The following is a 127,094-nucleotide window of genomic DNA, read 5'->3' as shown; positions in this document are numbered from 1 at the left end:
AGAAAAAATACATTGATATATTAATTCTGAGATTGTAATGTTTTTTTTTTATTTCCTAAATTCCTGAGGATACGAAGTTATACTTCGTGTTCTGTAATTACATCGAAATATGTACAGTATTGTTGCCTCACGGCAGAAACACATGTAAGGCCAGAGATATCCAAGCAAAGGACTTTTTCATGGTCTCTCTCTAATTCTTGAATTTGATTTGACGAGTTAGCTAACCTTTTTCTTATTTAAGAAATAGTTTCAGAATTGTCATATATACTTTATTGCACTTGAACAAAAGATACAGCGACTAGTTTAACAACTTGTTAGCAAGGGTGGGCTTATCTCTAAAAGATAGAGATCTCTTCCAGCCAACCCAGTACAGTTAGAGAGAAAATAATTAATTGGCAGGTAATCTAGTGCAAGAAAGGTACAGATAGAAATAATATAAATATAACAAACATACACGAATATGTTAAAAAATTGTTAAAATAATGAAATGGTATTTATCAATTTGTTTAAAGGAATGTAGAGGATAGATATGAAACTATTTTCATTATTAAGTAGATATTCATAGTTGGATTATAGTTGAAGCTGTGTCGAACTGTAACTAGCGGAACAATTTAATCAGAACAAGTTAGTTGAACGATAAGCTTCTTTCGAAATTTCTAGAGGGATGTTCTGATAAACTTCCTAGAAGTAGTGAGTTTAGCTGCCTCGCTCGTGACTTTATTTGTGTAGATATTGAGTTAGGATCCTTTTATTTTCTGGAACATACATATATGACACTAGCCGCTTTGTCCAAAACTACGTTCGCGTGACTTGTATAAGTTTATTGACCTTAATAAATAGTAGCCTATGTCCTTTCTCCATAGCATCACTTTTACCTTTATAATAATAAAATCTGGTATACCTATGTTACTTTATGCTCTCCTAGTATTACGTACGGTAAATATGAAAAATGTTGAGATGTTTATTACCCAATTACTCCTCAATCGCTGAACAGATTTGAAATAAATTTAGTACAGTACTCAACCATATTCTAAATTAACTAATCATCAGCATCTTATCAGCCCTTAGCCGTCCACTGCTGAACATAAGCCAGCCTGCCACACTTGGCAGGCTGGTTGGCAACCGCAGTTAGACCTTAGAGATGTTTTAAGAGGGACGCTGCTGCCCATCCCTCGCTCTCCGTTAGTTGCCTCTTACGACACCCATGGGAAAAGGAAGGGTGGCCTATTCTTTACCGGGGATACACGACCAGATTAACTAACAATTTTTGTCCTCATTGCATGTGAGATGCAGTTAGCATTTTTTATATTCGTGAACGCTTACTTATTCTAACTTGCGAATATCTATATGTCTTACTATTATTAATGCTATCTTAAAATATATATAAGGTAATGTAATGGTCGAGGAATAAGCAGCAAAGTCTGCGGTTGCCAACCCTGCCAAGCGTGGCAACTACTGGCAAAATCCTCCTTACGAGCCAGACCTTGAGCAGTGGACAGTTAACGGCTGATATGATGATGATGATGAAGTTTCATAAGCAAAGCTTATACCTGCAGAAGTCAGCGATGGAATCTTAGGTTATAACGATTTCGCTTCCAGCATGTATACTGCAGTGACTAGAATAACCAGAGTTATTTAAATTAAATTTTTATCTATACTGGAATAGACATACTATCCTTATACCTATCAATAAAGTGAACGAAAAATTCGGTACTACAAAAGCACAAAGAGTTTATGAGTTTATAGACAGCACAAAGCCTCACATATTGGTTGGCAACCCTTTGTTACAGACAATGTCACAAGTATAAAGTGACTCGGACTCAATCAATTGGGATGGTGTAAAGAAAAAGTACTGAATGCAAACTGAATCGTCAGTTTCAATTCCATTTGGTTTGGCGACGACCGCGGAGCTGGAAAGATCGTATTTTTAAAGGTAATAGCTTATTGTTTAAGCGGAGCGGGCGAGAATATTTAAGTTTCATCCACTTTGAAGATTTTCTATTTTATAATAGGTGTATTATTTGAATTATATTAATTAAATAAAAGTATATGAGTGGGCAGAAGTACTATTTTTTTAATTCTTTCTCCAAGTGTTAATCGTATCTATGCTAGATGTCACCAGAGGGAGACTTTGTACAAAAGTTATTTGCTTGGGTACCTCTGTCCCATTCGTTTTTCAACCGTAAAACAGTTGTGTTTGCATGGCTGTGTTCCGGTTTGAAGGGTGGAATATGGCGTGAATTTACTGGGTACAGAGGAATAACACCTGAGTCCTCAGGAATGGCAATGCATGGGGGGTATCATAGGCGAAACAGATACTCTGTTATGTCCATGGTACTGCTCATGTTTATAGGCGACAGTTACCACTTTCCATCAGGTGGGCCGTCGGCTTGTTTGCCATTCTAAGTAGTATAAAAAAAATTATTACAAACCATAGATTAAAATAGGCGTCATAGAGAATCCGTTGATGTTCATGTGCTGTTTATATCTTTAGGCAATTGCCATTACTTTCTGTCAGATTGGTCGTCAGTTTTTTCGCTGTTTTATATTTTATAAAACAAGTGCATTTCGATGTTCATTTCGATTTGTATTTAATAAGATCTCACCTTTATATAGTGTGACACTACACGCTAGTGTAAATCTCAGTAAATAGTGAATCCCGTGGCGCCCACGCCGGGATTTAATCGTTTCCAGTGATTTAACACCTAATTAGTGGCCGTCGCAAGTAAGGTCCCGTGATTAGGATCCCGTGGTCCAAGATTGAGCAAGTGAGTTTGTGTTGGATATAATTTGTTAAGGAAACTATTTTGTTGTGTTGATATATTCGCGTATTTACTCACAAATAGATTTTGTTTTACATAATTAAGATTTTGATTCACAAAAATATGCAAACCTGAATCGAGGGCGAACCGGTTATTTTCATTTAAAAATTAAACTATTCAACGGATTCTGATGAAATTTCTTCGATACTAATCTGAAAATATATCCTTTCAAGCAGGAAAATAATTCTCCAACTCGGTTTATAAATGACAGAGTTCTAAAGTAACGAATATAAACAAATATAATTGCGAACTGTTTACTATTAGACGAGCTGTATGCTTGTTTAATATAAAATATAAGAAAAAAACCTCCTCCTCTTTTTGAAATGAGGTAATTATTTGTAGTTGTTAATATTATTCGTTTACTTACAAAAAATATTTACATCCTTATCTTTACTCATATTATAAATATGAAAGTGAGTTTATTTTTTTGTTTGCTTTTCAGATGTACTATAGTTTACTTGCCACCACTGGGTACTTTTATGGTTTAAACAATTATCTTATAACTAACTGGCTTCCAGCAATAGCCATAGAAGAGGGCAGAGTAGTAGCCAAGTTTTTATTTCGGATTTTTTATATAACTTAGAATGGCAAACAAGCTAAGGGCCCAGCCGATGTAAAGTGGTAACCATTGCCTATAGATATAAACAGTATCATAGACATAACAGTATACTGTTTCGCTCATGATACCCCCTATGTATTGCCAATTCTGAGGACTAAGGTATCATATCTCTGTAGCCTATATAATTCACTGTCATATTTGACCACCCTTCAAACAGAAACACTGCAAACATATCTGATGTTCTAAGTTGAACACAGCTAAAAAATAAGCGACATCTAACCCCACCTGCGTTATTGATATCCACTGAATGAGTACCAATGAGGGATGATAGGTGAGGATAAAAGCAGATCAGTTAGCCCATAGCGATGAGTTTAAGAATTAACCAGAATGGTTTCGAGGAGGAACCGCTTGGAGATGCACCTGATGCGGTGTATCACTGAGTTAACAATCCTTTTCCTCCCAACAGAGGAGATAGAAAATATATTATACCATGTGTGCATTGGTCTTCAAACAAACAGATAAATTCACTTTTATATTATTAGTAAAGATTGTCATGTTAGTTCTAATATTTAACTTAAACGCGCGAAAGTTACACTCACAGTTAAGTTCAGAAACATATTAACGATTGTGCATCAGTTTCCGAGAGTTACCGGACTCTAAGCTCGTGAAACATTCACTGAACACTTTGTCCATTTACTGGGTATTGGTTATTCTTTTGTCGATAAACTTATAGAATTTTACTTTAAAAGAGTATTTTTCATAAAAATATTTAACTTGTTGTTCTCACATACAATCTATTTCTTAAAAATATTAATTGTAACGTATTATTAAATAGAATATATATTTTCTGCTCTTTTTATAATGTTTAAAAGCTGTTACTATACTTTATCTGTTTATTAGAGATTTTATTAAAGAAAAATGTAGACGAAGTAAAAATTTTTTTTTTAATTTACAAATAAACCTCTGCCAAAAGTACAGTCGGTCAGGGTTCTGAGTCCCAGGGAAACCGGCGTACTAAAAACACAGTGTTTTTTGTATCTTATTATTGTTAATATTTTATCATTATTATCTTTCTCGTAATATTTATCTATCTTCTCGCTATATCATTTACGGGTTCGGCAGAGAGAATGAGTGCCAAAAACTTTTACTCTTACATACATCTCTTGCTTCCTGTAGTTTCATAACTTACGTCATGTATGGGTGTCGGTTCCGAATACTTTTTTCTTCTTGTAACATAATACGCAGAAAGAGATTTTATTAATTCAAAATTATATATGACAGTTATTATCTTATGAGCATGAAGTTATTCTATCATATTAAATAAAAATCCATGAAGAAAAGACACTACAATAGTGTAGTGGTGCTACGTCGTAGCCCCATAATGCTACGGCGTAGCGATCGTAGTTCCGCAGGAAACGGGGGTCGCAGACAACATGGCCGCCCGGACGCATCCGGCGCGACATACGGCGCTGCATCGGAACTTCCTCTAGCCATGTTTTATTGCTAATCTAGTCAGTTGTAGTAGTAATTTACATATAGTAGTTCTAAAGTTGAACTAGGTTATAGATTGTATTTAGTAATTCTGTAGGTTATATGTAGATTGTTGCATGATACGAGAACATACTGTAGCATGTATTAATGCCACCTTAATGATTATGAGATCACCATGTATATAATAGCTACTAATATGCATTATAGCTTATATTTATATTTAGACTATGTTTCAATAAAATGTAGAAAAATGTAAATGAATAATTGATTCCACTACAAGACAGTGTACTGATAAAAAAATCGTTTAATCGATTTGAAAGTTACTGAAAGTATTAATTTAACTTAGATAATATTTCTGTGATATATTTATAAAAAAATTTTAGTTTTTTAAGTTCTACTGAAACAAACTATAGCTGGTGAAATGCAATAAAATATATTCAACGAATTATTTGTCTTATATTATGCTAATATCTATAAGTCTCACTTTTATTTTTTATAATACAGGGGGCAAAAAAGCATACGTATCACTTGGTTATAAGTGATTTTCGCCGCTTATGTGAATTTGCAACGCCAGAGACATTGAATTGCATGTGTGTGCTACAGGCCTTTTAAATATACTCTTTTCTTGATAAGTACAATGTCGTATAGGTTCGAAAATGCAGCTGATAGAAATCGATTTCAAAACGTGGTTGTGCATGGGAGAAAGTGTATTGAAAAAGTGGGGTGTAAGACCGTGTATAAATACATATACCATTATTAATAATTAGCTCGAATAATCGACAATAAATGGGGAAGAAAGTTTCTTTAAGTGGCGACCCCGTACGAGTAAACGCGAACGACCCCTTCTCACTATATGGAGTGACAACCTCAAATGCAGCGCACATGCAGGAAGTCAGTGGATGCAGGTGGCTCAAGACCGTTTTCTATGGCAGTCTACGGAGAAGGCCTATGTTCAGCAGATGAGGGATAATGGCTGAGATGATGATGATGATGATGATATTATAAATGAATAATCGTAATACATTGTGTTAAATAGTTTTATTCAACTTAATATAAACACAGGCCACTAAACTACAACATGTAATTCCATAGGTACATTACAGTTACCTTACAAATAACTTTTTATACATATAATTATATAAATCCTCAAACATTTGTCAGTTTTGCATGTTCCAAGGTTTAATGGTTACGAATGGTTAACAACACATTTATTTATTTATTATTTAATACAGGACATGTGTACAGGCAGACTTAATGCTAAAAGCATTCTCTCTCAGACAAAGCGCTACGTTTTTTAAAAGGTCATATTGGAACGTCAACCTCAGTAATAATTAAAAATAAAAAAAAGAATATAAAAATTCGATATTTAAACTACAATCTGTGTGTTGATGAGACTGTACAATATATTACTCTTTGTCATCGCGATAACCCTTAACAGGTAGCGGGGAACAAACGGTAAAGCCACGCCCAAACGGCCCAAGGTCAAGGATAAATGAAGCACCGTAAGTGTCAGAATACATTTGTCTTTAAAGGGAGAAATTATTTTATTATTTATTATATTTAGTATTTTTTGTCAGTTTTTTTGTCGTGTAGACATAATAATTTTATTGCTTCAAACACAGACGAATTAATATGATTTTAATTCAAACTCTTAAATTTCATTAAATACCCCATAAATTGTATTAATAAACTCCCATTGGATTGAGCTGTATATGAAAGTAAAAATTTTAAAATTTGGTTATTTTAAATTTCACAAATGCACAAGTAGAGCTAGCATAAATAAATGTTCTCTAATGTAATTTCCATTATATTTAATATTGTATTTATGTGTTGCAGACATTTAATAATATACAATTAATATACTTGTAATAATATCCTTTAATGTATTTTAATCATTATTATTCTATAATAAAATAAATTAATTTTCTTAGAATATGATAAAACAAATACTCTTAAATTTGGTCACTTTGTGTTATGAGAAATAAAAAATATTAAATTATGAGTTTTAATTTTGGTATAAATGTATATATTTTGTAAAGTATATAAATGTACTTAGCTCTTGCAATTAAATATAAACCTAAAATATTATCACCAAAGTCTAACTGCGGTTGTCAACCTGCCTATCAAGCTATTACTGGCAAAACTCCCCTTATGGGGTAAGCAGCAGACAGTTATATGATGTGGTAATAAAAACATTGACACATAATCACAGATCAAATAAACATAAAGGTATTTTATATAATAATATTAAAATAATTATCGGATTATACTGTTTAAAATCTATTCTAGTACAACACAGGTATCTTACCGAATATATCTAAGTATTAGACAAAATTCCATTGATTAATAAAGTAACCGATATTAATTATTAAAATTGACGTTTCCTCAGCCATAAATATTTGACATGAGTACAACAATGGAACGTTGCCTAATTAAAAGCAATTTGTTAATTGAAACATTTTTATAATCTCTAATATTAACTTCTTTAAATATATCTAGTCATAAGCTTTCATTTTGTATTTTAACCTATATAATTAACTGAAAATAGACATGTTTAATTTAAAGCCAAAAATATATCTATTTAAAGAACTAAAACTGCTTTAGAAATTAACTTTAAATCAAGTAGCTGTTCATGGTCTAAGGTTTACACAAAATGACGTTTTGTATATATTCATATTTTTTGCATAAACTTACAAAGTGATTTGTTATATTAATTTGACATCTTACAAATTATACACAAGTTTTTATTTAAAAGCTTATTTTTTTTTATAATAATTTGCAGTAGATACACTTTACAGTGTGGACGAATTACGATACTTCTTTATGTGATAAAGTGAAATTATTTACAATGTTACAGTAAGTATATATATTTACAACTATGTATTTGTAAGCTTACGATATTACGTTACGCTATATTATATATATCATGGTATAGATAGGTATGTATATTTATCAGCGAAGGTAAGTTTTTAGCGTTATTTCGTACTGCCTAAAGTTAGTTACCAAGAGAGATATTGTCTACACAATTGACAATTTATATGTACTAATTATACATTATATAATTATATATCCTATTTGAAAGCTGTGTTACCTATTGTTTGAGTAGAGTATACATTTAATATTACTTAGTTAAAATAACTGTTTGATAAATAAATTTAAGTGTAATTTTCACAATTATTTATGTTGGATATTCATTATTATCTAATAATGAAATCTAAATTAATGACATTAAAATAATGGTTAAAATGGTTAAATTTTAAATGTCAACAAAGGGCATTTAAAATACATAATTTAACTATTGTGGTTAGAGTAATGAAATACAACTGTGGATGATTCACACACATTTGGAGTTGGATATTAAAGGCTCGCAGCGTATTTGTAATATAGTTATCAAAGTTTGTGGTTATGAGTGGATAGGTAGATCAAAATGTATTAATCAAGTTGGAAATATATTACTAAACATTTTATTATATGTTACCAAACATATAGTAAAATAATATCTAGTTAAAAGACTTCAAACATAATACTTCTCTTTTTGAGTTGAAAGCTAAAACAACAAAAGGTAGACGTATACAATGTACTATATTTTTTTTAAATAAATTTTATTATATTGTAGAGTGAAATTTAAGTGGTAATACATAAATCAGAATGATATAATAATTTCACGAAAGTATCTCTTCGTGAAATATTATATATATAAAAATTCTATTTATTTATATAAGTAGTAGTATATATTACACTAACTACATAATATTCTCACAGTAGCAACTGTTTGTTACTATCTTCATGTTCATAATTCTTGTTGTATTTATTTTATTTCAAAATCTTTAAAAATCTTATTTTGTTTAATAAGCCGAGTTCTATGTCTAAGTTTTTATAACACATTTATTTCTCAACATTATATTCTATGTACAATAGACGTCAGTTCAGGAGATGTAGAGTGAAATAGGGTTAAATACTCGAGAAGAATTGTTGTTGTCGTAGTATTTAGATATAACGATGCATATGCAAAATAAAGAAATACTCCATTATTCATCATATACTTTTAACTGTATAATATAACCATCGGTTAAATACTATAGTAGTACTAATACTATAGTTATAATAATACTGTGGTATCTAACCAATATGTGTGATGACATCTAACCTTTAATATATGGGCGGAAGGGATTGTTAATAATAGGGAGGTTAGTCCCCATTGCTATCATTATACCCTTTCAGGTCGACCTCCACGCGGTTCCCCCTGGAAGCCATTATGACTAATTTCTTGTTGAATTCGTCACGATAGGCTAACTCACCTGTCTTTCCATTCTCACCAATTAACCCTCATTGGTGTCCCGCCAGTGTATACTAATAGCACAGACGAGTTACCATTTCATAATCATCCTTTAACCAAAATCCTTTATTATAATGGTTCTCAAAATATTTTCTTTATATAGGAGGTATATTTTAGTTTTATTCTTGCATTAAAATTAAACATTTAAAATAATATAAATGAATTACTACATACATGTCGCGGTTATTCCAATTTTACATCATTAATTTTGACCAACACACCAGCTTGCAAATAGATAAAAACAATATTGTTTCAAATTCAAAATTGCCTTCGCAGCTGATGCACAGATGATGTCAGAGAATACCAAATTTACTGCCCATCTATTATTTCACTGGCGACCAATGTTGTGAGACTGTGTGAAACTTTGTAAAATTACATTGCAAGTCTAGATAATTTGTCTATCACTGTTAGATCTCGAATATTATTTAATATTAAGGATTTATAATCATGCTTATCAATATTGAAAATTTGTTATTTGTTAGCGTCTTAACTAAGCTATAAAATTTTATATATAGATACTATATAGGATGGAAAAGGACATACGTCGTAACCTTAGGTCCTTGTATGTACTAATAGTAGTTTTATTCCGGTCAATAAAAATATCCTGGTCACACAGACGAACTCGCAAACTGTTACCATTACAGTCTGATAAGTCTAAAGCTCCCGTTATTAAAGATTCATAAAGATTAAATTCGGATCTACAGATACCTGATACAAATAAATAAAATGCCTATATCTTTAGTAACACAAGTAATGTAATATATTTGGTAATTAATAAAATTTAAAACAAACCATAAAAGAGTAAAGAAAGGTAGTCACTCGATCTGGCTCGATATATATATATATATATATATATATATATATATATATATATATATATATATATATATATATATATATATATAATAAGGTTATTGTGGACATATACGGCGATTAAAATCTGAGTAGACGAGCTCGGACTTTTTACCATTTTACTGGAAAATATTAGAATTTATCAGTTTGAGCTTTGACAGTATTTATGTAGATATTCATATACGTTTTACTTCTTTTTCATGTTTTAATTTACATCACTGAAGCCTTTTTTCTCTTGTATGTAAATATTATATTCAATTTGTATTGACAGCATTTTATAATCTACAATTTACAGTGAATAATTTCTACATTATTTTATTTAATAATTCGTCAATCTATTTATTATTAGGCGTACATTTAGCCATTTGTCATTTAAACGCATTAAGCTGACTATGATGTTATAATAAATGACATTTTATTAATAAAATATCATTGCATAATGACAAATGGTCACATTATTAAATTGTTATTATTATTATTTCTTGATTAAATAAATACTATTTGACATAAAGTTTTTTCTTTTGTAATTTGTACACATTTTATAATATAAATTATTTAATTCGGTGATAGCATCGCTAAATCTTCAGCACTACGGTATCTTACACTGTGATCTCTCGGCCATTGAGTAGCTGGAAATAAGGAAAATATTAAAAACGTTGCACATGAAATGTTGAATTATATGTAATTAGATTTAACCTTGTATATTCCAGAAAAAAAATCAACATTCATACATTAAAGTGAATATAATAAATAAGTCATACTAAGCTATACTAATTACAACTTATTACTTTAAAGCTTTTTTCAAAAGAACAAGGTTCTGAATCCTTACAAATATTATAAATGTGAAAGTGAGTTGGTGGTTACCTTAGAACGCCTTACCGGCTTAAGCAATCATTACGAAATTTGGTATACATGTATTATATGGGATGAAGAAGGATATAGGCTACTTTTTATCCTGGTCAGTAAACATATCCCGGTCACGTCGATAAACTCTTGTATAAAAGCTAGTGGTCTATATTTTCTTGAATGTATATTATGTAATTACATCGCCAATTCTGAATCGATTTTAATGAAACTATTTGCAATTAATAGAGTTTACTCCTGAGTTGGTCACGTATTAATTTTATCCCAATTGGAACTGATTATTTCTGTATGAAATAATGTCTTACTTGTCATGAAGAAACAAGTACTAAAACTACAAAATAAGTACTAAACAACTACTTATAAACACAGTTTGTGTAAAACTACAATAACGCAGTATAGGCAGAATAAATGCATTACAATATTCTATTTTATTACAAATAGTAATAACTAAAAAAATATAGTATATTTAAATTTATTATATTTGGGCTGTTATTTAAACGGATTCAATCGGATTTAGTTTGGAGATGGTACAGTTGAGGTTGTTAAGCGTATGGATAGAAGGCTCTTAAACTTATTTATTTAAACATCTTCTGAAAAATTTCCCAGACAAATAAAAATTTAAAAGAAGGGAAAAATGTTATTCAATATATTTGAAAATTCTATGAAGTTCTATATGGAGTATTATATGATAAATCTTAAACAATATAATAGAAAATAAAAAAAATTACAAGTATCCTAAAATAATTTTATGTATAATTTTATTATAAAAACTTAAAACCTCCATATTTCATAATTAATACGTAAAATAATTTTTAAAGTGCCATTTTTAATCAACATATCCTAATGCTGAGTATTTTTATGTGTTATTTTCTCATGAGTATATATAACTTTATATAGTTTCCATATTTTGTTACAGAACTGAACAGAAAATTTCTCAGAGCGTTATCGTTAATTTATATATATATATATATATATATATATATATATATATATATATATATATATATATATATATATATATAATTCTTTATAAGGTACAATAAAGAGTCTTTATTCATTCATTTATGTAATACAAACATTTAAATGTAAAAAAAATCTTTAAAATTGACACTTTGACTGGAATAAATAAAACTATTAAGAAGACAAGCTTTTAAATAAATTGAAAAAGACTTTAGTAAAAAGTGTTTAAAATTCAGATTCGGTCTCCTTTTAAATCCCTTAGACAGCAGCCCTAAGTACAATACACGAACTAAGCTCAAACACTACAACACTAAGCTTATTGAAGCGAGAAACGTGCTGTGTTTGTACCTATTTCTTGTGGCATTTCTGTGGTGTCTTTCGTTTGCATGCAATACTTTTTTTCGAGCGTGCTTTTCGAGAATAACGTGCTGAAATAAATCTTAAATTTAATTTCATTGACTATTAATAAACAGTTACTAAAATACTTTCCATACAAGTATAGATTAATAACATTTAGATAGATACCCCTCTAGAAATGCTTCGAGGTAAAAAGCTATACTTTTTAATGGACTGACAAAGTCACTCCATAAGGGTTCTTTTATATAAAGGGGAAATAACAACATGTATCATTCTTCTTCTACAGTACATATAAATTAAAAATAGTATATATTTAAAAAAAATATATTAATCTGACTTTATATAGCATATTACTATTCATGTTTATTCACACATAATAGGAAAATAGTTTTTTATATTGTAGGAATACAAGATGAAGCATCTGGATATATATGATCTATACAAAATATGTTATTCTTTTTTTAATTTTCTTACGAAATAAATATTTTATTTAAGTTTCACCCATATCAAACATAGATATATAAAAATACCCTATACCTATGTTAATGGAGGTACTGTAACATAAATCATGCAATGTAATCATGCTATTTAAATATTCTATTCAATTTAATTATATGCACTAAGTAGTGAATTTACAGGGTACAGAGGAATAACACCAGAGTACTCAGGAATGGCAACGCATGTGGGTATCATGGCAAAACAGTATACTCTGCTATGTCCATGGTACTGCTCATGTCTATAGGTGACGGTTACCACTTTCTATCAGGTGGTCCGTTGCCCATGGAAAGTGGTAACCGTCGCCTGACAAGATTGATTATGATCGACAAGCTGACGAACTTATTTGCCATTCTAAGTTGCTTAAAAAAAAGTTAAAATAAACCAATGTTTTCACATCCACGACTATTCTGGAAATTTAATTAATAACTAATAAAAATTTATAAAGTCAAAAAATATTTCTTAATAATCAGTTCTGAAGTGTATGTATGTAAATAACAATCAAACATATCCATATATGGATACTATATTAAATATACAATTATTAAGTGCACGTGCTTACATTCTTTTAGTTGAAATGTGATACACTAACAATAACTTTCATATGAAAAAGTGCGTTAATAAAGTTACATGCAATAAATTGTTAGTATTCAAAAAATTAATAACGGTCCTTTCAAATAAAGAAGTTTTGGGTTTAGATGGATATCGTGCACAGAGAGAACAAAGGAAAGATACCTATGAAGAGATTCGTAGTACAGTTATATATATATGCGTTTAATATATTATAAAAAAATTACCTGTATAATGCATGTTTCGATACATATCAGGACAATTGCTTGAAACCTAAAACAAAACAAAAAATAGGATAATAACATAGTCTATAAGTGACATAGACAGAATATTTGATCCTTGACTTTACTGAAACAGAATTGTATTTAATTTTTTTTTATAGATATTTCCACAAAACATATCCACTAGTCCTTTAACTAAGATACCTTGTGTTATGAGGAACTAGACAATGTAAATCTGGAAGCGCAGCCTAGAACACCTAGAGTCGAGACAATTCATTTTCTAAATTGATCCGACCGAGAATCGAACACGGGACCTCTTTATGTAAAGCAATATGCCTATCGCTGTACCACTGATCAACATTCGTCTTAATATGATTGACAGCTTAATCAATATTTGAAGCAACGTTAGTCTAGTAAATCATTGGCTACAATAATAGTCCAACTAAACAACCAACAACCAAATACACAAATAGGGCTGTGCCGTAGAATAATTTTCATTTAATTAATTTGAATTTATATTTATAACTATTTTTTCTGTCTTCGTATGCGTGGATTTAGAAAGCTTAAGAAACTATTAATACTAAGTCACTTTTATATATGAAAATTAAAAAGTATTCTATAATAAAATACAATATTTTTGTAAAATACCCTGTGTGTCAAAATAAAACAAGAAAAAAAATCCATGGATATTGGAGATGTAACACCTATGACGTCTCCTACATTTGCATTGTCATCCAGGTTTATAAATTAAGATGATGCCTCTATACCGAGAAATTTCATGTTCTTATATAAACAATATTTTAAAGAACAATGTTGTGGCGACCCTAGACAGCCGTGTTCTCTAGAGATCGTGCCCGAAACCACAGTGCACCCGTATCAAATTAATTAACACAGACGACAGCAAACGTAAATTATATTTTACGCCTCGACTCGAACAAGCCTCGTCTTAGGGCGGATTTGTTGACAATTTATCGTCCACAGTCTGATGCACTTATAGTGTTAGGTTTGGTAATAATTATCCTTATCTACAATGTATTGTAGAAACCAAATAGCAATTACTGTTTTATTATGATTTTGTTCTCATGAACAAATTGTATTTACCACGCCGTAGCCTATGGATTGCGAAAAACAGATAAAAAATTTTAATTTGATAAGTTTTTACTCCATTGTTAATCACATAATAATTTTGTTACATTTACGCAACAAACTATATGTTATAGTTAAATTCCTATAGTATATGTCATTATAATAAATTCCAATTTTTCTAATAAACAATTGATATTTTTGTAACAACCCTTTGATATTGTAATCATTTAATTACATATTACTATTTATTATAAAAATGGAGGTGGCAATGGAGTGGATGGTAAAATATGGAGGAGTAATTACCTAATATGGTGCATACCTGTGAAACTCATATTTGAGCAAATAAACTATTATTTAATTAAAAAAAAACATATTGATCGATATATTATATTAAAAGGTTTTTGTAAATCTTATCATTTAACGGTACTTTAGTGTAAAACTATTCACAAACAAATAAACACATTATGTAAATTTTAAAATTAGATTTTGAAATATTATTCGACTTACGAGTATATTTACAACTTACCTTCAAGAGAATGGTACCTACAACTATACGCATTAAAATAACACAATAGAAAACATGTCCAAAGTTTGTTTACTACTCGTTTATTGTAACATTCAAGTTGCAGTTGCCTTTGATAACGCTTAATATAGTTTTTATTGTGTTTCCGTCTGTTGTACGCTAAGTTTAGTCATTACACTGTTCTCGCGTTATCTGTTATTTATTAAGGTCTGTTAATATTTATGTTTTATGTTATTCCCTTCTTTAAATGGTATATTTTTATAATTGGCTGTGTAGTTCCGACATAGAATAGGCCACCCCTTTCTCTCCAATGGGTGTCGTAAGAGGCGACTAAGAGAATTTTATGATAGAGGGATAGGCAGCAGCGACCCTCTTAAAATATCTCTAAAAGCCTAACTGCGGTTGCCTACTCGCCTGCCAAGCTTGGCAACTATTGGTAAAACTCATGGGGAAGGGTATGTTCAGCAGTGGACAGTTATCGGCTGAAATGAATAAATGTTATAATTAATGCAGCGATGAAATAAATATACATGAATTTAAATAAGATATTATTTAAAAAAAGAACTAATTTATAATCATAATTTATAATTTTATAATCACCAGAACTTTTGATTTAGGGTGATTATGAGGATTATTAATGATCCCACGCTCATAAAAGAAATCAAACTTTCGATAAAGTTAGACTAAAAGAATAAGGGCTATGCTGCGCCAGAACCAATATCTGATCTAGTTCTAATTATATATTTTAATCTTAATTATTCTTAATTATATTATTTTTATAACTTATTATAAAAATACATGTTAAAATTGTTATTGATATATTTGTTTTCTTTTTTTTTTATTGTTAAGTTTATGTATGTGTATGTGTGTATGTGTTTGAGTTTGTGTGTGTGTGTGTGTGTGTGTGTGTGTGTGTGTGTGTGTGTGTGTGTGTGTATACGCACATATTTGTGTGTGTGTGTGTGTGTGTGTATATGTATATACCATTATATATATTTTTATGTTCATCAATATCATATATAATATCAATAATCAGCTGCTCTCGATTATTTGGTTTAGTTTATTGTGGAAACTTTACTGATTTATGTTATGGTTGTGTATACTATTTTATATGTTTTAGATATTGGATGTTTCCCTTTCAAAGTAAAATAAAATAAAAAAATAAAATAAAACTTATGTTAATTTTTTAACATAACTATTTATAACGGAAAATTTCATGTTTGTCGTTTATTTGTGAGTTAGAGCCCGCAGTGCGAGGCGAGACGCTGTGACGCAAAGCGCCAAACGTCCCTTGAAGGAGACTTCCAAGTGAAGTAAAGTCGATTGCTTGGGTACCTCTGTCCCATTCGTGTTTCAACAATGAAGCAGTTGTGTTTGCATGGCTGTGTTTCGGTTTGAAAGGTAGGATATGGGGTGAATTTACTGGGTACAGAGGAATAACACCTGAGTCCTCAGGAATGGCAACGCATGGGGGGTATCATGGGCGAAACAGTATACTCTGTTATGTCCATGATACTGCTCATGTCTATAGGCGACGGTTCCACTTTCCATCAGGTGGGCCGTCAGCTTGTTTGCCATTTTAAGTTGTATCAAAAAAAAAGTAAAAACAATTGTCGGACTCAACAAATGTAGTAAGTTTATAAAATTTTCCGTTATAGGTATATACGAGTATATCTAGAAAACTTAGTTATAAAACTAGAAAAAAAGAATATAGAAAAAAAAGAAAAGAGAAAAAAATACCCGAGAGCGCTGAACAAGACTTATGAAATTGAATAAGGTTGTTCGAGAATAAAAGAACATAGAATACAGAATAAAAGCTAGAATAAAATATAAAACTAACTTGGTTAATATTGAAAGAACGTAGAACAAGACAAAATATCTTAAAGTTCTAATATATTTTTGTTTCTGTTTAGTGTGATTTTAATCAGTTAGTATGAATCAATAAAGTTCAATGGGTGAGAGTAATAACATGTCATAGAATAGGTAAAAAATATTACCTGAACTCCTTGCTTGTTAAAGTTGATGTTCGTTCTAACCGTACGGTGATGTAGAGGCTGCACTGGTCTTGCGTTATTGCCTAACGGCGCTTTTGGGGTCAGCTGGGACCCTTGCATTAGCCTCCGTAATTGATACATCTGACATATAAAAATTGAAACTTTATTGTATACATTGAGGCCTTAAAAATATTTATAATATTTGAGACATTAAAAATGTTTTTTTCGATTATTTTGTTTGAATTGTTTAGATTGCCTTTTAAACCGACTTCAAAAAGAAAGAAGTTCCCAATTTAGTCGTATTTTTTTATGTTTATTACCTCATAACTCCGTTAGTTGTAAACCGATCGGAATTCTTTTTTAATTTGAAAGAATGTATTTACAGATTGTTCTCATAGAAATTTTATCAAAATCTGTTCAGTAGTTTAGTTTTTAAATCAAAACAACTAGTTTTGCCACAATTGAAGTTGGTTTTTTTTAATTATATCTTATTTTGTTTGAGATTAAGAATTTTTGTTTGAAAATACAGTACTTTTGACATATCGTAGCTATTACTGTTAAGTGTTCCCATTTACACTATGGAAAGTTATGAGGTATACGGATTCGAGTCCTGGAAGAAGGTAAACTTTTTCATCAATTTTAAGAACAGCAATACACCAATATAGTATATAGTATAGTATAAAGATGGCAACTATAAAACGGAAAAAGTTTATTGATTCGAAAATAAGATGATTCAAATTCTTCGATGGTTCTTACAAATTTATGCTCTATAAAAAAATCTCCTATATATAATAAAAAGTAAAAAAAGTGTTTAATCTCATACATTTTTAATGAATGAGATGATTTATTTTTTGTTTTATTACCTCTTGTTTAGAAATATAAATGGGCTTGTTAAAGATGATCCAGACAGCTGTCTCCCAACAGCCAGGATGTGTAGTGGACCCTTCATAGGTGAGGTACTGTTGAGTGTTGGGCAGAAGTGAACTCAGAGGTAGATGCTTGATCGGGTACGAATTGCCTGATTGACAAACAGATTGCATGTCATGTATGAGTACATATAAGAATTTTCCACTGAGGTAGACAGAAACAAGAGAATGATAAATATTCTTATTGTAATTGAGTTAATTTTTCCCTATATCTCTATTTGTTCATATAAATTTTCGAGTTACAATTTTAACTTGGCCGTTTTTTAGCATGTCACCTATTTTGGCCAATGTAAGCCCCTTTATTATAACATTATTATATGTTATATCAAATGTTATATTATGCCTATATACATATATATATATATATATAAGTCGCATTAATTGCATATAAAAAGATTTGGAACTTACCTCTATAAGTAACTTTAGGAAATGCATTAGTTATAATTCTTAACTCCTTATTCGTGGGTTCACCGATCTGAAAATAATAATTTACCATTAAATTTAAGCTGGAAAATACTTGCAATTTATTATGACCCATAGGCCATAAAATAATATAAATATAATAATAATAAAAAAAAAACACAATTACCCAAAATATTGTTGAAAATAATAAGCTCAGTTGGATGAATAATAAAAATGTATGTATTATGTGAAGTTTAGAAGAGAATAGCAAACTGTCATAAATTATTATATTGTTATATTTTTGTATTTAATATTTTGATTATAGAACATTAATAAAAACGACTATAGAGTTTTTACAACATATCCTCCCGTAATCAAAATATATATATAACAAAAATATTACTTAACAAAAATACTAGTACAAAAATAACAAGATAAAAGGTTACCCAATGCCCATATTCGTCATACATCGTAAATGCTTAACATGACCTAAAGGTTTTGTCAAAACATCCGCTGGTAGTGAATCAGTGGGCATATACCTTAATTCTATAATTTTGTCATTTACTTTTTCTCTAATAAAATGAAACTTTACGTCTATATGTTTAGTTCTATTGTGATGGACTGGATTCAACGCAAGTTTCTGGGCACTCTGACTATCAGAAAAAATGACAACATTTAGAGTTTTACCTGTTATTTCTGCCACAAAACGTTTTAAGAAACAACCTTCCTTAGCAGCTGCTGATAGCGCCATGTATTCGGATTCCGCAGAGGACAATGCGACTGTAGGCTGTTTTCTTGATTCCCAAGAAATAGGGCCTTTTGCAAGTTCGAAGTAAAATCCTGTATATGAGCGACGACTAACAGGACAGTTTGCGAAGTCAGCATCTGAGTAACCACGCAGTATAGAGGAGTCTTCATTCTTTCTGTACGAAATACCAACATGCTTAGTTGCACTTAAATATCGAAGACATCGCTTAGCAGCATTCCAATGTGATTGATCATTGTTAGAGTTAAATTGGCTTAAGTAACTCACTGCGTAAGCTATATCAGGCCTTGTATTTACTGCCAAATACATAAGGCAGCCAATTAATGCCTGATTAGGTTCCAGTTTCTTTTGAGCAAGGGGTGTTGAAACCGATTTACAGTTTTCCATTTCAAACCTTTTTAACAAACTTTCAATATACGTACTTTGACATATTTTAATAATATTCTCTCGGCAAGATATATTTATGCCTATGAAATAATTAATAATACCAAGATCTTTAAGTGAAAAATAATTTTCCAACTCACATTTGAAGTTGTCAAATGTTACTTCATTTTTATACATAATTAAAAGATCATCAACATATATGGCTATAACCAAGGAGTCTGTATTCGAAATATTTTTAGTAAACACGCAAGGTTCTGATGGTGTTTGAGTGAATCCAATAGTTGACAAAGTTTGTTTTAACTTTATATTCCAAGCTCTCGGAGCTTGTTTCAAACCATATAAGGCCTTTTTCAATAAGCATACCTTATTTTCATCTTCCTTTCTCTGGACAAACCCTTCTGGCTGATCCATATAGACTTCTTCTTCCAAATCACCATATAAAAAGGCAGTATCTACATCCATATGACGTATTTTGTATCCTTCCTGTACTGCTAGTGCTAACAGCGTTCGCAACGATGAGGAGCGTACAACGGGAGAAAAAGTCGCATAATAGTCTACACCTTCTATTTGTGTAAAACCTTTAGCTACTAAACGAGCTTTATATTTGACTATATTTCCTTCAGCATCTCTTTTCAATTTGTAAACCCACTTAGATGGAATACAAGATTTAAAGCTTGGTTTTTCCACCAATACCCAAGTTTTCCTCTTTAATAAAGCATCATACTCATTATTCATCGCAGTGATCCAGTAATTTTTATCATCTCTTGTAATTGCGTCACGATAAGTCAAAGGATCACCGCACAGCGGATCATCGCTTAGAGTATTATAAGAAAAATAGTTTGGAGGTTTACGTATTCTTTCAGGGTACCTTCTTTCAGATCTATCATCATTGGAGTTACTTGAAGTACCCGATGACGGAGATGAAGAATTAATTATATTACCTGAATGCACAGTCTCTATTTCTTGATTGCATACCTCTTCAGTACTGAGTGAATTGTCATCTTGTTCCTCAATTGCTATATCACCACCTCCGCCAATTGAAGGAGAAGATAATGAAGCTTCTTCTGAGGATGAGGTCTTTGAAAATAAGTAACTTGTATCACAGTTTACATCGTCTGCCTTTTCAATTGTTAGTCCTGTAAATTTATCTTCAAAAAAAGTTACATCTCTTGATTTTACTAACTTTCTAGGTGTTTTTGCACTTCGGAAGTAGTAACTTCTAGGATCATCTGAATATCCTATAAAGATATGCTCAGTTGCTTTCATATCTAGCTTAGTTCTTTGGCAAGAAGGAACATGAACTAAAGCTCTGCATCCGAAGACTTTAAGATGAGATAAGTTAGGTTTAGATCCGTACCACATCTCAAAAGGAGTTTTCTTATTAAGAGCACGATGTGGCGACCTATTTTTCAAATAAACACTAGTCGCTACAGCATCTTGCCAATAAGCTTTCGCAAGTGAACAATGAGACAACATGCAACGGGCTTTCTCCATAATGCTACGATTGCATCGTTCACTCACTCCATTTTGCTGAGGGCTATAGGGCATCGTAGTTTGGTGCTTGATACCATTTGAAGCCAAATAATCAGCAAATTCATTGTTGACGTACTCAGATCCATTATCAGATCGCACTATTTTTATTTTTGAGCCAGTTTCACGTTCAACAAGAGATTGAAAAATAGAGAACTTTGATTTGACTTCTGTCTTAGAAGACATAAAATAAATAAATATAAACCTGGTAAAATCATCTATAAAAGTAATAAAGTATTTATTACCTTGAAAAGAGGTTGTTGGTAATGGTCCACATAAATCTGTGTGAATTAATTCTAGAACTGACGTAGCTTTCTTACTTTTCAACCGTTTAAAAGGTTTTCTTGCTTGCTTACCCTCCACGCAGGGTATGCATGGTTCCTTGTCAACCTTCTTGTACTCCACTCCAACTGCTAGACCTTTTTTAAGTAGATCCATACCTATGCGACAGAGATGTCCTAATCTCTTATGCCAAATTTTAAAATTTGAGAGTTCAGAGTGCACATTATAGGCTGAAACATTTTGTGGCAAGTTAATAGAACAATCTAAATTATACATTCCACCACTAAAAGAACCGTGCAAAATAGGGTTATTAGCAAAAGATACATCACAAGATTTATAAAAGTTACAACCATTTTTATCAAAAACAACAGAAAAATCTTTTTCAACAACTTTCTTTACGGAAAGTAAATTACATTTTAAACTAGGAACATAAATAACATTATTTATTTTTGATACTACAGAGTTGGTATTAATTGATACCTCACCAATACCCATAGCTGGCAATTTTTGTCCGTTTGCTACAGTTATACTTCCACTATCTATAGAACGATAATTTTTTAGCCATTCACCGTGTGAAGTCATATGTCCCGATGCTCCAGAGTCGATTATCCATTTATCGGAGTTCTGGTTATTTAGGGATGACATAGCCACTTCAGACAAGCAATCTGTTGTATCTTCTACGTTTTGTTCAATTTTCGACATATTTACCTTTTTTACCTTTTTAATAGGGCAATTAGGGCTCTTATGTCCAGGTTTTCTACATTTAAAACATATAATAGGTTTCTTCGTCTTCGCTTTTAATTGTGAAGTACGAAACGCTGCAACATCATCATTCTGAGCCATCTTTGACATTTCACTCAATAACTTCGTCTTAACCATTTCTGATGTTACTTCGAGGTTTGAATGTTCTAGAGCCATTACCAGTGGATCATAACGAGATGTTAGTCCACCTAATAAAATCGCAGCAAGAGAGCTATCTTCGATTTTTTTGCCAATATCTGCCAAATTCTGGGCAGTTGTCATGACTGCATTAATGTACGACTCAATATCGGTAAAATCTGATAGGGAGTACCTGTACAGCTGTCGCTCCAATGACAACTTCCGACCAAGACTTTGGTCTTCATATGCCTTTTGTAATGCATACCATGCCTCTTTCGCTGACGTTGCTGTCCTCACATGCGTCATTGCCGCACCATCCACAGAAAGACAAATTTTGGATAATGCTTTCTGGTCATTACGTGCTTTTACATGGGAAGGTGTATCGTCAGACGATTCATAACCACCTATTGTATTCCACAACTCTTCGTGCACCAACAGCATTCTCATTTTGAATTTCCATGCTGTATAATCTTCACGTTTCACCAACATTTTTATACAATTCGAATTCATCCCAGCCATTATGAATTAGTAGAATTTCTTTTAAATAAATTCCTTACTTCGTGCTGATAACGAATGTTGAAAATAATAAGCTCAGTTGGATGAATAATAAAAATGTATGTATTATGTGAAGTTTAGAAGAGAATAGTAAACTGTCATAAATTATTATATTGTTATATTTTTGTATTTAATATTTTGATTATAGAACATTAATAAAAACGACTATAGAGTTTTTACAACAAATATTTTTAACAGATTGAGATGGATCTTGATAGATAGATAGATAGATAGATAGATAGAAATAATCTTTAATAAAATACGCTTCCTTACAAGCTCTTTTAAATCGTCACTTTTTTACTGTCCTGTCACTGGGTTCGAAATGTTATTCTTTCAGTCGTTATGATGAAAGAATCTGCAAGAAACTCAGCTGTGATTCTTTTTAAATAATTTTACATAAATTATTTTATACTAGATAGCCACTTATCGTGCCATTGTACCTATCTTAAATTTATTGTAAAATATCTTGTAAAATATACAACGGTAAACTTTCCAGACAGGACAACACGTTGTTAAATTATAGCAATCTATTGATATCATAATACTGGAAATAACGTCACAATATTCTCCATTTATAATAATAATAATCTTTATTATAATAGGCTATAATGGCCTAATTTGTTAGTAACATAATCTTAGTATAATGTTAGTACATCTTAGAATAAATAAATAAAAGAAACAATAAATAAATTTGGTCACCGTTGAAGCATCCCATTTGAGATACGACAGCAGTGACCAATGTAAGGGCAGTATAACCTACTTGCAATCATATTCAGGATGCTGTTGGTAGTGCTCCGCACCCTATGCACCAGTGACGCGCATATTTTACGCATTGTGGCATAAAAGCAATCTATGCGGGCTTCTGCAAAATTTGTGATGCACTACAATATCGTGGTAACCCCAACAGTACCTTGAATGCCTTATTATATTGAATACGAAGGTCGCTACAGGATTTCTGAAGAGGGTATTCATCTGCTAACTCCCTCTGGCTAGACTGTTCTGTACAGCGTTTTATTTCTAGTCTTTTTTCACGTGTAGTACGAGCCCAAACTACCTTTGCAACGTTATAGAGATAATAAAAAAATAGAGATTACTCCATCATCATACTTCTAGAACTTCAGCATTTACGCTATAATTCCTTCCATTCAAATTTGTTAACTACAGTTTTACAGAGAATGGATGTACATTCTTTGTATACTTAGGTTTCAACCCTTTAATATTTTGTTAAACATAAAAATTGGTCTTTAAGGTCTCGTGTTCTAATAATGTATTTCAAATTGTATTGCGTGACCATCTTCGTCGACAATGGTGGACAGTTTACTGTGTGTAAATGAGGTTCCGGGTTCGATTCCCTGTCGAGTCAATTAAGGAAGCGAACATGAATTAGTTTGAGTCTAGGTGTTTTGTGTTGTGCTTATAGGTGTTCGTTGCCCAGTTGCTCATAATCAGGGTATCCTAGTTGGAGGTCCAGGTGGTGGTGAGGCACTTATTATTCTTACTTTATATTTAAGAGTTTCCTCTTGTCGATGCAGCTAATCAGGCATTCTCTTCCAGCCAACTCTACTCCAGGTCATATCTTTGATCTCTCTATACCACATGACATCTTATTATTATATTATTTTTAAAAAAAGCAGATACGTAAAATACTTACTTGGACCATAAGTGAGATCCCGACAACGCCTTGTGACTTGTGTTGCGCCTCAGACATGTTGTGATAAAGTTCCTTGTTGAACCCATATAACTGGATCTGTAAACAAGAGTGTTTTATACAATAACTATACCCTTGTTATGTACCGTAACCTTCGTCTACAACGAAGGCGACTTAGAAACTTTAAATACCTGGAGGCCTATATAAATTGCAATCGATTTCAATTAATCTTATACCAAATTTATACAGACTAAACCGTGAGTCTCAGATGCAGAAAACACCCAACTGGCTTCGAGCCCTTTTTCTCAATTGTCTTGGATCATAGATCAATGAAATTTTTTTTTATGCTACTTAGAATGGCAAACAAGCTGACGGCCCACGTGATGGAAAGTGGTAACCGTCGCCTATAGACACAAGCAGTAATATGGATATAATGATACCCCCCATGCGATGCCATTTCTGAGGGCTCAGGTGTTATTCCTCTGTACCCTGTAAATTCACTGCCCTTCAAACCGAAACACAGCCATGTAAACACAACTGCTTCACAGTAGAAACACGAATGGGACAGGATAAGTTTGTAGATATTTAAAAATAATAACATTGTAATTAACTGTACTCATTTTTTAAATTCGGGAATATTTGACTAGTTTCGGACTCAATAGGAACCTTATTCATGAGCGCAGTTCTGTATCTTCTACAAGACTTTTATATATGTATATCAATTATTTAAAAAGTGAGTAAAGCCGACAGATTGTTAGTAATGGGAACGTAAAGGCCTATTGCTAACAATACACCCTGTCAGGTCGACCTCCACGCGATTTCCCCTGGAAACCATAATGATTAATTCTTGTTGAATCTTGACTAATTGTTGCTTTAATTTTTATCATCTCTCACTGGTGCCCCGCCAGCATATACCGATAGCGCAGGTAGGGTTACCATTCCATGCTCATTTATTACGACTCACTATATTTACTAGTTAGTTATTCAACAATAATAATTTTGTTTCAATTAAAAAATTACATAATATTAATAAAACAATATTACTAGTACAAAATGTACTACGATTAATTCAATCAAACAAGACATTAATTCAGCCAATTAACGAAGTAGCATTAAATTTCGATAACCACTTTCTATTGATCAATACACCTAACTGTGAACTAGGAGCGTTTGTGGACCGCAACCGGCAATCACTTGATTATTATCGAACTTGAGCTATATGGTCGCTGGCGTTAAGTTTTAAAAGCATGAATTCAATTTTATTTAATATACTTGTTTTATATTTACATTTGGACAATGACGCAAAAGGAAAGAAAGATGCTTGAGGTATTCGAAATGTGAACATGGAGGAGAATAGAAAGGATAAGCTGGACAGAAAAAGTAACGAATTAGGAAGTCTTGAATGAGAAAAAAACATTAATAAAAACAATAGAGAATAGAAGAGGCAAAATGCTGGACCACATTATACGACATCACGATTTTTTAAAAAGCATAGTAGAAGAAAAATAGACGGCAATAAGTAACTGATTGCTTAACCCAAAGAAAAAAACAGGTCAAATATTACGATTTTTAGCATTTCTTACTAACACGGTAACGGTTTTGCATACGCGGTGACGGATTTCTCCTTCAAGTTTAAATTTTCAAAAATCTTAACAGATGCTTATGGTATAAAATATATCTATGTTCCAAATTTTAGTTTTCTTGACTTATTAGTTTTGACTGCGTATTGATAGTCAGTCATGACAAATAAATTTATAAGTATAGAAGATAGTTATACTGTATATAAATCAAGTATCTACTGTATGATGTTTTGATATACAATTGATTGTCCTCTCAATTTGATAATTTCTTTTGTCCATTTTATTTTGTATTGTTTTTTTTTAATTAGTTTTTATTTTGTTTAATAATCACTACTAATGTAGTGTTGATAAATTTACACTAACATAAACATGTCAATATGTCTGTGTGTATTATAAAGACAAAAGGCAAGTCAAGCGTATACACAGACAAATTAAACAATTAATTACCTAAATTGCTTTATTTAATTAAAAGACATTTCACTGTGCAAATATTTGCGGAGGTTGCTTTCAAAACGTTTGTTTTAAACAAACTTGAGCGGGGTTGAAAAGTTTGTCCTCGGGGGCACTGAGTCTTCGATAATGATATCAAAGTTTTAGGTGTTAATTTGTAATGAAGTTTTCATTGTGATCGTTTGGAAAGTTGCATTGATTCCATTGCGATTTCACACTGTGAAAAGTTGTGCCTTGTATTTTTTTTCATTTTTTATGTATGATATTACTTTAATGTATAATTTTGTAGAGAAGATATCGGTGCTCTTTATAACCGTGTGGTCCCGGCATAGAATATAAAAAAAATGAAATGAGCTGACTAAAGTTTTTATGTTCATTTGTTGTTTCTTCTGTTAAAAGTAATGTTGCAGATTTATCCTTCTCATAAACCCGTTTTAGCTATTGAAGTGTTTTGTCTCTTTCTTTGGTGCTAAATTCCTAATTTGAAAGAAAGTGACAAAACAGTGTAATAGTTAAAACAGGTTTGTAGAAGGGTTCAGTTTTCACGAATAAGGCGGTTAGTTCTCAAACTTCAGTCTACATTAATTAAAACTACAGGTAGATCAAAAGATGGCATTCTCATTTAAATTAATTCAATCATCGTGGAGTATCGGAATTTATCGGTAAATCGTAGACGGCTGCGGTGAGTGGTTTGGAATGTTAGACCATAGTTGCCGGTGGACGGTCAAGAATCGCATAGTTTGCATTACTTTGAGTGCAATCGTCTAGTTTAAGTTGAGTCGGTATATTTAACTACTTGTTACACGTGGCGAGGCAGGTATAGCTATGTCCAGTGTAAGTTATCTCCTCAGTTTGTTTTTTAATATGTCAAGCTCTATATCAGTTTTTTCTTATTATGTCAGATATAGTCTGACCAAAGATTTCTTAAAAAAATAATTGATAATTTTTTATTCTATGGAACGTGTGTTGTAATATTATAAAAATATTTTTAAGTCCATGAACAATTAAATAAAAAGTTTAGACTCGACCCAAAATGTGAACTTTTGATGATTCAAAGAAAATTATAAGACAAAAAATTCTTCGTAATTGATTTACGTTTATATTTTATTATACACTTCGAGTTAGATTTTTGGTCACCGGAATTTTAATTTGTTATTTTTTTTTTTTAATGAATAATTGGAAAACGTTCGCTACTTTTTGAATATACCTACCTCTCCAGGAAACGTGTGGTGGTCGATTTGATGCTCTGAGCCCCGATTGTCTTCCATCCCATAATGAAAGTATATTTCTTCGAATTGATATCTGTAGGAGAGAGGTCCTCCGCTTATGTTAACTTGATGTTTGGAGTCCTTCTCCACTCTGAAGACCAAGGACTGTCCAGTGTTTTGAAGTACCCCGCTGACCTTAAAAAATAGTGTCACTTAGTCATCATCTAATTTTTTTAATTTGAATCTTGCCCGGCTTGGCGCACGGGCAGATACAATTTTCAAAAATAATATAAGGCCTATATTATCGATGCTAATGTAATTTTCTGTAGGTGAAAGAATTTTTAAAATAGGTTGAGTAGTTTTTAAATTTTTTTCATTGTACAAACAATGACATCTTTCTTCTTTATAAAATATTACAGATATATTACAGATTAGTATAGATTTTAGGAACTGATACTTGTAAATTGATCTAATTATCATCGAACGAAAATTATAAATGTTGAAGATTTGAAATGTCCTATATGCTTAGGTTATATAGATATATTTCGTGGTATAAAAATATAGATAAGGCTTTGAGAGTCAAAAACGTGTCAACGTTTAGTAAACTCACATTTAGCAGGCATTTTTTTAAATTGAAGACAAAATGCGCCATTTTTTCAATGTGGCAAGTAATTACATAAAAAATTTCCTAAACTAAATCAATTTAAATTATGATTTTTCAATTGGGAACTATATCTTCTGATATAGTTCTGTTATAGTTATAATATACACATTTTCGTATTAGTTACAAATTAATATACATGTATTAATTTTGCATAATTATTATTTTTCAATTTAACCTTATAATTTGTTATGGTACAAAGTATATGGATACTAAATAGTAAACGTGTCTTTTTTTTATGCAACTTAGAATGGTAAACAAGCTGACGGCCCACCTGATAGAAAGTGGTAACCGTCGCCTATAGACATGAGCTGTACCATGGACATAATGAAGTGTACTTTTTCGTCTTTGATACCCCCTATGTGTTGCCATTCCTAAGGACTCAAGTGTTATAGCTGTGTACCTTGTAAATTTATTGCTATCTATCGTATGTCTATTCACGAAATATAGATAAAAAAACTTGACCTGGTTTTAGTGAATCATTTGTATGGAAGCACTTTATGTAAATCAATTGATGCCTTGTTATGGTTATTTATAAACGCGTCTATTTATTAACGAATAATTCAATCAATCAATTTATAAGTTCATATATATTTATTAAATTGTACGATATCTAAAATTAAATGGTCATTAAAAAACCCGTACATGATTGACTAAAACTACACGTTTGTCATTGATAAATAAACCAAATGGACTTTATAGAACATTAACAGTTACTCTTATCCTAATATCCTTATAAGGTAAAGTCCCCAGACACCGATATTAGAATAATATAACATCTAAGCCTCATGAATTCATCAATTTGCCAACAATTATAACAGAAATGTGGTTAGTCCCAGAAAATTAATTTAATTCAGTTTATTGGTCAAAGATATAAATATTGCGCTTCAATAGACAAATCATCTCGGTATTGTGTTTATTGTTACCGTGTTATAACTAGCTCCGCCCGCGGCATTTACGTATTAATTAAAACTATAATTTTGTAAAAAACAACAAGAATTCGATTTTAATGTAACATTTCATGGTAGGCCCTCAGATTTTAAAGATATTTCTTATTTGACCGATATATAGATATTGTAACTAAAATATTATATACATATATAAGATATTGTTTTTTATTATACATTCCTAATGGTAAGTCTATCTCTATAAATAAATAAAACTAGTGACCCCATTATTAATTTACCAGAGGGAGACTTTGTACAAAAGTCGATTACTTAGGTACCTCTGTCCCATTCATGTTTCAACCGTAAAGCAGTTGTGTTTGCATGGCTGTGTTTCGGTTTGAAGGGTGGGATATGGCATGAATTTACTGGGTATGGAGAAATAATAACACCTGAGTCCTCAGGAATGGTAACGCATGGGGGTATCATGGGCGAAACAGTGTACTCTGTTATGTCCATGGTACTGCTCATGTCTATAGGCGACAGTTACCACTTTCCATCAGGTGGACCGTCAGTGTGTTTGCCATTCTAAGTTGAATAAAAAAAAATATTAGATTAGATATTTGTATAATTAAATTAATTAAGTCTTCATCTAGTGTATTTAATACAACTTGGTATATATTTAAAGATTGCTCTCAGCAATAAGACCGCCTTCCTGTACTTATACAATTGTATCGTTATGTTTGTAAATTGTCTTGTTTATTTCCTATATTGTATAATGCAAATAAAGTATACTCATTCATTCATTCATTCATTTATTAATATTATACATGTGAAAGTGAGTTTGTTAGTTTATTATCTCATAACACTTTTAACAACTCTACGAGTTACTATTAAATTTCTTATACATTTAATATAAGGGATGGAAAAGTATCTAAGCTACGTTTTATCCCGGTTAGTGTATCTGAACATGCTATCCCGTAAAAGCTAGTAATAAATATTTTTATGATATTTTTAACACGATATTAATCTATTCCTTCACTGTATTAAAATTAACCAAATTGGATATGGAGTGAGAAATTCTTCACCATCAAGCTAGGTGTATTGTTTTGTATCGTTATTGGGGTCGAATCACCACGTAACTAGTGGTTTCGTGGTGGGGGCGATCCTATCAATCAATGGGTCGCGCCTTGATTAAAGCCTGAAAACTTAGTACGCTTTGAACAGATATGACATATTGCTTGTTGACACGCAAGCCCAGTACGTCCAAGATGTTTGGTCACTAGAAATGGACAATTATTTTATAATACTATAGTGGCAAACAAGTATACGGCCAGTCTGATGTTAAAAAGAGTTACCATAGCCTATGGGCGCCTGTAACACCAAGGATATAACGCGCGCGTTGCTGACCCTTAAGAAACTTTGAGTTTTCAAATACGGCCCTTTAGAAAACTCCATGTTGTAGCCTCTAGGGGAAGTCTCGGCAGGAAGATCATTCCACAATCTATGTGTTCGCAGGAGGAAGCTGCTCTAAAAACGCATAGTGCGTGATTATTCTGGTTCTAAAGTGTAAGGATGCATTGCCGATGGCGTAAAGTGCGATGGTGAGAAGTAGCTGTAATTATTGAATATATTTGTTACCAGAGGGAGACTTTAAACCATAAGTTGTCTAATTGGGTACTACTGCTCGTGTTTCAGCAGTCAAGCATCGGTCATCGTAACAACATATGTCATACTAATATCTGTATATTAGTTATTAAAGTGCAAAATATATATATATATATATATATATATATATATATATATATATATATATATATATATATATATATAAACAATGAGATAAAGTGTGTGTTTTATAGTGTGTTACTATAATTGTCACATATTTTTCACCACATCTGCCCTTCATATGCTTTCTGTTTTTACCCAATGGTTAGCTGGTAGAGAATGTCATATGGCATTAAGCTCGCCATTTGTAGAAAGTTTTATTGTGCAATAAAGAATAAAATAAATAAATAAACAATTTGGCAATGAAGTGAACCTCATTTTAAGTTTAAGTATGTTTTATAAATATCATCCAATTCATAGCAATAAAAACAAAAATTAAAATATAACCTCAAAGTAAAATCGTGTTCATGACAACAGTATTGATATTTGTATCGATTTAAAAGGTATATAACTTAAGTATAATAAATTGAATATAATAATTTAATCCACCGATATGGCAACACATGACAGGTACCAAGGGCATAGTATACTTTATGACTTTATGACCTACATCTATACCATTTTCCATAATGGAAAATGGATGGGGCGTCAAATTGTTTGTCATTTGTTCATGAAATAAATAATAGTTATTGGCTAAAACCAATTGTTAAGAAATTTCATTAAAAGTATTTCATAATCGAATACCGATTATTATTGTATTGAAAAATTTACATAAAATATTCGGAATATTTTTCAAGGTCTAGCTTAAAATCTCCTATACTAAAGAGTAAAAATATTCCTACTTTTAAAATTTATACGAAGTAATAGAATAAAAAGCTATAATATCTTCAATGTTAATGCGAGATTAGCTCTTATAGGATAATCAGAGAGAACCATGGTTAACGAACAATTCGATTATTTGTTACATCCAGTAAATTTATAATCATAATACAAAGTAGACAAGCCACGAGTAGGTGTGGTTCGCCCTTGGTACAGCTGTTTATGTGAAAGATAACAATAAATATTCTGAAAATAGATACAATGAAAGTCACTACAAAATAACAATGCCTACATTGATGTCAAACATCATTTTTATCTAGTGTAAAATCTGTCTGTATATTATTATTATTAATTATCATGCAAATACATACAGAAAAACACCCTATCAGGTTGATTTCCACGCGGTTCCCCCTAGAACCCATCGTGGTTAATTCTAGTGGAATTCGTCACGTTAGGCTGACAGACCTACTTTCGTCTTCATCTATTATCGTATACCGTATACCGATAGCGCTGACGGGGTTACCATTATCACCCATTAAAAATAACCTCTTGGACTCGTGTGTGTGGCACTTATTATTTCGCTCTCAAATAATAAGTATTGATATTACATATATATATATATATATATATATATATATATATATATATATATATACCTATATAAATCTGTCAATGATATCTGTATATACAATTTATTTTTTCATAAACGGCAGCTATTCTGTTACTTGAATACTGGCTTGGTATATTAGATTTAAAATGTCATTTACACAAACATGTATATTTTGCTTTGTAAATAAAAAAAAATACGACTGTTTAGTCCAAAATGAACTATTTAAAAAAAATGTAGCCAATATTACTCGGGATGATATCAGGATTCTAACAATACTCCATAGATAGAAATTTGTCCAGATATTTAGAAGATATGGTGATATAAAGATACTCATATACATGAATTCCGAAAACGTTACATTTCTGTTTAGGATAGTCGTGTAAAAAAGACTTTCTCTGGCAGGTTTAACTTTTTTCAATAAAACTGAATAAAGATTTAAACAAACGAATAATTGGCATGTAAATAAAATAGTGTGCTGGGATCCAAAAGCAATGATAATCTTTCTACAATTATACCAATATCATAAATTTTGAGGTCCGCATAATATGATTTAACCATATATTTTTTTATACAACTTAGAATGGCAAACAATCTGACGGCCCACCTGATGGAAAGTGGTAACCGTCGCCTATAGACATGAGCAGTACCATGGACATAACAGAGTATACTGTTTCGCCCATGATACCCCCCATGCGTTGCCATTCCTGAGGACTCTGGTGTTATTCCTCCGTACCCAGTAAATTCACGCCATATCCCATCCTTCAAACCGAAACACAGCCATGAGGTATTGAGGGGTTTTCTCAGTGGTTGCCAGGTCTGACAGGCGGATTAGCATTCACTTTTTACAAGATCCATGGGAAAGGAAGGGGTGGTCTATTCTATGCTGGAACAACACGGTTAAGTACTGTACTTAAGTACATTCAGTTTATACCGGAAAAATTACTTAATCCTAGTAATCCAAACATATCCGATGGCTAGTTAACAAGTTTGCACGACCGCGCCCTAATGAATATTACAACGACCCGTATGTAGGATTATTTATTGAGAATGAATTGCGCCGGTCATAATAGGAGCATAGTTTTAATTAATGTATCAGACAATTTATCATAGGTATCGTGAGTTACATTAAAAGTTATATTATGTAAGTTTGTAATAAGTATAAAAGTATACTATACGTATGTAAGTATACACGCTCATTTGTGTGTGTGCGTTTATAAATGTATGTGATCATATGTGCATGTGTGCGTGCGTGCGTGCGTGCTTGCGTGCCTGCGTGCGTGCGTGTGTGTATAATATCGATTTTGGTGATATTTTTAATCAAAGATTTATGTTGTATACATATTATATTATGTTGTATACATGTTAATCTTGCACATAAACAATAGAACTTAATTTCATAAATCTGAATAATTTAATGATTAAAATTATTATTATTATATTCATAATTATCAATAATAATTAATAATTGTTATTGACGATTGTTTTGGTAATATGATTAAAATATTTAGAATTCAAATTTCAATTTCAAATATTTTGAACTATATTGTTTTTATTTATTTTATCAAATAAATTTATAGGCAAAATTGTAATTAATAAATATTATATTAAAAATGAATATTTTATAACCGCTATTTAGGATACAGGTAATATATTTAAACCAGAATAATGTAACACCAGCTAAAGGTGAAGGCTAATGAATATTGCAAGTGGTGCATGCAGAATTATTCATTCGGGTGAATTACAGCGTTGGTAATAGCATGCTAATGTATGCGCCACCGCCGATAGCCTATCGCGCCGCATATCCGAACAAGTTTTTGCTTAATAATGTATTTCAAAAATTTTGTTTATTTTTTTTATAATAAAGTTAAAAGATAACTGAAAACTTTAGACAGACGAAGATAGATATTTAAAAACTACTTTTAAATTAATATGTTTTAAATCTAGATTTTTACGTATACAGTGGACAGTTAAAGGCTGATATGATGGTGAAGCCTATAAATAGACCATAATATGTTAACCCGTATCCTCGTAGTACAAAAACGTAAGCTAGACTATTGTAAACCGCTTATCGTGTTTTAGCGAAGGATTAATGCGAGAGGCTGTTGCTATGTAAATTTGGCCATTACCGTTGGCCGCGGTAATGTATGTTTATAGCGCAAATAATTAGTTTTTTTTTAATAGGTATTTACTTTTTAAAATTGAATTTGACAATTATTGAAATCTATTTTTATTTATTACTGGTACCGGAGAAACAAATAGTGCATATTTATTTATTTTTATACAATAAAAATACACAATTAATCTATTAAATATAAATTAAGCTTTTTGTAATTTATTAAAAAATATATTTTAATAATCGTTTTAAGTATTTATTACTAACACTGCAGAAACTAATATTACAAATTATTTAAACACATTTATTATTAAATACACTTATTTTTTATTTAACAGAAATTTACATGTGACTAGCTTTTACCGACGACTTCGTACGCGTGATTGGGATTTATGTATTTACTGAAATAGTTGTGTATGTCCTTCTAAAACCTATATAGTATGTGTGTACCAAATTTTATAGTGATTGGTTAAGCCGATAAGATGTTTAGTGGTAACAAATAAACTCACTCAATTTATCGTATATTATATTCAGTCTATACCTTATGTTTATCAAACTGTATGTCCCTCAACCAAGGGTCGAATAATAGTTTCTCTGGTTCCACATTGACGGGACTCTGTCGTCTGCCTTTGTTGCACATGCTCCACTGTGGGTTGATGAGACCCCAGAATCCAGGACCTGGTTAAAAACAAATTTATATTAGGTATTGAAAAAATATATGAATATATGTTTGGACATATCCGTATTATAACACATTTTATGTTAAAAGGTATGCCATATGGTAGCAATAAATAAATGTAAAGAAAGTTACAAATTTCTCAAATGCCAGATATTAAATCATCAAATTAATGTAAAACTAACTTTGTCTACTAAACCGGGATATGTAGACTGACGCCCTTGTTTCTGGAAACACAAGGCCTATTTTTTATTTTACTATAATTTAATAATTAAAACGTAGCTGCAATCAAAAGATAAATCCTGTTATGTTGATGCAGTAAAGTGTTAAATAAATAAATAAATTATTACTATTCAGTCATACAGTACAATAAATACTTCAAATAATCATCATCATCATCATCATAATGCCTGCCCCAGTTTTGCCAATAGTTGCTACGCTTGGCAGGCTGCTTGGCAAACGCAGCTACGCTTTTAGAGATGTTTTAAGAGAGACACTGTACCCCATCCCTATTAAGGTCCTTTAGTTGCCTCCTACGACACCCACGGGAATAAAAGGGGTGGCCTGTTCTATGCCGGGACCACGTAAATATGTAATAATGATATCGCAAATATATGTAAAATGTTGACATTAGCAATTTTCTATTGATATATTACGGACGTAAATCACTTCATTATTCCAATTCACCAACCGTGAAATTCACAAGAAATATCCATTGGGTTATAACTAAAAGTAATAGTTTAAAATGACGATTCATAACTGCGTAACGGGTCGGTTCATAATGCGTATTCAACCCTAATATAACTAGGTCCGCGATATCGAATTCAATAGGAATTTGGGACACCGCAAAATTCGGCCATCACGGTGCGTTGAATCGTGCCTAATGGGACACTGGGGTGACCAAGCCGAGACACTGTCGAAGATCATTACCGGGATCGTTGATGTCATATCATTTTTAGGGTTCTGTACGGTTCAATTTTTTTTAAACTGCCATTTAGTTTTAAAAGTGCCTCGGAACAGTTATCACGTTGCTTTGTCTCCATAAATTTCACTCATAATGGTAGATTGAATTTTTTTATGCATCTTTGAATGGCAAACAAGCTGACAGCCCACCTGGTGGAAAGTGGTAACCGTCGCCGTAACATGAGCAGTATCATGGATATAACCGAGTATACTGTTTCGCCCATGATACTTCCTATGTGTTGCCATTCCTGAGGACTTAGGTGTTGTTTCTCTATACCCTGTAAATTGACTGGCATTTCCCACTATTCAAACCGAAATAGAGCTATGCAAACACAACTGCTTCACGGTAGAAACACGAAGAGGACAGAGGTGCCTAAGCAAACGACTTTTGTACAGTCTCCCTCTAGTAATAATTCTGATTTGTTGTAATGGGACACTGGGGCAGCAGTATCCGCGAAAAAATCAAAGTAACCAACATATCCCAAAGAATAAGTAAGCTGAAGTGGCGATGGGGAAAAAAGGTTCTTGAATGGTAACACCGTACGTGCTAACGCAGTATAGGACGAATACCCATAGATGGAGTGACGACCTCAATAGATGAAGGTGGCTCAGGACTGTTCCCTATGGCAGTCTATGGGAGAGGCCTATGTCCAGCAGTGTACAGTTAATGGTTGAGCTTATGATGAATGAGACAATAGGGTGGCCAAATCGAAACATTACTAAAGATAATTATTTAGAAGGATCGTTTTTTAGGGTACCGTATAGATTAAATGCCATAACGATATTATATAATGATACAAGGAAACTCCTTTCTATCTTTAGATTTAATAACGGCCTTGGGATAGTAGACATGTTATTTTGTCGTCGTTATAATTGGCCATCATGGTATGTTGCGTCGTAGCTAATTGGACACTGGGTTAACCAAACTGACATTTGGTATTCCATACATTCTGTCTACCAAAATGGGAGACAGTCGTGACAGACATGTATGTAAGAGCGTATATAAGGAGAGAAACATAATCAAATGATAACCAATGTGTAAGAACGGAGTCACATCGTAGAATTTATATGGTACCTAATGTTTTATTTCTTGTCGTGCAGTCGAAAATTAAAACGTAAATTATGGACCAATAAAAAGGATGCAAATACTTAAAACCTATATTTAAACTTGTCATAGAGTTGTTTATTGCTTTTCTTAATGTTGTAGTTTTAAATTTTAAATATGGAATGCGCATGCAAAAGGAATTAGCATAATAGCCGTATTTACAATCAAGATAATATGTAAATATTGATAAGTGATTAATACATAGGCCTCATTAATATTACATCCAACAATTATTGTGCGAAATATATGTAACCAAAATAATTTGCAAATGTTTTTATTTAAACATTATATTAATTTATACGGAAATTAATAAATCGTCGTATGTGTCCTGGCATAGAAAGGGCCACCCCTTCCTTTCCCGTGGGTGTCGTAAAAGGGGACTAAGGGAGGGCGAGGGCAGCAGCGTCTGTCTTACAACATCTCTAAAAGCCTAACTGCGGTTGCCAATCCGCCTGCCAAGTGTGGCAACTACTGGCAAAACTCCCCTTATGGGGCTTATATTCAGCAGTGAACAGTTAATGGCTGAAATAATAAAAAAAATACGTAAATTAATGGTACCGCCATAAGAATAAATAAGTACTGCTTTATTACCTTTTGATGGAAATAGTAGTCATAAAATTTGGTATATAAATAGTATTTGGGATAGAGAAGGATATAATATGAAGGAAGGCTTTTTATCCCGGTCAATCAATAAATCCCATTTACACGGACGAAGTTGCGAGTGAAAATTAGTAACCCATAAAGTTATTCAAAGTAAAGGTACATTCACACTTGAAGAGTAAATGTCGGGGAAATTGGGGTCGAGCGTTACTATCTAATATAATGATACGGGTGACTGCGCGACATCATTAAGATACTATCACTGATCATTACCCGGGTGCCATTACACGGATATGGGACTATTTGCCCCAGATTTTTCTATGTACATATTAGCGCGGTTTATTTAATATCGGCATTTGGAGAGGTGATTTCATTTTATTATTATGGGATTGCGGAATCTTTAATTCCGCAAAATAAAATTGGCCATTATTATTTCAGTCATTGTCCGCTGCTGAATAGAAGCTTCTTAAATTTTCCTTCTCTCTTTCTTGTTTATTTTTTTTTTAACGCAATTCAGAATAGCAAACAAGCTGACTGCCCACCTGATGGAATATGGTAACCGTCGCCTATAGACATGAACAGAACCTACCAGTAATAATTGTATATAGTTTTATATTTCAGTTAATAAATAAACAATTCACATCTTCATATTAATTTTAAAATTTATTTTTCAATGAAATGTTATTAAAAAAATAAAGTCATGTGTCGCCGTATAGTCTCGGCAGCGAATAGGCCACCCGTTCCTTTCGTGTGGGTGTCGTAAAAGTAGATTAAGAGAGAGCGAGGGATGGGCAGTAGCGTCTCTCTTAAAACATCTCCAAAACCTAATTGCGGTTGCCAACCCGCTTGCCAAGCGTGGCAGCTACTGGCAAAACTGCACAAGGGGAACGCTTATGTTCAGCAGTAAACCAGTTAATGGCTGATATGATAAGGATGCTGAAAACATATTGAAATATTAAAACATTTAAACCTTCGCGTTGTTAATATATATATTTTAAATACACTGTCCTGTTGTGGTTACAACGTGATGAAATCCAAGTCCAAACGTCAGCAATAAAAATCATGTATTTACGTACTATTCACCTGCAAATTTTCATTTCATTCTGTTAAGTCCCGATAGTGTATTTAAAAATATTAATTTATTTATTTTACACTTTATTGCACCAAGTAAAAAGAGAAATAACAAATATAGTAAATATTAATGAGTAGTGATACAAAAGGCGGCCTTATCGCTAAGCAATCTCTTCCAGACAACCTTTGGGTAGAGGACATTGAGAAAATGATAAAGGGTAGGTGGCGCACTATTATATAAATATTTATATAATTATTTAATTAATTATATACGTATTTAAATAATTATATAATTATTGTGTGATTGAAAAGTTTATTTATTTATTCATTAGTAAAAATATGTGTACAAGGTGGACTTAATGCCAAAAGCATTATCTCTCCCAGTCAACCATAGAGAAGTGTTAAAGTTAAATGTTAAAATTTTAAAGTTCAAATCTTTTTCTTCCGTTTCCAATTTATTTATTTTGTGATACAAATCCAAAGACATTAATTGATAATTTGAATAGTGAAATATTTACCTGATATTCCATCGTACGTCCACCATTCTTCCCAGCTGCCAGATATATCTGAAAAATTGTACATACTATTAAAAATATGTATTATATATGTATACCTCTTCAATATAGTATATATACCTTTTCAATATAGTATACAGAATATAGTATTCAGCAGTGGATGGATAATGGCTGAGATGATGACGATGGTGATGATGATATATATATATATATATATATATATATATATATAGTATGCAATAGTGATATGTAGATGAATTTATTAATAAATTTTATACTTATTTTAAATAAAACAAATTTGAACTAAGAAAATAGTGAGGGGATTTTCTGACAGTAAAATTGATTCGATAATAAAAAAGTACAAAACAAATAAATTTGTTATAATAATTAAGATTTTGCTCTGAAAAAGCTTTACTTGTATCGTAACATCAAAAAAAATAATAACTAGCGATTCATCCTGACTTCATACGGGTAGATAAAATTTTCGAAAATAAATTTATAAATGTATTTAAAAGTGTATCAACATGACTATTTGTTTGTAGTAATTAAATAAATAAAGTAAAATAGTATATGTTACTCGCAAATAAAATAGCTTTCTATAGGAGAAAGAATTTTTAAAATCGGTTGAGTAGTTTTTGAGTTTATTCATTACAAACAAGCATACAAACCTTTCCTCTTTATAATATAAGTATAGATAGTGACTGAGATCAACAAGATTCCATTCATCGCAAAAATAATAATTACCAAAATCAATTCAGATCACTACAAACGAGTAAATACAAATAAATTGTTAACCCTCCTTTTTTAAAGTCGATTAAAAATCCGACTATTACGGACGTTTATGTGCGCCGACTAGCATTTTGCATCCGGAGTGCGGTGAGTTAATTTCTAAGCAATTTAAAATTATATACCCTCGAAAAAAAATAGAATAGCTCCCTATAAGTTTCGTTTAGCGATCGCATGAGAAAGAATAAAACATTGGATGTTGTCATCTCGTTCTATTTCATGAACTTGCTAGTGATAACGATTATATCAATTATTATTATTCGTTTGTCTAGGAATCTCCTATATAGGTGTATAGGGGATAGAGTAAATAAATTTATTACATATGCATTTAAGGCGAGACTGCTTCTTATATCTTCTACCGCCCGGATAACGGATTAACTGAAGAACTGTTCAATATGATGCTTATAGTCACTTTTCACTATTGCACTTCTCGCCACTGGCAAGGAATCCGTCCTTAGAACACCTTACATCTTAGAACCATTGGTCACGCACAGTGCGATTTCAGAGGTACTTCCTCCCTCGAATACTCAAGTTATAGAATGGTCTTCCTGCCGAGGCTTTCTCTAGAGGCTACAGCATGAAGTTCTTCAGAAAAGCGTATTAAGGTTTCTTAAGGGTTGGCAACGCGTGCGTGACGTCTGGTGTTACTGGCGTCCATAGGCTATGATAGGTCCGTTTATCATCAGACGGGCCGTATGCTTGTTTGCTGCTTTAGTAGTATTAAAAAAATGATATAATCATACAAATTAATGTATGTGTACCTTTGACTGAGACGCATAGGAGTGTTAGTATGAAGATCGAACATTGGTGCATAGTGAGGAGACGAAGTCACGCCGGAGACCGCATCTGGTACGCCGCCACTGGAACAAGCGGAATTGATCGTGAGACATAGGATATTAAATATATAAAAATTATTATTACAATATATATATATATTCTGACGATTTTAGAACAGTTATTAGAGGTATTTGTCGAATTTCGAAAAAAGGTTTTCAATTCGATGCCATTTTTTTTTTCGTTTATTACCTTAATAACTCCGCCAGTTATAAACCGATTTGAAAAATTCATTCTTTATATGAAAGGGTTATATTTAGTAATTTAGTTCTTAAATTTTTACACCATTAAAGCCCACTTTTTTGTGGACCACAATTTGAAATTTTGAAATGAGCCCGACCAAGAATCGAATTCGAGACTTCATACAAAATTACAACTATGTCATGAAGGTATAAAAAAAACCACATAAACAATAAACAAAATTTACTTATTAGCTAGTTTTCTCTAATGGTAAGTAAATAGGTAAAATGTATATAAAATACTTATGGAGATACCAGACTTGCATAAGTCACTAACAATATAAAACCAAATCGCATGCTCAACGACGATTAGCACTGCATATTTGTCTTATGCTAAGGCCGGCATCGGTTAATTACAGCGCCACTAAACCGCTTGAAGCTTTCAGCCGGGTGGACTACACTTTTACGATAGTACATACTAGGAGCACATGAGTAAATATTTTAGTTCTAGTGCTAACTAGATAATATCATCGTTAGTTTTACTCAAATCAATATATAAGTATATATAAGTACTACGTACTCACAAATATTTTGATTTAGTCTCAGTCGGTAGCTTTAAATGTATTGAAGAATTTTTAATACCATTTATTTATTTACAATATTACACACTATTAAACTAATATATTATAGAGAGTAAAAATGTTATTTTTTTGTCTGTTTGTTTGTAATGGATAAATTAAAAAATTAGATACTCTATCGAATTTAAAAATTCTTTCAGCTCTAGAAGGCTTTATTATCAGCGAATAAGATAGGTTGTTATTATCAAAAACACGTATAAAGCTGGTGCGAGTCGCTAGTTAGAAATATAAAAAAAATATTTTGACACTATGATTGTAACATAAATAATATGAATAATATATATGAATAATTAATATTTAGTTACAGATGTCATGTTCATTTACTAATTATATAGTTATAATTGTATATTATGTTTTACATGCAAACCTTACAGATGCTTCTCCTTTCAGGTTCTCAAAGTTGTCTAGAAGAGATCTCTTTTAGAGATAAGTCCGCCCGTTTAAAATTTTTATAATAATCTAATATCAATATTAAAAGTGAATTTACAAAAGTATGTAAATAATTAAATTGTAATCCACAAAACTAACTTCAATTGTAATAAAAGTAATTTTAATTTAAATACTAAACTACTAAACGAATTTAAATAAAAATTCCGTGGAACTAATTTATACATATACCTTTCAGATAAAAAAAGAATCATCCAAATCAGTTTTACAAGTGACGGAGTTATGAAGTAATAAACATAAAAAAGATGTAACCGAATTAAGAACCTTCATCTATTTGAAGTCGGAGAAATCAAAGAATAATCGAGTTTTTTTCAACTTCTCCTACGTTTTATTTCATTGCATGAAAATCTCTTAAAAATAATAAAAATAAGAAAGTATTTAATCTATTAAAGTGCACAGACTTACACCGAGATAGATGTAGTTCGCACGATTTCTATCGGAACGCTAGGTAAGATCCCGTAACTAAATAAACCACTGTTATCTCAGCTAAGGAGGGTATTTAAAAAAGACAACCACCAAAGGAAATTACCGGTTTATCTCTACACCGAGTCGACCGAGATAAAAGTAATGCCGGCCAAATTACACTACGCCCCGATCCTTAATTATCATTGGAGACAATGAGTACGATCTTTATCGGATAGATAGGTACTTGTGTGTGTAATTCTTAGATTATAAAGTATATTCGAGCAGATTGGAAGTGTATAAGAAAAAAATGAATTAACATATAAGTTAGAGTGAGATAGATAAGTAGGACATCACGTACACAATATAAGCTCGAAGCGGATTTGCTGGAAGTATGAATGGTCACGAACTAATTAAAAATTATAATAATTACGTAAATTTCTACTATTTTTGAAACTTCAATTTCATATAAATTCAGGCTTGTCACATTAATATATTTTACAAATCACGCACACTAATTAATGTAACTATTTTATTATCACGTTTTTGTGGTTGAATTGCCAATGTCAATCGCTTTTTCTTCATCTATAGTGCAAGTATATACATACTTTATTGATTTTTAATCATGGGACCTTTGAAATCTGTATCTAATTATACCAACAGTGAATAGCTCTCTTGCTGTATTCTAGTTTGAAGAGTGTAATAAGGAAATGGATACTGTAGTTTGAAAATTTCATATTACAATAATTAGTAATGTTCCAGAGTTGCCTTTGATTTTGCAAGCATTGATGGACTGAACCACTTGCTGTCGGAAGAATGCTTCATAAAACCCTCATTGTATACCAAAAATATCTCTTATATCCATATAAATAATCATAAACAACACAGTTGCCGATGATTAAGATCAGGAATGAAAGCAGAGCCCTTAAAGGCGTTCGGTGCGCAATCTTCAGTCGTTAGCCCCTCCCATTTCCGTTGTAAAGCCGATAGCGGTTCCCTTTAACGAGGTAGGCTATCATTTGAATTCATTTATAAAATGTTCGAGTTTTCAACATGATTGTTTTGGGGTTGGAAAGCTTGTAATTGGGGGTTATGTGGTGTAAACACGCATGAATAGCAAACGTGATGGAGATAAATGAAGTGATACGTTTATAATCAAGACAATTTTGTGGCATAGTCGACTAGAAGACCCGCCACAATGAGGTTTAGCTTGAATTAATCTCAAATAGATTAAGGTTACGAGCAATCTGAAACATTGGTCCAAGTTTTGGCTTCTCGATTGAGCAGCTAAATGTTGTATTGTTTACTTTCACGTTGAAGTTTGGTTGAAGGTTAATTAATTTATCAGTTAATAGATAGGTATTATTGATAAGAGAATATTCCGAGATTCTGAATTTTGTACATTCTGAGTATGAAAAAAATGCCCATTTATCGTTATAAAAATTGATATTTTTATAACGAGAAATGGGCTATATATATATATATCTTATGATATGCTACTAGTGTCATATTAACCATCATCATCATCGTCTCAGCCATTATCTGTCCACATAGGCTACCCCCATAGACTGCCATAAGGAACTGCAATGTATTTGACTTTCTGCAATGCATTTGAGGTTGTCACTCCATCTAGTGGGGGGTTGTCCGTCATTGCGTTTGCCTGTACGGGGTCGCCACTCAAGAACCTTTCTTTCTCTTCGATTGTCGATTCTTCGAGCTATGTGACCAGCCCATTGCCACTCCAGCTTGTTTATGCCTCTGACTTTTCATATTGATGATAAATAGAAATTTTTCAGAATCAGTTTAGAACTGAGCGAAAAAAAAACATTCTTAGACCATCTTCAACACCTCTTTCAATCTACATCATTAATAAATAAATATAAATATATACGAACAAATCACACAGATTGAGCTAGCCTCAAAGTAAGTTCGAGACTTGTCTTATGGGATACTAACTCAACGGTATTATATTTATAATAGATACATATATAGATAAACATCCAAGACCCAGGCCAATCAGGAAAAGATCGTTTTCCATCATGACCTGGCCGGGAATCGAACCCGGGGCCTCCACGTCGCAGGCAGGCGTGTTGACCGCTGCGCTACGGAGGACAATACATTCGGTTAAAAAATATTTTATTTATTATTATAACTGCCCCTTAATACATGAACGACCTAATAAATCATCATGAATTTTAACATACATCTTGGATGAAGAAGATCATATAGATCATAGAGATACATTTTATCACAGTCAATTAACATAATATCTTGGTAATGTGTACAAAATCGTGACCTGCTAAGATACCCACGTGGGGGCGAAGTATTGTTAGTAATGAGAACGTTAATTCCCATTGCTAGCAATATATCAGGTCGACCTTCACGCAGTTGACCTTAGTAATCCTCTCGACTAATTATTGTTAAATTCGTCTCGATGGGCCAACTGATCTGACTTTATCCTTACCTATCACCTCTCATCGGTGCCCTGCCAGTGTATATATACCTATAGTCAGCGCGAACGGGGTTACCATTTCATTGTCAACCATAAAAAAATATACCTTCGTACACTGATACACCTTTCCTATTTTTAAACGATCGGCGATAAAGACAAAGTGTGTCCATAAAAGTCTAAAACAAAGATCGATTAATACTACCCCACATTTTGGCATTCGTGAGTTAATATAATTCGTAGAATTTGCTGCGTAGAATAACACAATTTTCCTCTTATATAGCTATCGTCTACTTAGTGAGGGGAGGAACAGGGAAGGCAGATAGTCTGGGGATGCTGCAGACAATCAGGCACCCGCCAGTCTGGCGCCATATGTATACAGTCAATTCTATGTTATGGCAGTTTTACGATTTATTTAATTTTACTCCCATACTACACATATATTACTTACAAAAATATTTCAAAAAGTGGTCCATAACAAAAAAGATAAGTTTAATCAAGATTGTATAATGAATCAAATCTGAATCCATAATTGTTATAGAATTTACGAAGGTATTGTATGTTATACACACACTAATAAACAAGTACATTTTAATAAATAAAAAAGCAGAAAAATTAATCAGTCAAAACATATCGACAAATAATAATAATAATTTTTATTGGAATAAAAAAAACTATTTCTTACAATTACAAAAATAGGATAGTGTAAGATAATAGCCGCATTAGGTAAAAACTGTGTCTGTGTGTGTGAATGTTGAGACGAATAAAATTTGAAACGATGTATGGATTACTCTTTCACACAAAATTTACTAAACGGATTTGAATGAAATTTGGCACGCAGATAGGTTATATCGTAACTTTGCATAAGGACGGATTCACGCGAATAAAGTTGCGGATACAGAGAGTATTAAATAAATTAAATACATGAATGAAACATTCAGATTTTTCGTAGACTTACATTAAACTGAAAATAATGGAATATGATTGCGGTATAATATATCTGCTAATAGGTTTCGCTTCTCTAGGAGCATTTATGTGCTTTCCCAAAAAAATGGTATATTTAGTAGTGAACAAAAAAAAAAACAATAGGAACTAACCCGTGATAAAATCCTGTTGTTTGTAAAGATAACTATTTATTTAAATGAATTGAGAATGTTTCCATTTTTGAAGACGCTTATAAATTGGATTATGAACTAATGACAAACAGACATATATTCATCATCAAAATTACATTTCAGATGTTTTATAATATAAGGCGTAATAAATAGCAAAGAATGGCTCATTATGACAAAACTTCATTCGCAACAACAATTACTTATTGCAAAAAAATACATTTGCTAAAATCATAAATCTAAACTGAATGTTTTGGGGAAATGAAGGATTTTTTACTTTATTGCATAAGCTTTAAGTCCGTCTTTTACTTGATGGGTGTGGTCGTTAAGGCCTCGCCAGACAGGAAGCAAGTGGCGGTTTCGCAACAAAGCTACGCGGCTCAGGATGTGGGTGTATCTGTGTTTAACGTTCCAACAAAGCAACTGAGTAGGCCTAACTAGGTTTTGCTTTTTCCGTTTACAATGTTAGTACAGTGGTTAGCAAGCACGCGGCTCGATTTGATCACGATGAAAAGTTTTTGCAAGCTTCTAATTAGCTTGTGCGTTCCGCGTATTTAATAGCTTGCGCAGACGTGGAATATTTCATCCGTATAAAATTTTTTGTTTAAGACACTTGATTTGAAAAACAGTGGACAAATTTTACGTCGTTACTTCGATTTGAGTTAAAAATTGCATCTCCTGACACTCATATTAAATGTAGATATTTCCTGAGGGGTTGGGCAACCACTAGTCGGGAAGTCGCGACGCAGTGGCGCCAAAAGTTCACCGAACTTAACCGAGAAGTTGCTACAGTCAACGTTGAATTGGCGAATCTTCATAAACCTTATTCTAAAGCTATGAATGAGAGTTAGTTATTGTATTTTTTTTTACTTATATCTATTATTATTTATTACTTTACAAAATTCGACTACATACACATGCGACTATATAGCAAGTTACACATGTTAAGAGCAATTATTTTTGAGTAATACAACCCCTTTAATAGGGGGGAAAGGGATTGTTAGTAATGGAGACTGAGAATCCCATTGCTAGCAATATACCCAACCAGGTCAATCTACTCGCGGTTCCCCCTGGAAACTATTATGGTTAATTCCTGATGAATTCACCATGATGGGCTAACTGACCTGTTTTCATTCTCATCTATCACCCTTCACCGGTGCTCCGCCAGCGTATTCCGTTAGCGCAGGCGCGGTAACCATACCATATTCACCCATCAAAAAAAAACCTCTTTAATAGTTTTTACGTATTTATTTACGAGTATAATCAGCTTAAAGAATTCAGTATCACAGGGACCTTTTTGTCTTACTAGTTTAACTAACTTAATTTAGTTTAAATATATATTTAGTATATCCTTTGTGCAGGGATCGAAACTGCAACCATCACATCATCATGTGATTCGGAACACCACCAAGATCTTTTTTTATGCAACTTAGAATGGCAAACAAGCTGACGGTCTACCTGATGGAAAGCGGTAACTGTCGGTAGATATGAGCAATACCATGGATATAACAAAGTATACTGTTTCGCCCATGACATCCTCCGTGCGTTGCCAGAGGACTGTGTTATGCCTTTGTACCCTGTAAATGTACCCTCCACGGTTGAAGCACAAATGGGACAGAGTTAACCCAGCAAATTACTTTTGTACAAAGTCTCCTTTTGGTAAAAATCTTTATAACACTCTTAGTTTTCATATAAATTAAAGTGTTTGTGCATCTATCTATGTATGACTATGTATGAGCGGGCAGACACCGTGTATAAATCAGGTGGGTATTCTAATTACAATAAATGGGTCCCACGGCGCAGCGATGACCTGGGCTACTTGTGTGCTTTATTTACTTTAATTATTGCAAAGTGCGAATGGCCGTGAATGAGATAGTAGCAAAATATCTATTTACCTATATCACCACACCTATTTCCCCATTAACTAAGTATCATCAACTGTCGTATGATGCATTATGTTTATATACCTTTCAAAATATGAAGTTACGCCCATTGACGAATAAAGTTCTGAACCCTAACTTAACCTAAGGGTATTTTTGTTAGAGTCTTTTATACAACTTAGAATGGCAAATAAGCTGACGGCCCACCTGATGGAAAGTGGCAACCGTCGCCAATAGACATGAGCAGTACCATGGACATAACGGAGTATACTGTTTCGCCTATGAAACCCCTATGCCTTGCCATTCCTGAGGATTCAGATGTTATTCCTCTGTACCCTGTAAATTCACGCCATATCCCACCCTTCAAACCGAAATACAGCCATGCAAACACAACTGCTTCACGGTAAAAAACACGAATGGGACAGAGGCCTTCCAAGACACAAGCTTACGCGTTCACCACTAGAAACAACCCATTTTTTATACCACGAAGGTGGCAAACAAACATACAGCCGGTCTGATGGTAAACGGTTACTGTAACCTATGGACGCCTGTAACACTAAGGGTGTCATGTGAAAAAGAAATCTTAATTTTGAAAAACCTCATATTTTTGCTTCATAATTCTAAAACATTTCCGGTACTACCTTTTGGAATATTGGGAATTTGGAATTCTTGATTTTGATGTCTTCAAAACTGTCGACTTTCACAGTCACCTCGAGGATAATATGAAGCATCCAAAAAGGCTGGTGTCCTTAATGGAGTGAAGTAGTGCTTTACCTCAAGAAAGACATTATATATTATTATTATATAAAGCCTAAGTACGATCAGAAATGGAGTACTGCTTTTATTTATGGACGGGAGCGGCTGGTTTTGGAGACTTTTGACTCGGTCCAATAGTGTGCTAGAACGGTGACCACGACCGCTTGTTTGCGCACTTTATAGTAATTAGAGCAACTAATAACTACAACTACCACACTCATTTATTCAAAGACTAGGAGTAATCTAATATCACATGTTACATTGTCTTTTAAATTTTAATTGTCATTAAATGTTGGCATTCTATAAAATTAAAAGTGTAAAACCAAGAGTATTTTTCAAATGCTTTTTTTTAGAGAAACGAGTCAAATCAGGGCTATAACTAGAACCATGTTTAAGGTTGGACAAAAGAACTTTTTGATAAGGCAGAAGCCATATAAAGCCATATGTATCAATAAAGTGACTTCGAAAAAGCAAATCTGTCCAGTTTTCTTGGAGTCTTCCATTTTAAGGTTGCCCCCCTCCTCCTATGCGTCAAATTAATAAAATAAAAGATTTTTAACATCTCCTATTAAAGCTTTCTAGTATTTCCTGTTAAAACGACGCATCTAGATGTTTCTAGCAAGTTAGCATGGAAGATTGGGGAAAGAGATTATTAGTAATGGTGTCTAATATCCCTATTGCTAGCAATATACTTCATTAGGTTGACTTCCATGCGTTTGCTCCTGAAAGCCATCGTGGTTAATGTTGAATTCATCACGATGCACCAACTGACCTATTTCTATCTTCACATATTTTTTTTAATGGGTGATAATGAAATGGTAACCCAGCCTGCGCTAGCGGGATACGCTAGCGGGGCTCCAGTGATGGATGACAGGTGAGGATGAAAAGGCAGGTCAGTTAGCCCATCGTGACGAATTCCATTAGAATGAACCACGATGGTTTCCAGGGGGAACCGCGTGGAGGTCGACCTGATAGGATGTATTGCTAGCAACGGGTCAATTAGATCCCATTACTAACAATCCCTTTCCCCCTATCCTCACATATTATCCTTCACTGATACCCCGCCGGTGTTTACCAATAACGCAGGTGGGGTGACCCTTCCATTTATCATTCATTAACAGAATGGGAGACTCTTAATTTCCTGTTATTTTTCAACCCATGTTTTTTTTTCTTTCTGTATATAATAACAAAAAAAATTGTGCTTTATATTTTTTTTATTGTCAATTTCGATTTATTTTTTATCGCCTAAAATAAAAAAAATATTATTACACTTTATTGCACCAAGAAAAAATAAAAATAACAAATACAGTAAATATTAATGAGAAGTGATACAAAAGGCGGCCTTATCGCTAAGCAATCTCTTCCAGACAACCTTTGGGTAGAGGACATTGAGAAAAAGACAAAGAGTAGGTGGCGCACTATTATATAAATATTATCATAAAAAATAATTATTTTTCACTTAGACTCTCTCAATTCAACACTTAGATGATAATTTTCTGTATCAAAAATGTACTAGGATTAAGAGAACATAATTAACCTTTGTATAAGACAATAGGATTCGGTTTGTTTATTCTAAGAATCCAGTGCTGAAGTAAATTCTTGCTTAGTTTCAACGATAGTACTTCACTGTTCATAATAAAATTTCACTAAACGTTTGCACAAAGGAATCGGAGATCTGAACCGATCCAATACATTCGTTCGTTTCACACAGGGGGTGAGTATCGGATTCCCCTATACGAAATACAAATAAACTTGGCCGCCTATTACACCGACATGTTTTGAATTCTATTAAACATTTAATTGCTTTCGAATTTAATCGACAGAGAACCTGTATTCGCATGTTTGTTTTCTATTTAATAAACCACTTACTATATTAAAATTCTTATTAAATAAATACTTGTAATTGTAAAAGTGAATTTGTTTCTTTGTTACTTTTTGGCGCCTTAAAGATGCAACAACCAACCATCATGAAATTTGATATTAGTATTATTTGGGATAAAGAATAATATAGATGTTACAGCTACTTTTATATATTTTTTATTAATCTATATATCCAAGTCTCGCGAACAAAGTCATTGGTAAGAGGCAGTAATGAATAAAATAGTTATTTACTGCGAAAAAATTATAAACCACTATGGTTTGAAAAACATCTTTGGTTTCCATTTCCAAAATCTTTAATTCTTTTTGTACTCATATTGTTATTGTAAAAAAATCTTATTTACAATTTAAATGTGAGTCTATTTCCTAGTTAACTTTCTAGAAAATAGTCATTCATTAGTTTGTAAACCTCATTATAATATATCAGACTAAGAATTACGCTACGTTGTGAGTGACAACCTAATGCAGTAACAAGTAGGTACTAGTAAGTTAATTTAGTTGAGTGGGTTTGCTCGTGCATTGTCATCGGCTGTTTATCGTCAGCCGACCAACTTAATGGTATTAAACTTGAGATATAAATGTATTCTTTGAACTGGGATTTATATATTATATGTACTTAAATATATAACCACAATATCGATTTTGTACCTCTGAATATTGTGGCATGTGTTTTTCGAAGCTATTTATTTGATGAGACCTTATTATGTTTTAAATATAATTGAATATTAGTCTTGTATTGTTGAATGATACCTATAACATTAAATGAATTATATATTAGATAGGGAGTGTTTCATTGAATACTGAATTGAATTGTATTGAATAACGTAGAAATGTAATCATCATGTCATCGTCATCGTTTCAGCCATCTACTTAATGATACTAGATAATAGTAGTTCTAAACATGATAAAAATATATTTATTATTACTATAATGCCGTGTGGTCCCGGCATAGAATGGACCACACCTTTCTTTCCCGAAAGAGGCGACTAAAGGAACCTAATGGTCGAAGGATGGGCAGCAGCATCTTAAAACATCACTAAAAGTCTAATTGCAGTTTTCAAGCTGCTTGTCAAACATGGCAATTACTAGCAAAAACTTGTGTGGGACGCCTATGTTCAGCAGTGGACAATTAACGGTTGATTTGGTGATTTCTACATCGAATTTAATTGATTTTTGTTTACTAACACATAGGGCTCTATATATATTACTAGCGGCCCGTCCCGGGTGGACATTTTTACAATATTTTAAAAAGTGGTTATTGTGACACAACGATAATAATTGGACATCGGCAAGTTTTTGGTAGTTATTGATATTTTCTTCATTATTATAGAACATACTTTTGTTCTATTACCAATAGTTTCCACAGCGCACACGACTAAAGATATTTTATAGCATTTTTTTTACACCTTGAGTTATGTTACTAAAGTTTTAGTAAGGATTTCTAATCTTTTCTAGCAATAAATATAGCCTATGTTACTCAGGGTGGATGTAGCTTTCTAGCTTTTTAGCTGGTGAAAGAATTTTTGAAATCGGCAAAGTAGTTTTTGAGATTATTCATTACAAACATACACACAAAAATACAAATCTTTCCTCTTTATAATATTAGTGTAGATGTAGATTAGGTATATGTAACTCAAACTATATATTCACAGTTTAAAGAACATTTTTCCAACGTTAATTCAATTACAAATACAATAGGTACTATACTTTTAAATATGTATAAAATAAGTTTTAAACAAAACAAGCATGAATTCTTTCAACTTTAACAAACACTTAACAACCGTGCCGCGGAATTTCGACAGTCCGTTTAGGAACTGAAAATGTTCCCATAAACGGTTTCTAACGCCAAAAAGAGGGTTGCACGTTTGCAGCGGAACCCTAAAAACGAATTATGAAATGTACTGCTCGTTTAACACTGTCGTTTAACGTAACCAACACAGAACGCGTGTACAAAAGCGTTTTAAGGAAATTAGACGGCCGCGACCGGATGCTACCTGCAAATTAATGTTAAAGGGAAACCGTTGGTGATTTTGTAAAAAAAAAATATATGAGCGTATTTATGACATACATGTATGTAACGCTTAAAATATATATATTTTATATGACTAATAAAATCAATTTGTACATTTTTACACAATGTGTGAGAGATATTTAAATAAAATTAATATGTATGATCCTCTTTATAAGACCAATGGATGCAAAAACAATATTTTTTTTTATTTTGTCTGTCTGTATGTTTGTTCAGCTATCACGCAGAAATTACTGTATCAAATCGAATACAGTTGTCACAGATATGTTGTTAAAGGTTTAACTTAAAATCCAGTATATGTTTTGTCCTGATTCCCCATCTAGAAGCAGTCTATTTTACGTATACAAAGTAGCGAGCAAATAGCTAGTTATTTTTGAAACACAATTACATTTGCATTCTAGAATATGATAATATGTTACTTAGAGATCACATATCACAGAATCACAAGTACCTTGTGATGTCTATAATATAGTCATACATATATAATACTGTGCCATCGTCGTGTCATCCTGGCATAAAATGGGCTACCTCCCCTTTTCCGCTAGTGTCGTAAGAGGCGACTAAGAGAACATAATGGTAGAGGGATGGGCTGTAACGACACATTTAAAATATCAAAGTCTAACTGTTGCCAACTCTCTAGTCAAGCATAGCAACTACTGGCAAAGCCCCCTTACAGGGAGATCTATTGCAGTGGACAGTTCACCACTGATATGATAGTGACGTTGAGGAATATAAAATACAGGGGGGAAAGGGGATTGTTAGCAATGGAGTTTGACAGCCCCATTGCTAGCAATATGCCCTATTAGGTCGACGTCCACGTGGTTCACTCTGGAAACCATCGTGAACAATTCTTGTTGAATTTGTCACGATGGGCTAACTGACCTGCTTCATCCTCACTTATCACCCATCACTGGTGCCCAGCCGGTGTATACCGATATTGCAGTTTTTACCATTACATTATCACCCATTAAAATAATATATAAAATACATGTTTTGTATAATTAATAAATATATAACGTTTCTATAACAGCCTACAATTATATTCAGACTCCACATTAACCAATCCCGCAAACACTTGCATAAATTAATTAAGTAATATTTAGTCACTGTCACCATAATATACGTACCATTAGTAATATTAGTTCCATGTACATACATACGTAATAATTAATTAAAATAGCTATACAGTTATAGTCGCAACTTAATATATTGTGTGCATATGTTGAGGGAATTTACCTTGCATACAGTTCTAAGTATCATGGTTAATTTATAATATTATTATATACATATGTGTATGAAATAAATAATAAAAATATGTATACAGTGAACACCCTATATAAGCAACCTCTCTATAAGCAACATTCTTTATATTTTATGTATTCTACTCAGCTTAGTTAGTAAAAGAAATAAGTAAAAATATTTTTCAGACGGTAAGTATTTTTATACTCCTTTTTTTCCCTATAAACGACTTTGCCTAATAAGATTTTTTTTTTATTGAAATTGGTTCAAATAAGTTCCTTAAATAGAGCGTTTACTGTATATACAAGGTGAAATGGTTAGCATCTTTAGTGTTCTATCAATTTTCACCAAAGAATTAGGTATGGGTCAAAAAGTGAGAAACAAATCTTTAGCACAGTGCTTTCAGCATATGAGTTTTTTTCCTCAATGGATTAATTACAAAAATCGATTCAGAATTGAATTAACCACTTATATTTAAAATGAAATAAGAACGCATAATTAGAACCTTCTACTTTAAAAAGTTGTTTAACAGAAAGTTTAAAAAATAAAACTTTGTATGGAATTAAAAAGAAATAGGTAAAAAACAATTGGTAATGCACCTGACCATTGCATCCGATATTCCAGTGTTGAGTTTATTTAATACCTAGTAAGCTAGATACTGATGCGATTACATCGCCGCACTGGGATATAGTGCATCTATTTATTATTTAGCGAGACAAGTAAGAGCGTACCACCTTGATTGTTTCATTGTTTATTTAGCAAATTGTTTTTGCGAGGCGCTGGTATATTCAGTGCAATTCTAGATGTTCTCTTACAGCCTTACCCAGTATCGCTGGTTTTGTAAAGGTCCAGTTACATCAAACTACACTTGGAAATGATTGCTAATTTTAGTCTGTTATTTGTGATATTATTTTCATTGTCCCTGTGATTTTTTTTGTAAAAAAAATCACAGAGCTCTTTTAAAAAGCACAACTGCAGGTACTGCTTACCAAGTATTGCTGATTCTATAAAGGTGTAATTACATTAAACTACATTTGCAAATGATTGCTAATTTTAATCTGTTCATTTGTGATATTATTTATTTCACAGTGATTTCTTTTGTAAAAAGTCTAATAGCGCTTTTCAAAAACACAATGAAGACCGTATCAGGTAATACTCATAAAACATTGCTAGTTCTGTAAAGGTGCAGTTACATTAAACTATACTTGGAAATATTTTTAATTTGTTATTTTGTGATATTATTTTCATTGTCACAGTGATTTCTTTTGTAAAAAAAATCCCAGAGCTCTTTTAAAACGCACAATTCTGACCGTAGCAGGTACTGCTTACCAAGCATGGCTGGTTCTGTAAAGGTGCAGTTTCACGAACGAATTCATAAAGAAATGACTAAGTTGTTTTCCTGGGAGAACCACGTGGAGGTCAACTTGATAGTGACTAACAAGAACCTACTTCCCGACTCAGGCAGATTTGTATAGTACCTTTCTGCAATATGAGAGAAAGTAATATACAAATTTATAAATTATATTGCAATGTAAAAAGAAATTAGTTGCATGTAAAATGCAACTAAGTAACAACAAAACTCAATCCAATGTTACAAAGAACAAGATTCTGCAATAATGAATTCGCATCTCGTAATTTATTATTTACTGTAGCAATACCTTGAATCGCAGCGGAGCTCCAAAGAACCAGCCCAAGACAATCCAGTTGCTGAATAATAAAGTGGTGTAGGGTGTTAATATTGTATACTTTAATTATCCAGGATTAGTCCAGGTAAGGGAGCCGCCATTACACCTGTGTTACGTCTTAGCAAGATTAGGCACACTAACTGCGAGATTGTACTGTAATCGCGTCTGAATTGTTGAGAAATAGGTATATTATGTAATATAAAATATTATGTTTATATATTATTATATAAATACTATTATGTGCCGTGACTGATAGATATTTTGAAAGATATAATTCTTTTGTGCTAGAACCGTTCATAATTTTTACTTACTAAAGTGAAGGAACATCGCTGTTATGTGTAAATTTTTAAATACAATTGAACATTTTTCAATGCTTTTAACTGGTCGATAATATAATCAATGATAATCGTAGAATATGCTACATATTACAATTAAAATTCTAGCACCTACTTCATATTTTGCATTTAGTTTTTAAATACGTTTTTGGCATAGAAATCCAAATTTTCAGTAACAGCTTAATAAGAATATTATAGCCTGATTGCCCTTTTAGTTCTTAGGTGGAGCATTTTATAAATACTTCAATCAGAAATATTGAAAATTGCTCAATTGTTTTAAAAAACTGGCAGACAATTGGTACGTTGCTACACTTTTTTATAAACGTTATTAATTTTTTTTAAACGTTCAAAGAAACAAAAGGAGTTTCCTGTCAGGATGCATTGATCATTACTATTTACGTTGAAAACATAACAAAATTACACTTTTTGTATACAAACAAAAGTTATTTTAAAGGGAAATTGTATAATAAAAATTAATGTATCCACAATGATGCAGCACACCAGTCAGCTTTTGTCTCAAAAATCAGTATAAAGCCATTAATTAACCCGCATGATTAATACTAATTACACATAGTAGGCCAGTGAATGAGATAGCGTGACTTGTAGTATTAATGTTTAAATTTACTGAAGGAAATGAGTAACAATTTTTTATAATAATTGCTTTATAACGTTTTATAATACACACTATTACGATGGATAGTGCAATATGTTTGTGTATCTATAAATAATTAAACCGGGTTCGCACTAGTAACTTTATTTATTTATAGGATTACCAAAATAAGATACAGCTACAATAAAGCTAGATTTTAATACAATACACTAGCAGATCAGATCTCACTCTTCTTTCATTTATAGGCATAACTTTAGAAAGATTATGCGGCTTAAATTGGCAAACAAGCTGACAGTAACCGTCGCTTATATTCTTCACGCCTGTCTCCAATTGTGGTAGACAGAAATAATGGAAAGCCAAATGCTTACATTCAAACAGACCTCTTTCGCTTTCTCTACATTCATCAATATTTATAACACGCTCGCCGGATTCGGGTACTGTTAATTTGGCTCTTCTTTAACACGTCGTCTGTTTGATTGATATATGTCCATCTAGGGCGGCTCCTATTGAAATCTTCTTCTTTTATCCATCCTCTCTAAAGGCCAAACCAACGCATCAATCCTTTCACACCAGCACAGTATCATAGATATGTTCAGGGTAGATAATCAGAGTGGACTGTATAATATTGACTGGATTATAAGGTATAAACTTTAGCCCGACAATTAAATTACGGAACGCAGTGTGCGCGTGCGATTGCAACTATGCGAGCCGCGAGTCTGCTCGTCGCCGCTCCCCGCCCCGCGCCCCGCGACCTCCACCGCAAACAATTAGATGGCTTAACCAGATATCATAAAATAATTTCCTTATTGAATAACTTTGGTCAGACCTATCTCATAACCTAATATCTCAATTCGGGGCAAAAGGGATTGTTAGCAATGGAGTTTGACAGCCCCATTGCTAGCAATATGCTAGGTCGACATCCACGTGGTTCCCCCTGGTAACCATCGTGAACAATTCTTGTTGAATTCGTCACGATGGGCTAACTGACCTGCTTCATCCTCACCTATCATCCTTCACTGGTGTCCCGCCGGTGTATACCGATAGCGCGGGTGGGGTTGCCATTCCATTATCACCCATTAAAAAAATATCTCAATTCGATAATTTTTGTTAAATTATTTGTATATATCATCATAAACTAAAATAATAATAATTTTGATTTAGATTTACTACAAAATTAGTTCATCACTTTATAAAACAACTGAGGTGGCAAATAAGCTTACCTGATGCTAAGTGATTACCATAATCTTTGAATGCTCGCGATACCGCAATACGCAAGAGTGAACTCACCGTTGATGGCGAGCTGTATGATGGTAGAAGGTGTCCATGGACATCATATTGAAGAAATTCTCTAAGCACAGTCGCCACTTGTACAAAGTTTTATTGTGCATTAAAGAATAAATAACTAAATAATGGTAACAAAGTAAATGTAATCCATGGTTGTAACCACGTGATTTAATGTAAAGTTTATCTTAAACATTATTTAGTAATTATTAGTAATCATTAGTAGTTGTTGGCCCATCTGTGTAGCATATTTCACTGAAACTATGTGCCGGTATTTTCCGTTACTAAAAATTTCTTCTCAACCAATGGGTGTGTTCTTTTTTTTAATAGATAATAGATTAGTAACTACGCCTACGTTATATGTATATGCTGGCGAGACACTAGTGAGAGATGGCAGGTAAACATGAAACCAATTGACGGTTTCTAGGAGGGACCGCATAGTAGTCTATCTGACAAGGCGATATACATACCCTATACTGCTACCAATGGGGCCACTTGTCCCCGTCACAATCCCTCCCTCCTCATGTATATATCATATATATATTAGGACAGTACACATTATAGTAATTAAATTGTTTGCTATATCATCATTTAATCAGTTAAATGAGGGTAACTAACAATGGATATCCTTTGAAACGTAACAATAATATTGTGTTTATTTAGTTTTTTTTTATACAACTTAGAATGGCTAACAAGCTGACGGCCCACCTGATGGAAAGTGGTAACCGTCGCCTATAGACATAAGCAGTACCATGGACATAACAGAGTACACTGTTTCGCCCATGATACCCCCATGCGTTGCCATTCTTGAGGACTCAGGTGTTATTCCTCCGTACTCAGTAAATTCACGCCATATCCCACCCTTCAAACCGAAACGCAGCCATGCAAATACAACTGCTTTACGGTTGAAACACGAATGGGACTGAGGTACCCAAGCAATCGACTTTTGTACAAAGTCTCCCTCTGGTATGTATGTATGTAATACCTACTTCCGTATTTGATGTAAGGATTAAAATAACAATTCTTCAACATCATCATCATTTTATTGGCTGTTAACCGTTCATCGCTGAATATAGGCCTCCTCACATAGAAGGATTTTACTAGTAGTTGCTACGCTTGGCAGGCGGGTTGGTTTTTTTTTTACAACACAGGGGGCAAACGAGCATGCGGCTCACCTGATGGTAAGTGACTACCGCCGCCCATGGTCACCCACAACACCTACGGCATTGCAGGTGTGCTGCCGGCCTTTTAAAAAGGAATATGCTCTTTTCTTGAAGGTTATGTTGTCGTATCAGTATCAGAAATCAGTGGTTACTTTTAGTGATGTTTAAGAGAGACGCTGCTGCTCATCTTTTGACCATTAAGTTCCCTTAGTCACCACTTACGATATGCACGGGAAAGGTTTTCCACTCTTTAGTGCCACTCTTTAGTGGCTCATTCTATTCTATGTACAAAGGTATAAATAAATATTCTCACGATTATAATTCTTAATTTGGTAGACAGAAGCATTTGTTAATCGTTGCGATTATGGTGAACGCCACACTGCTAATATTTCGTCATGGAAGTATTATTCTTGTATCCCTATTTCATTAGGTATCTTTAGGTCAATTCCCATAAAAAATATAGTATATTTTTATGATTAATGCAGGAAAAGGCACGGGATGCAGCTAGTAGATTAGTGAAGTGTAAACAAAATAGAATTTCAGTTTATGCGATAAGTTTGAGCATGAGGAAATTTAATATAAAAATAACTTTAGGTAACAATTACTTCATAAAGAGGCTCTTTGGCGTGACTGCGTCAAAAAGTTGTTTCTATCTTCATATAGGGAGTGAAGTTTTTAAATGTTGGATGCGGTATGATATTTTTTATTTCAGTATATATTTTAAGTTAAAAATGTATAAGTAAATTGATGTATATGAAGGAAACAAAAGAGGTTTGTTTCAATCATAACATTTTTCATTCTATTATTTCTACTTTCTTTTTATATATAACTTAGAATGGCAAACAAGCTGACAGCCCACCTGATGTAAAGTGGTAACCGTCGCCTATAGACATGAGCAGTACCATGGACATAACAGAGTATACTGTTTCGCCCAAGATACCCCCATGCGTTGCCATTCCTGAGGACTCAGGTGTTATTCTTCTGTACTGTACCCAGTAAATTCACGCCATATCCCACCCTTCAAGCCGAAACACAGCCATGCAAACACAACTGCTTCACGGTTGAAACACGAAAGTTTTAAATATAACTTTATGTACGTAACGAAATGAAACGAAATTAAATGAAGTGAAAAGAAATTAAATGAATTTATTTTGCATGTTTGTATTTACAGATTAAGATATTTTATTGGCAATCAGTCTTGTCTTAAGAACTAGATTAAAATTGTAAATATCAGAGAATGACCTTGTATAAAGGCATTGACCAACATATAGGGTATAGCACTGCAGTCCTCTGGAAATTTATCACTCCCCATCAAGCGGACCGTCAGCGTGTTAGTTATTCTTAGTTCTATTATATAATAAAATTAAAATGCAATTTGTCAGAAGTTACTTTCCTGAAATCTAAATATGTATGAAGCAAAAATACTAATTTTGATAAGAAAGGTATAAAATTTTAAGAAAATAAATTTGTACATGAAAATAAAAAATCTTTTTCAATTTTAAAATAATAAATAATAAGTGAAATTATCGCATACAATACCCTTCTCCTTTTTGAATTTGATTAAAAATAAATAAGATTATTGTTAAACAAGATACCAGATCCAAATTTTAACTGGTGCACGTTTGAGGGTCGTTTAAAGTTTTTTCATGAAATTGAGTGCGGTATCCCTCGGTTTAATATAACGACTCATCCATTCACTCTGCAAACAGTGTCGAACTTTGCCACGTTTGCTTCACCCGCTTCTTTTCAAGTTTAGGTTAGAATAATAACTTACGAACGTAATACTGAACAACCCACCTAAACTGAAGTATGAGGGAAGGGAAGGAGATATCCTCATTAACGGGGACTAGCGGCCCCATTGCTAGCATAATACTAAATCAGATCAACTACCTCGTGATCAACCTTGAAAACAATTTTGGTTGATTCCCAATGAATTTGTAACGAGGGGCTAAATGACTCGAATTTGTCCTATCATCTTTCATTGGTATCTCCTTAGGGGTCACTATTTCATTTATCTCAATAAAAAAAGAAACTAAAACGCTTATATATGTATTAAAAAGGTTAAAGTGATTTTGAATGAAATTGTTCTTCTTTCTAATTTTTAACCTACTTCAAAAAGAAGGATATTCTCAAATTGGTTATATTTTTTTTTTACTTTGTTGCCTTATAACTCCGTCAGTTCTAAGCCCCTCTTAAAACATTAACAAAGCCTAACTGCTGTTGCCAACCTACCTGCGAAGCTTGGAACCTACTGAAAAATCCCTCAATAGGGGGAAGTCTATATTCAGCAGTGGACAATTAACGGCTGATGATGATGATGATGACACAAGTATTATACTGAATTCCTTTAGTCGGCTCTAAGTGTTGAAGATCTCTGATGCCAAGTAGCTGACAACAAAGGTCGTGGATTTTATGAAATTGGTTGTTTTTTGATCCACTGATCGACTCCGTTTTCCTTTACGTTATTAAATTGGTAATTATGATATAAGGTTATGTAGCAATAATCAAGATGCATTAAATTTTGACGGTTAAGTGGTAGGATGAAATAAACAAACATTTTCATCATTATTTCCAATAATTGCTGTTAATAGACGTTTTGCGATCAAAGTGACTGTGGTCTGAAGTAAAGGTAGATTAAGAATGACTAAAAATATATAAGATATGATCTTATTAATTTTATCAGCGACATCGTTCATATAATTTAGATAATATATATTGATTGATTGAGGTAAATAATAGCCTATGTCTATTTATTTATTAATTTGTAATAAATTTATTTATTTTTATGTATGTATATATTATAATAATTATTCTATCTTATTTATGTATATATTATTTATTGTGTATAGCTATACATTACCGTCACGCAGACGAAATCGCGTGCGAAAGCTAGTAAATAGTAATATCATATCATATTCAGAACGGTCGAAGATATCGCACAACATATGTACAAAAAAAAAAATACAAGCGAATTGAATGTTTTTAAAGTCGATTAATATGTAACAGGTTTTTACCAGCGACGTCATCTGCGTGACCTGAGTATATTGATTGATCGAAATAAAATGTAAGGTATATATTCTTTTTATTTTAAACAGTACGTATATATATATATATATATATATATATATATATATATATATATATATATATATATATATATATATCATATCAGTATATGAATATTTATCAATGTTCAATGTGAATTATGTACAATAAAGATTTTACAATACAATACAATGAAATTAGGTAATAATTAATCGAGATGTTAATGTGTAAACAAACTGTTTTTCACATAATTTATAATTATAATGAGGGTAACCGGAAAAAAGTGGGGGAGAAAGGGATTGTTAGTAATGCAAACTACCAGTCCCATTACTAGCAATATACTCTGCCAGGTCGACCTCCATGTAGTCCCCCTTGGAAACCATTGTGCTGAATTCCAAGTGTATTCATCACGATGGGCTAACTGACTTGCCTTTCCATTCTCACCTATCATCCATCACTGGTACCTCGCCAGCGTATACCGTTAGCGCAGGCGGGGTTACCATTTCATTATCATCCATTAAGTAAAAACCGGAAAAAAGGTATACTTTGTCATAATGACAATTGTTTTGACAAAATTTTTTTATTAGTTTAAAGTCAGTCGGCGCTTTAATAAATGACTTGATCTTATCATTATTATATCATCAGCAGTGAACATGAGTAACCATTTAACACAAATACATTAAACTTACTTCACTCACGCAATCATGTGAGGTATATAACATTCCTTATAGATCTATACTCACTCACTTCGCGATTAGCACAAGTTGTGAAGATGAAGGGGCAAGTGTATTGTTTTCTTTTGGCTATTTTTTGTGTTAGCGTTAGAGCAAGTGAGTATGTATATGTATATATACCTACATAGTACACACATCGTGCACATGGCTCATCCCTTCCTTTCCTGTGGTTGTCATAAGAAAGGACTAAAGGGGCTTAATGATCGAGGGCTGGGCAGCAGCGTCCCTTTTATAATATCGCCAAAAACCTAACTACAGTTACCAAACCGTCTGCCAAGTATGGCCACTAAATATGGCAACTGGCAAAAATTCTCCTTAAGGGGAAGGCATATGTTCAGCAGTGGACAGTTAACGGTCAGCCGTTATCACGTCAGTATGATGATGATGAATACACACATCAGCAAAAATGAAACTTTAAACCAAACAGTTTAGAGTTTACAATCGTTTAATCTCTTTGTATAATGATTTATATTATTCTTAAGTTAAAGGTTTTGTAATATTTTTTTATTAATTATTATTTTTTTTTTGTACTCGGATTAAAGTTTATTTCAAGGTGTTTTATTCCAAATAGTACATGTTCATATAAAGTTTCATGTCAACTGCTCTTAGAATACTTTATAAAAGAATGTACGTGGATAAATCCGCGGACAACAAGTAATTACAACGTTTTTAACAAACGATAAAATTTGGTAGAAAAAAAAATTTTACTTCTTATGTAAATTTTTTTTTTAGTTTTGGTGGATAACGAAGAGGATGAAATATACCGGCCGTGTCATATAGACGATCTTAACTGCATGAGGAAGTTCTTAGCCTCGCGACGCCACTGTTATCCACCGCCTGGACGAGTTCCCGACCCGTACCTCCGAGATAATAGTATACTTAACTACGTCGATTTTAATATTACCGTAATTAATATTAATAGCAAGATAAGCGGTTTGAATGGAATTATTAAGGAATTTCAGTATGTATTTCTAAATCTTTACACAGTTTAATATTTTTTTATGCAACTTGAAATAGCAAATATAATTATGATTGATCTGAGGAAAAGCGCTAATTGTCGCCTATGAACATGACCAGTACCATGTTTGCCACAGAATACCTACATTATGATGCTCATGGTATCCATCATGTGCTACCATTTTTGAGAACAAAGCAGTGATGTTTCCGTACCCTGTAATTTCACTGTCGTATCCTACCCTTCCCATACATCCCAAGCGTGGCAAATACTGGCTAAAAACACCCCAAGGGGGAGGCTTATGTTTAATAGTGGGCAGTTAAGGGCTGATATGATGATGATCCCACCCTTTAAACCTTAGTTTAAGACGAGTCTTTGTCTATATAAAAGATTATGTATTGAAGAACTTTTCGATATGATACTTACAGTCACCTTTTACCATCGCATGTCTCATCATTGGCAGAGAATTCATACTTACACTCTGGAACCAAAATGGTCACGCACATTGCGGTTTTAGAGGAGTTTCCCTCCACAAACCATTGATTTTCACCACCGTACAATCCGCCACAAACTTAAGTTTCATCTCAATCATCTGGACGAGCGGCGCTCTTCCACTGTGCGTTTTTCAAGGCACTTTCTTTCACACACAACCATTCTTTGGAATCAACTTCCAGCAGCTGTATTTCCGAACCGATCCGACAACATAACATTGAAGAAAAGAGTATATTCCTTTTTAAAAGGCCGGCAGCACACCTGCAATGCCGCTGGTGTTGTGGGTGATCATGGGCGGCGGTGGGCGTTTACCATCAGGTGAGCCGCATGCTCGTTTGCCCCCTGTGTAGTAAAAAACAAAACAAAAAACAAACGCTTAGATTGTGAAATGTTTTCCTGCCGAGATTTTTTTTAGAGATTACAACATGGAGTTCTTCAAACAGGTCGTATTAAAGATTCTTAAAGGTCAGTATCGCGCGTCACATCTCTAGCGTTGCAGGCGTCCATATGCTACGGTAACCTCGTTTCCCATTAGACGGACCGTATGGTTGTTTGCCACAGTAGTAGTATAAAAATTATAATTTTATTTTTACATACAATTATATTAATTTACAGCGTTAACAAACGAACCAATCAACTTGTGATAGCGGTTTGGTTTGACACAATAGACGTTCCTACCGAGAGATCTGTGGTCTACCACCATCGAAACGGACGAGTTCCTATTGTAACTAGCGATTGGTCCCGCATTATATATCGTAAGTACAATATCCATATACATATATGGGCATAAATATTTGTTTAAAAAAGCTACTGATGTATATCTACAAAATCGATGAAACCCATGTAGACTTGTACCGGATGAAATTTTCTCTCAGCTAAATATGAAATAATTAAAGTTTATGGCCCATAAAGAGAACTAACTTTAACTGTCATAAAACCAGTCATTTTGATCTAAAAAATAAACTACTAATCTGATTTTAATAAAATTTCTATGGGACCTATTTGTAAGTATATTGTTTCAGATAAAGAAAAACATTTTCGAAATTGGTTTAGAACTGACCCAGTTGTGGTGTAACAAATGTTTGTTAAACAAACTCTTACCTCATAACTCATAATGTGTCATTTTTTATATAAAAATATATTTAGATTTTTATCAAGCAATAATTTATTGCAAATAAATAATCGAAATTGAAAATCAATATGCTTCATGCTTTTTATCAAGTAAGAAGCATGATGATTTTAGTTCTATAATGTCACAAATATAATATAAAATTTCACAGAATGCAAAAAGAGTTGCAAAAATTGAAAAATGTTGACGGTAATAAACTGGGCACCTTAGAAAAATTACTTTTGTTTAAAAAAAAAAAACATTATATCTTCTGATTCTATCATTATTAATAATTGCTGAATGCATGCCCCTGAGTATTGATAACGCAATCTTCCTCAATTACTACTTTTTTGCAATAATTGTTTTTGTTCTTCTAGGTAATTTAATAATATAATACAAGTATAATCTCGATTATCCGATTCAAATAAAATCAGGAATAATCGTAAACCGTATAATCGAAAATCCGGATAATCGATTTCAAAGTCAAATCAAACGATAATTAATTTTTTTTTATTGTTTAATTTGACTTATGTCATGGTCTAACCATATGATATAAAAAAAATACGAGCTATAAAGATAATGCCAATGTAATTTAAATTTTTGTTTGAAAATAATCATCACAACATGTGTTTCTAAATCTAACATTTCTAAATCAGTAATTAGAGCCGTAAAGAATAAGTCCGGATAATCGAATATTCGCATAATCGATATTTGGAAAATACCAGATTCTACCGTATTAAGCTTTTTTTAGGCCGCACACTCATAACAACAACTACTCCGTTATCATCAACAATTGATTTCCGTTACACGGTGGTATACGGATATAGTGAAGATGGTAACCCACGATATGGTTTTGGATCAGGAATCAACAACCACCCTTGTAAGTATTCCGGAAACTTCAAGAACCAACTTTTTTTATACAACTTAGAATGGCAAACAACCTGACGGCCCACCTGATTGAAAGTGGTAACCGTCGCCTATAGACATGAGCAGTATCATGGACATAACAGAGTACACTGCTTCACCCATGACACTCCCCATGCGTTGCCATTCCTGAGAACTCAGGTGTTATTCTTCTGTACCCTGTAAATTCACTACCATATCCTACCCTTCAAACCGAAATACAGCTATGCAAACATAACTGCTTCACAGTAGAAACACGAATGGGACAAAAGTGCTTAAGCAAACGACTTTTGTACAAAGTCTCCCTCTGGTTTAATTCACATTTGTGCTAGAACATTAGTTTTAATCAATCATATTTTTTTTACTCATTTGTACGAGTAGATTTCTGAAATACAGTATTTCACTGAAGAAATAAATTACTTCAAGATAAAACATGCACCAGATTTTAAGGTAGCCTTTCAGGAATACAACTGTAAAACCACATCCAGTTTGGTGTAGTAGTTTTTGCGTGGTGCCGGAACAAATAAACAGACAAACAGACAGACGAAATTTCTAAAAAATACTGTTTTAACTTCTATTGCTATTATTACGACCTCCTCATATTAGTTTTTTTTTTTTAATATATATATATATATATATATATATATATATATATATATATATATATATATATATATATATATATATATATATACAAACAGTTTTATTATATTAGTTAGATTTACATAAATATAACAAAATATTGAAATACAATAAAAAAACTGAAGTCAAATCAAAATTAGCCGTGTAGGTCCTTTTCCTATGGGAGTCGTAAGAGGCGACTAAGGGAGCTTATGTTGGAGGGATGGACAGCAGCATCCCTCTTAATAGATCATCAAAAGCCAAACAGCGGTTGCCAACCTGTCTGTTAAACGTGGCAACTACTGGTAAACCCCTCTTATGGGGGAATTATGTTCAGCAGTGGACAATTAAAGGCTGATACAACAAAATTAGAATGTAAATTAATAATGTTTTATCTTTACAGCGCCCATTGTGCAGGGCAATGTTGCATCTTTTATGGCCAACATTGATTTGGCTGTAAGAAACGCTTTCCTCACTGAAGCAAGATCATACATACGCATCTTCATACAAAATGTACTTTGCGGCTACGATGTAGTCTTGTAACATGCTTTTTTTTAATTGGATATATTTCTTCTTATGCACTTTCCAAATAAAAGTACTTGCTTATAATAATAATAATAAACTCTCTATTGCGCAATAGAGATGTATACAAGGAGTATTTATACAGAATGTGCATATTCAAAAGGCGGTCTTATTGCTATAAGCAATCTCTTACAGATAATCTGGCTTATTTACATATTTCTAAATAAACATATTTCACTTTGTAATCAAAATTAAATATGTATATAATATTTCTTTTATTTTATTTTATCCTTAATATAATAATTAAAGATTGTATCCCACAAAAAAACCGACTTCAATTGTGAAAAAAAAAAACCTTTATTTTCATTTAAAAACTAAACTAATGAACTGATTTTGAAAAAAAAATCTATGGGATCTATCTATAAGTATATTGTTTCAGATAAAAAAAGAATTATCGAAATCGGTTGAGAATTGACGGAGTTATAAGGTGACAAATATTTGTAATCAAAATTAAATATGTATATAATATTTCTTTTATTTTATTTTATCCTTAATATAATAATTAAAGATTGTATCCCACAAAAAAACCGACTTCAATTGTGAAAAAAAAACCTTTATTTTCATTTAAAAACTAAACTAATGAACTGATTTTGAAAAAAAAATCTATGGGATCTATCTATAAGTATATTGTTTCAGATAAAAAAAGAATTATCGAAATCGGTTGAGAATTGACGGAGTTATAAGGTGACAAATATTTGTTACCTTATAACCCTTACTTCATAACTCATAAGGTTTTATTTAAATATTTAAAAAAATATTTAAAAAATAGAACCTCCTTCCTTTTAAAGTCGGTTGAAAATACGTACTGTAATAAGTATAAAGACGAGCGTGGTGGTGTAGCGATTTGCCTTAAACTCTGATGATAGCAGGTTCGATCCTCGCACAATACAAATATTTGTATTCATGAATATGTCTGTTTGTCTGGGTATTATATGTATATGTATTTACAAAAAAATATTATATAATATTAAAGTATGCGTATCATTTCTCATTATCATCATCTCTCAGTATGTATACATATCGCTCCAGAACAAGGACTTCATTTGATAACAGAATGCATTATATGCAAGCTGTCATATTGACGCAGTTTGTCTCAATAATATTTCTTTTATGGATAAAATGGAATGGCAACCCTGCCTACGCTAACGGTATACGCTGGCGGGGCACCAGTGCGAGATGATAGGTGAGAATGAAAAGGCAAGCCAGTTAACGCATCGTGACGAAAATACCTCGAATTCAGCACGATGGTTTCTAGGGGGATCATGTGGGCGTTAACTTGACAGGGTATATTGTATCAATGGGACTGGTAGTCCACATTACTAACAATTCCTTTCCCCTTTCTCAATAATATTAGCTACGCGAACGATGTGGTGCTTCTGAGTGCATTGGCTGATGGTTTGACGAAGCTTGGCATATTTGAAAAATATGCCCGCACTCACGACCTGCTGTATAATGTGAGGAAAATAATGTGTATGGTCTTTCAGGTCAGAGTAAGTGTTTAGATTACCACCACCCATTAAATTAAACAATACCCTGTTACATAAGGTGGAACACATTAAATAACTCGGTCACATGTTAACCTCTAACCTGAGAGACGATATGGAGAGAGAGAGAGAGTAAGCGTAGGGCGTTGTCCGTGAGTGCAAACATGATTGCTTGCAAGTTTTCACATTGTTCAAGAGACATCAAAATCACTAATTTTAGAGCATTTTGTACTTCCTTTCAGACGAGTAGTTTATGGGCTTTTTATACTCAGAAATAGTACAGAGTTCAATACAATAATGTATTTAGGGTACTGTTGGGAATGTTCCAGTTTTATAATGCATTGGGAATGTTAGCTGAAGCGCGTGTTGTTTCTACGTTACTATGTGAAAATACTGTACATCTCTGATGCGTAGAGTCCAGGCCAGCTTTGACACTATCCTAAGTGTATTTGGGGACCATCCAGACTGCCAGTATTTGAGTCATTGTAGTATGATTCACATGCTGGCTAATATACATAAATAAAGTAGCTTAAGTAGGTGATTGTAATAATCAATATAAAAATAGTGTGAGAATTGGTAAAATGAATAACAATTTATAATTATATTATTAAAAATCATTTGCCAAATGTATGTTATTTTAGAATGGCTGCATGTATTTAATTCTTTTTTTTTCTGTTGTATTTGTAATTGATACAACAAGGTGTGTATGACAGAAAATGTTTAAAAATTTGAAAAAAAAAAATATGGGAGTGTGACTTTCTATACCATTTCTATAACTTTGTCTGTTAGTAGCTTTACTTGCGCAACGATTTCATATTTTCCCATAGGAATGGGACAATTTGCCATAATGAAAACATATTTTAAGATCTAGACCTAGAGATTCTACATCTAGATATGCAATCATCAATACATGCTATTTAATCAATATCATTCCAATTTTTCCATGGTATACTACTGTCGATTTACTATTCAATTATTTGTATATATATTTTTAATTCTCCTTTTGTATCTATCTTTACGCCAAGTTCTTTTTAAAGTAGGTAGTTTCACTTTTTCTTTTACTTATTTATAAAAAATTAAATTTTAAGAAGATCTTATTGGTCTTTATAAATAACACAATTGTTTGGTATAATAACTTTTTTCGATATCAACAGGTTTATTACTCGCTAAGAAAAATAGTGCAGACTTTAATTATTTATCAAACTGGACCTCAACAATATTTTTCATGTATTTCATAAAAAAAGTAATATAGTAATCTAACCGTTCACGCACACTTGGAAATCTCACCTTGCATAATACGAACAATGATTTAAAACAAACGCGCTAATCCCTAATTTTCTAACACGCAATCGTCTAAGTATAAAATCCATCAACTCTTTGAGTTTAACTCAAGATATGAAGATGAAGGACCAAGTGTATTTTCTTCTGGCGATTTTCTGCATCAGTGTCAAAGCAGGTAAATATAAATACACACTTCAAATCTCTGAACGTTTTATCAATTCAAAGTTTTTCACATCGTTAACGAAATTCTTTTGATTCCGGTGCAGTGATGGATGTGTTGCTTTGAAGTCTTTGTTATCCACATAGGTTTTTTCAATGCATTTTAGTATTTCATATTTGGTTTTATATAAATTCACGATCAGTTCTTAACAGGTAAATAGTTCCTTTATCGTGGTATCATATCAGCCGTTAACTGTTTACTGCTGGACGTATGCATCATCCATAAGGGGATTTTGGCAGTAGTTGTCACGTTTGGTTGTTCAGTTTGGCAACCGCAGTTAGGCTTTGCTTAAATCAACATTTACGAGTAACTCTGTTGCCCATTCCTTAACCATTAAGTTTACCAACGGAAATGGAAGTGATGGCTCATTCTGCAAGAGAATCAAGTTACCGGAACCACATGGTAACTTATTATTCCTCATCAGCTATTATACGTCCACTGCTGGACATAGATCTCCCTCATAGGCTGCCATAAGGAACGGTCCTTAGTCATCCTGAGCCACTGACTCCCTGTAATGGATTTGAGGTCGTCACTTCTTGTAGTTGGGGCATTCGCCCACACTGCGGTTGTCCATACGAGGTCGCTACTCAAGAACCCTTCTTCCGACTTTTGTTTATTTATGCCTAAATAAACTTCATCTGTTTTTGTAGACGTTTTATTTCTGCAGTTTTGAGGTATGATTCTGTTATGTTGTTAAGGAAAGAGATGTAATGTCAATGTTTATATTTATTTGTCAATCTTAATTTTCCTATTTTATGAAACGTAGGCTTTGATACTCGAAAATAGTTATTTAATTGATATTTCTTATTAAGATTTAACACATGCTTTTTAATAGTTTATATAACCATATATATTTCATATTGGAAATATCCACGATTGAACGAAGACCAGATTATTACAATTAGAGGAAGATATGTATATAAAATTTTGCGTTTCCAGTGCAGCATGAATATGCTCCAGAAGAAATCATCCGTCCCTGTTACAGAGGCGACCTTGAATGCATGCAGAAGTTCATAGACTCCAGGAGTAACTGCGATCGGCCACTCAACCGTGTTCCCGACCCGTACCTTCGAGAATACAGTCTCATCTACCTGGTTGACTTTAATATAACCGTTATTCACATTAATAGCAACTTAAGCGGTTTAAACGGAGAAATCGAGGATTTTCAGTATGTTTTTGTTTTTTTTTATGCAACTCAGAATGGCAAAAAAAATGACAATTTGACAGTCTACCTGATTAAAAATGGTAATTAAATATGAATAAGACCATCATAAAATACACTCTGATGCCAATAGTCATCATACGTTGCCATTCTTGAGGCATGCCATTTCCGTATCCTAGCAATTTTACAGCCATATTCCATTCTTCACACCCAAGCTCGACCATGCAAGCATAGCTATTTCATGGTAGATACACAGAAACTTTTATACAAAGTCTCCCTCTGGATATAGTCTGATGGACCAATAATTCTTAAACTAGAAAACTATATGTTAACTGTAAGAGAATCCTAAAATATAATGTGTTATAACGTAATTTGTGACAATAGGGTTCCATTTGTATCTAGAACCTAATAGAATGATGATGATGACAATGTTCATGCTTTTAGACAGCAAATAACACTTCTTTACCATGCATAATAACATGAGGTATATAGCAATCCCTTATGTAAGGTAAAGAGGAAAAGAAATAGGTATATAAGAAAAGAAGAAAAGTTAGACAATTTGGATAAAAGAATAATAAATAGTAGATATAAATGAAGACAATTAAACTTTTTTTTTTTGTACAACTTAGAATGGCAAACAAGCTGACGGTCCACCTGATGGAAAGTGGTAACCGTCACCTATAGACGTGAGCAGTACCATAGACATAATAGTGTATACTGTTTCGTCCATGATACCCCCCATGCGTTGCCATTCCTGAGGACTCAGGTGTTATTCCTCTGTACCCAGTAAAAAAATCACATTATTTTTACTATTTTTGTATAAAATGCGATTTTAATTATTTACAGCATTAACAAAAATACCAATCAATTAGTGATAGCTGTATGGTTTGACAAGATAGATGTTTCCGTCGAGAATACCGTGGTGTACTTCCATCGTAGACGTGAAGTGCCCATTGTGACTGGTGATCGATCACGCATAGTATATCGTAAGTTATTTTTATTCTATCAGACGTTAACTGTCCACTGCTGGACATAGGCCTCCCTCATAAAGGGGATGTAGTTGCCACGCTTGGCTGGCGAGTTGGCAATCACAGCCAGTTTTCCGTGAAATTTTAAAACGCACGCTGCTACGTATAGCTCTACCATTATGTTCTCTCAGTCGCCTTTTACGACATCCATGCGAATAGAATGAGTGACCCATTCTATACCGGGACTATACTCATGCGGCGATATACCCATTTTTTATTAGTATTTCAGCCGTAACTGTCCGCTGCTGAACATAAGCCTTCCCCATAAGGAAAGTTTTGTCAGTAGTTGTCACTCTTGGCAGGTGGTTTGAGAAACACAGTTAGGCTTTTAGAGATGTTTTAAAAGGAGAGAAACTGCTGTTCATTCCTCGTTCTTCTTTAGTAGCCTTTTACGACACCCAGGGAAGAAGGGCTGGTCTTATTCTATACCGGGGCACACACGGCAAGATATATACTCATATTAGCCGTTAATTGTCTACTGTTAAACATAGGCTTCCCCATAAGGAGGAGGGAAAGGAAGGGTTAGCCGCTTAGCCGGCAGATTGACAACCGCAGTTAAGCTTCGGTGATGTTTTAATAGGAAGCTGCTGTCTATTGCTCGACCATTAAGTTCTTTAACTCGCCTCTTATGACACCAATGGGAAAGCAAAAGGTTTTTTTTTAATGGGTGATAATGCAATGGTAACCCCACCCGCGCTATCGGTATACACCGGCGGGGCACCAGTGAAGGATGACAGGTGAGGATGAAGCAGGTCAGTTAGCCCATCGTGACGAATTCAATAAGAATTGTTCACGATGGTTTCCAGGGGGAACCACGTGGAGGTCGACCTAATAGGGCATATTGCTAACAATAGGGCTGTCAATCTCCATTGCTAACAATCCCTTTCCCCCCTGGAAAGGAAGAGGTGACCTATTCTATGTCGGGAAAACAAACCAATATTATACTGTATTACCTTGTTATACAGGTCGGACGCACATAACTACAATTGTTCCTTTATCACCAACGATTGATTTTAATCACATGTTGGCGACTGCATACAGTGAAGAGGATAATCTACAATTAACATTCGGCCCGGGTATTACTGCTGGTAAGTATATCAGAAACTTATGTAAATAAAGCTACATTGACACTGTAATATCTATCATGATTCGTTCTCAATGTGAACTCGAACTGGTATAATAGTAACACTTCGGTAAGAAATATTTTTTTAGGGTATTTTTACATTCATATGGTCTTACTATAAAAACATTAGAACTGTTTACCTGAACACTGTTTAACTAAATTCTATTCTAGTGGTATAAAAAAAGTGTTAACATTGTTTAATGTAATATATCTATAGATTATTATAACAATATATATTATTTTAAATATCTTTATTAGAGACTTTATTTTGTTTAAACATAAACAGATGTTAGAAACGCCTTTGCAGTATAGTACATATTTAAATATATACATTAAGGTACAAAGAGCGGTCTTACCGTTAAGGCAATCTCTTACGGATAACCTGTGGTTAGGAGAATACATAGAACAACAATACTTACTGATTGATCCCATAGAAATTGTATCAAGATCGATTTTGTAGATTAGTTTTTAGATCAAATAATAATTAGTTTTTTCTTTGTGGGACAAAATCTTTATGTTTTGCGGTAACACATTTAAAAAAAAAAAAATTTTTACAGCACCCGGAGTCCAGACATCTGTAGCGACGGTCGTCGGCAATCTTGATTTGGCCACACGAAACATACTTTTTACCGAATCAAGATCATTCATCAGCATCTTCATTAAACACGTACTGTGCGGTTACAAAGAAATATTGTAAATGCAATTAATCTGTTTATGGTGGGCATTAATGACATTTGGTGCAGTTTGGAATTCATCTTTATAAGTTTGAAAACATATTATTTATATGTAAGAATACCCGGATTAGTATATATGTATTATAGTCGAAAATGTTGGACTAGTTTCGGAACCATCCGGGATCCTTAGTCATGAGTTCTTATATTAAACTGTAATGTGTACTCACGAAACTTTTGACAATAAATTTTTACTATTCCAATATACTTTGATTTAAGTACTAGTTGTTATGGGTGACTTCCTCTTTACCGGAACCGTGACCGGAATATGTAGACTGCAGATTTAAAAATAGGCTATGCCCACCCCCATACTACATAGTACGTGTTCAATTCCACAATGATTGGTTAAACCGTTAAGAGACAACAAACAAAGAAATAAACAAATTTTCATATTTATGATATTAGTAAGAATAAAAGAAAAGAAAACAGCATATTCCTTTTTTAAAGGCCAGCAGCACACCTGTAATACCGTTGGTGCTGTAGGTGATCATGGGCAGTGGTAGTCACTTACCGTTAGGTGAGCCGCATGTTTGTTTGTCCCCGGTGTTGTAAAAACAAAAATATTTTGTAACCTAATCAGTTATATGATAATCTGAACAAAAAACTTATACTTCTGATAGTGCCTTGATACGGGGATAGTGGTCCTTTTTTAATAGGAGCGAATGGAATGATCTTCTGCGCTATCGGTATACACTGGCCGATCCCCAGGGAAAGATGATAAATGAAGATGAGGATGAAAGCTGGTCAGTTAGCCTCTTGTGACGAATATACTACCAGAGGGAGACTTTGTACAAAAGTCGTTTGCTTGGGCACCTCTGTCGTGCATTCGTGTTTCTACCGTGAAGTAGTTGTGTTTGCATGGCTGTGTTTCGGTTTGAAGGGTAGGATATGGCAGTGAATTTACAGGGTACAGAGGAAAAACACCTAAGTTCTCAGGAATGGCAATGCACGGGGGGTATCATGGGCGAAACAGTATGTTCTATTATATCCATGGTACTACTCATGTCTATATGCGACGGTTACCATTTTCCATCAGGTGGGCCGTCAGCTTGTTTGCCATTCTAAGTTGCATAAAAAAATATTATACATGAATTAATTAAAATAAGCCAGATATAAATCAAAATAATCGGTAAAGAGTCTCAGGCTCTACCGACTGAGCTAGCCGTGCTGGCCCTGCGTGGCAACTGACGGCAAAACCCCAAAAGAGGGAGGCATGGTAAACAGTGGACAATTGGCTGCTGATATGATGACAGGATAATCGGTAAAGATAAGCATCATTACAAATCATTATGAACTATTTGTTTTTTTTTTTAATATATTCGTAAGAGTATTGTATCGTTTTTATTTTTCAATTTAATCTTATAATACAATCTCATAATAATTGAGTATTTTTTTAAATAATATATACTTTTCTACAACACTTCCCAAACAATTCTGTCCATATGGTGCCTATATTATATCTTATTACAAATTCTTCATAAGAGGCTTTATGGCGTGACGGTGTTAAAAAGTTCACACAAGAATAATAATATTTTATAATATATTTGAGCAATGGATGTGGCATTTTATATTTTATAATGTATTTGTTTTTGACAGATTGAAATATTTATGGTTTTTTAGATAGATAGATAGATAGAGATTCTTTATTATTTCCTCCAAAAGACGACAATAGTAAACTTATTATAAATATAAACAATTACAAGAAATAATCACAATGAGGAAACAATTGGCAATTAATTAATTTAATTTAGCAACTTAAATAAGTTACAATTAATCGATACTTTTAGGAAAAAGTACTAATATATGTTAAATTTTTTTAATGGATATATCTTCTAAAATGTAATTTTAACTCTTTACGTCTACGTTTACGATATAAGGGTAGTATCGTGTGTAAGAAATGGGTAAAGATGAAATCAGCTCAATTAGTCCGTTGAGACGAATTCACTTGTAATTAACCAATCTCAGGATGGTTTCAGAAAACAGTAAAAATCTTTAAGCTGAAGTGACTTATGTTGCGAAGTAATCGATAAATAGATTGTAATTGTTTTTATAATATTAAAACAATAAATCATCATCATTTCATTTCATTTATTTTGATTTATTTTCTGTTAAAAAAGGATATTTTGTAATACTCTAAATAGTAACACTTTGTAGATTTGTAAAGTGGATAGATAAACGATGTAATTGTATTTTCTCTCTAACATAGGTACAAAGAACAAATATAACATATATCGACATAACAATAAAAATAAAATAACATACATATTAAAATGAAAGAATACAAAATATACAAAAATAAAAGAAATCATGTTGGCCACATAAAGTAATCTCCTCTCAGTTTACAGCTCTGCTCTATTGCGTACATTTTGCTGTGATGCCGCCTCCATTAATTATTTCTATCATAGAGGTTTTTTCATGAGGTCGAATGCGCCGCCGCTCGGCTTAATAACAACTCATCTTTACCTTGCGAACAATATGCTTAACTTTTAACTTCCAACAAGTTTACGTTCAAATTCCTTATAATAAACTTCTGCAATGTATATCCTACTGGTGTTATAAATGTGAAAGTATGTCTTGATGATTATAGATATATGTTACTCAGTAATCTGAGTATATTTATTTATTTATTTATTATTTAAAATTTAATGCACAGTAAAATTCTATGTACATTAGGCGGATTTGTCAAACCGAGAAATACGTAGGCGGTGCATCATTAAATAGAGTAAAGCTATCTTTTATACATCTTTAACATTAGCTAAAACTACTGATCGGATTTTAGTCCAAAAACAATATTTAATAAAATCAAATTTGTATTGCTGGCTTCTAATATCCATTCCGTTAGACGCTGTATAAAAATTGTTATGTAATTTAATTTTTTAATAATAACAATTATAAATGTTATAAAAAAATTTAGGTTTTTTTTTATTTAACTTAGAATGGTAAACAAGCTGAAATGTAACGGCTCACCTGTAACCGTCGAATATAGACATGAACAGTATCATGGACACAACAGCGTATACTGTATGTATTTTACTACTATGTAATAACATACGAGTAAATACCATTGCCATTTAGGTCCCGGCATAGAATAGGTCACCTCTTTTTTCCTGTGGGAGACGACTAAGGAAGCTTATGGTGGAGGAATAGGCAGCAGCGTCCTCTTAAAACATCACCGCAAGCCAAACTGCGGTTGCCTGCCTGCCTGCCTGTCAAGCCAATTACTGGCAAAACCCTCTTTATTTATTTATTTATTCACAGGTAAACCAACTACTGGCAAAACCCCCCTTTATTTATTTATTTATTCACAGGAAAACCAGGGCTACACCAGAGCCAATAGATACAGTTTAGGATCATAAATTAAGCCACTAATAGGTTTTTACAAGTAGCAACAATATAGATAAAAGAAACACCAAAATACAAAGCAACAAAAATAGGAATTAACCAAAAAAATACAAACAAACAAAATAATGAAAACAAAAAAAAAAATTATGAATAAAATACAAAATAAAAATTAAATTTAAATATTTGATTAAAATATGGCCTTCTTATCCATATAATAGGTATTCAAAATGATTATGAATCAAAAAAATTGCTTACTCAGTTGGTCTCTCGCTGATATTATATTTTTTGAAAATAAATCTATATTAAGAGTTCTAGAAAGAGTATTAAAGTTGTTCAGCAGTGGAAAGTTAATGACTGATACAACAAAATACCATTTGACAAATTACTATTACCATCTATACATATATATATATATATATATATATATATATATATATATATATATACACACTTACTACTATAAAAGCAAATGTTTTACGGAGAACAATATATGGATGAATATTATTACTTTTTTACACAATAACTACGGAACGAATTTGAAGGAAATTTGATACACGAATAGGTTATATCCTAACTTAGGAGATATGATACGTTTATATGTTAATTAACTTTTACCCATATCTTTGTCTGCGTGGCCAGGATGTGTTCATTGACCTCGATAAAAAGTAGCCTATGTCCTTAAATACAAGGCTACGAATATCGTCGACCTTATTAAATTCAGTCATTAAAAATCAAATTGCGTGTATAACTAAACTATATATTGTTAATGTTTTGTTATAATGTTTTTGCTAATCCTAAAATTATATACACGTAAAGCATTGTAAGGTTAAATATAGTAATAATGTTAGTTAAAATTAGAGATTTAAGAGGACGTACGAATCAAATACAAATAATACCATTGGATATATTATATTATAAAACTCCATCTAGTGCCAAACTAAATTTGTTTTATGGGCACTGATTGATATATTTAAATACTTTTTTCCTTTTAAATACAGACATGTTATACATACATATTAAACAACTAGACCAATACAAACAGACCAACTGATTAATACAACCGTTTAAGTTATGGGTGTACAGAACCCGCGAAAATGTACGTGAAACGGTGTGTTAAATAAAAAAATGAAGGCGTCGCTTTATCTAGTGAAAGTTCATCCTATATTGCGTTTACCTGTCCGAGATCGCTACTCAAGAGCAATTCTTGCCCATCTGTTATCAGTTCTTCGAGCTATGTGACCAGCCAGTTGTCACTTCAGCTTTCTTACCCTTCAAGATAAGTCGATCACTTTAATTCTTTTGCGAATATTTTCATTTCAAATAAATAGTTAGTTATAGTTTCAAATAAATAGTTAGTAAATAAATAGTTTTCATTTTTTAATTTTAAATATTTATTGTATATAATTTTGCTTCAAAGAATATATAGTTTTTTTTCTGTTATAGGTATGACGATAAAAGTCTTTTTTGTTATGCAACTTAGAATGTTAAACAAGCTGATGGCCCACCTGATGAAAAGTAACCGTCACCTATAGACATGAGCAGTAGTACCATGGACATAACAGAGTGTACTGTTTCGCCCATGATATCCCCCATGCGTTGCTATTTCTGAAGACTCAGGTATTATTCCTCTGTATCCTGTAAATTCACTGCCATACCCCATCCTTCAAACCGAAACACAGCTATGCAAACACAACTGCTTCATGATAGAAACACGGATGAGACAGAGGTGACCAAGCAAACGATTTTTGTACAAAGTCTCCCTCTGGTTATTTAGGTTGCATTATTTATTACCTATGTACAAGCAAATTTATTAAAAAATTTATTTTTTTAATCAAGTGGTTTTGCCACATTGAAGACTTGTTTTTTTTTTTTGCGCAACATAATCTCTTTTGTCATTTAAGTTTGTAAAGGTGGATGGATAAATGGATGAATGGATGCTTATTACTGTTAAATGCAAACACCTTTAAACGGAGTTTAATGAAACTTAATACATGGATAAGTTATATCCTAACTTAGCATATAGGATAATTTGTTTATTAAATCATTTGGGTAAAACTAAGAGATATAGTTAATTAATTAAAAGTAAAATCATTCGCCACTTTAATATTAGCGCAATAAATATGAATAACTATGTACTTAAAAAAGTAATGTTAAACCGACATCTGTTATCACGCAATCCTGTACGGTATAAAATATTTCATGAACATCTTTAACACAAATTGCGAAGATGAAGGCTCTATTGTATTGTTTTCTTTTAACTCTTTTCTGTTTTAGTGTGAGAGCAGGTGAGTATATACACAACGCACACAGCAACGAATTAAAATGAACCACCATTTTTAACATCATATTAGCCATTAACTGTCCACTGCTGATAATAGGCCTCCCATATGAGCAAGGGTTTTGCCAGTAGTTGCTACGTTTGGCAGACGGTTTTGCAACCACAGTTACGTTTTGGAAATGTTTAAAAAGAGACGCTGCTGCCCATCCCTCACCATTAAGCTCTCTTAGTCACCTCCTACGATACCTACGGGAAAGGAAAAGGTGGCCTATTTTTTTTATACTACTTAGAATGGCAAACAAGCTGACGGCCCACCTGATGGAAAGTGGTAACCGTCGCTTATAGACATGAGCAGTACCATGGACATAACAAAATATACTGTTTCGCCCATGATACCCCCCATGCGTTGCCATTCCTGAGGACTCAGGTGTTATTCCTCTGTACCCAGTAAATTTATGCCATATTCCACCCTTCAAACCGAAACACAGCCATGCAAACACAACTGCTTCACGATTGAAACACGAATGGGATAGAGGTACCCAAGCAATCGACTTTTATCGATTTATCGATTTATATATTAAGTATCATGGGCGAAACAGTATACTCTGTTATGTCCGTGGTACTACTCATGTCTATAGGCGACGATTACCACTTTCCATCAGGTGGGACGTCAGCTTGTTTGCCATTCTAAGTTGTATAAAAAAAATTAACAAACAAAATGAATAATTGATATTAGGCAATTGTTTTTTATATTCCAGGTTACGCCGAAATACCAGTATTCCCTAAAATACGCATCGCCGAAGATTTGCCCTCTCCAATTTGGAATAACACTGATTGGGATGAAATCATACGGCCATGCCCCAAAGGAGATATTGTCTGTATGCAGAAATTCCTGGCTTCCAGGCGAGATTGTTCTCCACCACTTGGACATGTTCCTGACCCGTACTATCGAGAGAATAATATACTTTACTACGTTGACTTTAACGCTACAGTGTTGTTTACTAAAAATAAAGTAAGCGGTTTGAACGGAGAAATTCAGGAATTCCAGTAAGTATTTATAAATACGCAGTGCAGGACAACTCCCACTAGATGGAGTTATAGCCTGAAATGTATTATAGGGAGTCGCTGGATGCAAGTGGCTAAGAATCGTTCCTTATGGCAGTTTATGAGGAAGGCCTATGTTCAGCAGTGGACAGATAATGGCTGATATGATGATACCTTATAAATGTCACTATCATCATCATCATCATCATCGTGACGGGGATATGTTTACTGACCAGGATAAAAGTAACCTATATCATTCTCCATCCAATATGTGTACACCAAATTTCATAGTGATTAGTTATCCCGTTAAGGCGCATTATTTTTTTTATACAACTTAGAATGGCAAACAAGCTGACGGTCCACCTGATGGAAAGTGGTAACCGTCGCCTATAGACATGAGCAGTATCAGTGTACATTGTTTCGCCCATGATACCCCCCAAGCGTTGCCATTCTTAAGGACTCAGGTATTATTCCTCTGTACTCTGTAAATTCACGCCATATCCCACCCTTCAAACCGAAACACAGCCATGGAAACACAACTGCTTCACGGTTGAAACGCGAATGGGAACAAACAAACAAACTCACTTTCATATTTATATTATCAGTAAAGATTTATATACATATATTATATGCAACTGTACTTATAATTTCCAGCATTAATAAACGTACCAATCAACTGGTATTAGCTGTGTGGTTTGACACCATAGACGTAAAGGTCGAGAAAGCTGTGGTGTACCATCATAGAAGAGGTCAAGTTCCCATTGTTCATGGTGATTGGTCGCGCATAATATATCGTAAGTAAAATATCTTTATTGAGAAATAACATTGGAAGAAAATAGCGTCATGACCCAGCGATGTACAGACTGCAAAGGTTGGGGGTTCAAATCTAGTTACAAAAACAGTTTCTGTACTAATTTAATGTCCGAATAACTTTCCGGTGCTAGAAAACAGCGACAACAAACCAAATTAGTACGAATGACGACCGTAGGCTCGTTTCATGGCACGTTAGATTATACATCTATAGTAATGTCTGAGATTAGTAATGGGGAATAGCAACCCTATTACTAATAATATACTCTATCAGATCAACCTTAACACGATTGGAAACCACTGTATTTGGTTCATTGTTGAATTGATCACAATGGGCTAACTGACCTGCTTCATCTTCATTTATTTCCTCCACTGGTGCCCCGCCAGTGTATACCGATAGCGCAGGCGTAGTTATCATTCCATTATCATTCATTAAAAAAAAAGTTTACTACCCATATTGCTGTACAAATTGTCTCAAATAATTTCAAGCAAAAAACTAATGTAAGCCCTTATATTTTAGGTCGAATATTAATAACAACTACTACTCCGTTATCACCAACGATTGACTTCCGTTACACGGTGGCACACGGGTACAGTGAAGACGGTAACTCACAATATAGCTTAGGATCAGGAATCACCAAACATCCTTGTAAGTACACCAGGAATACTGGGAACCAGTATTTGCACAAATCAAATATCTTAATCGAATAGTCATATTTTATTTTTTATTTTTACTTAGCAGTAAATGTTATATACTTTCACAGAACGTAAAAAATATATGATGATATATATATAAATCATCAATGATCAGTCTCATATAAAAAAAAATATTGAGAAATACGAGAAAGTAGAAAATAAAAATGAAAAGTATTAAAAACAAAAATGTAAATATATGTAGCACGTGACTTTAGATGATTTTTTCATTTGTGAAATAAAAGAAAATAAAGAGATTGAATAAAAAAATTATCAATGCCACTCTATAAATTATAATTTTATATATTTTTTCAATTTATTAGATAGTTACTGATTCTTTCATCCATCTATATATGTATAACAATAAAAAAATTAATGAATTATTTACTTATTTGCAGCGCCGCTTGTACAGAGAAACTTAGCTTATTTTATGGCCAACATTGACCTAGGCGTGAGAAATGCATTACTCACCGAAGCCAGATCTTTTATCCGCATCTTCATACAAAATGTCCTTTGCGGCTATGAAGTAACCTTGTAAAATGTTTTTAATTAAATATATTTTTTCTTTAAAAATGAAACTGCTTGATAGTTCGAAACTTATTTTTATATAATTAATGAAACCTCATAATATGAGCCTTATTAAAAAGATATAGAATATATTATTTAGTGTGAAAATAATATGTAAGTAATACACATACATGTAAGTAATATACTTAACAGCACACATACAACAGAAAAAAAAAGTGACGAAGGAAAACGAAGAGAGAACACAGGAAAATAGTATTAAAGTGAGAGGTAATAGGATTTAACAGAGGTTTTGAACCTAGTTAGAGTCCACAAGATTATTGATATTATAACGAAAAACTGATATGATTTTGTTTCAGGCCGCACTTTAATAACTACATTTACTTACCACAAATTGATTTCCATAGTAAATCGATCAATCTAGCAAACTGTATAGATATATTTTCAGTGAGAGCTACAGATCATATAAAATGTAAATATTACTGAATTTGCCTTGTAACTAACGTAGAAGAGGCGAGCCACTGTCTGTCGGTCTCTATTAATCCGGTCTAATCGGTATGTACATAAATCTGACTACTTAATAATAACTGAATGTCAATCTATACAATAGGCTTTATATACGACTCATAGTGCGTTACAATATTTATATCGACTTTTTTCGAGTATTGTTGAAAACATATTATTATTATTTTCTCTTTTTTTATTTTTATTTTGTACATATTTATTCTTGTATTTATTTTATTTACATATACTTTTAATTTTTCCTTTAAGTCGTCTGTATAGTTATAAGGGTTTTCTTTATTTATGTGTGTCTCAGGTGATACAAATATAGTTAACTATTTATCTATCTTCGGAAATAATCTACTGGTTTAGGAATTAATTGAAGAAAAAAAAAACTACACTTTTTATTTGGATTCGCAGGGAAAAATATAATATTGAAAATAATATATTATAGTGTGTTACTCGCTATTTAAAATTAGCTCAGTATTATATTTTATTACACGAAAATTGCAGATAAACAGACTTACTTGCAATTTTCGTCGCGTTGTCCCAATATTGTATTATTTTTTTAAAACTAATCCACGTCTTTTCTCTTAAGGAGAAGAGATGGCAAACTAGCCCTCGGCAGAAGCACAGTCGGCTGGAGTTCATGACCCCAGAGAGAGAAACCGGCATACTACATTCGTATGCAGGCAGTGCCTAAGAGCACTGCTTTCTGCATCTTTCCCAGAAAAGAAGTCGGTATCTGCTTCGGAATCCCATCACAACAATAAAAAGATCACAAAGTCTGAATTGTTATTTTATTATTATTATTGTTTTATTATTTTTTAAAAATATCATTTGCTCAGGCCTACGATCTTAAATACAAGTCAATAATAAATCATAATTACACTATTATTATCTTAAGATGATCTTGAAGATAATTTAAACAATCACAACATGCCTTTATTTTAAATGATCGAATTTAGGTTAGTAATTTAATAGGCCTATTAAAGGCTTATTAATACCTTGTAAAATATTTTATTATATTTTACTTATGAACTATTATTATGAACTATCACACGTTCGTAATAAGATCGCTAATTGAATGCACAATACTGATTATTACATTAATGAAGTTAATTACACTACAGTTTGTGCACAGAGGATATACCCACTCAGAACTACTGAAACATCAAATCACGCGATATATAGAATATATAAAACTGTGGTAATATCATATGGCGAATACTTCCCGATGTTAGATGCAATTAATTTATTTTTAATATGTTTGTTCGTGTACTAATTATCTTTATACTGGGTTTTCGTATTGACATGTTAAAGTCAGGTGAGTGCATAATACATATTTTCAAAAGTATCTATTTTAAACATATATTTTTATACATTTTTTAAAAGTTTTAAAAGTATATCAATTCTATAATTGTTTTATGTAATTTTGAATCGATTTTATTTCATTTTATATATGATATTATAATAATAATAATATAATATTTCTTTATTTATAGATTACAAAGATCCATTCTTGTTAGTAACAATTGACTTAAACTATGTTAGTAGAAAAAAAATTATGATAAAATTATGATAGTACGAGTGTAGGTATATTGAAAAAATATATTATATAATTTTTCAATATACCTACCTATAAAAGTTATATTATTTGCAGAACCTTCAAATAATTACGGATACCCCTATTACGACAATCCATCGTTGTACGTTAGGAGACCACTTGAAGACTACGATGAGAGCCATGGTTATGACCAAAACTTAAGTCCGAAGCATGAGAAAGACGGGCATATTATACATCCCTGTCGCACCCACGATTTAAACTGCATTAGGAAATTTTTTGGAAGCCAATCGTATTGCACCGTGTCTTATGGTCATGTTCCTGAACCCTTATATTGGGAGAGATCTATAATTAATCTAATTAAATTTAATATTACACTAGTACTGTCAAATATAAGGATATGGGGTCTAAATGCACCAATCGAAACGTTTTAGTAAGTGTTAAATTATTCCTATTAATTTTGAAATGGCGAATTGCCCCGACACCGTTCTTTTTTTTTAATATTTTTTTAAAGTATTGCCCATAAATGTTACTTACTGATAAAACTTTAAAAAATTCTTTCACCTATATCTATCAAATTTTTAAAATCGGTTAAACCATTTTTGAGTTATTTCATTAAAAACAAAATAAAAGAAAATATCAAATCTTTCCTGTTTATAATATTAGTTTAAATTGATCATCTTATACCGGACAAGTAAAAAACTTACTTGTCTGGAATAAGTTGATGATCATGATAATAGTAGTAAACCTCGTAAACCCCTAAAATTATTCAAAGGTAATAAACAAACAAATTATCATATTTTTAATATTAGTAAAGATTATTGTAATACATCGTAATTATTGAAAAACAATAAAAAATTGCCGTCTGGTCCCGGCATAAAATGGGCCACTCCTTCCTTTTTCCGTGGGTGTGGTAAGAGACGACTAAGGGAGTACGAGGGATGAGCATTAGCGACTCTCTTAAAATATCTCTGAAGCCTAACTGCGGATACCAAGCAAAACCCTAAATGCATCAGCTATAATGATGAACACAAAGTGGGCACTTTGAACTTTAAATATAAATTTCGAGAATTAATTACTACTTTTAAAAATTAATAATAAAAGATATTAATTATTTTAATATTAAATTAAATTAAAATGTATTATAGTGTCAACAAGAAAACAAATAATTTAGTAATGGCCGTAAAGTTCAAAGCTATAAAAAAATACAACGAAATGAGCGACTTTTACTTCCACCGCGTGGCCAAGGAGCCAATAATCGGTAGCGACTATTCCAACATTACTTACGGTAAGAACCAATCGTTATTACTATTTACATTTATTAAATAAGTAATAAAGTTTTTTCGATTTTAGATTATAAGTGTGTTTGTTTTCTCTCTCGCTCGAATGTTTGATTATAATCAAGTCTTGATAAAAATGAATACAGTAAGCTATACAAAAAAAAGTGAACCAAAAATAGTCGAATCGTTAATTTTATCAATGACTTTTCTATCTAACGATTTTTAAACGACATGCGTACCTACTTGCATTTATTATTATTGTAATTGATATCCTTCAATTATGATAACGCATTGTATTTTGTAAATAAATTATGTGAAAGGCGAGGCAATATGTGCAAAAATCAACTAGCTTTATAGCATACTGATACCTAAATATGAAACTGTATTGTAAATTATATAAATAAATAAATATTATATTTTTCAGGTCCAACTATAATAACTGCGGTGATACCATTAAAGCATGGGTTGGATCTACGAAACGCTATGATAACCTCGTACATCTTTGATGGGAACCCGCCATATATAATCGGTCCTCGTGTGTTCGAGAATCTTGGTAATATTAAATAAATAACATATTTATATCCTATGATTTCGATTATATAGTTAATTCAGAATATTTCATGTCTAAACGATTGAATAGATTTAGATAAAATTTTGCTCACAGATAGTGATCTATCATGATTAGCAAACATCTTTATAAATATTAGCTTTTATATTCGTAAAATATTAAAAAACTACATAAATGTAGTGTATAATATGTGAAGAGTATATACTTTACAGTTTATGTTTAGTGTACAATCAATGGCTGAAATAATGCTGCTTATGACAGTAATGAGTTAGTCTTCGAAATTGCCCAATTGCTTTCGGACTCAACAGTCCGAAAGGAATCCCGAATGTAAGTTAATAAAGAAAAATAAAAGTAATCATATAAGTAAATTCTTTATATTAATAAAATATATAAATAATAATTTGACGACAATAAATTAATATTAATGAGTGTAATTATCGTAGTAAAAATTCATTAGACTAATTTAATATCCATGTAATGACAGAGCAAAGATAAAATGTGTCACTCGGGAGAACAAAGTATAATTTACGAGTAATAGAGAATAAAATTCATAATATCTATACCAAAACCGCATAGGCAATACGGTTGTAATAAACTATATCTTTTTCTTATTGAGAGAAATTCATGCCCAGTAGTGGGACAATAATGTGTAATTAAATCTACTGAACTAGGAGGTAAGGGATTATACTAAGAATTATAATAAAAAAAAAGTTGTGACTAATTTATCGTTGAATTCGTCCCGATGGGCTAACTGACCTGCCTCCATACTTTTACATCCATTAAAAAAATCTAATGAACCATTATTTTTTAGATCCAAACATCCTAAATATTTACAACACAGTGGTGAACGATTCAACGGCTGCGCTTCAGGAAGCATTTTTCAGCGATGGCCCATTTTACTTTAGAACGTTTCTCCAATATACGATATGTGATTTTGGAATAAGGGATGATTAATATAATTATTTCTTGTGTAAATTATTAAAGAGATCGTGAAAAAAAAAAACACAGTAATCGTTTGTAATAAACTTGTAGTCTTTATAAATAAGGGGTATATTAGTGAATAAGTAAGATACATTATAATTTTACTACAAATAATTTAAATAAGTTACTTTAGTACTATTAATTGTAATATTAAATGCATAATTAAACTATTTTTAATGTAATAGCTACCCGCCTAACTTACGTGTAACTAGATCGAGAAAGCTCCACTAGTTTTGGGATCAATTCGTTATTCTTAATCATGAGCGGCTGTGACGCGAGTAATTATTACATTTAAATATTATGTGTGCTTACAAAACTTTTATGAATAAAACTATGTGTCCAAAATAAAACACCATGTTTTCCACATATCGTTTTTTTTTTTAATTTACTAACTACTATGATATATTAGTAAGATATAAATTCTATATAAAGTAATTTATCCAAACTCGACAGAAGTTGCTAAAGATAGAAATGACAGACATTATTTCAAGTTAGGAAATTGTGAATCAAACTCGAAACCCACCTGGTGTTACTTTTAATAAATTCACACAATCTCAACAAGTAAATTATAATTAATTCGTTTCATTATAAATCTCTTGTATTGTTTATGTTTATAATCGTAGATCACGACTTTGTCAGCACCACATTTTCTTGAACAAACTTTTCTTTTAGTGAATTTTTTTATGCAACTTATGGTGGCAAACGATTTGATGGCCCACCTTATGGAAAGTGGTAATCGTTGCCTATAGACATGAGCAGTACCATGGACATAACAGAGTAAACTGTTTCGCCCATGATACCCCCATGCGTTGCCATTCCTGAGGACTCAGGTGTTATTCCTCTGTACCCAGTAAATTCACGCCATATCCCACCCTTTAAACCGAAACACAGCCATGCAAATACAACTGCTTCACGGTTGAAACACGAATGGGACAGAGGAACCCATTGTTGTATAAAAATTTTTAACAGTAGTATTTAATATACTACTGTTAAAAAGTAGTTAAATAAAATTGTCCCAATAAAAAAAGACTTCAATTGTGAAAAAAAAATTTTTCTTTTTTTTTTTAAAATAAACTATAGAACTGATTTTGATATAATATTTATGGTATATAAAGAATATTCCAAAGCGAATTACAACTGATTTAGTTATGAGGCAACAAACATAAAAATTATGATAAAATTGAAATCTTTCTTTTTGAAAATGTAATAGTATCCTAACTACAATTCATTTTTAATTCGTATTATTACGTATAACTATTCCTCATCCAACCAGAGGGAGACTTTGTACAGACTTCTGTACTGTTCTGTTTGCTTGGGTACCTCTGTCCCATTTGTGTTTCCACCGTGAAGCAGTTGTGTTTGCATGGCTGTGTTTCGGTTTGAAGGATTAGATATGGCAGTGAATTTACAGGATACAGAGGCATTTCTGAGAACTCAGGTGTAGTCCTTAGAAATGGCAAGGCATGGGCGAAACAGTATACTCTGTTATGTCCATGCTACTGCTCATGTCTATAGGCGACGGTTACCACTTTCCATCAGATGGACCGTCAGCTCTTTTGCCATTCTAAGTTACATTAAAAAATCCTAATATTGCTAAATACCTATTCAGTCTATTATGAAATATAAGTTTGTTTTAGCTCATTAGAATTCAAATAATTTCAATGATTCAATAATATTGTTATAAACTCATTAACTATTATTAAAGTAAATAAAGGTAACCATCCTTTTTCTTATTTGCTATTCCTAATAGGTACCATACTTAGAATTGTTCAGATATCTACCAACCGTATTATGGAATGCAATGAGTAATAGATAGATAGATAGATTATTTTCATTACTTACAGCACACAAATAACAACAGACATAGATAGACACACACGGTAAAAAGAGATAAAATTAAACATATACAAAAAAGTTGCCATGTGTTCCCTGCATAGAACAGGCTACCCTTTCCTATCCCGTGGGTGATGTAAGAGCCAACTAAGGGAGGGTGAGGAAAACCTAACTGCGGTTGGCAACTCGCCTGCCAAGCGTGGCAACTACTGGCAATACCCTCCAAGGAGAGGCTTATATTCAGAAGTAGACAGTTAAATGCTGATGTGATGATACAAAAAACAAGCAAAATATATACCTAAAAAAGAAGTAAAAATTAGAGCTTATAAAAATATTTAAAGTGTTTAAAATAAATTAAACTTAAATAGTAAAATTTTTTCCTATCATCATCATGATCATCATCATCATCATTAATACAAAACGGTCACAATTCAGTTTATTGTTTTGTCCTCAAAATATAAATAAATAAATTTTAAACAACCTACATTTTAATCCTCTAACCAATATCTGTAAATATCTATATAAAACTGTCTATACGTATGTACAATAGACAAATAATCAACGAATGTGAGCATGTGTAGATACATTCTACGAAAAATCGATGTGGTATTTTAATACCTAATTGCTGGATAGAGACAATGAATCATGCAAGGTTTTCATAAAACATAGACAATGGATGGCAGTGAGAATACATTTAAAAAAGATAATGCCTCGTATTTATGGACAATCGTGCTGGTATACAGTTGTAACACAATTAACTATATATAGGGTTCGATTCCTGCACAATATAAATATTTTTATTTATGTGTTTATATTAGCCTAAATATTTTCTATAATATACAATAAGTACGTATATAGAAAAAAAAGTATTTAAGTATTTACATCCAGTTATTTAGTAGAAGTATAGGGATGGGTAGCAGCTTCCCTTATAAAACGACGGCAAAGCCTAACTGCGGTTACCAACCTGCCTGCGAAGTGGGGCAACTTCTGGCAATACTGGGGAAGCCTATGTTTAGCAATGGACAGTCAACAGTTGATATAATAAATAAAATATAATATCCATAGTAGAGGAAGACTTTGTACAAAAGTCGTTTGCTTGGGTACCTCTGTGCCATTCGTGTTTCAACCGTAAAGCAGTTGTATTTGCATGGCTGTGTTTCGGTTTGAAGGGTGGGATATGGCGTGAATTTACAGGGTACAGAGTAATAACACCTGAGTCCTCAGGAATGGCAACGCAAGGGAGTATCATGGGCGAAACAGTATACTCTGTTATGTCCATGGTACTGCTCATGTCTATAGGCGACTGTTACCACTTTCCATCAAGTGGGCCGTCAGCTTGTTTGCCATTCTAAGTTGTATAAAAAAAAGAATATATTTATTAGTTAGTTATTAATAATATGAACATATTGAAGTTCAATGTTATTTATTTATTATTCATAGACAAACTGGAAATTATTGCAGATTCGCTGGTTCAAACGTGATACTTACATGTTCTGATCCCGATATTGATCTAGTTGTTAAAATGCCAATAAAAAATTTTAAGAACTGCGTTGCGTATTTTTTTTTTCGTTTTAGAGTCATCGATATTTCCTATACATATTGATAATATTTTAATAGCGGTTTTCTCTATATAAGCCAAATAGTCTTTGCCATATTTAACTATAGTCTGTCACTCTCTCATATATTTTAATCATTTTTAAATTTGTTCTTATAACAACTCTTAATATATTACTAAATATCGTCTAAATGACGTCTAAATAATTAAATATCGTTAAAAAACTTCTTCTTCTTTTTTGAGTAATTAAAAACACTTACAAACATTGTGTTAAGTAATTAAAATAATTATAAACATTGTTGTTTATAACAGATTTAGGTTGTTATTTAAACTTTTTTTTTTAATATAGGTGTATTAATAAACAAAAATAACATTAATCACTATCGAGTTCTAAAATACTATATATTGTGAATATTACAAAAATATTTATTAAAACCAATTGAAAGTTGCGTTGGAAAAATTTTAGCTATATGCAGAACATACATAAAAAAAAAAAACAAAAATTAATTGAGATCTCTGAAACTGTTAAAATTAAATATGTACGTACAACTGATAATGTTTGTACGATTTTTTATACTTTATTCATATGTGAAAATTAACAAAAAGGCAATATTATTATGATAGTAGGCATAATATTATTACTATTTTGTATTAATCTAGCACACATATGAAAGGAAAACGTTATATTACTTCTTTCATGTATATATATATATATATATATATATATATATATATATATATATATATATATATATATATATATACATTTATGTATATGTGTCTGTTGTTATTTATAAGTTGTTAGCGATTCAAATAAATTATGTACCTTTATTAACGTCACTACAAAATTGTAAAATATATCCAACAATATTAATAACTCATTCACATAACAGTCTATAATGTAATATAAATATAATTTAGAATAACTCCATTGAAAATAATATGTCATGGAACTCTGCCGAATGTCGCAACTAATATAGCGGACGAATGTGGTAAAATACCGCAATTGGAAACGCGATTTGCACGACAATTGATTAATATTCCAATGCAGGATTTGTGGTAGCGACCATAATGATACCGCATTTATATAGTTATTCAAAAGAGCAACATCCAGACATTGTTCACATCGACAATTGATTTTTCGACGTCGTTATAAATTGCCGTTAATTTACATTTTGCTTAGGAGACCACTTTATCATTTTTCTTTTATTTGACTTTATCATTTATGCATTCATTCACGTAAAGTCGTCATCTAGTAGTTTACGTCCGAGGCTAAAAACGATTAGGAACTCTTAATGCCGAAGGGCCTTTTAAATTGGCAGACACCTAATAGACCAATTTAAATATGGAATAGTTATTTTTTTTATCTAAATTCTTAATTTAAAATTAAGTGATAAGACACTACAATTAGGAGAACGTACAACATTTGAAGACTTTAAACTAGTCATGCTCACTATAAGGCCCTGACTCATGGTGGCGTCGTGAGTTGATTCGTTGAGTTCCCTAAAATATAGTTGACGCGCAATGACGGCTGGCTCAACCGTTATGCGCGTGAACGGATACTGTTTGTGGGAACTGGTCTGCTCATGTTTGCTTGTTTATTTTCCATTTAATAATACATATAATTAGAACTCAATGTTAATTATAATCACAGTACCCATACAAATGTAAAATCAGAGGAATAACACCTGAGTCCTCAGGAATGGCAATGCATGACGGATATCATGGGCGAAACAATATACTCTGTTATGTCCATGGTACTGCTCATGTCTATAGGCAACGGTTACCACTTTCCATCAGGTGGGCCATCAGCTTGTTTGCCATTATAAGTTGTTATAAAAAAAAATCTTGTACATAATAAATTGAAAAGTAACTCTTGAGTTTCTTAAGGGTTCTTTTCAACAGATAACAACATTCTGAATCCAGTTCTAGAATCATTAAAATACGATTTAAAAGAGCTTGTAAACAAGTCTATTTGGATAAAGATTATTTCTATTTTGTTCTATTTTTATTTTTATCAAAACTCTATAGATCGTAAAAATCGGCGTAGAATCAACGAAGATATCACATAACATACAAAATAACCTATTGAATTGATTTTTTTTTCTTTTTGAATTCTAAAAATAAATCTTTGAATCTGTCAAGGGGTCATCATTTTAAATAATGTAACTACTGGGGACAATAAGTTATAGTCCAATTAAACATAATTTTTTATAACTTTTTTTTACAATATTATTTAAATACATACTCGATTATTTATTTACTGTAAAGTGTTAAATTTATTGTTTTATTCCATGTCGTAGAAATTTTGGATTCAAATTTCAGCCACTTTCATTTTTTAATTATATTTCTAACTGGCCGTTGCCCGCGGGATTGCACGCGCTGTGTCGTCTCTTTGTATCTGTCCTTCAAGTTGAAAATTTTGAAAAACCTTTCTTAATAGATGTTTATACATATTATAATTTAAACCTTTAAACAAACTAAGTTTTCAAGACTTAGTTTCTATCGTTAGACGCTGTATGTTGATAGTCAATCAGAACAGCCGATTTTGTAAGTATAGATATTCTGTAACTTGTACTTCTCTAATTTTTACGTGCAATATTTTGTTTTTTTTTTTTTTGTTTTGTTATATTTTATGATATCTTCTTGTTACTTGTAAAAAATTTTCAACCCAATGCAGTATTGTAGCGAATAAATAAATAAATAAAAAAAAATATAGCACATAATTTCTGAAATGTAACTGAATGACCTATGCTAATAGCATTATGTGTGCTCGAGGCCTTACATGATAATTAATTGATAGTAATCGGTATCAATTTTAAATTCATTTTGTATCCAATTAATATTTAATTTAATTAACAATTTATTATTTTGTTGTTACTATCCGTAAATGCATATTGTAACTACTTTTAATGTTTAAATTAGTACGATTGTAGTAATATATTGTTGGAAATCGTATTGTAGTAAATTTAATTGTTGTTGTGTTGTTTTTGTAAATATATACAAATAATACTATATGTACATACAATAAAATTGCAACTAAACGATTTTATGATAATATTTGGTTACAATTTATTATGTTTTAGTAAAAGTATTAATAAAAGCTTCTATAGCTAGTAGAAAAAAATATATTTATTTAAAACTATTGTTCATATATAATGAAATAGAATACGGTTTTTACAGTTGAATTTCTGAAGATCAAACAAATTTGCTATTTTTTAAATTCATTTATACGAAGTACGCGGGCAAATGTTATTCCTAAATAAATTATTACTCTTAATACCGTTTACTTGGTCTTAATCTAATACATTTTGTTTATAAAGAGTTTTTTTACAAAAAAAAAAATTATTATTTATTTAAAATACTATCTATTAAACATATTTTGCACATCGAATAAACGCGATTTGATATGATACTGACATTTTTTTATAGTATTGCATTTCTTGATTTATTATGCTAATGATTTATTTAAATGATAATTTATTATTATTTATATAATTTAACTTTACACTTTCGCGTTGTTTACACATATTTTAAATACACACTCGGGACTTAACTCAATGATAAATCTTTGCAGGTAAATAGTATCTACATATTTGCTTCTTTATTGTCGTCATTTCGACGTGAATTGCACCATATAATTTTTAATTAACTATTGTACAATATAAAATAATTGTTACAAATTCTAAAAATAAATAAAAAAATTATAATGTAATGAACGAAAAACTTAATAATTATGAACATTATTTATTAAAATTTCATTATTATTGGAAAACAAATATTTTTTTGTTTTAAATTTTATTTTGAATGTTGAAAAAATATTATAGCAATAAATTAGTTTTAATTATCCATCTATCTACACTTATAATTATATTTGTTTATCTAAAAGACTTAGTTTTTAATAAATAAAGATAATACAATCTCCTTATCTTTAACCTTTGCATGACAAGTTTAGTTTAATATATTTCTCATACAGTTTTCACGTAACACAAAAAAGACCGATCATTTACAGTAACTGCGTTATAAATTATTTGATTAATTAATTATTTGATTAATTACTATTAATTAATTATAAACTAAGATTTATCCGAAATTTTATTAAATATTTTATTATTAAAATATTAATAGGTTGAAAATATACTTTCTGGCGACTCAATCCGATGGGATTAGAGTCTATCAATAATATAGAATTTTCAAATCTGGATTTTGCTTTGAAGATATTTTCAAATAGCCCTATAGAAATTCAATGAAAAATAATTTTATTATTAATTAAAGTGTGATTAAAATAAATAATGATAATTCATTTTAATTAAATAATTATAAGTAAATACCTCCAAATTAATTAATAAATATACATACCAAATTAATGCACCATCAAGGTTTCACTGTTAATACAGTAAAAAATAAAGCAGCGTCCACAGCACAACACTTCACGCGTCGCGTAAAGTTTTCCGCGTAATTACACGCCTCGCGTAAATCTACCCTCGACGCTAACTCTCGCGAAGTCCGCGGTCAACTGACTCTATGCGAGCCTGTCTCCACTTTCATGAAATGAACTGAAAGCATTACTGTAGAATAATAATGTCGTATGTCCAAGAAACTGATACGGAAATTTAGGTTTTTCACAAGGGACGATAAGGTTGATTTTGATATGTCGCGAAATTTGTTTTGAAAGTACTTCGCTGTTTGTTTGGGAGGGTCACAGAGGCGGGAATGAGTGTGTCGAAAAAAAAATAAGCCAACCACGTCTCAGTGAGTTAAGGCTTCAGGGGCGGGTTTTCAGTGAATATCTTTAATTAAAACGGCAACTTTCGTCTAGTTACAGTGTGTAATGAATTGAAATCTCTAGGAAAAGTGAAAAAAAGTGATCACTAGATAGTCAGAAGACGGAGACGTGGCTTTGAGTTTCTAGTTGGGAGAAAATAAATTTAATATTAAAAAGTTGCAATGGATGCTCTAATTAAATTAAAAATCATAATGTAAACTCTATATAATGCGATTTTAAGGATGAATTCTATTGTGTTATATAGAGATTTCTCTATAATGGTAAGTGAAGAAAAAATAAGTCAAGTCAGTTCTCAAGTATAGCAATATATGTGGAACCACTCATATGCATAACAGTATATTCGACGATGTTTTAGTGATTTTCATGTACATAGGTAATAACCGCTACTACTTTCAATCAGGTGAACCATCAGTTTGTTTGCCATTCTAAGCTGCATAAAATATGTGTATATCCGATAATGACCCCATGCAGAAATCGTCTACGTTGTTACCTCTATTCTTTTCGAGTTTCTGTCATCAGATAGCTGTGCTTACATAGCTGTTTCGAAGGGTAAAAGATAGTACTGATATTACAGAGTACTAGGCATGGGTTATATCAGTACTGCTCCCGATATATAGATGTCGACCCAAAATATGGATATTGGGTACTTTTGACATTGAATGATTGACAAAAAAAAACCATTATCCATTTCGATATCGCCAATACAAATCAGAATACAATCAGATCTGTATTTATTTCGATCCAGTTCTTCATTCCTATATTGTACAGTAGTTAATTGGTAAGTTATTAGGTGAAGGCGGATATTGTAACAGTAATATATAGATATTTCCATTTATTACCCATCCCAACAAAACACACAGTTAGTTTAAAGAATTTCGTTTCTTAAATTGGGCCGACTGAGAATCGAACTCGAAACTCAATGATATGATAATTGAACAAATTATCATATCTTTGAGTTCCGAATTCGATTCTCAATTGAACAAAACAAAAACCACAGGGAGACTTTGTACAAATGCCCCATTTGTGTTTCAGCCGTAAAGCAGTTGTGTTTGCATGGCGGCGTTTCGGTTTGAATGGTGGGATATGGCGTGAGTTTACAGGGTACAGATGAATAACATCTGAGTCCTCAGGAATGGCATCGCATGGGGGGTATTATGGGCGAAACTGTATACTCTATTATGTCTATGGTACTGCTCATGACTGAAGGCGACGGTTACCACTTTCCATCAGGTGGGCCGTCAGCTTGTTTGCCATTCTAAGTTGTATAAAAAAATACATTTTATTTTTCACTTGTGCCAGACGGCTTGGCTTTGCATGAGTAAATAGAATTTTCATCATCATCATCATCATCATATCAGCTTTTAATTGTACACTGCTGAATACAAGCCTCCCTTCGAGAGGTTTTGCTGGTAGTTGCCACGCTTGGCAGGTGGATCGCCAACTGTAGTTAGGCTTTAGAAATGTTATGAGAGGGACGCTGTTGCCCATCCCTCGCCCTTCCTTGGTCGCCTCTTACAACATATACGGGAAAGGAAGAAATGGCCTATTCTATGCCGGGACCACATGACTATAGCCTATGTTATTTGCTAATAATGTAACTTTTTATAGATGAATGAATATTTAAAATCGATCGAGTAGTTTTTAAGTTTCTTCATCAGAAACAAATAATCAAATCTTTTCTCTTTCTAATATTATGAAGAACAAATTTTTAAGAACAATTCACGAGGAATATTACAGGTACTTAATTCTACTCTCTCTTTCTCTCTCTCATGAGAATTATTTTTAACCATATTATCTTATCTCTTAAGCTGTGTGGTCCCAGCATAGAATGGGCCATCACTTTCTTTCTCGTAAGTGTCGTAAGAGGCGAGTAAGAAAACTTAAGTCAGGGATTTACAACTCAGTCGAGGGATGGGCAGAATCGTCCCTCTTAAAACATCACTAATTTCTAACTGCAATTACTAACCCGCCTGCCAAGCATGGCAACTACTGGCAAAACCCCCAATAGAAATAGGCTTATATTCAGTAGTAGACAGTAAACGACTCATTTAACGATGATGATATAATTTTACCTATCTTTAAGTCATCCATGACGTCAGTGTGTGACTGACACAGTATATTCCGTTGGTGATACGACATTAATTGTCATAGTATTATGATAAGCTCTAACCATGTTGGCTATATAAAGATTTATAACCTGCTTTTTAAACTAAGTACAATATTAAATGAATATCAAGTAGGCTATTTGGTTTTTAGCAAACTCTATAATACTTCACCTTTACATCATCACAAACAAGTATCGATTTTAACTACGTTTTGTCATGTAAAAGAGGGTAAACTTGATGGCTGAGGGATACACAGCAGAGTTTCTCTTAATATGTGATATAAGTCAAACTGCGCTTGCCAATCCTCCTGCCACGCGTAGCATCTACTGGCAAAGCTACACCTTATGGGGGAGGCCTATATTCAGCAGTGAACAGTTGACGGCTAATATGTTGATGATGAAGCCCATTTTACTTTTGTCCAAAATTTTGGGAACAGAAAATATTTTGGTGAATAATAACTGTAATAGTGATACTTACAATGCTGTGAACCGCGCTCATTAATAAGGTCTCCTATAGAGCCCAAAAGTAGTCGAGCAAACCCAAACTTAAAACGTGAGAAAATGTTTTACCTAAAATTGCGAAAAAATACCTAATAATGAAAATAATACTGGTGTGTGTGGTAAAATGAAAGAAGAAAGACATAATACCTTTGAAGAATTAAACATAAGTAAAATATACCATTAAGTCTGGTGTTTGTGAACTATAAGTATGATTTTGAACCATACCCATAACTTATAACCATTTGTAACCATAGGAATGTGGCCTATGGGAGTTTATTGAAGCTGGATACTGTCAGCACTTGATGGAGTTTGCTATTCATTTTTATGAATTAGTGCTTGAAGTACCTCCACGAACTTTTATTAAATAATAATATTAATAAAATATAGTTATTATCTCATCAACCGACTTCAAAAAAGGTTCTCAATTCGGTTGTATTTTTCATGTGTATTAGTTACCTCATAACTCTATCATTTATAAACAGATTTGGAAAATCCTCTCTTATCTGAAAGGATGTTTTCATATCTGAAAGCTTTCAGATTGGTTCTATGGAAATTTAAATAAAATCATTTCAACACTTCAGTCTTTTTTAATCAAAATTACTGGTTTGCAACGTTGGAAGTCGGTGTTTTTTTATTGCACAACATCTGAAATTATATTTTGTATGTTGTATGTTCTATCTTGTATGTTGCAGCACTCTGATCCCACTAGCAGACAGATTGACTATGGCTATATTATCATTCATCATCATTTTAGGCGTTAACTGTTCATTGCTGATATGGCCTCTGAATAAACTGCTAAAAACAATCCTGAGACACCTGCATCCACTGACTTCCTGCAATGTACTTGAGGTCATAGCTTTATATAGTGGGGAGAGAGGTTTTTTTTATACAACTTAGAATGGCAAACAAGCTGACGGGCCACCTGATAGAAAGTGGTAACCATCGCCTACAGACATGAGCAGTACCATGGGCATAACAGAGTATACTGTTTCGCCCATGATACCCCCCCATGCGTTGCCATTCCTGAGAACTCAGGTGTTATTCCTCTGTACCCAGTAATTTCACGTCATATCCCACCCTTCAAACTGAAACACAGCCATGTAAACACAACTGTTTTACAGTTGAAACACGAATGGGATAGAGGTAGCCAAGCAATCGACTTTTGTACAAAGTCTCCCTCTGGTAAAGTAAAGAGGTGTTGTCTTACACTGCGTTTGCTGTATTAAAGTAGTAAAATAAAGAAAATGCATTGATAACCTCATCTATATAATATCAACTTACGCTGACTAGTACCAGTGATGGATATATTGGTAGGTGAATATGTATTCAACCATCCATTCGATCCATCGTGACAACATTACTAAGAATCAACTACAATGGTCTTCAGAAAGAATTGCGTGGATGTTGGATCTACTAGTCTTTATTACTAACTAGCAATCCACCCCGGCTTCACTCTGATAGAGAGAAAAATAAATTAGTATATTATATTATATTAGTTTTATTAGGTAATTTTAGGAAGAATATTTATTTTTTGAATATATTGTATATAGTATTAGTTGCTGATAATGTAGCTTTCTATAGGTGCAAGGTTTTTTAAAATCGATTGTGTAGTTTTAGAGCTTATCTATTACAAAAAAACATACATAAAAATACTCAAATTTATTTTAATTTTTTTTTATGCAACTTAAAATGACAAACAACCTTTCCTTTTTATAATATTAGTATAGATAACCATGTCTCTTCAGTAGTAAAGTGTTGGTACAGTAAAAGTATAATGTTACGTCTTACAGAACTAGAATATGAGACCCATTCTGGTGTAGAAAGATGAAATACAGATCCAACTCCCAAAATTATTTGCATACAATATTAGTATTTTATTCATTTTCTATAATATTTGGAATGATAAGAAAACTGATTGCCGCTGATGATGATGATTCGCCCCACCTGATCGGAAATAGTAACTATCACCTACACACATAAACAGCACCATGGATATCACCATGGATATGGATATAGAAATGGCTGTGTTATCTATAATAATTCTCATGCTTTGCCAATTCTGGCTTAGAACTTTGTAATTTCACTACCACCTACTACTACCCTCCAACTGAAACAAAGCAAGTATAACTGATTTATATTACAAATTCGGGTGGTGTCAATGTGTTAATAGCTCTAGAATGAATAAATTGGATCATAAATTTGTTTTTATATTAGTTTTGCATCATATTTTACATTCTTCATTTATGCTTGTAAGCTAATTATTTAAAGCATTTCCCGCCAAAATGAATACAATGTACGTTTCGTTTAATTCATGCCAATTAAATATGAAATAATAATGTTCAACTTTTTGTCAGTACTTTTCAGCCAATTAACTCACGTGAAAGTGTTGTGAGCCATGGGAATATAATAATTAACGATGTCGGAAATAATTTAATAAAACACCCCTTTTGTTAACACGAAATTGTAGATTAAAAATATCGTATATTTTTTTATTTTCATAAAGGTATTATCTTTTTATGAGTATACATAATCTGTAAATACTTAAAATGTGCAAGAGAACTATTAGTGCATTATTCTATTATAATATATAATTATTTAATAAGGTTAAGGTGCACAAGAAATAACAAACTAATAAAAACTAAATATCTTTAGCTATCGAAAGTGTATAAGTATTTTTTATAAAAATACATTTTAATAAAGTTTCATCATCATCATTTCAGCCATTATACGTCCACTGCTGGACGTAAGCCTCTTTTATTTTTAATAACCTTAAATTTAATAAAGTTTATTTTAGATTAATTCAAATACTTGAAATTATTCTTTCACATTTCTTTATCTTAAATATTTTTTTTGAAATTTCTAAAATATTACCTACTTAGTATATAAAATTTCTTTTTGTTTCACAATTTAATTTAGATTATTACAAATTATTAGTATATAATAATAATTAATGATTTCGAACAAACTAAATTGAAATATTATTTATTTTACTTTTCCTTAAACGTTACGTGTTATTTGAGATACAATTTATTTCTGAACATTCTTTCAACAAATACATTTTATTGCCATTCCGTTCTTTATCTGAAATCAATCTTACTGAAATCAGCTTTCAAGCGGCTGAAAGATGAAAGTGTCTGTTATCTCTTTCCTTTGAAGGCGGAGCTAGAGATCAACGCATGCGTGCACACGAAATCTTAAGAAAAAGACCAGATATTTTTTCTTCTGTCAGATTAATATATTGTCTATGTACAATGGGGCTATACAATGATATATAATATAGTAGATAACTGTGGGTTCAACAAGAAAATAGGTCGCGTTCCCCGAAAACTTAGTTTGCGACAACTTATATTATTACTAAAATAGTTTATTCTTATGACTGAACTAGCCTTTACCCATGATTCCATACATGTATGGTCTAATCATGCAAATGCAATCGACAGAGTAAAAGCTAGTAAATAATATTAATAAAAATTATACGTACTAAAGAGTAAAATACTGTTTAAATCTGAGTTATTTTTATCACAATCTTTGTAACAAAAAAAATATTTTAACATCTATTAAACATCTAGTAAATTATGTAAAATTCGTTATAAATGCATGCCTTTATGCATAGACTTTGTGACAATATTAAAACTCCATTATTAGATGTTTCTAGGTGTTTCTTTTTACTTTCAAGTAATCTGTGACTTTTATTAGAAAAAAAAAAACAAGTAAACTCTCAGGAACGTAATAAAATAATACTAGTTATATTTGAAATATTACGTTTTTTTTTTTTCTATTTGAGACTGTAATGGAAAAATCAAGTGCAATTCACCTTAATAACACCTCCAGAAAGAGAGACTATGAATTCCTTACAGCTCGAAATACGCTGTATTATATTATAAATTTATTCTGATATTCGTTGAATTGGACTGAGTTGTAAGTATTTATTCAACGAGTGTTTTATATATGTACAATTTTTTTTATGCAACTTAGAATGGCAAAGAAGCTGACGGATCACCTGATGGAAAGTGGTAACCGTCGCCTATAGAAATTCGCAGTACCATTGACATAACAGAGTATACTGTTTTGCCCATGGTACTTATGCATGGGGAGTACCATGGGATTTTACCAGAGGGAGACTCTGGTAAAATCTCATGGTACAAAAAACAAAAGTCACATTACAGTACAAAAGTCGATTGCTTGTGTACTTCTGTCCCATTCGTGTTTCTACTGTGAAGCAGTTGTGTTTGCATAGCTGTGTTTCGGTTTCTAGGATGGGATATGGCGTGAATTTACTGGGTACAGAGGAATAACATCTGAGTCCTCAGGAATGGCAACGCATGGGGGTATCATGGACGAAACAGTATACTCTGTTATGTCCATGGTACTGCTCATGTCTCTAGGCAACGGTTACCACTTTCCATCAGGTGGGCCGTCAGCTTGTTTGCCATTCTAAGTTGTATAAAAAAATTAAAAAAAAAAGGATTCAGGTGTTATTCCTCTGTACCCTGAAAGAAAGACTTTGTACAAAAGTCGTTTGCTTGGCAAACGACTTTTGTACGAAGTCTTTCTCTGGTGGATTACAGATATTTTAATTCGATTTCATAAAGAAAAGAAGGTTCTCATTTTGTTTTTTTTTATCTCTGTCATTTATAAACTGATGTGGAAAATTATTTTTTTTTAACTGAAAACAAAACTCTTTCAGATAGATCTCATAGAAATATTATCAAATTAAATAGATTCAGTAATTTAATTTTTGAATAAAAATAACCTTAGCTACGATAGAAGTCAGTTTTTTTATAGAACACAATCATAAATTATTTTGTATAAATTTGATATTGTATTAAATTTGTTATTTATTATCAAGTAGCATGATCTAAAATGTTCAGACATATCGTGATCTATCCGATGGATAGGTCAAGAGTCTACTTACTACGATGATGTTAGAGATGTTGTTTAAAGATAGAAACCAATAGTACTTTCTTTTGTATGCCCAGCCCGCATGAGATTTAGCGTGAAGATAAGTAGCTTTTATTTTTTATTCTATACATATAAAATTGTTTGTCCTGAACGACTATCAATACACAACCAAAACTTTAGTAGTTTTGGTTGTGAACATGAATTAGAAAAAGAAATTATTTTTAAACATTTTAATTTAAAAGGGAAATATGACATTACACGTAGAAAACCGTCGGCAAAAGTTAGTTGTAAACAACCGTTGCATCTAAATTCTTCATTGTATGTTACTAATTAAAAGTTTTTATACAATATATTATAATAACATAGACGAGAACGTATTTATCATATTTGTATGCAAATTACATTCATGTAGAAAACGAGAGATGTCTTTGTCGAATTCTCAGTATATTTCATTAGTTTTAAACGTGACGCGTGCTTTTATCACGGAGTTTTGTCACGAACTGGCGCTCCGTTTTTGAATTCGACAAGAAACAACCAACATTTTTACTACATGTATCTCTATTTTTAATGCTACGTGTGAAAGAAAGAGAAGACATTGGTGAATTTTTGGCCACACTGTGTGGAAGGAACGAGGTGCCACTGTCAATTTGTGAAGGTAAGCTATTTTGGCGCCCAACGTGGGACTAAATTCGAAGTTTTCTAAAAGACGGGAGCACTTCGACAACGTCTCGAAATATTTTCTCTTAAAGATATGTAAATATGCATTTGTTATATATTTAGATCTGTTAAAATTAAACACACATATTAATTTAAATATAATAATTATATAATCATTTTTGTCCATCGACATATTCTCCAGAGACTATAGCATAGGATTCTTCAAATGTTTTCAAAAAGTTTATCTAATTATCATTTAACTATATGTTTTCTTCTCGTTTTCATTTTATATTGTTCTAATTTATTTTAATTGAAATGTATCCAAATAGATTTTGATTCTTTATCTTTTCTGCTTTCTAAAAACCCTACGAAGTTACCCTGCAATTGTACCCAACAAATTTAAAATATAATTTATTTCCACACAACGTATACAATTTCTGAACTATCTCACACTAATGGCGCTCATTACCGCAAAATCCACATCTGTTTCCCACTAATTATTGTCTGAATACTAGAAAGGGATATTATTATTAGCAAGTCGCAATATGTTTTGGAATCGAGTAATTACCGAGTTATAGAAGACTTGCTGTTCATCTGTGCAAATAATCGTTTATTTCATGCTTTAAAAGATATGTATATTAAGCCGTCGTTTAGTGTTACATTTATATACCAACAACGGAGATAACCTAAAAATTTTTTACATTAGAGTAGCGGTCAGCAACCAGCGGCCTTCGCCCTTGCGGCACGTAAGACAGTCAAGAACTTTACAATTATATAACTTCTTTTTAATTTTATTGTTTACACTTCTTTAACAATAAACTATTATTTAATAAGCCAAGTCTTCTCTGAAATTCTCGTGTAAATTTATAATTATTTTTTCCCGTATTTCAAACACAATGATATTTACATACATATGTTACCATTTTCTATCAGGTATGACTTTAGCCATTCCAAATAATAGAAGAAAGCACATACAAAATTCTCAATTCTTTTCGTTTGTTGTTTACCTCAAAAAATGTTTTGAAATTGAAAAATTACTTACAGCATGACGAAATGCGGGGTCTGAAGTATATGCCGTGACTTTCATGGTAAAATCTTACGAATTCCGAAGGCGGGCGAGACTAATGTCAACCACTTGTCGGACGAGAGCCGCCGTTCGTCATCGCTGAATTTTTTATATTTACATTCCCCTAATATTTATATTCTGGATTAAAATTAGGGAAAAATATTACATGGCAATGCTATTTTTTTGGTAAATCCACAGTCATATAAAATAAAAAAAAAATAGCGTTTATTCTAATTTCAAATGGTGAACTTTCAATTTCTTTTTTAATCAGATTTCTTCTTTTATTACGATTTTTCGCATGTTTGTTTCTACTGCCAGGTATAATTTAGTAAGCACTAGCATACATACATACATGTAGAAATAGAGTATTATGCCACCGTACTAATTTTAACGGCATATCTTATCCTGCAACCGAATTAAAAGTACAAATAAATATATATTTATTTAATTAGTTCCTTACCGATTATTACGAAACAGGCCTGCGAGCCTAGTGTAGTAATCACTGATATCTAAATAGTCTACCCGCATTTTTGATTGAATAAAGTTTACTATTATTATTATTATAAAAGCATAAAGGTTTATGATTGAAACTAATAACTAAAAGAAACTCGCTTTTTTCAATTCTCCTGTATTTTTTATGATAGTACAACTCACAAGTTTAATAATTTTATTACAATTAAGTTTTTTTTAACTTATATTTTTCTATACTAATATCGATTGTCTTCTAATACTATTATTATTAGTAGTATTATAGCTACTAAAGATACACGGATTCAAATCCTAAGAAGGTATTTTTTTCAATCTAATATCTAAAATTCTTACAAAATAAAATAACATTCGTAATGAGCGAATCGTTTACGTAGCATGATGAATGTATGTTGGTTGTATGCACTGGCATCATTATTTATAATATAACCAGCATTGAAAGACCTCAGCTTGCAGCATAAATCTGTTGTCTCCTCAAAATTAGACTACTAGATGGGGAGACGAGAGGTCAAGATAAACTGGTTGTTATGTAGAATATGATGTACTTTTGTACATCATATAAGAAAATTACATCTTACATGTATTCAGTTAACTAACGAGGTAGGAAAACATATTAAAAATAAACAATACATTAAAAAATATGAATAATGCTTTTACTGTCTACTATTATGATTAGTCACTAGAGGGAGACTTTGTACAATAGTCGTTTGCTTGGGTACCTCTGTCCCATTCATGTTTCAACCGTGAAGCAGTTGTGTTTGCATGGCTGTGTTTCGGTTTGAAAGGTGGGATATGGTGTGAATTTACAGGGTACAGAGGAATAACACATGAGTCCTCAGGAATGGCAACGCCTGGGGTGGTATCATGGGCGAAACAGTATACCCTGTTATGTCCATGGTACTGCTCATGTCTATAGGCGACGGTTACGTTTTAAAGTAAAAATTTATCAATTACGTATGTCCAAATAATTATTCTAAATACATATTAATTGTTACATTGAATTAGTTAATTATGTCAACATTTAAAAATAGTCAATATTATAGTTATAAAGCATTAAAATTGTACATGTCATATTATTAATATTATTACATAAAGTGCATTCTTAGTCTAATCTACCATTCAGACTTACAAATTCTTTTATCGTGTAAAAACATCTTTCAATAAGCCAATTTCGTAGCCAATATCCATATATATATATATATATATATATATATATATATATATATATATATATATATATATATATATATATATATATATATATATATATATATATTAATGTGTGTGTATAATCACCTCTCAATCAAATCTCATACAAAACTAATCCCACGGGAATCCAAAGTGATTATTGTAATTTAGACAGCTCGTAACTAGTAAATATTTGTTAATAACAACATCCAGACAGGTATTGCGATACGGCTACAAGTTTGAAATGCATAATTAAATTAGTATTCAAGACTATTATTCCCTTTGAGGTGAATTTGGAGACAATGGAACGTTTCAACTGAAATTAAATTCAAATCCATTGGTATTAACTAGATCATATAGCTCTAAATGGAGTATCGAGTGTCTAAAACGGTCAGCCGAGCTATTAATTGACTCGTTGTTTTTTCATACAATACGAAAGTTGGAAAGTATAGTACTGATAATATCCTTATATTATTAGGTAACTGTTTGCGGGTTTGCACGAGTGATGTCCTGTATTTTGTTTAATTCGAAATTTTCAAATGGACCTTATCAGCCATTTAAAGTCCACTGCTGAACATAAGCCTCCCTCTTAAAGGGTTTTAGCCAGTAATTACCACGCATAAGTATCTATATCATATCAGAAAAAAAGGATTTTTCAAATGGATTCAGAACTGACAGAGTTAGGAGGTAATAAACATAAAAAAAAATATAAGCGAAATGAGAACCTCCTTTTTTGAAGTCAGTTAAAAAGATTTTGAGACTTTGTATAAAAGTTACCGATTACAGGATTAGTATAATTTTATACGTTCCTAAATACGTGGTATTTTTATAAAAGTTAGGTCAGTTTTAAAGTTCTAGGGAGAAAATATATAACATAAACTATCTAGATGTTAATGATCTAGTGTATTATGTTTAAGTTATAGTTAAGTTGATTGTTCGTGTGATGTGACAAGTGCGGTCCACACGACAAGCAAAACAAGTACAAAAACAAATCTTCATTACCATAAGTATCTACATCTTACTTCAAAAATATAGGTTTACCCGAGAACAAACATAGATACGTATAATCGACATGACAACTTATGTTCAAAATATTTAAATTTTAGTATGCGATATTGTTTTTTTTTATTTATACAACTTAGAATGGCAAACAAACTGACGGCCTACCTGATGGAAAATGGTAACCGTCGTCTATAGACATGAGCAGTACCATGGACATAACAGAGTACTGTTTCGTCCATGATACCCCCATGCGTTGCCATTCCTGAGGACTCATTTGTTATTCCTCTGTACTCTGTAAATTCACGCCACATTCCACCCTTCAAACCGAAACACAGCCATGCAAACACAACTGCTTTACGGTTGAAACACGAATGGGACAGAGGTACCCAAGCAATCTACTTTTGTACAAAGTCTCCCCCTTGTTTGTTGTATGTTGTATTTAAATAAATACACATACACATATTCTGTTAAATTTAGTATCTGTTGAGTTCGTTGCGGGCTCTTCTTAACAAATAACAACTTTCCGAACCCTGCATCCATAAAAAAAAATTAAAAATGATTGTAAACTATTCAAATTGAATATAGGTGATTTAAATTTGAATTCGAAATTGGCGAGATTTATGTAAATGTTGATAACAGCATCTTACATTTATATGCTAAAGATCTCTTACGGATAAATATAAGTACTTACTTTTTTCTCACGTATAGCTCCAGGTATAGAATAGTGGCCCTTCCTTTCCCATGGGTGTCGTAAGAGGCGACTAAGAGAACCTAATGGTAGAGGGATGGGCAGCAGCGTAATATATCACTAAAACCCTAACTCGCTTGACAAGTGTGACAACTACTAACATAACTCTACTTCTGGGGAAGACTTATGTTCAGCAGTGGACAGTTACAGGGTACAGAGGAATAACACCTGAGTCCTCAGGAATTGCAACGCGTGGGGGGTATCATGGGCGAAACAGTATACTCTGTTATGTCCATGGTACTGCTCATGTCTATAGGCGACGGTTACCACGTTCCATCAGGTGGGCCGTCAGCTTGTTTGCCATTCTAAGTTGTATAAAAAAAAAAGTTAAGGGCTAATGTGATGATGGGTTATATTTTAGCCCAACAATAGGACTCTATGGGAATGCAAAAAGAGAAAAGCTTATAAATAACAATATCAACATATATGTATATTTTAAATATGGTGGGAATGTGCAGCTGAAATGCAATAAAGACGCAGTTCAATTCCATACATACATACGTCACACAAGTCGATCCTCCAAGTTGGTAGAAGCAACTCATCGCCGAACTGTTTGCAACTGAACGTGTTCCTGAAGATGTCAATAACAATGGCTACTAGATGTGACGCAGAATTACAGTGAACTTTTTTATATACGTTTTAGAAATTACAAAATTCAACTTATTGTTATATGAAATAAGAGTCAGTTTTAAACGACAGTCAATTTAATAACAAAATTAAGATTTACTTTTGTCTTTCCGGAGACACTGTTTTCTTGGAGGCTTTCGATTTACAAGTACACGATCAGGCAGAAAACATCATAATGCTAAAAGGTTTCCATTTTAAGAAGCACGGGACCCTAAAAATCAGTAGATTTTACTACCAATTTTAATTTAATTAATTCAATATAATTTAATTTTAATTTTACCAACTACCATTTTTTTATACTCTTGAGGGTAGTATGAAGTCGCGAGTAAAAACTAGTACTTAAAAAACACAACGTATGAGAACTTCAAATAATCTTCATCATCATTTCAGCCATTATCCGTCCACTGCTGGACATAGCTCTCCTCCATAGACTGCCATAAGTAACGGTCCTGAGCTACCTGCATCCACTGACTCCCTGCGTATTTAAGTAATATCATAATTAAATTCCATCGAGAAATATGTAATAACACAAACAAGGAATTAAAATATACTTTATTAATTTCAAAGTCTCAAAAATAATATCAAAAGTACAAAACATCTATTTTCCATAATGCACTTCCACTTTAAAACATGATCCGTGTAAACGGGTTGAACACGGTTCAATAGGCAGCCGAAACGAGAGACATGTGACAGAAGTTGAGATGTCGACAAGCTCCATGCCGGACGCTGATACAAATTGCATGCCCATAAACTTACTACGAGAATTGGATCACTATAATTGCTAGTTTCTAGTATATTAATTACAGAATACTAGCTTTTATACGTAATTTCAAAAACTAGTAAAAGTTTGAAATTTTACCAGAGGGGGGACTTTGTACAAAAGTCGTTTGCTTGGGTACCTCTGTCCCATTCGTGTTATAACCGTAAAGCAGTTGTGTTTGCATGGCTGTGTTTCACTTTAAAGAGTGAGATATGGCGTGAATTTACAGGGTACAGAGGAATAACACCTGGGTCCTCAGGAATGGCAACACATGGAGGGTATCATAAGCGAAACATTATACTCTGTTATGTCCATGGCACTGCTCATGTTTATAGGCGACGGTTACCAATTTCCGTCAGGTGGGCCGTCAGCTTGTTTGTCATTCTAAGTTGTATAAAAAAAAACTATTTTTTTTTATAGATAGATGATGGTATAGATATAGTTAAGACCAAGCGATCGACTTTGACTTTTCCCCTTTCTCCTACAAAAAGTTAGTATTTATCCTTTGTTACAATCTAAAAATTTTACAGTGGTATCTTTTTACATATTAAACATTTAAATCCATTTATTAATTTATGTTACGCAGGTTGGTAAATTGACAAACTTTCATACATATTACATAGTATATTTGTATATGCATATATTTTTTACACGCTATTTCCACTAAGGAAACCGGGATATGTAATTGTCCGAAATAAATAGTAGCCTATATCCGTATCCTATATATAAAAACAATAGAGAATAGAAGAGACAAAATGCTAGGCCATCTTGTACGACACGACGATTTTTTAAAGAGCATAGTAGGAAAAATAGAAGAAATAGGCAAAAGAGAAAGGGGAAGACCATGGAATAACTACATGGAATAGATAAAATACTAGATGTCAAGTCGTATAGGGAGGTCAAGGATATGGCCTGGGATAGAGTTGCCTGGAAGAAGATGCTTGAATTAGTTGCACTGACAAGAGGAAACTCTTAAATGAAAATAATCCGTCTTAATCTTACATAGTACTCCTAAATGTCTACCAAATTTCATAGCAATTGATTGAATCAATTATGCGGCAAATGATAACAGATAAACAATCTCACTTTCAGATTTATAATGTTAGTAAAGTATACACAAAATAGAGAATAAGATAATATAATTATGAAATTTATGTACTTGCTAATCGCATAAGTTAATCAAGATATAAATGAATTTTCTCAAAACTAAGCAAATATCCCTTTCAAAGCAAATTATGCAAACCATCAACCAACCAGAGTATTCTCGTTTTCGACAATACATTTTGCATTTAAAACAGAGTTGTAACGAAATAAATTGTTAGCTAGGCACGTCTTACTGCTTCGCACAACACTCACGAACTGATTTGAATTTGGAATTTTCTCGCTCGGATACCGCCGGTGTTGCTATTTTATTTTATATGCACCATTGAATTGTTGTTTTTTTTTATTTGGATGTTTTTAAAATTTATTTTAATGTATTTAAAACAAAACAACTTTGCGATGAATGGAATAAAAACTTTTTTACAATCCAAAACTCGGCATAATCTTTAGCTGTTTGTTTAGTTAGAAATGTTAAGTAGATTTCGCGTGGGAATGCTAATGCATTGACGCCAGTCGCCGCTTTAAAATAAGGTTAAGGAAGAACTTAAGTCTCATTTAGGGACAGTCTCGTTTGAACCTTCTTACACTAGTATCAAAGTCTATTTTCACTAATTTTCAGCGTAATGATGTCAAAATTAATGGACTGCTTCTATTTTTTTTTTATTTTTCACCCGCTGTTTGACTCGTGAAGATTTGCGGAGAAATTGTCCGTTTTTAGTATTTGGTATTTTGGATTTCAAAAGTATATACGAATCGATTCTATATTTAAATTTTTCTTATACATAGAGAATATTATAAATCCGTAAATAAGTTTCTGCACATTCAAGTTTCTACCGTGAAGCATAACTGCATTTTAGTTTAAAGGGTAGGATATGGCTGTGAAATTACAGGATGCAATAGGATAACACCATAGCCCTAAAAAATGGAAACGCATGAGGGGTACCATGGTGTCATTCATAGTAATGTTCATGTCTATAGGCGACGATTACAACATTCAATCAGATGGGCTATTAGCTTTTTTGCAATGTTTTATAAATAGTCTACGTTAGATAGTTTTTTTAATGGGTGAAGATGGAATGGTGTCCTCGCCTGTGCTATCGGTATACGCTACCGGAGTACCAGTGAAGGATGACAGGTGAGGATGAAGGCAGGTCAGTTGCCCATAATGACCATTGAACAAGAATTAACCACTATGTTTTCCAGGGGGAACCGCGTGGTGATCGACCTGACAGGGTGTATTGCTAGCAATGGGCTGTTAAATTTAATTGCTAACAATCACTTTCCCCCCACATTAGATACTTAAGAGTACGTTACTCAGTCGAACTACTGAATAGAATAATTATACGAGATATATATAAGAAATTTAAAATATTTATTTATTTATTTATTCATTAGTACAAATATGTGTACATGGCGGACTTAATGCTAAAAGCATTCTCTCCCAGTCAACCATAGGGAAGTGTCAGATTACTCGAATGCGGTACTACTAATTATTGATATACATACGTACTAAAATTACATATATAAACGAATAAATATATATAAATAACAAATATACTTACACATATATGACATATACTATATTATACACGAAATTGAGAATAATATAAAGTACTTACTTAAAATAGTGTCTGAACATCTTCATTACTCAACTAATCTTTATGGTATTTAACATACATTTATAAATATAAGATAAATGTATATTTTAAAAACAATAGAAGCCAAACCAATATTTTTTTATAAATTTTATCTACCTTTTATGCTTGTTCCGGTATCACGTAAAAACCATTACTGTACGAAATTGGACGCGGTTTTTACAGTTGTTCCTGATGATCTAGCTTAAAAACCAGTATATATTTTAACTTGTTACTCCTTCTAGAGAGGGTCTCATCATTATCATATCAGCCCTTAACCGTCCACTGCTGAACATAAGCCTCCCCCTTAGGGGGGTTTTCCAGTAGTTGCCACGCTTGGCAGGCGGATTGGCAACCGCAGTCAGGCTTTAGAGATTTTTTAAGAGGGACACTGCTGCCCATCCCTCGCCGTCCTTTAGTCGACTTTTACGACACCCATGGAAAAGGAAGGGGTGGCCTATTCTATGCCGGGACTACACGGCCAATAAAGCAGAGATGATCTATTTAGCATTTTTCTCAATTCTGAAAAGAATGCATATGAAGTAACAACTATAAAGGTAGTATTTGAGTTAAATAAATAAACACAACTGTATTATTAGCTTAGTTATTTCTGCAAATACAGCAAACGACATAGTCTACGGCGAATGGAAAGAAAAACAAAAAGAGCATATCTCAAAATTTACTCGGATGCGACACGGGACGATGTTTTTCGAAACTTAATTTCTAACTTCGTGCTCCGTCCGTAGTTTTTATTAAGTTACAGTGAAACAAACTGGTCGGGAATTTTTCAAAGTTGCCGTGAGACGCGCGCGACCGTCCGGCGGCGTGCGGTGCCGCGGGCGACAGCGATGCTGTGCTCCCACCTTAACAGCAAGTTTGACTCCAATTCAATTAGCTGCTAAAAGTTAGACCCGCTCTTTCCAATTGGGTGGTTTTGTTTTGTTGAAGTTCTGTGAAGATTTTTTATGTTACTCCATATTTTTAAAGGTAATATTTTTGTTAAGGATGAGGAGGGGATTGTTTGTAATACGTTGCTTTTTTTTATGTAACTTAGAATGACAAACAAGCTGACGGCACCCCTGATGGAAAGTGGTAACCGTCGCCTATAAACATGAGCAGTACCATGGACATAACTGAGGTATTGAATTAACAAAACCTCTTAACGAGGCATCTTCAGACAAATTGATAGATAGCAGCAATCTATTAATTTACCTGAAGGTGCCTCGTTTAGATGTTAAACACGTGTTGAAAAATATGCGTGGACGGAATGGTGGTCGAAGATTATTGACTAATATGGAAGGTTGTAGAATCTCTGGTAATAATAATAGTAGTTAATCTTCGAGTGTTGCCATTCGCACATATACTAATTGTAGCGGAATTAAATAAAATAATTCTATTCAGCTAACCAGTGATATGGACTTCCGCAAACTAACACCTAGTTAAATAGTTTCTATTATGTATAACTTTGATATTTATGAACGCTTTAATGGTGATAAATACATATAAAATTTTGTTAAACTACCGACAGTATAATGCATAAAAGTTAAGACATAAAATTATTCTCTCCAAATTTGTATTCAGGCTATTGAAGCTATTTTGTAAACTAAAAGTATTTAGGCCTTGTTTATTGAGGTTCAAGTAATAAAATGTGTTTACCTCATTACTACTATAGCTTCTCGTGTTAGGGTGATGTCTTGATATCACGCGGTTTCTAGTTTTTTTACTCATTCGGTATAAATTAAAAAGTTAAAAAAAAAATTAAAAAGCGTATGTCTGTATTCGATAAAATCTATAGCTGAGAAATATTAGTTTTAAATTTTATCATATTAAACTTATTTAACTTTTTTTTTATGCAACTTAGAATGGCAAACAAGCTGACGGCCCACCTGATGGAAAGTGGTAACCGTCGCCTATAGACATGAACAGTACCATGGACATAACAGACTATACTGTTTCGCCCATGATACCCCCCATGCGTTGCCATTCCTTATAAATCTATCTTTTAATAACTTTCATTTGGAGAGTATTCCTATAGAATTTATTATTTATCATAACAATGATTAATGAAGAGATAAAATGATGATGATGATGATATATCTTGTTCTCATATGAATATTTAACGATTTTTGTAACACAGTAGTACAGATCAGGGGGTCTACCAAGAAATGAAATTCCGAATTTTCGAATTCAATTTCACGTTTTTGTTCATGCCGAAATCGGCTCAGTAAATGGAGCTTAACCTTTTATTCGTCGTAAATCCTACCATAAAAGTACAAGGTAACGATATTTTAGCATTTTTAATTGAGACAGTCTTCGCCTAGTATGGGGTCATAGCTATTTTGTGCCACAGCCTAATTTTGTATAAAAAAAATAAATAAACTTAAATATTTTAAAACATTATGTATTATGTAATTTTAACATGAAATTTGTGTTTCGTACGGCCCGATATTTCGGAAAGCATTTCATGGTAGGGCCTCAGTCCCCAAAGCGGCAGTCTTTCATGAGAATGACGAGTCACTAACTTTATTTAGTCTCAGTGCAACGCTGTCTGCGCTTCGTTATAAAATCGAACTCCGACATTTCACTTAACGACTGTTTAAAATCCCAAGGCGGGCATTAAAGCAGTACTTTTATCTCTTCCCGCAGTTGTTTTGACCAGGAGACAATGTCTCTATAATTAGTAAAATATTAAATTAATTTAAAATATTAACAAAATTAATCCGAATGACAGCGACAAACCTACTTCTGTTGTCGTTAAATTTCATGAGTTTTTGATTGCGAAATGAGAAATAAAAATAGTGTTTTATAATTTACAATTATTTAATTGTATTGCAATATTTTGTAGTATGAACTTTTCTGGTTATTTTTTTGTTTTTGAATTTTACCAAGTTTACTACTGTAATCTTTTAGAAGAAACAATAAAGAATATCTATTTATCTATCTTTATGAAAAAGGAAATGAATTTGCAAAAAAATCTTTTCTTATATTAAATTTAACTATAAATTACAAAATATTATGTCTACTATTTCTAAATTCACTTAAATTTTTAAGTTTATTAATTTAAAGACAGACATATGAATAATTAAGATTTTTTTTATAAATATTATTAAGATACGAATGTTAAACCTTTTTTTAAATTTATTCACCGCATTCTAATTTTTTAATTCAAAGGCTCTCAGTCCCCTGAACTATATCAGTCGAATCGAGACGGGATGAATACATCAAACGCAACGCTTTAATCGCTCGAAACCTCCGTCGGCAACAATTGAGGGCGGCCCTTTGATACTAACAACCGTTTGTAGCTCTTTGAAAAATGAAAATTCTGCAGTTAGTCAACATTTCTTAAATCATATGTACATACTTTTATTTTACATGCACACTCATTACATATTTATTTATTCATTATTACATGTATGTTGTACAAAGCGGATTTAATGCTAAAAGCATTCTCTCCAAGTGAACCTTAGGGAGGTGTTAGAATACTCGAATGCGGTACTACTAATAATTAATATACATATATACGAAAATTTACATCATCATCATCATATCAGCCTGCCTGTCCACTGTTGAACATAAGCCTCCCCTTTGGGGGGTTTTGCCAGTAGTTGCCATGCTTAGCAGGCGGATTGGCAACCGCAGTCAGACTTAAGAGATGTTTTCGAGGGACGCTGCTGCCCATCCCTCGTCCTCCCTTAGACGGCTTTTACGACACCCAGGAAAGGAAAAGGTATTCTACGCCGGGACTACATACAAAATTAACATACACAAATAAATATATATAAATAACAAACATACTTATACATATATACGATATACTATATTATACACGAAGATGAGAATAGTAGATAATACTTACTGCAACAGCACTTTATACTAATAAAGTATAAAAGTTAACATAATTTTTTTTATGTATATAATTTCTATAGTACCTTTTTTCTTAAATGACAATACATAAAAATTTTATTATAAATAAGTGCAAGTGCATGTACAGTTATCCATGTGTACAGTAAGAGATATGATAGTTTATAATCAGAAATTAGTATACATAATACTATTTACAAACTTATCTACTTATGCATATTTTGCACTAACTTTATAATAAATAATAACTTTATACTTTATTTTTATAGATATCTTATGGAGAGAGAAATTTCATTCAAAATCGTTCAGCCATTTCAGCACGATTTAATATCAAACAAACATTAAAGTATACATAAAAAAATCTCTTTCTGAAATATTATTTTACATAGTAAGTGCTTTAATGAAAGGTTCCTCTTTGAATAGTTTTCGTATTAAATACTGCATATAATCATTATCATTTAAGAGTCAGCACTGTCCTTGTATGGATATAATAGAAAATAATTTATGAATCTATGCAACCATCTATAAACATAACAAAATAGATTAATATTCATAATATTGTACAAATACTTATAATGTAATATTTTTAAATTAGATAAATTATCTATTTGCATGGATTAAATACGAATATTTTTCTGTTCGAAACGACACCGACGTGGTTAAGACAATTGGAATCTTAAAAATGAATATAATAGTCCCTAAGTCCCTCTCGTTAGGAAACACAAACTTTCAACATTTTAATACTAATACACGAAATCTCGAAGTGGGGTCGACGGATCGGAAGTAGCGTCACAACGATGCACTACTCTCCCTCCCCTGCCTTACTCACCCCTCTTCCGGAACTGGGCTAAAAGCCTTCGCCTGCATTTGTCTAGCAGTTTCGTGTGATGTAAAATCGATATCTCGGTCAGTAAGATATTATGTGTTAAACATAATATTTCTTTATATAATTTTATTTCCCTTATATAAATAATTATATATTGTTGCATTTATGGGACATATTCTCAAAAAATAAACCCTCTTTAATAATAAAAAAAATTAAATTAAAAAATTTCTACGCGAAACACATTCAATTCTACGACAAAGTTTTGCTGTATCAAATCGCAGCTCAAGTTTGTGCCAGCAAATAAACGTAAGTGTACATAAAGAACAAAAATAAGAAAATCAGCAAAACAAGAAAATTCATAAACAAATTAATCCTCCTTAGGAATATATTAAATAAAGTTTAGTACATATATAAACCACAAATATAAATGAGATTTTTTTTCTAATAAATATGGAAAATGTCGCAGGATACATTTATCTGACAAAGAAGTCTTTGGAACTGGAGTGACGACTTATGAAAGTGGATAAAATAAGAGATATAGGATTATGCAAGAACAAAGAACAGAGAAACACTCTGGTAACCCATAAATAACTTGGCAATATATATATATATATATATATATATATATATATAGATTTTAGAGCATATTATTTGCATTATCAACAGAAAAGTTGATAAACAAATTCATGATAGATATTTTTAAAATGCGTTTTACAAAATCTGTGTACTAATCTTTTAGATTTAATATTCTTAAGTGACTTACCTTCGTATGACTTTGTACATATTTTGTTGGCGTAAAAATTGGAAAACGTTATTTTACAACCAGACTTATTCTAAAATCAGATATAAACGTTATTTATTTAATAACATTCTTTTTGAACCTCGGTTTCGAAGTTGTTGTTTTATCTTTGTTTATTTTCGCATAAAAAGTCTGGTTGTCAGTATTGGAGGTATTCGCGCGAAAATGATACCCGTCACTTCCACTTTTACTGCCACATTGATTAAAAAAAAATAGCATGACAAAACAAGTTTCCGCAAATTACTAAAATTTGTGAGTGGCCAGTTTCATTTTTACTCGGCTGTGAAAAAAAGGTTATCTATATCTTTTTTTTTATTGGGCACACTAATTCTGAACCGGTCATCCAATTCTTTTTGTATTGGTAATAGATAAAATAATATATATATATGTGTATTTATATATATATATATATATATATATATATATATATATATATATATATATATATATATATATATATATATATATTATTGTAAATTGGAGTGAAAAAATTTTGGTAAATTTTTGACAGCTTAGCTATCTATTTATCTATCTCAGCTTATCTTAAATAGAGAAAAATATGTAAAATAGAAATGAATAGAAAAAGAAAACATATCAGACCGATCCTAAATAGATAAGTAAAGAGGGAAAGAGCTTGACGATAACCGTACGTACTTATAATCTATTATTGCAGAAGGTAGATCCTGTCGTAATCTACCTTCTGCAATAATCTATTCTGTGACCAAAAAGCCTCGGGCGCAGCAATTACTCCGAAGGAACTCTAAACCGGCAGGTACTTATGGCTGTTTTTCGCTTATTTATACCCCATTTACTCTAACGGAACCCGAGAAAGCTCGGTTACTAATTGGTACAGTTCGCCTTTGAATTGTCAGATACATTTTATTTTGAACCCTATCGGTAATTGCTTCAATTATACTTTTGTTTAGAATAATTGTTTTGTTTCTGAAAATGTTAAATTTTGGTAATTTAATTATCATTTGCCCAGAATCGGTATTTTATGGTAAATTTAATTTTTATAAAAACAGAACTTTGCTCCACAATAAATAATAAAATGTCAATACTTTACCATTAACACTAGTAATATAGTATACACGAGTACATTAAGCAAACATAGGCGATTCTATATGTATTAATAAGTTTTAATCAGATTTGTAGATAAAAAATAAGCTATGTAGCTATTTAATTAAGAGCGTTCATACCACTTCGGCAATGTTCAAATAAACTGGCAATTAAAAAAAAAACAATAGAACAATTTTCAATATTTCATATTTCAAAAATATCAACCGTTCGGTAGCCAAACTGCCAAAACGAATGGTAGCGGAATTAAACAAATTAATTCTAATCAAGTAATTAGTGGTATGGACGTCCGCTACTATTGGCAAAACCCCTCATATGGCGGAGACCTATGTCCAGCAGTGGTCAATTAACGGATAATACAATAACAGTAATAATAAATAGACTTCCATAACACCTAGTCGCTATTATATTATATATAATAGCGAATATATATATATATATATATATATATATATATATATATATATATATATATATATACATTAACATACTTTACGTTAATCAATAACTGTGAATTGTAGCATTGTCGATTTTATACAGACAAATAATAATAATAATATTTATTAGGTCAAAAAAATACATGTTTCGATTTTACATTTGTTCCCAAAACTTTACACTAGGATTCCCTGTATCGTGAAGTCTTGGGCCCTCTTCTACTTACAAAAACAAACAAATAAATTCGACAATGCCACAATTAGGTAAGATTCGGTATGAATGCTCTTAAAAAGGGAGTACAGTGAGGCTGCGTATAAGGTTCAGTATATAAGATACTATATACCTGTTACCATTAATTATAGTGTCCAGTTCCCAGGGGAAGTAAATCGAAACGAACTAACCGGAAACCTCTTAGAAAATTGCTCTATATTAAGCTACACACTGTTAGAGTTAACTACAATCAATTAAACTAATAAGTCTGTGGTTTTAAGATACCGGTAGATATCAACGGTAAATTTTGCTTGGCAAAAAAGAAAAATTGGCTAACTATGTATCTGGCATACAATGGACCATTTCTTCCTTTCCAGTGAATATCGTAAGTGGCGACTAAGGAAATTTAATTGAAATAATATATGATATTTTAAATTATTGTTTATTTATTTAATGTAAATGGAAATTATTTCCTGACAAATGTATTTAAAAACGAACAATTATATGTAAAATAATTAAATATAATTTGCCATCTAAATTTACATTATACAATATTAGCTACCTATCAATATAATTTTGCTACACCCTAATTTTACTACCCCTTTGCTAAACAGGGTTTCATGTACTTACTATTCATAAGAACATTTTTTTTTATACAACTTAGAATGCCAAACAAGCTGACGGCCCCCCTGATGGAAATTGGTAACCGTAGCCTATAGACATGAGCAGTACCATGGACATAACAGAGTATACTGTTTCGCACATGATACCCCCCATGCGTTGCCATTCCTGAGGACATTGTAACAACTCTATATTATTGAATGCATTATAATAAATAAATAATGGTCGAAGAATGGACGCGTTCCTCTAAAAACATCATCATCATCATTAAAGACTAATTGCAGTTGCCAATCCACCTGCCAAACCTGGCAACTATTGGCAAATTCAGCAGTGTATAATTAACGGCTGATATAATATTAATCATTTGAATTTAGAACCTGTGTTCTAATTCATTTAATAAACAATAGAAACATAATTCTGTAGTTATGTTTCTATTGTTAATTAAATGCTTCAAAACAAGCAGTTTTTCTTGTAAGGAAAATCGCTACTTTCAGACATAACAAAATTAATATGACACCTATTTGGGAATAAACTCATTAATCGCAAACACTTGAGCATTGATTTTAATTTATTAATTTATTTTTTTATTATAATGCATCCTCGTGTATATAATATAGTTGTTACAATGTTATTATGAATAGTGAATTACTGAACCCTGTTGTGTTATATACGTATATTAATGTCAGTTTAGATGTTAGATTATATTTATTTACTTTTACAAATAATTGCTCGTTTTCAAACAGATTTGTCACGCAATAATTTCGATTTACATTGAATAAATGAACAAAAATTTATATCATATTAATCGAGCTCAATTCGATAACGCGTATTTACGCAATATTTCTAATTGAATTGCAACATTAAAGTAAATCATCAACCATTTATCATCATCATTTCAGCCATTATCCGTCCACTGCTGGACATTAGCTTCCGCCATAGACTGACATAAAGAACGGTTCTGTGCCTCCTGCATCCACTGATTCCCTGCAATGCATGTCAGGTCGTCACTCCATCTAGTGGAGGGTCGTCCTACGCTGCGTTTACCCGTACGGGGTCGCCACTCAAAAACCTTTTATCGTTATAGGCTCTTCGAGCTATATGACCAGTCCATTGCCATTTTAGCTTGCTTATCCTTCGGACTGTATCGGTTATGTTGGTTATTTTGCAGATGTCTTCGTTTCGGATTCTATCAAGCAAAGAAACTTCGAGCATAGCCCTCTCCATAGCCCGATGAGTAATTTTAAGCTTTTGCATACGGGCAATCGTGTAGGACCATGTTTCGGTTCCATAAGTCATCACTGGCAACACGCACTGGTTAAATAGTAACATAACGGCTTAAACTGTCTAATATCTGACTTTACAAACGGGTTTATGCGACTTCTTATACAACTTACGATGTAATATCTATTTATACGTTTTAAATTAAACGAAATTATTATTATTATTAGTTAATATATGCAGCACATTTTATAGTGCTTTAAGCGTCTAAGCAACTTTAATGCGCTGAAATGTGAAGTACAGATCACGCAACGAATGTTTGTTGTGCACGTATTAAATTTAAGTTGTTGCACTATTTCTTATATATACTTAATATTCGTTATAAAATAGGAATTTTTATGTATTTTAATATAGTATATCCTCATATAAGAGGAGCAGAAAGAGACTTTGTACAAAAGTCGATTGCTTGGGTACCTCTGTTCCATTCGTGTTTCAACCGTGAAGCAGCTGTGTTCGCATGGCTGTGTTTCGATTTGAAGGGTGCGATATGGCGTGAATTTACTGGGTACAGAGGAATAACACCTGAGTCCTCAGGAATGGCAACGCATGGGGGGTATTATGGGTGAAACAGTACACTCTGTTATGTCCATGGTACTGCTCATGTCTATAGGCGACGGTTATTAATTTCCATCAGGTGGACCGTCGGCTTGTTTGCCATTTTAAGTTGTATAAAAAAAACACTGTATAGTACACTTTGTGACGTCTATAGTACCGATCATGTCTATAGGTGACAGTTACCGCTTTTCATCTGTAGGGCCGTCAGCTTATTTCATAAAAAAAAAAAATATTATAATAGAAGGTTTTAGGAACGAAGCCGCGTGTATAGCTAGTATATCGGTCTCGCCAGTTATAGCAGACCATCGCGTATCCCTACAGTGTTGTACATACTCACGCAGCAGCAGGTGAAAGCAAACAATAGAACACCAAACCCAATCTAAACTTTCCTCACTTGCTTCGCTTTTGCATAATACCGTAATATGAGTTCTATTATAACGACATAAGTTTTATTTAGTATCTATATATAATACTGAACTTTATTGTGAGTAACTGGAACCATCAGATAGAGTTAATTTATAGAATCCAAACAATTAACATAAAGAAGAAATAACAATTTTTTTTTTTATACAACTTAGAATGGCAGACAAGCTAACGGCCCACCTGATGGAAAGTGGTAACCGTCGCCTATAGACATGAGCAGTACCATGGATATAACAGAGTATACTGTTGCGCCCATGATACCCCCCTTGCGTTGCCATTCCTGAGGACTCAGGTGTTATTCCTCCGTACCCTGTAAATTCACGCCATATTCCATCCTTCAAACCGAAACACAGCAACGTAAATAACTGCTTCACGGTAGAAACACAAATGGGACAGAGGTACACAAGCAATCGACTTTTGTACAAAGTCTCTCTCTGGTACTTTGGGTTATATTATTAAAATTTTCGTAAGGATCTCTTATTTTTCTTAATAAAGAATTAAAATAAACACGTATAAGTACGTAATACTTTCAAATAGTTATAAAAGAGAGCTTATTTGCCACTTTTTAATGCTTAGATGCTTTCCAACCAACTTTTTAACCAATTGTTATAAAATTTGGCATTTACTTAATAAAGTGTTATTTCGAATGAAATATGACATATGACATTTTGCTACTTTTTGTTCCAGAAAACCAATATACCAAATTAATATTTTGTTTTTCTCCTCACAAAGGATATTGTTAAGTTTAAATTATGTGAAACAAGCTAACAATAAAAAGTGATATAATTTGTCTTTGCGAGGGACTGGTGTTTATACTAGGTTAAAAGCTGTGTTACAGAATTACTAAGCCCTCACCTAAATTGCCTAAAAATAAAGAATATTAAATGGAATGTGTTATATACGTATTGTATGTATTCTTATTATATATTTACTTATTTGTTTATTTTCACTGACAGAACACTTAACAGCTATGTTTATAATATCAATTTTACCCTTTATATAATTGTCACTGGGCTAAATACCTACGTACAATCGATACGAATTTCCGAATGATCAATGTTGAATCACAACTAGGTATGGATGGACTTCATGCGTCGATTACTCCAAACCGATATCTGTTAACACCCGTTTAAACACTATTCATTACATTGAGACCGAATAATTTTAAATGAAAATGAATTAATATTTTATTCGATAACAATGATGAATTAACGGCGAGACATAAAACTAATAGATTTGAAGAAAATTTGGTACAATTGCCGTTTAGTCCCAGTTTAGAAAAGGCCACTCCTAACTTCTCGTGGGTGTCATAGAAGGCGACTAAACTTAAAGGTCGAAAGATAGGCAGCAGTGTTATTCTTAAAATATCACCAAAGACCTAACTGCAGTTGCCAATCTGCCTGCCAAACATAGCAACTACTGGCAACCCCTCCCTTATAGGGGATGCCTATGCTCAGCAGTGGACAGTTAACGGCTTTTAAAATATACAAAAGAAGCCCTTTCGTATGATAGTCCACATGGACTATTAGCTCAATTTTGAAATTTCGAGTACCCCTTTCGAATCCCCTAGTAAGAAAAATAAAAATATTTCCAATTATTTCCACTGCGACTCAACAAAATGTAAAACCATTCCAAATTGATATCATTAGTACTTAGTTGCTAATATACAACGCTGTGACAGACGGACGAACAAAGTCGCACCCCAAGAGTAACTTTTTACATTTTTGCTACGGAATCCTTTAACATGAAATGGTATATCAAAGCACTAATTGTAAATAGTCTTATTTAGTACATATAGTAGTATATATAGTACAAGATTTAACCCATTATAAGTAATAACTAAATTATATAGCACTTAGCGGTAGCCGGACCGCGCGCCCTGTCGCGACATGCTCTTACAAACCTACTTTGACGTAACATCATTATACACATAATTGTGTTTTGTTTAGTATAATCATTGAGTATATTAAACACAGATATTAATGTGTATAGATGTCGCAAATTATTGGCATTTGAGTGCCGATTTTTGATAGTTGAACAAAGGCAAAACAAATTCTGCTAAATTTGGAGTTTTTCCATGAAATGTATGTTGAAATTTTTTTGGAAGATTTAAACAGTATTCACTATAATCACTATTATAACTCATCGATGCCAAGTATAAATCTCTCTCATTCATTACAGACTAGTTTCAAACCCTTTTGCAATCATTGAATCCCTGTGAAGTCGTCGCTCCATGTCGTGTTTGTGGTGAAGGTGTGTACACCTTCTCAATAAGGGAAGCTATATATTCAGCAATAGACAGTTATGGACTGATATGATGATGATAATATGATGATTTTTATTTAAAGATGGACTAATTATTGATTAATAGCTACTTGTTGCAACATTATGTTAAAATATTCTTTTAAATATGTCTATTAAAACAAATTATTACACTCATTACATAAATTTGGTTAGAATATTCCATTCTCATTACGATTCTGTACAACTGAAGATTGCATAAAAATAACCCAGTTATTTATAAACTTTATAATAGCATTTCATTGGAGCGACAAAACAAATGCAATACAAAATGCTTGGATAGCGTCAGTTGCATGCATTTTTTTCCAATACCACCTGATGTCGCAGCGCTGTGTTGACGACAGTTACTGTTATCTTTTCTTTTACAAAGTAAACATTTTCATTGTTAAATAAAAAACGAGTCGTCCGTACACGGCGTACCGGTGACGTAGATTGCGTTCAAAAATATCTAGATCCATTTATTTTAAATAAATAAGAGGAGCCTTATACCTAGTGTGCGAATTGTGAAATCAGAAAGTATAAAATAGAGCGAATAAGAAATAATATGCAATTTAATTGGCATTTTAGCACTCCGAAATTTTTGTACCCTAGACAAGTTTTATATGAATTTATGGTATAGTGGATTGTATTCTATCATTTGCGAAATATAATATGAAATTCAAAAAAGGAAAAAGGAAATAAAAACTGACAGCTTCCCTTTTTTGAGATTCACTTGAAATGAAACAGTACGCTCCATTACACGAAGAAAAGTCCATGATTAAAAAAAAAGATATTATTAACAAATAATTTAATTTAAATATAACAAAATACTAAAAATAGATGGAAATTTCCATCATAACATTGAATGCCTTAAAATATATAAAATAACAATTTCACTTTAAGTTAATCGTTTCTGAATACCATTTTAATGTCCATTGCAAAAAAAAAACCATAGCTCTCAATTTTATTTTTTTAACCATTTTTCCTTTAATTTTGAACACGGTTTATATCACCTTGATTTATTTCACCAACAAAAAAAAATCATGCAAAGAAGGGTTAAAATACCAGCCGAGTATAACAGCTCCTTACATCAGCGCGCGGGTAGACTTCCATCGCTCCCACACACCCATTAATCCATTTAAAGACTAGCTAGCAAGCAATTAGCATAATATATTACAATATCTATTTCGGTGGCGGCGTGAGAGGCCCAATTTATAGAATACATGGCGGGCAATTTTTAAGCAATCCCTCTGGCTTGTTAGCCAGTGAAATATGGCCAGCTTGTACGAGGAAAATTGAACGGGAGATATGTTAAACAGCTTCAGCTTTGTACCTACTTCACATTATTATGACTATAGTCGATTTCTACAGAATTTAATAAAAATATAAACAAACGAATAATCGAACTGACAATAAGATACTCTGCTGATTTTCAATAGTAGTGTAAATCGAAAATCGATTATTTTTTATATACTAGTGAGGTGGCAAACAAACATACGACTCACCTGATAGTAAGCGGTTACCGTAACCTATGAGCACCTGCAATTATTATAGAGCATTACGTGCGCCTTGTCGACCCTGAAGAAACTTCTTTAC

The 127,094-nt window shown here is 32.3% G+C and overlaps 3 protein-coding genes across 4 annotated transcripts; 2 read left to right on the top strand and 1 right to left on the bottom strand.

Annotated features, from left to right (window-relative positions):
* Positions 1–10,119: 10,119 nt before the first annotated feature.
* On the bottom strand, positions 10,120–96,076 carry LOC113512112 (carbonic anhydrase-related protein 10). 2 transcript variants are annotated; one of them, XM_026895893.3, is made up of 12 exons: positions 95,931–96,076; positions 40,973–41,071; positions 39,429–39,476; positions 35,037–35,173; positions 27,744–27,935; positions 24,506–24,601; positions 18,465–18,531; positions 17,994–18,148; positions 17,134–17,271; positions 13,534–13,579; positions 12,233–12,312; positions 10,615–10,689 (listed from the first exon to the last, which is right to left on the bottom strand). In XM_026895893.3, the coding sequence occupies exons 2-11, from the start codon at positions 41,022–41,024 to the stop codon at positions 12,233–12,235; spliced, it is 1,011 nt and encodes a 336-aa protein (XP_026751694.1). In that variant the 5' UTR covers positions 41,025–41,071; positions 95,931–96,076; the 3' UTR covers positions 10,615–10,689. The 2 variants fall into 2 exon arrangements, with proteins under 2 accessions (XP_031765039.1, XP_026751694.1); XM_031909179.2 differs by lacking the exon at positions 12,233–12,312 and having other exon boundaries at positions 10,120–10,689.
* LOC116412934 (uncharacterized) lies at positions 46,585–67,529 on the top strand. The gene is made up of 6 exons (XM_052893808.1): positions 46,585–46,659; positions 46,902–47,118; positions 63,640–63,868; positions 64,970–65,109; positions 66,214–66,342; positions 67,390–67,529. Exons 1-6 carry the CDS (start codon positions 46,585–46,587, stop codon positions 67,527–67,529), a joined length of 930 nt encoding a protein of 309 aa, XP_052749768.1.
* LOC128200419 (uncharacterized) lies at positions 70,454–74,763 on the top strand. Its single transcript, XM_052893807.1, has 5 exons — positions 70,454–70,508; positions 71,493–71,721; positions 72,562–72,701; positions 73,709–73,831; positions 74,424–74,763. Exons 1-5 carry the CDS (start codon positions 70,454–70,456, stop codon positions 74,561–74,563), a joined length of 687 nt encoding a protein of 228 aa, XP_052749767.1. The 3' UTR covers positions 74,564–74,763.
* Positions 96,077–127,094: the final 31,018 nt, after the last annotated feature.

This window comes from Galleria mellonella, unplaced genomic scaffold, assembly GCF_026898425.1.
Source record: "Galleria mellonella isolate WM207_F2 unplaced genomic scaffold, CSIRO_AGI_GalMel_v1 utg184, whole genome shotgun sequence".
NCBI lineage: Eukaryota > Metazoa > Arthropoda > Insecta > Lepidoptera > Pyralidae > Galleria > Galleria mellonella.
This window is presented reverse-complemented; position numbering and strand designations above follow the sequence as displayed.

Coding starts and splice junctions, on each gene's coding strand:
- LOC116412934 (XM_052893808.1), top strand. CDS start 46,585: ATGGGTGTGGTCGTTAAGGCCTCGCCAGACAGGAAGCAAGTGGCGGTT. Junction 46,660..46,901: donor AAAGCTACGCGGCTCAGGAT/GTGGGTGTATCT, acceptor TTTGAAAAACAG/TGGACAAATTTTACGTCGTT. Junction 66,343..67,389: donor AGGAATCAACAACCACCCTT/GTAAGTATTCCG, acceptor TTATCTTTACAG/CGCCCATTGTGCAGGGCAAT.
- LOC128200419 (XM_052893807.1), top strand. CDS start 70,454: ATGAAGGACCAAGTGTATTTTCTTCTGGCGATTTTCTGCATCAGTGTC. Junction 70,509..71,492: donor CTGCATCAGTGTCAAAGCAG/GTAAATATAAAT, acceptor TTGCGTTTCCAG/TGCAGCATGAATATGCTCCA. Junction 71,722..72,561: donor GGAGAAATCGAGGATTTTCA/GTATGTTTTTGT, acceptor AATTATTTACAG/CATTAACAAAAATACCAATC.
- LOC113512112 (XM_026895893.3), bottom strand. CDS start 41,024: ATGCACCAATGTTCGATCTTCATACTAACACTCCTATGCGTCTCAGTC. Junction 24,602..27,743: donor ACCACACGTTTCCTGGAGAG/GTAGGTATATTC, acceptor TCTTGTTTACAG/ATCCAGTTATATGGGTTCAA. Junction 18,532..24,505: donor GGATCTCACTTATGGTCCAA/GTAAGTATTTTA, acceptor TATTATTTTCAG/ATCGGTGAACCCACGAATAA.